The following is a 116,503-nucleotide window of genomic DNA, read 5'->3' on the forward strand; positions in this document are numbered from 1 at the left end:
GCTGTATTCAAATCACCAAAGCAAGGTCATGAACTCTACAGACCTCTGAAGGTGTCCTTTGTATCAGACACCAAGATGTTAATGCAGCATATGCTTTAAGTCAGGCCAGCCTTCACTCCCCAAAATGCATCAGTAGAGCCTTGGGCATCTATGATCTCATCCTGAGTCTAATGGTTGTCTGTCCTTCTACCACTTTGTAACCAGTTCATACTGGGAACACCCCACAAGACCTGCTGTCTTGTAGCCAACACACACGTTGGCCCTTGTAAAACTTGTTCAGATCCTTACACTGCCCATTTTCCCTGTTTTCAACGCATCAGCTTCAAGAACTAACTTTTCTCCTGTTGTGTAATACACTCCACCCCGCTAACCGTAACAAGATAGTCAGCGTTATTCAATTCAGCTGTCAGTGGTTTAAATGTTGTGACTAATCCGTGTATGTGACAACAGCACGGTCAACTTGGCCAACAATAGCCAGCTCAGGTGTCTAAGAACAGAAAAATTTAGTGAGCAAATTACACAATAAATGGCTCGTTTAGTTATTAAGTCATTAAGTTAGTTAATTAGTTATTAATGTGTCTTTTAATTCAGTTGAGACAGATGAGTTGTACATAAAGGAACAAAACTTTCCAGTCTGGCTGCTTCTAGGACCTCCAACACATCCGCCACTAGATACGTTATATCCTGCACGCCCTCTATTCTTCTAGAAAAAAACAGGCCCGTTGTGAATTGGTGACTACCTGAGACATCTTTGTGAGTCCGTCAGTCTCTGGCTTGGCGCGCTGAACCTACACACCCACACACAGGTACGAGAATCTTGTTGAAAAAACTGCTCCCACCTCAGTGGGTGTAACTGGAACCACACTGACCTTTTTCAATGGGAAAATGAGGAACAACACCAATGCGTCACTGCAGATGTGTGGAGGATTGGATAAGAATCGATTAGATGTGCAGAAACGTCACAAAAGATGCAGGCGTTCTTAATTATGGAGCCACATTTGCAAACGACTTTATGATCTGTTCACACAATTTCCACATCTGTAGGTGCAGGGATTTATAGATTTGCATGGGGCTTTTGTTGTTGTTGTTGTTGGTGGTGGTGCATGATTTGCAGATCCAGCAGTGTGGTTTGCAAACTGAGAGATACAGATATACACATCACTCTGTCTGAGCCTAGAGGGCATCTGTAGTTTAAACAAAGAAAGAGGAGGTTTAAAAAAAACAAAGGAAAAAAAGGTAGGTGGAAATTATGCTATATAATAGATCTTTTATAGGGAGAAACTAGGAAGAAAAACTTCAAAATTTCTATTAAAAATACAATATAAATGGTATATATAATTTAGGAATACCCATCCATCCATTATCTATACACCCTTTAGTCCTCACTAGGGTCATGGGGGGCTGGAGTCTATCCAAGCTGACTTAAGGTGAAGGCAGGGGACACCCTGGACAGGTCACCAGTCTATTCTTCAAGTTTTACAGGGATGATATGTGTAACCATCAGAAATTAGCTATATAGAAAGCGAGATCATGTCTTTAAAAAAAAAAAAAAGAAAACACCTCTAAAATGATCAAGGACCCTACACTAGAAGCATGCTGCATTTAACATATGGCTTCCTATTAAAAGACCTATTATCCAGTAGCTTGTCTTTTTATATGTAAAATTAAGCTTCAATCCAGCATTTTCACCTTCTATATGAGATTCAGCCATCACAAGAGCTCTAAATAAATAATGTCACTTTTGCAAACTATGAAATTGAGATGAAAAGCCTTCAAAGCTGCTCAGCTGAAGTCACTAAATCACAGAGTGATAAGATCAGAACTGGGTCACTGAGTGGAGGCTGAGTGCGATACCTTCATCCTGCTGCAACTTTATATTGACTGAAGTTTGAAAACGTGTCTTGATTGCCTTCTAACTTGGCTGGCGTCTGATAATCTGACCCTGAGTGTTATGTGTTTAGCAAGAGGTTGTTGCGGTTTTCTCACACAAGTGCTTTCTCCCTCTTTGACCAGAAGGTAACAGACCCGACTCACCTATATCGGCTGCAGCATTTCTGTCGAACCTGGTGGCAACTGATACCAGGACGCTCTTTTGTGTGTGTTGGCAGGTCTGAGTGAGATTCATTAAAAGATAAAAATGTGGATGGAGGGTTCAAAATTATTTACACAACCCAAAACAATCCACCCTTTCACACAGATGTAGGCAGTGGTGGAAGAGGTATTCAGATCGTATACTCAGAGAAAAGTACCAATACAGGAATAGTCTCGCATGAAATAGCCAAGAATAAAATTTAGTTGATTCACTAAAGGGCTGCAAGGTGGCTCGGTGGTTAGCACTGTTGCCTCGCAGCTAGAAGGTCGCAGGGTCGCATCCCGGTGAGGACACCCGAGATCTTTCTGCGTGGAGTTTACATGTTCTGTAGGTGTGAATGTGAGTGTGCTTGGTTGTCTGTCTCTAAGTGTAGCCCTGTGATAGACTGGTGACCTGCCTTCACCCTGAGTCAGCTGGGATAGACTCCAGCTCCCCCGTGACCTGAGTGAGGCTTAAGCAGTGTATAGATAATGGATGGATGGATGCTTCGCTAAAATAAAAGTACAGGTCCCTTTGGTCCCTCTGACAAAACTGTACTTCATTTATTTCTATTTCATGTGTTTTAAGACCAAATTGTGGCTCAGAGTGGGACGTTCATGCCACAGTTTTTACATCATTGTTGAGCAACAGTCCTTGTGCTACATGATGTAAAAAATTCAACTTCATTTTGCATACACGTCAGTCAGTTAAATGAAAAGCCAACATAAGGCATCTTAGTAAAGTGTTGTCATGAGCTGCCAAAACAGCTTCAAAAAACATTGATAAGATGAAACTTTATTAATCGAAAAGGAAATTCTTTTGCCAGATATTGCTCAGAAAGCAAAACTACATAAGAAACGCCTAGTAGAAAAGCAATACGCTGTTAGAAGTATCACAAAATAGGTTTTTTGTTTGAGTAATCGTGGTTGGCTGGTTGTCCAAGGATGAAATGTGTACTATCCATGTATACATTACATGACATTTAAAATATAATGGTAATATCAACATTTTCTGACCTTGAGTTTGACCTTGAAATATCACCCAAGATTAAACGTCACATCCCCAGTAGGTAGCCTGTATATGGTTTCCAATATAAATGATGTGAAACTTGTGATCTCGGGTTGACCTTGAAATATCATCCAAGGTCAAATCTAACATCCCCAATAGAAAGTCCCAGCATGGTTGCTTATCTGCACCAAATACCATAAACTTACCTTACACCCTTTTGAAGGTATACAGCATTTATGAAAAAAGTGACCCTTGACCTCTAGCGAGCTAATTTTTGCTCTGATTGACCTCAAAATCTAACCATTCTGAGGAGATGCCATTCCTAGCTCACCTGTAAAATGTCAACTTGTTACACCTTAGCACTCAAGCTAGAGACTACTGATAAGGTCACAAGGTAGTAACGTAATATCACACAGAAAAATGACATGCTGCACGTGAAAAATGAAGAACTGCACATGAAAATGAAGTATTACACATGATACTTGAAGTGATATTGCAGTGATAAAGCAATATTGCAAATTACATTGATATCAGCATCCAATGTTTCGGCTGTCGTTCTGTGCTGCACCACGGTGGTCTCAGTCTACCGCTGCTCTGATGTGACACCTGCAGGAGATGAAAGGCTTCATCTATAATACTGAGCAGATTCCTCAGCGTCCTCCACCAAAGACTAGAGCACCATTACCAGGACAGAACCAGCTTCCCTGATTATTGCAGAAGATGACCACCACCGAGTGATACAAGATCTGTGGCATGGTTTTGCAGACCTTGAAAGATTTCATCTTCCTAAAGAAAAGCAGGCGGCTTTGATCTTCTTTTGCACAGAGTCTCACATCATTTTCATCATTTTATCAAATTATTCAGCGACCCTTCGTGCCCCATTGATGGGAATAAAACTCCAATAAGGTTAGAAATGTTTCACCATACAACACAGATAACCCAAACCATGCTATCAAAACACCGCCCACTGCATAACCTGGCTGCATATGCTGTGTATATTATAAAACCGACCTTTTCAAAATGATTATAAAGTTTCAAATAACACCATTACACACTGTAAGTTATGACAAATGTTTTGAGCTTTAATTCATTGATTTTTAAGAGGTTACATAGTAGTAAACATACTGGTTACACGCGTGAAATTTGATGAAATCATCCACTCAAGCCACATGTGCGTTTCACACCTCGCCCTCATCTGTTCAGACTTTCATAGAAAATAAAAAGCTTCTTCAATCCTGCAGTTTAGCGTCTCCGCGGCACAACGGAGAGTCAGATCACACATCACCGTCACCATCGTTCACATCCTGCGGTCCACAGCAGCACAACCTTCACTGTTTCTCACTCAGTCTGGAATACTTTAAATAGTCATTAGTCCAGCGTTAAAGCCCCCCTCCCTCCCCCCCAAAACTTCCCTTGTGTCAGGCCAACCGGTGAGAGTTCACATCGAGCACCACAGTAGCTCTCACGGCTCCGAACGTCGATGAGTTTTTTTGTTTTTTTGGTGGTGCTTTTTTTTAGGTCTATTATTTTTTTTAAGAAAGTACACTGGACGTGGGAGGAACTAAAAGAGTACATTGTCTTCCTCGTTTTAAATCAAGTAACCCAAGTAGACAGACTTCAAGTAGAGTATGGAGTATGCATATCTTACATCCCAACCTGGTCGCCTCGTGACACCAAGTGGGGGTAAATACAATGTGAATGCCCGTGAAAAGAAAAATCAAAACGCTAACAGAGAGAATACGACGTAATGAATTCAACTAAATATAGAAAAACGCTACGACAAAATCAAATGTTAACAGCATTTCAGAATATGAGAAAAAAAAAACCAAAAAAAAAAAACAAAGGACACAGAAAATACATATCTGCCTCTCCAATAGTAAATAGAATTAGTGCATCATTATTACATTTTAATATCGACTACATAGAGCATGTAGCAACATACAACTGAATGGAAAATAAAAAAAAAACAAAAGAATCTCTTGTGTTCTATTGTTTCTACTCAGACACTCACGTCCGACATGAAGCTCCAAAATGCATCAAGAACACTTTATCAACGCTACATTTGTTGAGGCAAACAGGGCTAGCTAGCAGAGATCTGAATGTGCGTACTGGTAGGAGTATTTATTGGATCCTGTTCGTGAGTCCAACAGTGACGGAGCTTCCAAAGCGACGTATCTAAACTGGTGTAGATATATGGCTTTGGTTCCAGAGAAGCAGGCCGGAGTCGGTCAACCCTCCTGTTCTGTTCAGCCTTCGGTAGACGCAAAACCATATATCATAATATCAGATTGGGTAAATAATACTCCTGAATTGGATTATTTTGACATGTAGTCCCATATTTTTTGATATATGGTTTTGGTTCCAGAGCAGCAGGTCAGACAGCTTAGCTAATGCTGCCACCTGCTGGTGGTTACGAGCTACCTTCAAATGATCTGCTCCAGGTACAGGTGGGTGGAAGGAAAATGGTTCATGAGGTTCGAAAAGGAAAAAAGTTCAGGCACGTGACTTACAGGTCGATCCACACCTGGGCAAAAACATCTGAGAATGTGTTACAAGAACCTTAAAATCAAAGAATAATACCAGTGTTGTAGCTTATTTACTATTGTCTGTCTAATCATTTCGCCACAATTGCTCATTTAAATCAGATTTTCAACACTGAAATCATGTTAAAGGCAAAAGCAGCCTGAATGATTGGCACAAACAACAAAAAAGAATAACACACCGGTATTATTCTTTAAACATGAAGGCATTGGCCATTTAAGAGAAAGAAAGTGCTATTTGTGTCTTTGCATGGAGTCAATACGTGTTTAGCTCCTCGCTGTTTTCTAAATTAGGAGGCTCTAGAGCCTCGCGGTTAAGGTCACAGTACTTTGTTACATTGACCGTGTATCGTGGTGGAGGATGTTGGTGCTCTGAAGGAGTAGAGTGTAGACACAGGACGAGAGAAGAAGGAAAAGAGGAATTAAGAAGCAGTAAAGAGACTCGTTGCGGGGGGTAGACACAGAGTGAACCCCGCACGAGAATCACGTGACAAACTGACATGACGAGTCAAACTCTATCAGATCAAATGTCAACCCAGCTTAATCTGAACGATACCACATGACTCATCCCTCCCGCTAAACACATTCCTTCGCATTCCCCGTGCCGATGTCTTCCTCGTTCCTCCACTATAACAGGTCGGGAAGGTGGCTGTAGACCGAGTCCAGCAGCGTCTGACTGGCCTCTTGACTCTTGACTCCGGCGATCTCAAAGAGTCGGTCCAGCTTGTCCTCGGCGGCCGGGATCTCCTCGATGACGTGCAGCTCCTCCGGGTTCAGGATGTGCAGCATGTCGTCGAAGATGGGCTGCAGGTCGCACGGGTCCAGACGCACCTGCCGGAGCACCGTGTCTTTCTTCTCTGCAGGGCGAAGCAGACAGAAGAACATCATTAGGCTTCTATTTACCTGTGTTACCTTGAACTCAGGTGTGAAGTGTGCCACAGCAGCTTGGCACTTCACGCTCAAGCTAGTTTTACTGCACCCGTTCAACAACTTTGATCATTTTAATTAGAGTTTGGTGTCATAATGAGTTTCCTGGCATTGATCCACCCTCCTTTCGCCTGACTAGACGATTGATCGATTGTGACATTGGTAGCCAAGCTAATAAACATGCTAACTGACAGCTTTGGATTACACCTAGTTTCCACAGCCTCCAAGTAGGGATGTCCTGACCAAGTTTGTTTTGATCCAGATCCAATCCAACTCATTCAATAGTTATTATCTGCCAATACCCAATACCCAATACCACTTTCCTAGATAATAAACACTTCTAGTATTGTATTGTAGATTAGCAGTAGTACCTGGTTGCGCCACCAGGTTGAGTCTCCTACTTATGGCAAGCAGAGAGCATTGTGGGAGTTCAGTTAGTAAAGGAGCACAGTGATAGAGACTTGTATGAGGCTTATTAATGTCAGAATAGCAAACAATCACAATAAAAAGCTTCAAATCTTTGTGCTGTTCTTGTAGTACAATATGCACATTCACACAGTAGACATGACAGAAGTAGCCAATTGTAGCTTTGAACTGTTGTCACATGTACCTTATGTGGCTTCTAGGGGTAAAGTGGTACCATTGTAGACCACTGTCCTGGAGCAACAGCATCCCAGCTCAAAGCATTCCTTTCTGCTTGTCTTTGATCACTACAAACATTTGTGTACAATGATATGAAGCTTTATATTACACAGTTATACTCTGAAATGAGAGCTAGGCCCCTCATTTCCAGGTGAGGAAGGCCAAGAACTTATCGAAGTACCCATAACACTTTCCTTTCTTTGCAAAAAAAAAAATGACGACTAACATTTGATGCTGTATAATGGGAGTTATTCTACTTAATTCAAGATGAGGCCGAGAATGTTTTGTGGTGCTGCTTTTTGCTTTGAGGAAATCCTGAATATGTTGGGCAAACCTCCAACACAGCAGTGGTCTACAAAGCAATTTTGAGCAGTACTGTGGGCTGTATTTCTGCTCTATGTCACTTTTATATGGATATGAGTCCTTGTGATCAAAACTGTTCATTAAAACAATGCAGAGGTAATATTTGTGTGTGTGGGAATTTTACTTTTTCCAATGAGACAGATGAATAAATGACCCAGAACTTATAAAACAGAAAGAAATTCATTTAAGATTGTCAATTGCTAGCATGTTTCAACTGTGAAGAGTGAAACCTCACAGCTGCAGCTACTGAAAGTACTGTTTCACACTTTAATTTGTGAAAAGGAGTTTACTTTTTGAATTTAAGCCATAAAATGCACCCATCAAACTTGATTTTCTTGTTGCACTACTTTGAGTCAGTCTTGCCTTTATCTGAGTTGGTGGTACAATTCATGTACGATAATAATCCCAAGAACACTGCTGTTGTGCCGCAGGAAAAAGTCTCTTAAATGTATAGGCATCTTCAATGGATGTCGTTGAAAAGCCTCCAAAAAAAATCCCGAAACATGCAATGAATTAAATTAGAGAGTATTTGTGTATAAATAAGCAATATTTGAGGGAAAAACTGGTTATTTTAGGAGTAATACCCAGAGTGACCACATGAGGGTAGTCATGAGCCACATATCAGAGTGTAAAGTGAGTTCAAGTCCTTTCCAACAAGTGTGCGGCACATTAGCAAGTGTCTGAATAATTTGTGTGAAGAATGTGAAACTGCTGATGCACTTACAAGCGACTGCCAACAAATCAGAATAATGATCAGTGTTGGCCACAGAAATCCCTCATCAAACAAAACTGTAGGGCCGGTGGGTGACTAAGGACATTCTTTTTTTCTTTTTATGAATTACTTTGGTGATTATAAACACCATTAACACGATCTGTTTTAACTAAGTTGGGCCAGCTTCAGATGTCATTACAGTATAGGTGTCCTCATATTCTAAGTTTCCCTGCTGACACCTGTTAAACACACTTGTTGCCTGCAGAAGCAGCTCCCATAGCTTTGAACTACAGCTGCATTCAGAAAGATTTGAAAATGTGTCTGTATCATAGTGACCCTCAAGCAGGATGCAATGGAGAACACAGTGGATTTTCCCTGTTTACCAAATGAAACTCTGACTGGTACTACGACTCTGGGAAAAGTGATGAATCATATATTGAGTCAGACTCTTTCAATGACACATTTTACATTCGTCACCATTTGAGTCACCTTGGGGGACAGAAAGTTGGGGTTTTCAGGGATGTAAGATAGACTGGACTGAACTAGACAGTTTTTATGCATGTAGTGAAGTAACACTGTGGTATAGATATCAGGATCGATGACCAGTTTAGAATCCTCAAACAACCCTTTGAACCTCAAAACCCATCGGTGGGTTTGAAAGGCCTGTTATTGGAAAAAAAAAAAAAAAAAGGCAACATTACACCATTTATAAGAACTAGAAACTACAAAAACAGAAAGAATTGTTGGATTTATAACTTTCCAATGGTTTTGAACTATTCATCTAAAACAAGGGTCTAGAATCCTGGTCCTGGAGGGCCACAGTCCTGCATGTTTTAGATGTTTCCCTCTTCCAACACACCTGATTCAAATGATCAGGATCATTGTCAGGCTTCTGCAGAGCTTGATGATGAGCTGATCATTTGAATCAGGTGTGTTGGAAGAGGGAAACATCTAAAAGATGCAGGACTGTGGCCCTCGAGGACCAGGATTGGATACCCCTGATTGAAAACATGCCATTCTGTAGGAAAGCTCAAAATCATGACATTGCATCAAAATTTATTTATTATGTATGTCAGGTTTTACCTAAAAAATTTGGAAAAAAATAAACAATTTCTAACATATTCTGTAAAAAAAAAAAAAAATTCTGCACTGCTCGCTGCAACAAAAAAGCCCCAAGTGACTCAGCTGCAACCAACGACAGGTGAGAAAAAATTTTAGGGACTTTTCGGCTGAACTGCCGGCAGAGTAGCAAAATATCTAAAGTATGCAGAGTTACCGTTTCATTTTCAGTATTGATAAAACCTGTGGGGACTTGGGGGAAATGCTGTAAGTGTATGTCTTATTTTGGGGGGGAAATAAATAATCAATACTTTTTTTTTTCTTCTCTAGATTTACGTCAATTGAATTTTGATTTTTTTTTTCTTCTAGCCATGGCTGTAATGTTTCCATGGAGGTGCATGATTTTATATTACAGTGAAAACTGAGCCCAGAGTGAGTAAAAATGAGACAGGGCCAAAAATAAAAAGACTTGGGGGACGGAGAATTGGGGTTTTCAGTGCTTCTAACTTCTCACTCTATCACTTTTTGTGTTTTAAATATGCATATATTGCTGTAAATAGCAATTTCTTCCAATAAAAGGGCAACTTATCTCCCGTCTTCCATCTTATTATTATACCAAACCTTTTAGCATTCGTCACTCTGGGTTGCACACAGTTGGCAACGCAATGGTCACTTTTATTCACTGTTCATCAAACAGCACTCCGAAGACACGGGGCTCTGTTCAACTCTACCCACAGCCTTCAATGCTAAATACATTTTGGGAAGCAATTTTACATTTCACCTGAGTCTAAATCAGTTCAAATTTGATTCTGGAGTCCAACACAGGCCAAGTAGAAGTTAGGTGATGGTTGAGCGAGGCGCCTCCTGTGTTACCTCTCACCTTTGGTAATGAAGGAGCCGTTCCTGCTGAGCGCGGAGTCTTTGCTGGAGGTGGAGTCGCAGCGAAGCAGCGGCTCTGACTCGTCGGGGAAGAAGCCTTTGGTTCGGTCCACCGGCGACTGCTCCACACCGCTGACCCGACCCACGCTGCCGCTGCTGCTGCTGCCGCCGCTGCCGCCGTTGCTGCCGAGGCTGGTGGGAGACTCGAGCGGCTTGTGGATGGGACTGAGGCTATGGCTTACATTCACTGAGGTCATCAGCTGGTTGATGTCAAACTGTACATATAGATGGAGAGATTGGAGGAAGAAGGAGGAAGAAAGGAAGAAAACAAGAGTCAAACATGTGGTCAACAACAATTCAGATATTTCAGATTGACATACAACTAAATACCAATTCAGGAAGAGTCCAGGGAAACAGTCAGAAGTTGAGTCAAACAGACATAAATGATTGGTTGATATATGCAACATGTGACTAAAAAACAACCTCATAAACCACTCGAAGTGCATCGACATTACAAATTTCAACAGAAAGTTACAAACAGAATATGTATCTGTAGCACTGTATCACTTTAAAATGATTCCTCCTTGTTCCTAGAGCAGTTCATTAACCTTCATCTGTTTCACATCCTTTTATAGTTTGTGTCCTTCCTTTTTTTTCCCTGTTCTGTCCTTTCGTCTTTGACCACTCAACCCTCATGCTGTGTTCTCACAGAAATATAAAGGGATGTTTTGTGAGATGGCCTCATTTACCTTCTTATCAATTTAGATGAGAAGTCTGACATGGTCTGACAATGAAAATAACACCAAGCGGCAACTACCACGATTTGAAGCTGAAGCTGCAGCTTTACCTTCTTTACGGTATTTAAATAATGACCCTTTAATGTCATTAACTAAACCCCTGAAAAGTTTCCTCTGCAACCATTTTTTGGCAAGAAAATGGATTTGCCTCTTAGCCTAGATGTAAATTGCCTCACTCTCCGATTAGTGGAGCCTGTCAGGGATGTGCGCAGTCTGAGTAAAAGGGTTGAAAGCACCACTCGGGTATGAAAAAGAAATCTTTTTTGTGCACGTTTTTGGAAATTGAATGGGTAATTGTATTATTTTGATATCATTTTTAATAGAAGTAGAGCTGGGCAGCATTTCTACTCATCAGAACCAGGCTTCACTTTGACATTTCAGTGAGACACAAAGACCAGTGTCATTACTATGCCACTAATAACCCACAGCTTCTTTGTGTCCTTTCATTTTTATCGTTAACTCTGTCTCTTTCCTATCATCCTCAGTCTCGTGTCTTTTCCCATTTTGTTCTTTATTCTGCTTCTATCTACGTGTCCCATTTGGTTTCTGTTTTCCCCCTCTATCTCCTCATCTTCCTCTGCCTCTCTTTATTCTCTCCTCCCACCTCCTTCCCTCACCCACTCTCTTCCACTCTCTCTAATGTGGTAATGAACCTGTGGTTTCAACCAGTAGTAACTGGTTTGGGGATGAGATCATGAGACCACGTCTTGTTTTTCACAGCGTGAGCCCCGTCGGGCCTAAAGGTCACAGCAGCACTGAGGTCGTTTCATTCACAAAACATTACAAATTAAATTTAACTGGACTATGCGGTTAACTTAAGAAAAAAAATCCAGTTTTCCTGCTCTGGAGAATTCAGTCTGTTATGACGGCACAAGCAGGACGTGACACAGAAACACCAGCACTGTTCTCTTGTGTTTTTTTCTGTTTTCTGTTCCATAATGTCTGGGTCGCTGCTCGCTGCTTACGTGGTTCTGACACAACAAACACACTCTGTTTCGCTAACAAAGGCAAGCTTACATATATGCACAGCGTGACAATGACACATTGACTTTCGCACAGCAGCAGACAAAAATGGAACAGATATTTTTTTTTTAAGGGCAGATGCAGAAAAACACCGAGACCCACGAGGGATGATGAATGCAGCAGAGTCTGGGGACAGGAAGTCATGCTTGCAAAAGCACACAAGCTCGACAAATCTGACTCTCAAATCTGTGACGCAGATCTAAAGTTCTTGTGGCTGCTGGTTTTCAGTCGTCTTGGTTCAGTGTTCAGCTTCTCCGTTTGGTCTGTCAGGGTAATGCCATGCTGGTACACGAACAAGACAAAACGTTTCAAAACACAAATCATTTAAAAAGAGCTCTAATGGGGGAAGACAAAGCCAATGAAGCTGTAACGTTATACCAGTTTTTGAATGTGCAGGTTAAGTAATGAAACTTTAGTGGAGCAAGAAGTTTGATATTTTACTGAAATGTAGCTCAAAACATCATACAGAATTACCCTTTGGAAGTGAATTATTTATCTAATCTTAATCTGTTCTTACATTTATATGCACATAGGTTATGAACCTTGAACCTAGAGTAGCAGTGGAATATGAGGACACATCTACTCTTTCAAGGGTTTTTCTATATTTCTAATATTTTCTACAAAGTAGAACAATGCTGAAGACACCAAACCAAACACATAACACAAAGGGAGTTATGTATAGTGAAAATGCCTTGAAAACAGCTTTGCACACTGTAGACAATACTCTAATCAGCTTCCTGATGGCATCATGTAGAATAGTTTCAAGGTAAACGCCCCGTATGTTTTGTTTTTTTAAAATCACAAAAAGGTCTTTGTGCTGTATCACATTGAGCACAACATTAAAACTGCGGAAGGCGAACCGACAAACATTGAGCATCTTGTTTAATGCGATGTTCTGCTGGGAAATCTTAGATTCTGGCGTTTATGTGGACGTTACTTTGACACATACCACCTATCTAACCATTGTTCCTGACCAAGCACATCCTCCCCTACAGTAAGAGCCCTCCCAGATGGCAGTGGCCTCCTCGCCACATCACGAAAGCTATTCTGGAGGAGCTCGAGGAACATGACCAAGAGCTTTTCCAAGAAGAATACTGATGATCAGTTATTCTAACTGGTCTGAATGGTACCTTAACAGCTTGACAGATTACCTATTTCTGTTAGGTTGCAACCTTTATAAGCTACCGCTACATAGCCAACTCACTTACAAGTCTAGATAGATAGATAAGACAAATACGAAGAAACATTCAAGTTCAACATCAAACCTTCGTTGCTAAAAGCTGCCTGGAGCAGGAGAAAGCAACATCATGTTAAGGCTTGTTCTGCTTCTATTTCTATCACCTCTTTTCTTTGTAGGCAGTGCTTTTAATATGACTGACTGAGAATTTGAAGTTGATATCCTGATGTTTTGCATGTTGGGACACCGTCTTGTAAGGAATGCGCTCACCTGCTCGGGTGTTTGTTTGACCTAAAAGTTGGTTAAATTGGTCTAATCTGATATAAAGGGGGAGAAGGAAAGAAAGGGGATTGTACTGGGAGTAACTACATCGCAACTGTATCTTGCCAAATAAGCACTGTGGCTGCTACTTCAACACTTAAACATAGTTGCAGGCCGTGCAAATCAAAACCCTGTTGCGACACCACTTCCCAAAACCTGCAGCCCTTCCCAGTAGGACGATATGCCCCACCATACCACAAGAACTGGTCCGGAACAACTCGAGGAACAAGACAAAGACCCCACAGTGTTGATTTGGCCTCCAAACTCCCCGTATCCCAATCTGGCCGAGCATCTGCTTGACGTGACAAAGCCCAAACTCACAACCCACAGAATCTGCTAACAATTTCTTGGTACCAGACACCGCAGGACACCTCCAGAGGTCCTGTGGCAATGGCCCAATGAGTCAGAGCTGTTTGGCAGCACGAGGGGGCCTACATAGAGCTAATATTTAAAACCTGTGCTTCTAAATGAGCCATCAGGAATTTCGTACTGTTGCGATACCACGTATACACCCTAAGACATGAACCAAACATGACCGACCAGACCCATCATTCAACCTTTTGGGGTTTTTTTGTTATTGCTTTTTTTGCAGGAAGTTTCGGCTTTCTCAGACACTAACAAAGCACATCAAAATGTTCTGTTTCTTTGGCAGCCAGAGCAAACACGAGAGTCTTGGGAAAGCTCCAGGTGACAACCTCATGAAGCAAAACAAAAGGTGGCTACTTTCAAGAGTCTAGCCACCAGCTAAACCCGCTTTATCCTGCAGAGGGTCGAGTGGGACTGGAGCTTATCCAGTGGAAAAGAGCAACAGGGAGAACAAGAAAACTCCCACACACAACCGACGAGCAGGTTGAAAAACCTCTTGATTGGAGTCGACCACTGCACCTCCGTTCATCATTTGAATTTTACACACATCCAAGGCTTGAAAGACCTCCAGCTGCTAGTCTTTGCAGAAAATTAGTGTAACATTTATTTATTTTGCAACCTTCTGACCTTTAATTGTGTCTCTGCGCTGTATTTAAACGGATTAAAACAGCAGGTTAGAGTGCATGCATGATGCATACACTCAATTACACGGCGCTGACAAACGTCACCAGCCCACTGCTATGAGAACAGTTTGTCCCCCTCGCTGCAGCATCACTGCCCACCCAAGTAGAGCCACTCTTTTCTGAAGGCACCGCAAGACCACACGGAGTCTCCTTTTCCTGAAGCTGGCGGCCCGTGACACAGCAGAGAGGTCACTGAGAGGAAAGAACAGTGTTCCAGAAAGCTCCCCGGACTAATGCGCGTGTGAGAGAAAAGACGAAGCTGCTGACGACCGAAACTGTCAACGCAACAGGACGGCCTGCTGGGGACGGGATCGCACTAACGCCACTCCTCGTATGTGCACACACGTGCAGACTGAGCCAGCTCGCCTCTACTTGGCAGAGTTGGCAGATTGCAGTGATATGAAGGACGCAGGGGACATGCACGCACGTTGGGAATAATTTCATTAATTAGATGAAACTCGTAACAGCAAAGAATCTCACCCAGCTGTAATTACTCCCAAAACAGATGAGCTGCTCGCTAAAATGCACCTACAACGGCGAAGCATTCTGTGGCGTCACGTTCAGCCTTTACCACTAATTTATCTACAGTATGACATTTAAAGTAGATCTGCAGTGGATAAGCCTGCTCCCCAGACTGCATTAAAGCACACTTAATGTCAAATGCACTCACAAACACATGCAGATAGTCTCCCCGAGTCGTCTTTAAATGAATCAGTACAGTTTCTGGGAAATTTTTTGTCCTTTTCCCCCAGAAAGTAATGGATGTGGTTTCATTTTATTATCTTATGAGGTCTGTTATGGAAGGGACTGAAAGGCGTCTAACGGGATCTTAGTCATAAACACTCAATTAGGGCAGAAATTGCATTTGATTGTGCCTCATTGTGGCAGGAAGGGGGAGAAAAAAAGAGTGCTGCAGTGTTGTAGCTTTTTTTGTATTCATTTCACACAGAAACAAGAGGAAAGCTGAGAAAAGGCAAAGGACAAAGACTGAGAGTAGATGGAGGATTTAGTCGGCCTCCTCCTATGAATTACAATCACTGAAACCCATTTCTTCAAAAAAAAAAAAAACAAATATAACTGTACAATGTGCATGACTATCACTTTAAAACTGGTAGAAAGGTACATTTGGATGTCAAACTAAATAAAAACAAAACAGAAATGTTTGCAATAAAGTGTGGAAAACTATATGAGCACAACTATTATCTGATTTTCCTGCACTGCTGTGCTTCTTTTTCATTAATGCTGCTGCAGCTTCCCCACATCTCAGCTTTTAACTCGGTGGATAGGAACGACATCCAAAACTGAAAATAATACCAATCATAAGAATTAAATCTTTCTATCTGTAATATTCCTCCCAGGAAAATTGAACTGCCAGCTTCCTCGGTGCTTCCCCTCACAGCGATGCAGACTCATAACTCAGGAGCTTTCAGCTTTTGGTCACCAGCCATCTTCAAATTCCGATTAGTTGGCAGCTCTTGTTCCAAAACAGAATGAAATTAAATTTTTAGAGCCAGAATTCTCAGCACTTGGCCAGATAACCGTCGAGCAATGGTATTGATCAACAAAACTGAGCACAGCAGTATTTGTGGTTTGAGATTAGTGAGTGTATTCAGTCCCTTTCAAATAGTCTTTTGTTAATATGGAGTACAATGAGTTTAAGCTTGGGTTCTTGGACGGTTGAACTTTTGCTGTGTTTGGTGGTTCCTTGTGGGTATTGATAAGGTCAGAGTCTAGGTGCTAAAAAACAACTGTAGCTCTTTTCTCCATCTAAATAATAATCCGTTCTACTAGAGTCATTAAGACATGCCCACCAACACATAGCTGATTTTCCCAGAGCTGCTTTCGTGGTGTTAAAGGTCAGTTTCGTTGCCTTCCGGAGTCTTTCTCTGACTTTTGACAGACCTGCATAAACAACCCGGACTCTGCTTTGAATTGATAAACAGGAAAAACAGAAAAGCCACAAATTCTCCATCTTTCCTCTTCGCTGATTCCTTCTGTTTTGCAGCCCTCCCCGAGGACAGGAGCTCCGTCTGCTGCAGTCTCCAACATGATGCATTCATTAGCTCTGCACAGGAGACTTATCGAAATGAAACAGCATGGCTGCTCTTTAATCACTTATTTGTACACACTGACGCCAAGGCCAAAGAAGCAGGCAGACACAGCGGTACATCTCTATGAAACATTCATTTGAAACATGAATACAACATATTTTTTTTTACTTTACTGAACTTTAATCACGAGTTATGTTGTTTGCAGATGTAAAATATGACTTGTCAACTTCTGGATAATGGTTCAGAACACATTTTGCAGCATTTGAAAAGCAAAAAGGAGCAGATTTTTTTTAGACTCGCATCAGTACCACTGTGGTGAATACGTCTATTTAAAGTCTTATTTTAGCTCTGGCTCTCTGCTCTGCAAACTCACTTCCTCGGAGGATGCCTCACTGTGAGGGGGAACAGACATGAGAGAGGGGAGGAAGGGAATCGCATCAGTCTTCTGTCTGGTTTCAACTCTCATGCAGCAGCAGAGATAAAAATAGAAACATCCATCAGACAGCTGATGCTCAGTTTTTCCAGTGGGAATGCCATCGATACTGTGACGACGCAGCGTCCAATGTCATATATCGCTGTTATGTAAAAGACGCATTGACATGCTTCCCATTAGTGAGTCACACTGACCTGCTGTGAAATGAAGAACACGCTGTTCACAGATTGATCCTGACCTTCATGATCCATCCAATCCATCCATATGCTGCACGTATACTGTATGTACTGCTCACACTTTCTCCACGCCTTTATTTAAACCCCCATAGAGCTTTTGCCTCTACAGAAGCTTCTGTTCAAAACAAGAGCAGAGCTGAAATCTCATTTCGTTCAATCAGTGTGATTCACGCTCCGCACAGCTTTTTCTTGTTCTCAACACGAAGCACCAGGAAAAGAAATGTTTGTCGAGATAGAAAAGCCTTCAGAAAAACATACCAGGCTTTTGTGTAAGGTTGCGTGATGTCTTATTCATGGGGCAGTATAGGTTAACCGATACCACAGTCATAAGGATTCAGGGGGCAACTGTGTGATAAAGCCTTTATCCAGCTTGGCCTCACTAGACTGACAAGGAGAAAAGACAGCGATAACGGAAGCTAAAGAAAGATTAAGATAGCTCCAGATTAAGAGAGGACACCCATGGAGGGAGGTAAAGACACCTGATCAACCATAGATGGGTCATCTGGAAGAGGGCATCACCAAAAACACCCAAATGACTTCAAGAAACATTACTCACAATGTTTTCAGGTGTGTATAAGGATGTTTTTTTTACAAACCCTTTGCCTTTCACTGTTTGTTCTTATTCGGTTCTTTCCCAAAAAAGGCAACATGGAAATAGATAAAAGCACCCAAACGTTACATCAGCAGGTGATTGCTCAGGTTCGATTCAAAACCAGGGGCATTAACGGCTGTTGCAACAACAGGTTTTGAGTTCTGCTGCAGGGATTTGCCACCTAATTTGGATGTTATCAGTCTGTAAAATGGTTTGTTATCACTGCACTTCATTCCCACTCTTATGTCCCAGCAGGGACCTCGTCCAACTTCCCATATGCTCAGCAGACATGTTATCGTCCATTCTGATCATTAATAAACACAAAGTAACCCAAAAAACAGTGGAAATCTCGTGTGGTTGTGTGAACAAGTGCCTGTAAAGTTAAGCAGAGTTACTTAAACTGTACAAAATGGAGCTTTGTAACATGTGGTAATGACTGTTTTACATCCCAGTTCGGCTAGGGTGCTAGATGCCTAAAAGCAGTTATTTTAGGTTTAGTAAACTCATTTATTGCTCAGTAGCATCATTGGCAGACAAAATAGGCAATACTGCAAAGAACAACAGAGCCTGGGAGTGTGGCTAAATCAATTTAAATAGTAAAATCAAAAGACGACAGACAGTGTTGTAGCCTGCTAAGAAACCTTGAAAAGGAAACAAAAGAAACAGTCTAAACTCTTTACCCAGCATGAAGTAAAAAGGCAGCAACACCTCTGTTCTTAGTGTAGCGGGAAGGAATAGAAAAAAGTTAGTTTTGGTGCCTGAATGTAACTAAACACACGGGTAAAAAAAAACAACAAAAAACAGCAAATTAAAGCAAAAGTCAGAACAAGACCTAAGTCAGAAAATGAAACTAAATATTTGGTCCAAGAAGATTTCTGCTTAATTATGAGTCCTTCATCCCCACCAGCCTCCAAATACAGACTTCTGTTCCTCTGTGTAAATGCTAAATCGCAACTCCACCGCCATGGAATGTGGCGAAAATGGAGCACCTGCCATAGTCTGGGTTTCTGGTATGTCAATTTCCTGTTTTATTTTGTAATCCTTGTGTGTCTCTTGTTGCTTTATTTCCTTTCTTTGGCTGATCTGTTTCACCTGTGTCTCGTCTCTCCATTTAGTTCTGAGTGTATAAATAGTCTCGTCTTTGTCTTATCTCAGGCCAGCTTGTACTGTTTTACCACCTCACAGTGGCCTGTTTCATTCTCCGCGTCTGTTTCTTGTTATTGTTTTGGATTTTGGAGTTTTTCTTACCTTATGCATTTGATTTTTGTTTTTCTCTGGATTACTTGGGTTCTCATCTAAACACTCCTTGATAGCACTGGTGAATGGGCCTACTGAGTCCACCAAAAGGATGAGCAAGTCCCTACCTATCCATACAGTATATATGGGAATGACATCCACTGATAACGGCTACTGAATGGTATGATAACATCCAAATTGGGTGGAGTTGGAGGCCACTCTGGAAAAAAAACATTTCTTTATGTACCGTGCTTTGTGCATGACATTAAAAAACACAGTGCCGAAGGGAAATTGCATAAAATGATCTGCGCAAGTTCATCCTGAGGTCTTCCCACTGCCTATATTTAACACACTGTGTTCTCCATAAGAGTCTTCCACGCCAAACTATTTTAATATCTGCTATCTTATCCAACATCAATCCAATTAAGGCAGACGGAAAAACAGTCGCTGGATATAATCTACTGATTATTAAGTGCTGAAGAAAGAACCGTTTATAACTGGCTGCCGCATCTTTGCTCGAACAAAAGTCCGACTGTGCAGCGCTGACCTTGGGGAGGTTGGCGAAGAGCACTAATTTGATACAAGTGGCTGAAAAGTTAGAGAGAGGAAGAAAGAAAGTAAATGGTGACGAAGGATCCAGTGTGTCCCCAGTGACCTCTGTGTTTATGGATTTCTGTTTGTGTTCTGAGGAGATTACCGGGAGGCGAGTGAGCGAGGTCGGGCATGTGAGCCGTTGACTGAATTACAGTCATGTTGCTGCGTGCGTGCAACAGGCTGCATCATGTCAATACATGTGAGCAGGTTTGACAGGATGAAGAAGAGAAAAGGCATCAAATTTATCCTGAAGAAACTGCTGTAAAAATATCAAGAGGCTGAACCAAGTGTAAGCAGAGGCTGCTGGATTTTTAGTACAGTACTGAACATAAATAAAGTGATAGTGGTTGTTACTACAGCTCAGGCAAAGCTAACAACCTTCATTTTCAATTTGGATGTCGACCACTTAAGTTCTCATAAGTTTGGACAACAGTACAAAAAATAAATATTTTCAGCTTTCGCAAAATGACAACACAACTGTAAATAATGGGAAGAAAAGGTTCAAAGATCACTCAGAAATTCAAAATAAAACATGCGTTTTCCCCTTTTATCTCACATGAATTCCACTCTTTATAATGTTTAAGCTCAAATGATAACGTAATAATTATAATAACTATATATAGCATATTATTTCATTTGCTGGATAGGCCAAAAATAAATATTGCTATCGGTTTTTGCGCCAACAACACTCTTTTGTGTCATGGTCTTGGATTTGTTCAGTTTATTTCCTGCTTTATTTTGACGTTGTGTGTCTCTTGTTGTCTTATTTCCTCCATTTCTCTCAGTTTCCCTCCCGATTGATTGCCCTGATTAGATTCTGTGTGTTTGCAATCACCTGTGTCATGTCTTGTCTCTTCAATCCGTTTTGAGCATATAAAAGTCTTGTCTTTCCCTCTGTCTTTGTCAGTTCATCCTCCCCTTTTTTCATCTGCAGGGATTCTATTTGTGACTTCCTGTTATTTTTTTTTCATTCTGTTTTCCTGGGATTAGTTACCGTTTTTCAGTTAGGTTCATTAAAGTTTATTACTTTCGACTGCCTGCCTCGTATGTCTGCATCAGGGTCCTCTCCTAATTATCCTCTTGACATTTTGCATAAGATTTGCTGTATCATGGTGTAAACCCATATTGCCCTAAAAAATATACACTGTGATAGTGGATTTAATTATGATGTCTCAATTAACAGAGCAACAACTGAATAAATGTCTGAAAAGCTTTATAAAGTCGGGCCCTCTGGCCTCCCCTCAGTCTGTCATCTCTCGTTTAGTTCCTCTTCAGACACTCATTCTAGTCTCACCCAGACAGAAATCCGATCCAAAGTCATGCCACTTCCTCACTTATCCCAACAAGCAATTTTCCAAAACTGTGCAGTATGCAGGGACAAGCTGCAGCACCAAGCGCAATTACTGGTTAAACATCAAATCATCCTCTCAGAGTGAAGTGTTGCTTTAATGTGAGGAATGCAGCCGAACCACGGGGACTGGCTTCAGAGGGGCACTCCAGAAAGCCTTCCACCCAGATTAGATGTCAGTCTGAGAGACACGCAGAGAACAGAGTGTTCTCCAGCATGTGCCAGAGATGTTGACAGAGCGGCTGATGGAAAAGATGTGAAGACGGCAAAGGGGGCAGATTTTTGCCAACTGCACTCCTGAATATATCTGACAACCTCGTTTACAACAGGACACGAGGAACATCCTGGCCACACATGGAGCTAACCTACCTGTGGGTTGTCCTCCATGACACAGCGAATCTTCTCCACTACGTCGATGCGCCGCTGCCGGTGCAGGGCGTTGATCAGCTTGGCCAGGTTGGCATCACTGTCCCGGATGGTCCAGTGCTGCAGAGCAGCGTAGGCCCGCTCGTGATCAGACGAGTAGCCGTTGGAGAAGGCGGCCACCTCGCGCTCCGTGGCGTTGGCCAGAGACTGGTAGATATCGATCCACTGGGTGCCCACCTGGGCTGCCACCAGCTTCAGGATGTCCACCCCTGGGCACAGACAGAAAGAAACGAAGTTGCTTAACCACTAATCAGCCATCCAATACAAAACATGAAAAGAAAGAAAATTCAGATGATTGCTAGATTTCCGCTCAATTGAGGAAAGTAGGTCAGTAGCTGTGCCAACTAATAGGATGCAACAACAGACTAGTTTCCTCATTTTTTACAATTGGTGTCCTCATGGTATGTTTTACACGACAAACCGCTGTGAGGAGCAAATCTTTTCTGTCTTTTCCTAAGATGACCAACATAGTGTGCATACTATTGTCTGGAATTAGGTTTTTCCAGCTTGTCCAATCATCATGTGTGTCATTTAAAATTACAACTGTGTAAGTTGGTCTGCTATGATGAATGCAGCGGCCTCCATCTCAAGCAGCTTTGTGACTTTACAGGTTATTACAAATTGCATAAAAAACATTCATCTTCCTGTAACTGCATAATAATGGTCAAGACTTCAGACAACAGAATTTATGGACAACATGGATAAATAACCCACTTGTCTTATCATTATTACTTGTTCATTTTTTTTTTTTACCTGCCTTTATTTCATGCACTGTTTTTCTGCATTTTCCTTTTTTAGCATTACTCTAAAAGTGTCTATAATGGATTTTTCACAACCAAACTGCATCAATAAAAACTCAACGAACAAGGTGCAATCAAAAGGTTCTGACTCCGTTTCTGTTGAATGCGAATGGAGAGCGACACAGTCATGCACATGCAACAGGTACATCAGGACCTGTGTTAAGCTTATGTTGAGATTTCCTAACTGACCTACAGAAACAGCACTCTGTCAAAGTCTGACACCCAACCTTCATGTTGAGGATCATCACTGGTGATGAGTGTTGGGTATGTGCCTATGAACCAGAGACCAAACAGCAGCCTTCCAGATGGAAGAAAACACAAGCTCCAAAACTGGAGAAGGTAGGAGGTCAGGAGCACACCAAGAACATGCTCATCATTTTCTTTACATCGTATTTCGTCCCCCAGGGTCAGACTGTCAACATCGAGTTCTACGGTAATGTCTCGAGGTGTCTGAGAGAGAACATTCGCTGCAAATGACCTGAATTGTGGTGTGATGGCATGTGGGTGCTCCATCATGTCAACAATTATCGCCTTCCCTTCATCTGCCTTTCTATATCGTATCACTGTTTATTTTTGGAACTCAATGTGGTTCAAAAACTAAAATTACATTTACCACAGGGTCAACACATGTATCAGAGAGCAAATGTCCGATCAGTGTAGAATAAATTGCATCCACAACATAACACATTCCTAAAATTAGGGATTCATGAAAGGTCAGATACTACCAACTACATGGTACCCATTCCATGTATTCCTAAGTAAAATGCCTCTTATAGGAGAATCAAGTTCACTCCAGAACCACAAAAAGAACAAAGTTACCCCCGCAGGGAACTAAACTGATGGCAAAAGTCAGAAAACTTGACCCAGTGGCTGTACCTGGAGTGCCACAGTTGATAATTAATGGGGTCACAAAGCATTTTGAATGAAAGGAGGAAACATCTTGAACATCTTTGAGGTTCGAAGGTGGAATTTAGTGCTGAGAACCATGGAAATCAATAAATTTGGTACTGACTACCAAATTTCTCACATCTTCCACACACCAGCATATAGCAACATAGAGCATATTAACATTCCACCGTTAGTGTTTAGAGACTATTTCACAAATACATGTGTCTGCTGTCCAATTGTTGCACCAAATACTGCAGTGCATTCCCTTTGGCAGCTGTTCTGGGAACATTTTTCAGTCACTGAAATCACAGGACACGCATGCAAAGCCTTAAAGCTTCATGTCATGAGGACAGTGTCTTTTTAGGAGCTTAAAGAACCCGCTCAGTTCAACAGATCCACCTCTTAACCGACACCTCAGCCCTCCACACACACACACACACACGCACACACACACACACGGGGTGATACAAGAGGCATCATGTCATGCCATCGGCCTCGGATCTTTAGCATGCAGACACACCACCTGCTGCGTGGTTGGAAGTGGGGAAACACACAGAGTAGCTAATCTTGAGGACTGACAGCTGTTGATTCGCTGCTGCTGCTGCTGCTGCTGAGGCAGGAAAAAGATTGCGATTCTGAAAAGCCTCGACAACAAACAGTTACGATCTCGTTTTAATCCATCACCAAGAGGAAGGAGCGTCTTTTTCATATACAGTATCGTAAAACACTCTAAACTGAACCTGATTTATTACCGTGATTCAACTGCATGTTTGCTTTGTTTAGCTGAATTCACGCCGTCAACTTTCAAGGAAAACCAGGACCTGTAAACAGAAGTCACATGGACTCGCAAGTGTTCTGTTGTGCAACCAGTAAAAGAGGTCAAAGACTTCATGGGGAGAGGTCAAAACAAATATTTCACCAGTGCCATGCGTGATGAATTTATTAACCGGTCTACACCAGTTATTGATCTGGTTCTCATACCAGCGAAGTGCAAGTAAATATCCAGTAAAGCTCATGAGGTCACATGGAACAACAATACTATGATATTTTGCCTTTTCAGTTGATGTATTGTTCCTTATCCCAATCAAATTTGTACTTTTCATTTTACATAACAAAGCCCACATTTTTAGGGGTTCATTTACTTTTCACCACTCTAAGTGTGTTGGGAGGGTTGGGTAGTTGAGTGTTAACGCAAACAAAAAGCATTGGAGGAAATGGGAGGTGCATTCTTGTTAGTTGTTGAGAAAGAGTCAAAATACATTGTTTTTTACTATTCTCTATGTCAAACGAGCAGTTTCTACTTAATACTTGCCCATAGAGTCTTATACATGACTGATACTGATAATGGCAGCTGAAGTGATACCAAAACTACACTGACGTTGGGCAGTTAGGCAGTTCAAGGTGGAACATGCTGTTGTAGCACCACCGCATGGTCTGTCAACATAATCATAGACATCAATGTGTTTGTATGATTTCATGAACAGCTGATGCTTCATGTCATGCTTCAGGATCCACAGACTTGTGTGTTGTCATCATAGATGATATATCAAAGGTAGACATAGACACTGTGATGTCCTCTATTGGTTTGTGAACTACCGTACTGCAGCCTCGAGTTTGGCGTTTGGTCGTTGCCATCTTTTGAAAATGCACGAGATGAGCGAGAGGTGGAGCCGACCTGAAAATCACAAAGTTGCCGTGCCCTAAAAAATGCCCTGCTTTATGGTCTATTTCACTCTAAATGGGGCCATAATTTACAAAATGCTGCGTTCAAAGGTCTAGAAACTAGAGACTGAAACCCTAAAGTCAATAAGAAAATGTCTAAGGCAGCTCCCTTTATGAAAGTCTGGTTAGTTTTGGCGTGTGGATTGAGTTAAACTACTCAGTGTTCAAAGTGGAGCAAGAAGCATTCAGATCGTTTACTTAAAAAAATACCAACGCAGCAATGTAAAAACACCCAATTACATGTAAGTCCTGCATGAAAAATCCTACATAAGTATAGTTAGGTATGCGAAAAATCTAAAGTGTTAATGGGCTGGTTTGGTTAATCGGAGTGATATTTTATTACACATTGCACCATTATAATATGAATAGTGAAGCATCAATGTGTCAGCAGCTTATTACTGTTGAAGCTGCTGCAGGTGAAACTAGTTCAAACTAACCACCACTAACCATCTCTTGTTTCACATACAGGGACAGCAGATTATGAGATTAAATTTGGAAGATTAAAAGGAAGAACTAACAAAGTTTTGATACACAAATCTTTCTTCAGATTTTTTTCTCCAGTCTTTGATTTTGGGTGAGATATTGGATCATTTGGTCACTAGTTGATTGACCCGTTACCAACATACGTGACCCAGATTACACATAAGTAGTCAAAAAGGTTGGGAACTACTAGTTTAATAACATGTTGTATTTTAAAAGCTTGTTATATTGTCCATTGTGTAAAACAATTATTATAATGGTAACTAAAGCTGTCGGATAAATGTAGATGGGAAGAAAGTACAATGTATCCTTCCGAAATGTGGTAGAATGGAAGTATAAAGTAGCATAACATGGGAATGATTGGTACAAGTACTTCAAAGTTGTACCTAAGCACAGAAATTGAGTAAATACACCCAATTATTCTTTACCACTGTAAATATCTGCTATAGTACTTCTGGCCAACAGTTATTCACTGCTGAGTATTTTAACTTTGATTACACTGACACTACTCTGCTTGTTTTCTAACTTCCAGCTCTTCTGCTACAAGGTGGACTGAAAGTGGCCTTTAAAGAAATCTTGGAACAGCTGTAGTGTTTAGAGAAGCGCACAGGACCAAGGATGGATTCTGTTTAGTCAACTAATCTTCACCAACTAGTCACAGCTGTGCAGGCAGCTGTCAGAGTTGTATCTCATTACTGGGGCAGGTTGCCATGGAAATCCATCAGATTTTGACTCAAGTGCAATAAACGTGACCCACTAAATTCCCTCAAATAGCCCAAAGCTTCACATTTCGCTTCACAGTCTCCGTTATGACAAACACGAACATCACCGCTTGGCATTTCTCTCCAGCCATGAATACTGATTTTTCACCAACAGCTACCCCCCCCGAAACATCCTGCTGCCTGCTCACACTCTCTCTGCTCCACTTCCTCGCCGACTGTTATGTGATTTGACAATGACTCGGCTGGAAGCATAAACGCTGACTCATCTGTTTGTGGGGCAAAACTACAGTGGCTCCCTTGTTTTGTTTGGCACAGAAAAGGCAGAGCTGATGTGTGAGTGCAGACAGGTTTTAATCCCATGAATGCATTCATGGCTGCACCTTCCACCAAGCCACACATGGAACAGCAAGTTCATATGTGAACAATTAGGTCAAGAGACATCTCTTAACCCAATAACCTGAATGACTTGTTGTGTTTCCACGAGGTTTTTCAAAAAGCAACTGACTGTTTTTTTGTCACCTGATTGGATAATCTGTGGAGTCTATGGTATGTATCTATATAGAAGTGTTGTGGTGCTTTGTGTGCTGGACATGTTAACACTATTAAGGTGGACAAAATACCTCCATTAACCTAAATACACAAGCAGTAAACAAGAGAACCTGTACTTGGAATGCACACATACATTCCCTGATTTAGACATAATTTAATCATTTTAATTGAATTTATCATCCTTAAATTTTAGTTGCAGTTGGATTTATTACAGTTCTGTCAAAAATGAACCAAGTGTCAAACCTTTAGGACCTGGAGCTCTGTTTCCTATAAACACTTAGAAACCTGAAATTTAGTGGAAAAATCAATAAATTCCAAGTGGACTGTGCAATCTACGTAAAGAAATTCCTGTTTTGTGTTGAGTTCAATTTAAGTGAACTTTGACGTTTGACTTTGTGAGTTTGATCAATAGCAACACTTAAGACAAGAGCAAGTCTTTGTCAGTTCTGACCTTTCAGTGACCTGCAGAGTCCAAAACAGAAGAAACTATTGTAGCTTATCAGCTGTGTTGCAACATTCTTTGTTGGAGTAAAAGCGCTCCACTAAAGAGCAATGACACACACGCGTACAGTTCTGAGGCGACTTTTGTACAAACTGTCTGGATGTAAAACAAGCTAACAAGTTTGTTAAAGAAATAAATAGCATCAAAAATGGGGTTTGATGTTGTGAGGGCAACTTTTTAGTTACATATCTGCTCCCTTCTTGTGTTTAGAGATGCATCTGAGTTGACTAAAGGTCACTGAGATCTCTTTCATTGTCATATTTATTTTCCTTTCCTACTTCTGTTTGTGCATTTTTTGTACAAGGAATCCCACAAACAAATAAATCGTTCTTACCAGATGAGGGTTAAAATCAAAATGGAAACTTAAGACATGCTATCCTTTAAAAAAAAATCACCAAAACTGAGACCCAGAAACTTTAAAAACAAAAAGAATCGCTGGATTTTCTACTTTCTGACAGTCCTTGAACTACTCATCAGTGACGTACTCTTTCTTTGAATAACTAAAAGCCTAAACTTAAAGTTATTTTAAGCTAAATCTACTCTTTAAATTGTGATATCTCATCAAAGTCATGTTCTTTTAACATCTCATTTAAAACTTACCAAAAATATATTTATTACATTGACAAGATTCTGTGAAAAACAAAAAATCTGATGCTCTCGGTGCAACAGAGAAGCCTTTAGTGACTCAGCTGAAACGAACAATCATTTTATAACTAGTATGTTTCAACTCACTATATTTCATTATTTTATGCTTACCTAATCGGTTTAAAAGTTAACATCTAAATCATAATTTGACTGATGTAGTGAAAAGTCCTGATTTAACTTTAAAAGCAAACTTCAGTCCTCGTCTGATACATTTTATTCCTCCATGCTACTGAATTTGTCATCTAAAAATGACCACACTGGCTGAAAATCTCCTTGATGACAATGACTTGACTGATGCAATGAATAACAATGGAACCCAGTTTATCATACAAAGCATTAATGTGATTATTTTCTATGGGACTTTACACACTGTACATCTGCCATCTGTTCATATAACTATATAAATAGCTGGGTCCCAATTCATATTGCAGTATGCATTCCAATCATATCACCACATCCAGGAAGATGTGCTTCTTTCTCAGTATGAAACACCACATACAGCGTTTCCCATCTGTTAGCTTCCTCTTAGTTTCGTAAGCCGACTTTAGCTTTTGTTTGTCTATTTTACAAATTCCCCATCAATTAAAAAAAAAACTATCGTAAGCCTCTTGTTGATTTCTTTCTATCTGTCTCTAAAACCAAAATCTTCCCTCCAAATCTTCTCGTACTGCCACGTTACTATCAGAGCATCACTGAGTAAATTCCTCCACTCTCGATAAGCATCCGGTTGATCCCTGATTAGTGTCTGCTGTAGCAAAACATACTAAGTGCATAAATCCAGGATGATTCAGGGAGACTGGAGCAGAGGGATTAAATAGATGTCAGCCAGCGGCGGCGGTTCATGGTTTGACATATATATGCTCACGCTCACGTGTCCATAAATGTATACACACACACAGGGAAATGCAAGCCTGCACAAGCCGAGACGGGGAGACATGTGAAGCCTGCACACATGCTTACGAAGATTGACCTCAGAGGACACATGCATGCAACCTCCATGATAGTCATTCTCCCCCTTAACTGTACCTACACCTAAAATGCATTAGTTTAACCCAAGTTTTAAACCAAAACTAAAGCTTAATCCTAAAACTTATCCTAAAACCCAACACCAAACTGACCCTACAAAGAGGCAAGAACCAGCTTCATCCAACCTCATTTTCTAAAGTGTCCCCTGCCAAATGGCTTAAAGCTCAAAGGTATAAAAGATCACACACACACACACACACACACACACACACACACACACACACACACACACACACACACACACACACACACACTCAATCCCCAACATTAATAAACTGGACGGGCCCGGAGGACCTTGCGTGCTGGCCTTCTGGGGCCGAAAGCCTGTCGACTCCCATCCACCTCGCTGGACATAATGCACAGCGGCAGAAGAGAAATCCCCCTGCTCTGCATGCTTCGCTGCCACAGCGAGCCGCACTCATTCAAATGACCTATATAAGTCTCGTGATGATTCGGCGTGTCAGTCTGCGGATGTGTTTGTGTGTTTGCGTGGGGAAGTAGTAGGATCTAGTGTGGGCATTAGCGCTGTCCCGGCGCTGTAGGTTGACTCCTAAACAGTCGTGGAAAGTCAGCTGTCGCTGTCTGAAAGCAGCCGGCCGTGATTTTTCCTCAAGGCGCTTCACTACAGTGCTGTGTCACAAAACCTAATGAGGCAGTTTGGTTAAAATTTGCTGCATTGTAAAGTGATACTAAAGTCTAATATCCTATTCTGGATTCATCGGGTGTGAAGAATGACTCATCCTGTTTGGAAGTGCAGGTGATTATGATTTTTGTTGCGACACTAATTGCTTTATCAGCCCAGTAAAACTACAGAGAACTCTTGTTATAGCAATAAGAAACACAGGGAAGGGGCTGTTTTGGCTATGTTTTTTTTTTTTCTTTCTTTTTATTACAAAGTAATCATTAAAAGAGGTTTTGGGTGAAAATTTTTCATAGTAAGATATACCTAATGAAAGAAAACAGCTTCTCAGTGGATACATTTAGTATCTTTTTCTTCTTTTTGTGTGTGATCTGACTTTTAAAACCATGTACTGAGCCATTTGATAAGGGTTAAGCTAAACAAATGTAGAAATATATTTCACTGAATCTTTTAAATTTGAGTTATAGGTGAAATGTTTTAACTCGGGATGGGAGATACAGCTAAAACTGACCTAATTACTGTAATGACTAAAGAAGAAGAAAATCAAATAACATTACTTTGAATTCAATTTCGCCAATTTATCAAGGTGCACAGGTAATAATGGTAATGCTAACAACAAGGACAAACTAAAACTAAAACCTAAAAAAGATAAATACATTTACAGATATAAATAGAAACTAAGTTACAAGAAAGAAAGCAAGTAAAACCCTGAGAGTTTCCAGGTTTAACATTTAGAGCAGATCAGATGTGGACCACACACTGGTCTCACCATGTACCCTCAAGTCTGTCAGCCTTTGAGGGTCATCCCTGTTCTTTGAAAATGGAGCCAAAAAGCACCGGGAGTCAAACTGAGTAGGGATCCATCATTCATCTAGATCACACTGCTAGCAAGCTAAACTGAGTGTCATGGAATATCAGGAAGTATCTTGAGATCAGATGCAGTATGAAATCTGGGAAATCTCCAGGTATAAACTGGTTGCATATCCAACCACCGATCCATCCATGTACCGCTGTTTATCTAGGTCACAATGGCAGAAGACCAAACCAGGTAGCCCAGGTTTCCTTCTTCCTTGTCATGTCCTCCAGCTCTTCCTGACAGATGGAGATTCACTGGTTGTTCTGAGTCATCACTGGGGTTTTCTTCCAGTTTGATGTACCCATAAAACCTTTTAAGAGGGACATCCAAATCAGAACCACTTTAATCGGCCTCTGTTGTTGCAAAAGGAACATCAATTGTATCTCTTCCAGATGTTTGAGGTCTTCACCCTATCCAAAGGATTCTCTGAGGCACAGTTGGCCTGCAAAAAAAAAAGCTGCTTGTCTGCACAGTTTGAGTTCTTCAGTAATTAGCGTAGGCTCATGACCACAGATGAGTGTTCCAATGTACTTAAGACTAACTGGTAAGTCAAGGGCATGTTACCCTTACTCATTAACAAAACCCCAGGAACTGATTTCCTTGGGGCAGTGACTCACTTCACTGTAGCTACTAAACTTTAAACTCTATTGGCAACATAGCTAATGCAGGAAGAAAAAGAAGAACAATAAAACTACCTGCCTAATATTGTGTAAGTTCCCTTGTGTTGTCAAAATAGCTTTGACCCATCCCGGTACTGACCGGGATCTCTGGGGGTGTGGTATCTGGCAGCGGGTTGTTGTTGGTGGATTCTTTGAGGCCTCCATGCTTTGGGCACATATTGTGAATGCTAGATTGGGCTGAGATCTAGGGAGTTTGGAGTACAGATCAGACACTTTGGGCTCTTCGTCACAATCCATAAGGTGTTCATGAGGAGTTTTTGCGGAATGGTGGGGGGTGCCATTACCAAAAGGGATGCGCTTGGTGTGGGATAACGTTTTGGTGTCAAAGTAACATCCACATGAATACCTGGACCAAACGTTTCAGACTAAACGAGATGATCAGTGTTACGGACGTCTCTGATAATGATGCAGATTCTGATATGTGGCTTGTGAGTATGTAAGTAAAAGTATCCAACACATCATATAAATGAATATAACTGGGGCTTAATTTCTGACAAACAGATATAAAAACTCTAATTACTAATGGTTGTATTAGAACCGTCTAATCCTCTGTTACGAGACATTGTCCAGGACACAACATTGACCGTTTCTTGACACTCAAATGAGAATTGGTAAAGTGAAAGTGGAAAAACAACCGGACCCAACAGGTTGTCTCACCTCCGTACTCTGTTATTGTGTGTAGCATGATGTGAAGCAGGGTGCTATGTGCGTCAGCACCTTTACAAATACCATTCCATTGAATTAATCACATCACATAGTCCTCTCACGTTCAATCCAATTTAAGAACACACAAAGTTAAATTGGTGAAACGTGTGCGTGGCTGTGTGGGAGCACAACAGGCGCTGCGTGCCTCCAACCAGGCAACAACCCCCTCAAAAACCAACTCTTCACAATCAATCCCAGGCTGAACGGAGAAGCAGGCTACCCTGGCCCACCCTGATCCTGCACAGAGCAGTATATTCTAACACTTGGCTCCCCGCTGGGCTTGGATGTGGAACTTGGCATTATTAACGGTGTGGATGTTTAACGAGGAAGGATGGTGGGCAGGTAGAATGTTGTTTTCGTTCATGTTTTCCTCAACAGTCTGCATCTTACTTTGGAAATATATGTTGTAAATAATATGGCTGTGACCACACCAAGCACAACCTGCCTCTATGTGATGTTCTCTTACAGGACCGTAATGGTGTTGTTGTATGTTTATGACCATGAACTGTAAAACACACTACAACTTTGCTGAACACTTTCCAAAGTATACCATAAGGCTTTGGATTGAACTGCAGCCTTGGTTACCATTTAGTTCACGGAGGTGTGAAAATCAACTAATTGTGTTGCTATATTTTATAGTTTTTGCTTTGAGAAGTGATTTTGCGCAACAGGGCTATACAGTTATTATTTGATGCATGTCATTATTCCTCAAGAATGCCAATCTACTGTAACTTGAATGTTATTGAATAACATAAAATTTCTCCATGACGTTGACATATTGTGTTGTAAATGCAGCTGTTGGGTGTGTTTTGTGTGCTTGACTCATCACCGCTGTTGGCTGATCTTTTAAAACACTGATTTCAAATCTGAAATTACAGTAGTTCAGCAACTAACTAATCTTTTTAAACCAAGAAGTGACCAAACTAATATTATGTCTAGATTTCTACGTCAATCTCAAGGAAAGTTATAAATAAATTTGGTTACCACAGACTGTTTAAACTTTGAATATTTAAATGAGACATGTATAATAAAGGGATTTTTGATGAAAGGTCATGATTTTAAGCTTTGATCAAGTTGTTCAGACAAAACATCTTGTCGCTGTATACCAAGAAGCATTGGGAAGGTAAAAATGATCTGTTTTCGTCCTTATGCAATGAAGAAATGGAATGAGAGCATACACTATAGGACACTCTCCCCAATGGAATTCATGCACTTGGATGCAAAAAGTCACAAAAACGTTTTGATAGAAGTTTACATCAGGCCTTCTTTTGCCCCTGGCCAATCGGTAAAGGAGGCGTGGCTGCTACGAAAGTCACAAAATGACCAAAATTGACCACCTAAAATGGTTGTTTCAGACATTGTAGATGATCCGATGCACCGTTTTTGACACTTAATGCAACTTGTATGGGCCTTGGTCAAACTAGAGCAGAGTCACACAAGACAACATGAAGAACATTGGATTCAAATATCATCAGCTACAAAAAGCTACAAAATCGCAGCATTATTCGTGTTGAGGACAACAAAAACTAGGCCAAATGTGGAGTAAACAGGAAGGTCAGCTTACTGGGTCAAGCTAACCCTTATAAAACATTGTTGTGATTCCTTTTAATTTAACTCGACTGCTCGTTTCAGATCAACAAATAGGTTTCTCAGATCCTGCGCAATACAAATCTGGATCATGGCCCTGGAAAGCCCCATTCAACCCCTGCTGTGAACGAGTAGCAGTTTTCACTACTTCCTGGCCGGCTCTGAGCAAATGCCAAGCGCTGTATGTGTGTGATCTGTGCTTTGACGTTTCCCTTTCTTTTTTCCTTTATTGCCCGAGTGCTTTAACTGCTCTAGTAAAGGGGCATTACAACCTTCAAGGGGAGCCAGCCACGCACCTTGGAAGGATTAAGAAGCTGTTTTGTTTTATGTTTCCAGAGTAAATAGCAGTGTAAAATGGCTGCTTGGGTTGCATGTGCATACATACATCTCCACATAAATGCATACACATGGGCGCAAGATTACTCATCCAATCAGGAGAACACACATGCGCGCAATACACACCCTCTCTAATGTAAAAAGGCTCATTTGAAAACCGGTCTTTACTGCTTCGCATTTCCAAAACACTCAGCACTGATCCTCACGCAGAAATGGGTTTGATATAGTAACGTTTCCAAAATGATTTGCCCGTAGTGACAGCCTGAAGGACCAAATACAGAGTTATCTACAGGCGCTGCTTGGTTCTGATCCTACCAAAACTCAACATTGGTTTCCCCTATGGAGATCAATTTTTTTCTCTAATCATGCAGTTTGAGTTGCCTACACTTATGAAGTGTAGCAAATCAATATAGTGCATTAGTGACGGTACGTGCAGGCAACAACAGATTATGAAAAAGCGAGTAGGTCTTTCAGATTTGCAATTCAAGAGTGAGAAGCACTGCTGTAACTCAATCCAAATGATTTTCTATTAAATCTGGACCCATTCCAATTAAACCAATGCAGCATTAAAGCAGTGTGAACTGTTTTTGTGTTTGTTTCTTTTGTCCTTTGCAACATCAGACCAAGTTAGAAACACAACACGTCCACTGCAGGTACTTGAAGGCTGTTTGGTTCCAGTGTAAGTACTTCAGAATGATCCTAAATCACTGCTGGGTGTGACTGGTTAAACTCAGAAGGCACAACAAGTGCCATTTTTTTGCCCTCTCCCTGTCAAGAAAAATCAAGCAAAATCAGCTCACATAACAAAGCTCTGTTGTTCTATTTCCCATGTCCTCATAGAACCTCAGCGACATTGTTGTGGCACACTCATGTCATAGTTGAAGTTGTCGGATCCTACGCTACAACGGAAAGAGAAAAGGCATAAGGGTAGATTATAGAGGCATTCCTGGAAACGTTTGCACCACTTCGTACCTGCATCGAATTTCTGCAGTGGAAAGCCGTCCTATTATCACCTCATAAATTTAACATCACAAACTTTCTCAATCAATTGTTTATTTACACATCCCACAGACTACATTCCTAAATTCTTCGTGTTTAACTGAAGGCATCCTTTCAGCTCTACTTTGGTCTCCACCAATGCCTGCATCTGCTGCTAAATGCTTCACTTATTTACCAAACTTTGTCTGTGAAATTGATCCAAAACAGTGAAATGGAAGGTCTTTCATACCAAAACAATGAGCTGAAAGACTAAAACTCCATAGATCTGAGCAGAGCTGCAAAATGTGGTGAAGACTTTCTGTTGGATCACCACAAGTAACCACATTCACATTATATGTCGTCTGCTTGAATTATTATAAATATATTAATTCAAGCAGCTTTAATCCTCCTGCAGGTTCTGCATGCTTTTTTCTCATGAGTCTCATTTTTGCTTGTTGTGGGCTCATTTTTCACTGTAACATTACGTCCTAAAAGAACTCAAAAAACATTTTTGTTCTGTATGACAGTTATTGTGCCATAACAAATGAGAAAAGGAAAAAATGTGTTACCATTAATAGAAGAATAAATGCAAGTCAACACACTATATAGATGTTTTACTTCTTACATTTTCAATTCATGTCCATACTTGTCTCCTCCTTGCTCTGAGTAAACACAGCCTGCAGTTCAGCCCAGTTCCATCTCATGTGACTGTTGGTCACAAGTGAGTCAGTGAGTCACAATTTTTTATTTATCCCACAGTCTGTATACTGTAAATTATGTATTTTTGGAATGTGGAAGGGGATTTCAGTGAAATGGCAGGATTTTAAGCTTATTTTTGGTTAACTTTTCCAACAAAGCAGCATGTCAAGGATATATAGTTCCAGGACTGTTAGAAAGATGGAAGTCCACTGATTCTTTCAGTTTTTACAGTTTCTTACTGTGTAAAGGGAGCGTGGCTGTCGGATTGTCTGTTAAACAAAGTTGCAAAGCCACCCAAATCCACCACCTGAAACCTTTTTTCAGACATTATTAGATGATCTAAAGCACCAATTAAGCCACAGAATTGCAGGATTATTTGTGCTGAAAACAAACGTTTTCAGGCAAATGTGATAATAACAGGACTGTCTGCTTACTGGGTCAACCTTTTTAAAATGTTGTTGTGATACCCTACTATTTAATTTGACTGCACCCCGGTTTCAGAGCTTTACGTTTTTCAGATCCTGTGCACCACAGTTGTGGTCCATGGCCCTGGAAAGCCCCATTCAGGCCTGCTGTGAAGGAGTAGCAGATTTCGAAACTCATCTTGAAGCGACCTGTCCAAGGTGTCCCCTGCCTTCGCCCTAAGTCAGCTGGGATAGGCTCCAAAAAATTCACTGCTTTCTTTCTGTTTTTACAGTGTCCACCTCTGATGAATTGTGTCATTTTTGCAGATTTAAAAAATAACATGTCTTTCAAACCGACCAGTGGGTTTCAGGGTTTCAGATGGTTATGAAAAGTTCTTTTGATTAAGCGTGCTAAAATAAGTATGACATGCACTGGCGGCAAACAAGCTTTTGTTTGCACGCTATCATATCTGACGTCAGAGAACTCTTCTCGTACTTACTTTACGTGTCTCTTCACCTCCATACCTCTCTTTATCAGGCATCTTAAGTGTGTGGGCTCGCAGGGGCTGCTAGGTAACGGCAGGGAAACCCCCCGGTGTGGTTAGACAACAATAGTACAACACTTCCTGTGTTAAACCTACAACGCATGCACAGAAACTCCTGCACAATCTCGCTCTCCCTCTTCAATTCCGTCTCTCTATATATCTCTTTGTCGCCCTGTAAGAGACCCTATTGACCCACTAATGTGCTTTGCCAACCAAACAACAACCCTGATGCAGCTGAAACCAGATTATTCCAGTTCTCTGTGGTCAGTCTCTGAGGGAGCAGAAAGAGGGTGTCGGGTGGCTCAGCCTCATCACCGCACACAGACAGACACACAAACACACACGTCTGTATGGCTATTTCTGTGAGGACAGCCCACTGACATAATGCATCCTCACTCTAACCATCACAACTACATGACTGACCGCGACCTTTACCCTTAACAAAACCCAAACCCAAATCTAAGCTTAGCTCTAAAACCAACCCTAAAGTAGCCTTTCAAAGCAGTGTGAAAAGTGAAGACAACCAACATTTTGTATGCTCAGGCACACAGGGACTTCTGAGTGTCTCGGGCAGGAGGTGTCCCATGAGTTTGGGTCTCTAGCTCATTGTCAGTATGAAATGGAGAGCTCAGCTGTGGGGAAAAGTGTTCCCTACCTGTTGACAGCTACAGTGTCACCAGACGGGAGGAAAGACAAGCTGTATGTGTGTGTGTGTGCATTGCTGATGTAACACCAACAGCATCATTGATAGGTGATAGGAAACATAAAGTATGGACAAGGAAAGTAATAAAATGAATTGACTGTATTAGAATCCATACAGATGAGGAGTCCTGAAACACCTGTGGGAAAAATAATCTGGGAAACATGTAAGAAAGTGAGATAATGAGTAGATATTTCAGATTAGAAGCATCTTTGGGCTGTGGTTCTACAACAATTATGACGGCTGCATCTGAAATCATCCACTTATTTCCTACTCCAGTTCTATTGACTACTATATATTGACTGATGCAGGGAGCTCCTCTGCAGAAGTAAACTTTCAGACACGATTTGAGTCTCGGCGCTATTAATTACATCGCTGCTGACGCTCAGTTGAGACGTATCAGGTCAGTGCAGGTTATGGTAGTGATCCAACTTGTATTGTTGTGATAAATTGATATTATACTCAGCGTATTTTCCAAAATTTATAAATGAAAATTCTCTGTTTTAATGCATCACTCTGCCTCCACTGACCATACAGTTACCAATTCTTATTAACTTTAATAATAATTAAGTCATGGATTTGTCTTGTGTCTGTTGTCATTTTAAAAAGCTACACAAATCTGAGGAAATGCCACCAATCTTCAGGTAGCTCTCCATCCATCTGCAATTCTACTACTTTCTCAGTGCACCGCAATTGTAGCTTAACATTCGGACAGCACTTCAAAATTGCAAACCCACTATATAGCTCAGTAGTGACTGATTCCGGACACAGCTGAGGTCTTTTACCAGCTGGTTACTGGAAATTCTCCATGCTGGTGCTCCACTACCAGCATGGGGCATAAAAGACATACAATGGGGAGGGAGGTCACTTCCACTGAGACTAAAAACAAGACAAAGCCTGACAGTAACTGATGTATTTGACATGCTGTGCCCAATCAGGAAAAATCAGGCGTACATCATGAATTGTACGCCTGATCAAATTATTTTTAGCAAAAGTGGCCAAATCTGCACTAACATTCAGCATGTGACCTATACTCGAGCCCCCTACCAAGTTGTATTAAATAGAGTTTGGTAGTTTTTGTGTAATCCTGCTGACAGACAGACACTGACTGATCACAAACCTCCACCTCTGCTCCCACCTTGGCAGACGAAAAGGAAGGCAACCTTGAGTTGGGGGTGTAAATAGCAGTAGAGACACCATCAAGCAATAAAGGCAGGCAGGCTTACAAGTGAGAACAGGAACGAGACAAGAAATGGAATGAGGAGCGAATGAAGGCGACAGGCAAGAGACGAAATATTGTGGGTGTTGGAGGTGGATGGTGACAGCAGGGTGGTACTACTAACAGGGTCATGTCCTTCCTTGTGTAACCAGCACCCGGCACACCATGTGCTCTGGGGTAGAATTGATTGGATCAGACACCAACAGCAGTTCGATCAGCAGATGGTTCTACATGCATAGCTCAGGACCAGAACTAATGCATGTCATGACATCAGACTGGAACATCCTGTGTTCAGAAAAGTGTCACTGACCTGCCATGTTAGCTGCAGATGTACAGCAGATAGAGAAACTAGCCTTGAGATTATAAAAACACCACTGCAAGGCTGTTTCTCTGATTGTATGTAAACTTTGATGGAGCTTTAAAGGCAGTTCGATCATGGACATTTTACATAATGAGTTTTGGTACAGATGGTTGCTTATAGAAAAAACAGACAATTCCAGTAAGACGTGGTGCTTCCAGCTCTCTTTCTTATCAGTGTCTGTGGGTCGATTATATTGCTGTTTGTTATGGTGTCTAATTTGAAACTGTATCAGAGGTAAGGAAGTTCAATTTGTGCACATATTTAGCCGTACAGTCAGAAGGAAATGCCATTTTTGTGCATCCATATAATTTACTTCCACTTTACTATGGTGAAAGATATGTTGGTTTATTTTGAGTTGTTACTTATTTATTAAGTATAATTGTTGCTATTTAGTAAGCAAGCTATGTAAGACGATAGCATATCCATTCTTCATCCTGCTTACTATTGACATTGTGTTCTATCCAGAGAAGTGGCCTTTCCTGAACCCAACACCAATAACTGACCTATCAGGTGAGTAGAAAACATGATTCTTTTACTGTAAATGTGAACCCTTTTTGATATTTCAAAACCTTAATGATTATCAAAGTACCACTGGTTTAAATCATTGTTTCACTTTTGACTGCCTGTTTGTTGACTTTTCCAATCAAATCTATGTTGGTGCTGTCAAAAGGAAAAAAACCTTCTCTATAGTGGATAGCAGAATGATGTCACTGCATTTAAAAACAACCATTTAATTACAATCTTTTGGAACACGACTTTAAAATGGCTTGATGAGGAGAAGATGTGAATCGCATTGCTTTTCCAGCCACCACATCGTAAACCAACTGAACATCTATGGGAGATCTTACAACCATGTGTCTTATTAGCGCCAAACTCCACAAACTCCAAGTGAAATTTTATGTTTTGTTTTGTTTTTTTTAAATTAAATGCTATTCGTACCCCAGGAAAGTTTTGTCCTTCAGCTGTGATGTCTCACCCACCTCCAAGTTCAAGGAGAATCCAAGATGCTGAAATCAAATATGCAGCAGGCTTACCTTGTCCATTGGAGTAGTAGATCCACTTCTCTCTGGCTTGTGTCAGTGGGGCAGATGGTTTCTTCTGAATCGCCTTCTCCATGATGCTGCTGGGGTCTTGCATCGGGCCTTTCTTCAGCACCCGGGAGCTCCGTTTTATGCTACACACCACGATCACCACCAGCACCAGTAAGAGCAGCAGCACGATCATCCAGGGCAGGTGCTCGTTGATGTCAAATTGATCGTGGGTGCTCGGCCTTGGGGACCCCCTGCGAGTGGGCCTGTAGTAAGTGGAGACGCCACCTCCGCTCCCCTGCCCGGCCACCTTACTGATACCTGTTTCAACCCTGACCACCTCTGCACCCGCCAGCCCCTCCATTGCCCGTTTGTTGGGTCCTGGCATAGGGTCAGAGTTGGGTTGCCCCCGCTGTTGCTTATGCTCCATCGGCTGTTTGAGAGCTGGGGGCGGTGGAGTCCATGGTGGGTCGCTATTGGGTGAGGTGGGAGTGCCAGGATGGCTAAGCAGTAGCCCCTCTACTCTGTGGGCTCCCCCACCCAGGGTTTGCCTCAGCTGAATGGCTGCTGACTCCCTGTGAGTACCTGTGATAAGAGACAGAGTGAAAAATAGAGACAAAGATAGAGCAAGAAGAAGAAGAGAGATGAGAGAGAATAAGGAGAGCAAAGATAGCACAGAAGTAAGAGGTGAGAAACAACAGGGAGACAGAGAGAGCGGGAATTAAATTCACTCACTTGGGAGATTTGCTTAACCCAGACAATGAAAACAGAAGGCATCACTGGAGGGAATCCTAACACTTTAATCCATGCAAGCAATCTGCCGTGCAAACAGAGGAAGGAGTAACCTCCCTCTCCTGCTCTCCCTTATCGCTGCTGTCCTCCTCCATTCTTGGGTGAGCAGTGTACTCATAACTGGAGCCAATCCAGTTCTGTGGCTCTGAAGGTGGTAACACTGTTGATATTTAAAAATATGAGAACAATCCTTACACAAAAACATTGCGTAAGTAACCAACTGCTTGAATTTAGTTTAAAAGAATTGTGACTCGAGAGATACGTAGTGATCCATTTTACATTTTTTGGCAAAGGGACATAGATCAAGTCACAGTAGATTTCACCTTTGAATCTTTGGACACAAGTGAAGTGTTTTCTAAGATAAGACATGAAGAAAGCATGTTGAGAGAAAATGCTGGAGATACAGTAGAGAGGGATTCTGCTGTCACCATCTTAACAGTACCTGAATTCACCTTTCTTAATTATGCATAACCTTCAGCCTCAATACGATGTAAACAGGTGAGTTGTATAAAGATCCATCCCCTGTAGAGCTGTAATGAACAGGGATTTTACTTATAGAGACCAAAACCCATTTTTGCACCAGGTTGTAAACACGTTGTAAAGCTGGACATTTTAACATTGTCATCTATAGGGACTGACTCACTTTCGGAGCATGGTGGCCATTCAAGGAATTGCTATTTTTGATTTTTTTCAGCCCCGGAGGTTGCAGCTTGATCTGCACAACTAGAAAAGGCCAAATTCCTACAGCCAGACAACTAAGTTAAAGCCTCACCAAACAGCAAAGCTTATGGGATGCTTTGAGACAAGAAGTGGTGAGTACCTACCACAGTGATCAGAGGACGCACAAGCCATGAACCAGCAACAGGAACAAGTCTGATCCACGGCGGCTCAAACTCGCATTTTACAGGACTTAGGGGATCTGCTGCTAATGTCTTGGCGCCAGATACCACAGAACACATTTAGAGTCCATGCCTCAGCAGTTTAGATTAAGTGGGAATAGTCATAACGTTTGGCTCATTGGTTGAGCTGGTTGGGTTTTATTTCAAGGTAAATCAAAATTAGAGTGGCAGCACTGCTAACAGATAAATGGACGCCCATACCACACATCTCAGTGCTGCTCAAAGCAAATTGTAAACCAAAAACCAAAAGATTTTCATGACTCTGACATGGGTACCCCGAGGGATTGTGTCCCATTATAAACTGTGGACACAGCAGACTTGAGTGACTTCAGTGTATTTGCATCACTCAACAAGTGAATCATCTGTGAAAGCGTGGCTTATTTATTTCCTCGACTGCAAACACGTCATTAATCTCACTCTCCTCCTCCTGCTGCTTTGTTCAGGCCCAGCTGTGCTCCACCTCGTAATCTCGCTGCAGATGAGCTCTGAATTGCTCATCCCACAGTCGGCCCTTTGATCAAGCTTAAGTGGACAAATCTAATCAGGCTTTAATTGGAGGAATGTTTTTGAAAAAAAAAAAACAATTTAAATAGAGAGAGGATTGGTCAGACGCTCTTACAAACAAACAAATCTCAGTAATCTGTTGCAACGGGAAAGGACAATTAGGATTATGGGCACCGCGACAGTGTTTTTCACACAAGGGACCTAACTACTCAATATTAGTGTGTAATTTCCCTCTATTGATTATCAGTGTGAGCGCTAACAGCTCCCCTGTGTGCTGCTGCTAATGGGATTGGTGTTATATAATCATAAACGGGCTGCTAAATGTTTTTTAGGATTGTCACCTGGATGGGTGTAAATCCCTCTCATCCTCTTATCAGCAGACAGGTACACAGATGCAAGTCTAATCCCCCAAATTAATGCTGATGTTTTGGCTGGTGTCAAGAACTATTGAACACATGCAGTCACGTTTTTAGCGAGGTGCACACGACTTTCAGGACACCTTCTGGCAACCGCAACAGAAGCTACCTCTGTGGAACAATGAGTGTTAATGGTCTAGTTTAGCGTCTTTATCCTATATATTGTAACAAAAGTTCAAAATAGGAGGGACACCAAACACATGAGTCCATCTAAACTTCAATCTTCCAATTTGGTGGCTCTTTGTTGATATGAATACCATTACAACATGGCATGAAAGGAAGGTGCAGATTGTAAATGATGAAGCTTCCCTAAGATATATAATGCATACTAATATGTTGTTGTTGGATTGAAGCCTGTAAGATATTGAAGTTGAGTCAAAGTCTGTTTTTATTAGCCATGATAACAACAAGGCCCTAGAAATTTTATTATGACAATATTTATTGGAGAATTGCCATTAAGTATAGTACAGAAAGTTATAGACCCCTACAGTCAAAATTCACCTTGTCCGATACTTGAGCAAATACCAACAGTCACTGACTGACATTCCAATCATCTGCCTTGTCTTTAGCACTAATTAGCAAAAGTAAAATGTCAACCCACTTATCTTGAACCATAAACATGATGACCATTACCAGCATTAAATTTAAAGCACCACTGAGAGCACAGCAGTAAACTATGGCCTGATCAGTACATCGGTTGACAGATATTGTCGTCCCATATCGGTCTATGTCCAACATGAAGACTTCTTTTTTTTTCCTTTTGCGAAACAAACAATGTAGAAAAAGATGTTTTGGGTCATTTAGAAATAGTTTGTTCACCAGAGCAGCTCCAACCACATTATGTCTCAGCACTGCCTGCAGTACATGTAGCAGAGCACATATGTGGCGTGTAGCCAAGCGATGTCTAATTAGTTCATGACATACTTTGCTGGAAAGTTAAAAAAAAAACAAAAAAAAAACAATAATGCCATGAGTATCCCTTCCTAATAAAACTTCAATATACTGTATGAATATATATGAAAAGGACCAAATCTGGAATCGGTCTGGCTATGATTTCTAATATAACCTGATAGTCACATGGCATGGACCGCTGATTTCAACATGATCAGAACAAACTCATCAATTTCAGTGAACTGCCCCCAATCCCCATTTCTTTAGTAGTCCTGAACACTACAGCAGGTCATCATAGTAAATATATAATATATACTTGTAAAACAATAAAATAATAAAAAATGATCTTGGATTATCATGAGTTCTTGGTAAACACTGAAAGGAAATTAACAAATTGTTTTCTAATCCTTTATCAAGATAAAAAAATGAGCATAGTTTGGAGTAAACCACTTTCTGCCAGCTTTGCTCATTGATTTCCAGATGCAGGCATCTGCTTTTCCTACATCTAGTTTATATGGATTCTAACATTTAAAGCAAATTCTCGACCAGACCCTCATGGTTGCTATGAGATCTGTGATGTAACTTCAACTCCTTTGTGCATGTTGAATTACATAAAGTCATAATGAGTGCAGGTTGGCTTTTACAACTGCTGTTCCCATCGTATTGAGACACTTTAGTACATGTGCATTACAGCTCATTCTGTGCTTTTGTGTCGTCCCAGACTGAGGTGGTCCCTCCCACCCCTACGCCCCTTTACACTGATGGTAAAAGACAGGTGAAAAATAACAGCCATGGGTCCGTAACACCTCCCCACCCGTCCACCCCCGCAGGTCCTCTTACAGCGCAGACTGGGTCAAATTAACTGGCTGAGAGGCCATCGATCCCCACGCCAACACAAACAGCAGTGACAGTGTTATAGGTGTGGGAGGGGGGTCTCCGTGGGGAGGAGGGAGACGACAACTGTGGACGGCTGATTCTGAGAAATGACCGGCGGACTGACTGACGTAGAAACGGCGAAAGAGATGACGAGGGAGGAGAGACAAAAGGGGAAAAGGGAAGGAGGGATTTTTCACATCCTCTCTTGATAAAGGATGGTGATGGAGGAAGACAGAAACACCCCATAACTCCTCCTGTCCACAAATAGCAGCATTCCTGAGATAGGGAGCAGCCACCAGTTTGTTTCCATGCCTACAGATGTCCTTTCTCTTTGGGGATTCCCACAGGGGGGGAAAAAAAAAACGTGTGGGTCATTTATGTAATGATGCTGCAACAACAACTTGAGAAATAATAGAAGAGGTGTAAAGGGCTTTTACATTGTGTTGCAAAATTCTTTAAGAAGAACCAGAAAGCCAAAGAAGTCTCCTTTAAGAGTAAAAGAGTCATTCCACTTTAATTCACCAATTATAAATAAAGTTCATGCCTGACCATCTTATATTTGTCTGACTTTTTGGACGTGATTGCTTGTGTTGCAGCTTTTTATACAATTATTTGAAGCACTATGAGTTGAAAAACTCATTTTGCTTTCAGCCCAGTAACAATATTATATACGTCTTCCAGTTGGGAACACTTTCAAAGTGCTTTCCTCTGATATACCTGCTCAATGACCGTCCTAATATTGGCCATGAATGCAAAAAAAACAACTGACCAAACCTACCAAACCAAACAAAAAAATAAAATCCAATCTAATCTAACCTAAAAAAAAAAAGGTCATTTCAATCTGGCACCATACTCTACGTTTTACTTTTTAAGGTTGTTTCTGTGATGGTGCGAAATTCCCTCCAAACAAAGCAACTGAAGAGTTAAAACTGCCAAGGACAGAGAAGTTTGTGTTATTCAGCAGATAAGGAAAATGTAGGATTATTTGGGGTTTTATTGTAAAGAGCCGATTTAGAGTCTGTATTTGGTGGTTTTATTTGTACTTTCCTGTGGTTGGTACCAATCAGAAAAGAAAAGAAAATCCGCCTCTTAGGGTGAAACAAAAAGGTTTTATGGTTAGTGGAATATTGGAGGACACAGAAACACTGACATGTTTTGACTAGAGTTGCACCACTTGTTGTAGACCACATGCACATATCAATGAGCCTACAACATGTCTAGGTACATTATGTCTCAAGTCATGGCACGTTAATGGTTTCTCCATAGATTGGCGTGAAGAAAACAACACAAAAACAGCCATGACCCTACCTTGTTTGAGCATTTTACCTCAAGAACTAATGTCACCTATGATCCCAAATGTTACACATTGTCAACTCAACTATTATTCACCACTTCACCCCTACATCACCAAAATCTGTCACACTGAAGATGGTCAGGTGTGGGACATTCAGTGAATCGAGGTGGAATGACTCAAAAGTTCTATACTGTAGACAGTGTAAGAAAAATTTGATCAAGCAGTAGGATATGGAGTAAATTCATGATTGAAGATGAATGAAGCCACATCAAGGCGAAATGAGCCAAGCAGCTACCACACGGGCACAAATGTCTTATAAAGTGCATCCCATTTTCTTTTTTTCTTTCCCCACATTTGCAATACGACTGTGAGCGTATTGCCACCGAAAAACTAAAAACAGATCAATTTTGTGTTTTAACGTGAATAATTTATTGCTATAACAAGATGTTATGTTATAGCAAGATATTTTCAGACATATAAACTTATCACATTGTATATAACAATACACTATTTAACTTGTTACAACACTGTGACGTGATAACTTGTACTGTAATAAATCCATGTACAGATAAACTCAGGAAAACTGATCATTTACGTGATTTGATTAAGTTCTGCTTTATGCCCGGGTTGAGAAATGGCAATAATCTGGTGTCATTAAGCAGGATAGATGATATCAGGATAAGTCATGTATCAGTGGAGCGTCTGATGCCCTCCAGCAGATTAATGAGAAATATTACCTCCAGAGGGTCAGACTCGTTTTTTTTCTCACGTACAGCCCGCTTGCCTTTTAGAATCCCTTTTAATGTATGCATACTTATCACTATATCACCCACCGTGTTTAATAAAAGCAGAATGTCACACCCAAGGCGTGAAGAAGAAGTCGATCAAATTGTGTAAATGAGGAGTATTCTTCAATGTAACCGTTCTCCGTCCCCTGTTTTCTCATTTAAACATGAGTTTCACATTAGAAGTTATCGCGCTATAACATGAGGAATTTTGTGTTGTAGCATGGTGAGTTTGTATGTCTTAATAATGTGAGGCTATCTTGTTATAACATGAATGCTGTAAGTATGAAAAACATCTTCCAATAACAAACTGTTATAACATGATACTGATCTGTTTTTTTTTTTTACCTGGTGTGACAGAAACATACTGCAAAAGTGTAATAGAAGCAAAGTAAAGCTATTTTATAAGCAATAAGACATTGAAATAAAATAAAACATAGCATACACAACTATATAGAAAATAACATGGACCCCCTAGTCTCACCTTTATGTGCGTGTCCAGTCAGTGATGCTGGAGTGGTTGCACCATGCCAGGGTTTCTCTACGGGCACAGTCGGTGAAGGGGTTGTGGAGGCAGGCGAGGGTGCTGTAGAAGGTGGTCCACAGACATTATCTGTCTCTCTAGTCCCCGCCGCGAGCAGCACCATCCCCTGAGCTTGGCAGTCCGTGTGATTTCGGCACCTCAGTGCACTCGACACCACGTCTGAAAAGGTCCCCTTGGTGCACGGCTTGCAGAGCACGTCCTCCGTTTCGCTGCCGCGCTTTTTCACCCTGGTCCCCGGAGGGCACAGCGAGTGGGGTTTACACTCAGCGCCATCGTCCCCCGACAGGAAGCTGTTGGGGGGACACGTGCAGACCCGGTCCTGCGTGGCCGTGCAGGGCGCTTTCTCGACGAACCCGGCGGGACACGGAGCCCGGCAGCGATGGCACTGCTCGACGCCGTTCTCCCGCCGTGTGAAGGTGCCCTCGGGACAGGGGCTGCACTCCCTCACGGCCGTCGGAGAGCAGTGGACGGAGACGTAGGTTCCCGCCGGACACTTGTCGCAGACCAGCTGGGTGCCCGAGTCTCGGTCGGTGTGCTGATAGTGGCGGGGAGAGAGGACGGGCTGATCGTCTGGGCTGGTGGTGGTCAAAACCCGGGCTGAGATGTCAGCCACCACTGTACATAAGAGCTGAGAGGAGAGGAGACAGCAGCCATTAGGACAAACACCAAAAGTTTTTAAAGATATTCATTTTTAATTAAGGATTTATAAGATCACGAATTAAGGCCCACGAAGCATGAAATCATCAATTTTAAGTGAGTAGCTCTTACGCATTCAGGCAAATCCGACACCACTTTCAGATTTGTCACTGCTTAATTTGGCCTGAAACCTTCCTGAACATTCAAGAAGACATGAGTGTACCGTGTGTCCTGTTACACCTCATGTTGTCATTTGTCATCCTGATGTATGACGCTGCTTCGGTGAGAAGGCTCCCATTAAAACCAGTATCACTTTACTTACTCACTCCCCTGACTCATCCCATCCCTCTTACGTTGAGAGTCAGACGGTGGGCTATCATTTTATAGACAGTTTCAAAGATGCACTATAAGCCTCCTTTGTGTGTTTTGCTTCCTCTGGCTCCCCTCTCACCTCTGCTGGGAAGCTGACAGCTCACTGGCTTCAGGGGAATCACCCACACATGTCTAGGTTTACACACACAGCGCAGTAATACCAGGCAATGCTAAAGGAGTCACAGTACTTTACAATTTCCTACTTTAACACAACTAGTTTACAGTCTTTATCAAGCATAAGATTATTATGTGGTCATAACATCTGTCAACGTGCTCATTTGTTGGTAATAAAGAACAAACTGGGGGGGCGCTCAGCTTTGTATGGCTACAGTTACTGACTTTAAAGAGATCTGGGGATGTTTTAGTTGATGCCTCTAACAGATTCAAATGTGTGTTTTACTGTAGTTATGAGAACTGGAGCGTATATGATGAGGCCAACAGAATTACCACAACAACCGACAAATGCTGAGTCACTGCTGTAACATTATCAATAGTGAACCAGCCACAACCACTTGGTGGTTGTGAATACAGAGATAAAGTATGTATTGAAAGATGCAATATGAAAGATTAACATTCAAAAATCAAATAAAACTTTGAACAGATGTTGGCATGTGCGCTTGGTTCCTTCTTAGAATATGCTTTGTCATGTTAGCCATTCCAAAGTCCCAAAATCGGAAACGGCATGGAGTCGGTGCAAGGAAATGTACAGTTTTTCCCCAAATCACTCTGCTCCCTCCTCTTATCAAATCTTTTTTCAACTTTTTTATGTATGTTATAGCTTGTTTTGCTGAGTTTTAGAAAGACCACAGTATCAAGAAAATAGCCACAGAAAACCACACATCGAAATGTATTGATACAGTTTGTGTTGCCAGCTGTGGCGCGAAATGTCCCCTTTAAATTGTCCTCACAGGATCAGCGACATCACCTTATTTCAGCTTGACTAAAAGCTAAATTACAAAGAACCAGTCAGAACCACGGATCGAATGCTACAGTGACCCACTATCGCCTCTTCAGGTAGAAAATGGTATTACAGCGGGACAGATTAGCTGGTTAGTATGCTAATTGAATTTCCCTTCTGGGATAAATAAAGTATTTTTCATTTCATTTCATTTCATAACTACAGTAGATATCTCTGCAACACAATACCCACCGTCTTTGGCATAACATCAAAGCTGTTATTTCCTTGCAATCTGTTGACAGCCTTTGTTCATTTGAACAAGAACTGACATATAGTGCCTTTTGGATACTTCATTGTATTGTTACAGCATATTCATAGTATTTTGTTATTCTGGTTTTTAGACGTTAAAAGTAAGAAAATCCCAGAATGAGGCGTTCTTCAAACATAGCGGGTGGTTAGCAAAGATGAAAGAAATATGTTGGTTTAAAATAAAAATGTGCTTTTTTTTATAGTGAAAATCAGAGCACTTTGATATTCTTTGGACTGAAAACCAATAATAAGGACGTCTATTAATAAGAAAAATCATCATTTTGTTTTATTTTCATTTATTATTTTTGAGAAAAGTGATGAAGAAATGCTGTAATTCTACTCAAAGTATCATATTCATTTGCTCTTATTGTATTTTTTCTTATATATATAGTAAGTAAATCTTAGTCTGTGGGTTTGTTTCCAGGATAATAGTCCAGAGATGTGGTGACGGGAATGAAAACGAGCTTTGGCAGAGACTTCTCCTGTGCCAGGGTGAAAGATGCCTGAAATGCCATCTGGGATGTCCCATAATAATTAGTATTTATTTGCTATTTCTCATTTAGTTTGACACCTTTTACATGTTCCATGATACTCAGCAATAAAACCGTGTCCCTGTGCTCAATTTGGAGTAGCAACAGGGGGATGGTGTTTTATTGCATATCAGTGAACCTGTTAGAATTTGTCTGACCTTTCGTGCTACAGTGCATCTCCCACACATTAACGCTCTCTCTAGCAAATGGGAAGGAAAAACTGAAAATGTAGAGTGATTCGGAGTGATTCAAGGTTAACTTTCTTTCACCTTCCAAGTTTAGCTCACAGCCATTCAACTAGTTTTCAAGACGTGCTGTTGGAAATCAAAGTGCTTATAATTGTTCTGTGCTGCTACACTTGAAGGGAGAGTGAAGAGATGGCCTTCATCAGAGTGAAGGAGACAAATGATCTCATTTAAGGACTGATTTTTTCAGACAGCCTCTCCAGTGTTGTGTTGGTTTGGGGATGCAATTTTTGATTATTTGTTTAACTGATAATCGGCAGTCTTTTCAGCCAGCAATCGATTATGCAAAATGAAGTCAGTGGACGTCATTCTGCGTCCTGATGAAACTGTTTTGAACACAGTCACATAACATAAGCTGTTTTATGTAGACAATCAACCACCAGTCCACACTTCTGTTCACCTACAGCACAAGAGCTCTAGCTGGTGGGCATTAAGTGTCACAGGAGACTTTCTCATGGTGGCACCTTACTAGTTAAACGTCCATGTTGCTCTCTGTTTGCCAACACAGAACTGCTGGTAGTCTAAGCAACCTCTGTTCACTACAGTGTTAAACAGTAAGAGGTTCCTCCTGGTGGTGCAACCAGGTACTACAACTAATGCACAATACATTTCCTGACATGCATGTCCTTCGTCTTCTATCTCATCAGTTAATATAACTTTGATCAGCTAAATTATTAGGAGCAATTCATTGATTAACAATTAATCATGAACTTCCCTGGTTTGTGTGCATAAAAGATTAGAATAGCTGAGTAACAAATGAAGAACTAGAGGGTGGTGTAGGTCTCAAATCACTGCATGTAATAGTTAGACAACCCCTTTCAGTAAGTTAAAAAGAATGGTCATAGCATGCGACAGCCCTTATTTAGAAGGGGTATCCATTATGAGACACCGGCTTCCTGCTGTAGGAGCAAGACACCCAAACTGAAGCAGACTTGTGGTCATCACTTCTAATTGAAGTGTTTGTGTGTCTCTTTGTAGTAGTTCCGTGACTCTTTGTTGTTGTTTCACAACTCTTTGTGGTCATGTTCCATCTATCTGTGTTAGTCAGGGGCCATGAACCAAGTCAGTGCCTGGTAGGTCTATTCAGTAATGGACAGAGCATAAATCCCCCCTAACAGCTCTTCTCTTTTGTACATGCACATGTAGATCCAACTTATAGTCTTCCACAGTACAAGTTTGACACTGTGATTATCTAACGCAAAGTCACAAAACCAAACTACTATGTAGTCTGGTGGCTGGCACAAGTGTTACACAGCCTGGAGAATTTAAAAAAAAAAAAAACCTGCAACTTGGTGCAGCATCAGTCACTATAGTGTCACAACAGGGTGAAAAACGAAATATGAACACTTCCAGCGACACACAGTAAGAGACAGAGATAAACACCGCCAGAGATGGAGGCAGTACTGAGGATGTGCGTGCAAAAATGTGTGTTTGAGTGTGTTCTCCCCTGCAGAGTGTGTGCACTCAAACAAAATGCAAGCGGAGATTAGCGGCCCCGTATGTGTGTGTGCAGAAAAAACAGGGCTGGTGGGTTTGAAGTGATGCACTGAGGGGAGAATTTAGCTGATGACGCATGTGAATGTTTGTCAACCGTGAGCTAAGATCCTAATCTTCAAGTGAACCAGAAGCATCCGTTCAGAGTTGTGGCAAATGTAGCAGCAGTGCATCAAATAAAGCAGTCTGGGGCCCAGGAACAGACATACAGAGGATGTTTTGATGTAGTTTAGTAGTCAAAGAAAGACTAATTTTATCATTCCGGTTAATAAGGATAAAGCTGCCCATTCTTCTCCGTTGCCCTTTCACCGTACCACCCATTCGCTTCTTTGTTTTCAGTCCCAGAACCTCCTCCATAAACATCAGAGCGTGTACTCGACATGCGGCCCTGTTGCGTCAGTAATATCAATGCGTTCATTCACATCCACGTTCAAAGTGAAGAACGCTGGTAGGAAGCGCGCGCAGCAGTAAATGGGAACATTCTGCTTGTTACGGGACACAATGGTTTGGTTCCCCCCGTGGCTCCTTCTGCTTGTTTGAGGAATTTTATTATTGAAACAGCACGCCACGGACATTATCATAATTGAGGTGTATCGCTCGATGCCGGTATTAAAACGAGAGCTTTCTGATGTAGCTTTTTCATGCCGGTACCCATGGTGTTGATGTTGTTTTGTCAGGGAGCAGCAGGCTCATTAAAAAAGTACCAGGCATCTCCAAATCGGGTAAACACTGTGATGGATCATTCCGGAGCCTGAAAGATGTTTGTGTCAACAGAAGAACCGTCGCAGGGTCGTCCCACCTGAAACAGAGACTTACCCAAACTGAATGATGGTACGCCAAGTGACATCGGGCAAGACTGTAATTGTAAAAGATATTTGAATTCCCAATGTTATTATTAATAATAATAATAATAATAATAATAATAATACAGTAACTACACAGTAACAGAAGGAGTGCTGTGGCCAACAGTGACTGTGATGGTCGCAAGTGACGCTAACGACACTGTTAAAAATTGATGTTTTGTTTTTTATTTCATACATTTTCTGTTTTGTTAAATCATAGATCACAACAAGTAAAAATCACAGAATAAAATAAATGTAAATTTACATGTTAACCTAAAAAACAGGCTAAAATTTAATGTCTACATCTAAAATCTGTATTTTTATACTAATAATAATTTGTTCTTTTACAGTATTTGACCCGACAATTGTATTTTTTTCTTTGTCTTTACGGTATTTAAATCAGCAACCATTATCATCATTTTACAGATTTTCTGCCATTATTTGACTGAAAAATTATGTATGGCAAAGATTGAAAAAAGTAAATATCTAAAAAAATCTCAGGAAAACAAAAATGAAATAGTACGACTAAAAATAATATTAATAATAATAAAACTAACATTACACAGCTAGACTGTATTTAAATCAGCTAAAAATATGAGTATTTTAGAGATATTTTTCATTATTTTCACAGTTTTTTTTTCAATAGTTTTTGAACATTATACTAGTTTTTCTTGGACCCTTGCTGCAAGTATACCAAGGTTGCTTTTTTTTTTTTTTGCAGATTTTTTTTTTTTTGCATCCACCAAAGTTGTCCACACAGATTGAAAGGGCAAATTTAAATAAATAATATTAAACCACCTATTTTAACTGAGAAATGATATATATTCCCCTATATGTGACAGCCTAAAGTACACTTTTTAGTTTTTTTAGTTTTTTTTCATGTGAACTGGTTTGATTCATGACAACAGATAACATTCATCACTGACTTCTGGTCAAACTAAAGACAGAAGCTGATTTGCAGTTTCCTGATCACCAGTTTGACATACATTTAACATAAACTGACGAAGTTTATGAGCTAATGTTAGCTATAGTTAGCATGAAACCCACTCTACATGACCTATGTTTTATTATTAATCCATCCTGTCAGTACCTGAAGTCACAGCTATTCACCGTCATTTGACACGATGACTTTATACGCAGGTCTGATTTATGTGATTTACTGGTGAGTCTTGGTCACTGAGTTAACATCATTCTGTGAGTCCCTCGCTGGCTTGTGATAAAGCTGTTAGAGGAAGCAGACTGACTTCACATGACCCGACTCTGTCTGCAGCTTCGGTTTTAAGCCAATGAAGATAATTACTGCGACGGCTGCTATTCAGCATGTTAGAGAAGATTCGCAGCAATACAGGCTCACATTCGCTTCTTTGTGTGTCTTTCTGTGGTCAACATTCTCTTTAAGCATCTCTTCCACCCCACCCCACCCCCTTCCTGCATTGAGATGCAGACCAACAGAGTTACATTTCCTGTTTGCCATTAAGAAAATGCACTGCCAACAAAGACACAAAAAGCAGAAGAGGAAACAAAGTGCAGTGCTGGCACTTTGTCAGTACTAACACACACACACACACGGCGGACCAACACCGTCTGGAGCTTCTACACAGACACCTCTGCAGATCAGTGATGCATGATTCCAGCTCTTCTGTTATTACGCCAAGTCTCCCCTGTCTTCCCGCACTGCCCGTAAACTACTTCATCTGCCTGCTGCACAGCCAATCAAAGAGCACACACATGCTGATCGGACAAAAACTTAGCCATCATTATTCCTGTTCACTTCCAGCTCCGTGTGCACTGCGGTCCCTGTCGCTGCTCGCTTTGCTGTTGGTCCACGCACCCACAACTAGTACGAACTGGTGCAGCAACAAGGATGGAAACCCTCTGAAGCTTCCCCAAACTGTATTTATTTTTTTTAGAATGCACAACCAAAACTTTACTTTCCCCACTTCACTCTACAAATGAAGATCAGGTTACTCGTCATAATTAGATGTTTGTATAATGTTCTCTGTGGCTCGTTGTAGAAACTGACCCTGTTGGTGTCACAGCGATTCCATCGGGCTCACCTTAGGCGTCAGAGGCTTCAAGTTTAGAGAAACAGAAACATAACACTGGAAGTGTGGTGTAGGACGGACATCGGTAAGTACCCCGAAGAAACAATCCATTGTATGAAATGTAATACCCAAAATTCATCCCGCGTTTTGTGTCATATTGGAGTTTTCATAACTACGAGTCATGCTTAATAAAAGACAGTAAAATTAAGCACAACTCGTGGAAACTGTTGGCTTTTTTGACATATGTGGGCCTCATTCATACAGTATCTACAAATAAAGGCGATACACTAGAACACCATTGGAAAAAAATAGCTTTCTCAACCATTTATTCAACAAAAAAATCAGCAGATGTAATTTTCCTTTGTGGAAAAAGTAAGTTCCTCAAAGCTAGCGCTGCCGTCTTCAGCAGAAATAACTTCTTGTAGGTGTTTATTGTGGACCATCTCTGACATTCTTCTACGCATTCCTTTAGCTGCAAAAAGTTTAAGGGTTGTCTTGCATAAACTTTCCATTTTCAAATCCGCTCGCAAGATTTCAATAGGATTCCAATCTCAGCTTTGACTTGGTCTTTCCATAACCCTCTACATCTACGAGGCCCACTTCTGAGCAGGAGTTCTTGCAGTACCTTCAACTTGTCTTTATTATGATGCAGAACTTATAGTTGAATCATTGACCGCAAGCTGCCCACTTCCATCAGAATACTTCACAGTTGCTATGAGGTTCTTCTCAACAAACACAGCAAGCTCATTAATCCAAACAGTCCTCTCTTTGCCTGTATGTTCACTGGCCAACTGCCCTCATGTTCTTTCTCAATAGTAAAGGTTCTGTCTGGGCATGCCTCCCATGCAGGTGGAATCAGTGCAAGCTCCTACACCAACAGCTTCTGTGAACAAACTTGGGGTGTTCCCGGGGACTTCAGCATCTGCTCTTTGACTGAAATTGCTGAGGTGGCCAGTTTTGAGACAAATTGGCAGAGTTTTGAAATCTGCACCACCTTTGCCACAAGACCCACGGGAGCTCTTCAGATCCTGGCATTACAACCCTGTCTCCTCAAAATTATGTCCCTACAAAACTAAACTGCGCTCTCAAATACACTTAGGAGAGAGCAGAATTTTGTGAAGACTGGGTTGGGCTTCGTGATACGAAACCTTTTAATTGGCAAGAGAACACCAGACCCTGGATATCTGAGGTTTAAATAAAACAGGTTTCATGTGCCTTTCCCTGAGGAGGTTCATGTCAAGCATTGATTTTATGGATTTCAAGGGATGATAAATGGGACTAATCTGTCTGTTCATTTAATTAAATTATAAAAAATGACATCAAAATGTCAGATTTATTTGTCATTTCTTTGAATACCGTCTTTATTGTATATATCTGTAAGGACTGTTTCAAAAATGAGGATGTGCTGTTCAAATATGTTGCTAAAGTTAACAGCATTCATGTGACCTATTTTTTTCACTTGACTGTCAATCAAATTGGCAAATAATATAGAACAAATATGGATACTTCCCATGAGCCAAAATCCATTGCTGATTGTAATTAAACTGATATTTAATGAATATAATGTTGAATTTATATAGATTTTTAAGCATACACGTACACGTTACCTCATCTCAAGGTGATTTAAAATCTAATAATCTATCAGCTTCTGATCTAGTATCATTTAAACACACGTGTTTAAATGTACTGTATATGTGCAGTTATTAGATTCTAGTTATTTTGTTATTTTGCTACATTATGACTGCCAGACTGCTGAACCTTCAGCTGATTCCTCTGTGAGCAGAGGACAAAGCAGAGGGCGAAGGCAGAGATCTGAGGGTGGAGTCGGCGTTGAGGCAGCTCTTGTTTACATCATATAAGCAACAGTGTGGCACCACTGCACCACCACTGCAGAGCAGGTTCCTGTTAAACACACCCACCCCACACACACACACACACACACACAAACACACACACACACACAGAGTACGCTCAATGAAAAAAACACCTCTCAACCCCCCGACTTGGTGACTCCCAGAGCAGAGCACCCTGTAATTCTACCTCCACCGGCAGCTACTGTGTAGGCCTCCCAGCGACACGCCCAGCCTCGCAGTCTGCTCGCAGGCATCCGAGCAGAAGCAGAGCCGATAGGTCGGATCTCTGGTAGGTGACAGATGACTGAACCTGAACCACCTCTTTTCACTTCCCTGTTCTTGTCATGAAGCAGTCAGTCGTCTGAACATTTCTGGCATGTGATGAGCTGCCACGGCTGGAAGCAAAACCAATCACATGGTGGTTGTTTTCTGTGGCACAGAGCTGCACGCTCACTGCATGTGTGTGTTTGTAAAATAAGATAGAATCTGTTAGAGGAATGGAGACGGTATGTTACGCAGCAGGGAACTAGGGAGTATTTATAGAGGGGGTTTTTTCATATGCATCACATTTTTCAACATCAGTGCATTGCTGATGTCATATCACGGCCGTGTGACTGTGCAAAACATCCATCATGTCTCCTGTTTGTTTATGACGGGGACTTACACGATCTTGGACATACTTTTTAACCACATATGTCCAAATTTATATTCATTAAATTAGAACAATGCCCCCAAAAATCTAATATTCGTGGAAAAATATTTGTATTCAGAGGAAGAAGCTGCACTGGTTTCAGCTGACATATAGTGATCATGAACTGAGGGTGTGGACTTTGAAAGATGGGAGCGTTTGCCAGGCAGCGAGACTCCACTGGAAGATTCTATCACATTGCATTATGGGAAATGTATTAGGAGCTTGGACTATCTTAGCTTCTGCTGCTTCTATTTTGGCCACTCTTTAATCTAATCTTCCTCTTTCAAGCCCAGAAACACCACAGCAGCACAATAGTAAATCACTGGAATAACCCTTTAGGATGGGTTTGTCTTTCCTTCATAGGCTGCTGTTTGGGTCCTGCTGCTGCTGTTTTGCTATAAAATTAAACCACATTTCCTGTAAAAACCCTTCCTCCAGCAGTGGGAGAGCTGTTTATTTGTTCAAAGTTGTTGTATTTGTCTTTTCTAAAGAGGATGCTGGAAATCCTTTACGAGTGAATGTTGTTGTGCAACTTGCTGCAAACTCATGAGTATTCATTGTTATATATTTAGTGCATATATTTAGGGTCCAAGCACTACAGTGCATAGGACTCTGTTGTAACCCTTGTCATCATTTTTGTACCGGCTTTTGAAATGCGATGTTGAGGGCCTAAGCATGCACGAAAATGCACCCAAATCGCCACACACATCAGGACTGGCGAAAATTTTGATATTTTAAGGGAGTTGGACATGTCAATGCCAAAATGGCTCCACAGTACACCTTGAAAATTTCAATGGAGTCTTATTGGAAGCACGTTTGACCTAGAGCTACGCAACTTGGTAGGTATATGGAGGAGGTCAGGACGAACAAAAAAGTCAGTGACAACCATACCCTAAACCCAACAGGAAGTCCGCCATTTTGGATTGTTCATTTGTCTGACCTGAGCTAACTCCTCCTAGGGGGTAAGTCACAGAGCGCTGAAATGTGGGTAGCATGTAGAATACGCCTTGAAGGTACAATTTTATCAAAATCATCTGCAAAAGTCAAAGGGCGTGGCCACGGCGGCCCTCTGATTTTTGATCCTTCGCCATGAAACAGGAAGTACTGTGTAACTACCCTGTACATCAGGGGTGTCCAATTCTGGTCCTCAAGGGCCACAATCCTGCATGTTTTAGATGTTTCCCTCTTCCAACACACCTGATTCAAATGATCAGGATCGTTATCAGGCTTCTGCAGGGCTTGATGATGAGCTGATCATTTGATTCAGGTGTGCTCCTTTGTTGTCAAACAGCTGCTCAAAAAGGAAATTTCAAGATTTGTTGAGTTTGTCTCTGTAATATAATATTGTAAAGTTTTTAACTTACAACGTGAAGTGCCTTTAGATGTTGTGAATAAAAATCTATTTAATGTTTAAATACAATACACAGGACTTTCATTCCATGCCGAACCCTATTCAGGACTTTCATACCTAGAAGGTGTTTCGGGGTCCATTGAACCCCAAGAAAGAATATGTGCAAAATATTTGCTGGTATTCATCATAGACTTTTATACTATGTTAAATACATTTTCTGACAAGTTGACCTATTTCTGGTTCCAAATGAATGACAAATGTCCTTCTTTTTATACTAAAAAAGAAATCTTCAAAAATATAAAACAAACAATACCTGTCACCTAAACCAATTGGCCTGGGGTCCAAAAGACCCCCAAAGTCCTAAATAGGGTTAAACTTTAAGGCTGGACCACAATTTCCCTGCCCCACCACAGTCAAAGTGTCCTTGGGCAAGACAGTGAACCCAAAGTTGCTCCCAATGGCAGGCAAAAGCCTTGCATGGCAGCTCTGTCGCCATTGGTGTACAAATGTGTGTGTGAATGGGTGAATGAGAAACACATTGTAAATATCTTTTAAGTACCACTAAGGTAGAAAAACGCGATATAAGTGCAGACCATTTACCAGTTACAAAGCATCAGAGAGGCCCTTGACTGGTACACAAAGGGCAAATGATCCCACCCACCTGAAACTTAATATGGACAACAGACACAAACACCTTTAAGCGTCTTTACATTTCCTGACATCCTAAAATAAGCTCGCAACATGCACGTGGACAGATGGGCTGCGTGCCAACACTACGTCCAGCCTGTCAGCCTGTTTATCTGTGAGACTTGTGACCTTAAAGAAATCGTAGTAGCGCTAAACAAACCGAACTCAGTCTCATACTGTGACACAGCTCGTGATTAATGTGTACAAACTTTACTACAGCAGATATGGCTGATGGAGTTTCAGGTGCCTCGATGTTGTAGTTCTTGTAGAAATGGCGCCGGTTTTCAGGAATGACTTTATTAACTGTACATGGTGAGTCATGACAGAAACAATCAGGCCACTGTTTAGGTTTGTGTGTGTGCATTGGAACACGCGTGTTACATAATGAGTTGTGCGCATACATGGGTGGGATGTCTGTGGCAGCAGACATTAAGCTGTAATTACTGTCCAATTAAAGACGGGCACACTACTCGCACATAGGCATACATGCGCAGACGTGCACACATTGGCAGACAAACGCTCGACATAAACGCACACGTGCACTCCTACGCACACTTCCACTAAACACACACACACACACACACACACACACACACACACACACTCGTCCAGCCAACACCTGTTGCTTCGTGTCCTCGTGTCATCCTGCACCACAGTCGCAGCTCGCTTCAGCCCAGAGAAAGAGACTCTGTTTGGACTCAGTCGCGCCGAATTTATCACCGACAATAGCCAGCGATGATTATTTGTGTTGATGTTTTCGAGTTTGCTGCTAATGACCGAAGCCGCGAGCGCCATGTGAGGAACTGAGCTCATCCTCTGTGAAAACCAAATGTTTGGGTTGTCTTTGTTCTACAGAGTTATAAATATTGTATGTCTTGTTCATTTAAGACACGTGGCAAGCATTATAACAACCTTTACACCTATACAGTAAAAACAAAATGAGGATTTCTTGAATGTTAAAATGTATTCTATTAAATAAATGTTACTTTTTTGAGCAATTTACTACCATTAGACAATTTTTTTCCAGTTTGGTTAAATGACAGATAATAACTAGTAAAACCACAAAACTTAATTCTTGTACAGTATTTGACAGTAAAGTTACACTATTTATTTAAATCTGCAAAAACATAATTATTTTACAGATATTTGTTGTTATTTGAAAGAAAGATTATGTCTATTAAACGTTTGAAGAACTGAATGTTATTTTTTAAAATCTGTCATTTTGCATGTTTTACCATTTTTTAAATTGCAAATAATATCTAGTAAAATCAAAGACAAAAACTATTAACTATTAAGTTAACTGTAAAAATAAAATAAAATAAAATACAAAAAAAATAGTCCAAAACTGTAAATAACGTGCAAATCCAAGATCTATATTTTTCTAAAAGTGTCATTAAGCTTTTAAAAGCAATAATCAACAGTATTATTTTATAGACGTTTGTCATAAATTTTACAGTTTTTCAGTTTTCAAACGTTACCGTATCCCACAGTTTTTTTTTAATGTTTAATTTTTGGCATCCTTGCCGCCAGATTTTTTTTTTTGCAGTGTCAGTTAAGATCAGCATTTAGTACAACAGGCTGTTTTATACCAGTGTAAATGAATGGCAGGTAAATGAAACAGATTAAGCAAACTGTATACGTGAAATGATTCGAGTTACTTGGGTTTGTTGCTAAATCATCATTATACACTGAAAGTAGCTGCTTGTTTGCATCTATGGTCATTTGAAGCATATGAAAGATGATGGATGCATCAAAACATTAAACATACAAAATAGTACAGTAGTGTTTGTTAGGGCTGGACAATAAATCATTTTCGCATCACAATAAGTGTAAATGAAACAGCACATCGCTGGAAGTTAAGGGAAGTTAACTCAAACACCTAATGCTAGGACTTTTTCGCTACCTAATACAAAAAGAGAACTAGGTCAGGGTGATAGTCTGTCTGGTAGAACAGAATTGAAGTGTTTTTTACTTTATTCACAAGACAACGAGTTTGTTGACATGTAGGTGAGGTGATCAAATGAGCCAGGACCAGTGGAGAAACACTAAAAACAAAGATTTCTGGTGCATAAAGAAATGCAAAGTCAGTTATATGGAAATATTTTAGCTACAGAAAGGATGTCGTTGACCATAAACACAAATAACCGGTTTGACGATTTAAATAATTACTACAAAGCTCCGAATGATGAGTACAAAGCCAGACCCGAGGCCATCCAAAGCAAAAACTTTTATCCAGTACCTCTGACAGTGTTGTACCTTTCGAGAACTGTTCCAAACTGTTTTCATTCACTTTGTTTCCAAATGATTTTTTTTGTTTTTGATGTAGATGCACTCCACTGCAAGACAACTGGATGAACCCACTCAAGTCATCTGATGAAAATCCCTGTTTTTTCACATATCCTAAAACATATTACAGAAAAAACTAAGCATTGTAATGTCAGTGCATGAGCCCTGTTCTTTCCAATTGTTCTTTTTAACTGAAGAGACTTGGGTTGTGACACTTGGTTATTTTGTAGTGCTGTCCGAATGTTAAGTCACAAATGTTACACCCTATATAGTACACTCAAATATCCCACAATGCACTATGAAAAGTAGCGTTTGCCGATGGTCCCTAACAAAGCGATATGTCCCATCATGCACTGCGTGAAGGAGAACACGAACGAGACCAACAAGAGTACTGATGAATTTGACTTTACCGGTTTCTAAGCTACGTAATAAGCTTTGAATTTAAAGTGTTTGCACTGTGCTGCTACCAAATTAATAGCTCAAGTAGCATCCGAAATGCTACTTTGCCAAGGTGCCCCCTACAGAGTTCACTGTATAGTGGTCCCTAGATAGTGATCAGGGGGTGAGTGGATGATTTCGAACACAGTCTTGGTCTTCTCACAGTAGAAAAATCTCAGTTGTTACTAATAACAGTAAAAGTGATTCTCCCCTAAATAGAATTCAGCCACAATTACTGGTATCATTTACACCTTCGCTGAACTTCTAAATGTCTGCGATAAAAAACAAGACTCAAACACACCTTTATAAATCTCAGAAGTCCTGCAGTTACAAAACCCAAACCCGACCCAGGACTTGAAGTCTTTGCATCCATAACTGACCATTAGCTCTCCAGGCTAATGCAACACATTGACTGTACTCTGTTTCCCTGTTTCCACTGAGCAAAGTGCACCAACTTGCAGCATATGACATAACACAGACAACAGTCAAAGCTTTATGCAACAACTCTGACCAGCACCTGACCTGAATGTTATTGTTTTTGCAGGGACCCTTCAGGTTTTTGATGGCAGAAGTTCAAGTTGAAGTGCAGGAATAGACCAAAAGCACACACAGACCGAGAGCAGCTGACAGGGTTTGGTCAGTAATTAAGAGCTGCACGTGGACCGTGCACACAGATCGGCTCTCATGGACGTAATTAAATGACGGAATTAACATCACACAGACCCTTGAATAGAAGTTCCACCATGCAGAGGAGAAAAATGAGGCTTTAGTCCTCCAAAGTTACCCAAAACTTCAAAACATCACTTGTAGTAGGATGCTTTGAACCCGGGCAGCTTTATAAACCTCTCTTACACATTTGCATCCTAAATTGTACTAAAGCATTTCTTATTCTGATTTTAAATGTGCAAAATAGTTTGTTAAAAATGAATATGTGGACTTTAACAAACTTTTTAAGTTAAAAGTTAGACTTTTACACATATCATCCTTTGAAAAACATGTTTTTTTTTCAAATTATTCATGATTTTCCTTCTAATTTTCCTGTTTAAATACCCAAATATATGAAACTTAGCCTCCTGATTGCATAACAATGCCAATAAAAACACATTTGCATGACAGACAGACTTCACTCTTTGTTTGCACAAGTCAACATCCCCTACTCTCAGCTGCAGCCTTCCTGTTTATCAGGAGACAAAGACAACGACTTACCTGACTGGAGCCTCTATACACGACAGTATATTCAACATAACACAGGCCTGAACATGTTTAAAGCATGAAATCCACCCATCCCTGACACTTACACCTTTTCATGTATTATAAATATCTGACTCTATGCAAAAACACATGAAATTTATTTTATAAAAGCTCATTTTTCTTTGTTAATTTGGTTTTGTCATCCAAAAATGAGTGTACTTGTGCTTCATCTGTGTGGTGACAAAGAGTCAACAGTTAAAACTCCACTTTCATCTGTTCAGTTGGTAAACAATAGATTGCTGAGCCCCCTTTTTTCTTTCTCCATCCTTCCACTGGAGCCTCTTTTGTGTCGTTCACCCACAATGAAACACTACTGAGCTGTCAAACATTTAGAAGAAAAAGACTAAAAACAAAACCACGTCTGTCTAGTTTATTTCATTGTCAACCTTCTGCTATATTTTAGAGACTTTTTTAGTCATAGGTAAGAGTGGGGGGAAAAAAACAGGCACTGGCCCTTTAAATGGAGAACCTGCTGGAGGAGTCCTTAGAATAAAGAATCAAAAAACAAGCAGGGAGCTGAATGAAAATGGGATGGACTCACCACTGCGGACACACACATGGCAGGCATCGTCCTGGTTCACAAAACAGATGATTCTCGAGCAAAGTTGTCTCCTTAGGAAACACTTCTCATCTCTAGATGTTTCTCCTCATCATCACCATCATCATCCTCCTTCCTCCTCCTCAGTTTAGAAACCGGAGGAGAAGAAGAAGAAGCTGTGTGAGCGGCCTCAACTGCGGCGCTTTATAGTCTGTGTCTCCGGCAGGTGGACCGCTTCCAGACGGATGAGGGCTCGGTTCGGACACAGCGCGGTGGTAATTCCCATAGCGATGATGGATGAGAGGCCACGCCGGGACAGCCGCCGCCTCGCCCCGTCCAAGTGTGCAGTGCGGCTCCGCTCTGCAGCTCCGCCGATCCGCCGCGGTGACGCACGGCCGTGGAGGGGAGGGGAGATGGGGAAGGGGGCGGGACCTAGCGCCGCGTCTCAGCCAATCACAGCGCCGCATGAGCCGCACACGTGTGTCGAACCCCCAGCTCTGTGGAGCAGGGAGGCATGTCTGGGAGGTGAACCCTGGCTGCCACCAACAATGTCATGTCCTTGGCGTGTTTGGAGGCTATCCGGTGACAGCTTGATGTAATCAGCACTTTTAATTACAGGATGCGTCCAATTTTCTGATATAAAAAAATACAACAAAAAAAAGTTTATGCACCTCATGTATGCACATTTCTATCTCTTCCTTCCTGCACAAATTTGTTTATCAGATCATTTATTTTCTATTTTGTGCACATTTGTGATCGAGTCACTGTAGCTGACTGTAGAGTTTAGATGAGCCCATCTGTAACATGTACAGTAAAAAATCAGCTGCTGTATGTTGGATATATAGTAACAGCAGTACTAAAGTCTAACATGTCAAACATGAGCACAGTTGATTTGTTTAGCTAAATAGAGCCTATATTAAATAGCCTTGGAGTGTCTGAGAGCTGGGAAATGAAGTAACAACAGTTTTTAAAAGAATGGAGTAGAGCAGAATAGAAATACTTTATGAACCCCCAACAGGAAATCTGGCTATTACAGCACAAAGAGTGAAAATATACAATAAGAAAATATAAAAAAGTAAAATGGTAAAATGTACAAAAGGTGCAATACAATAATGTGATGTCTATGGTACGAGCTTGAAACATTGAGGGCTCAGCTCAGATCAGCCTACATATTTTTAAATTCTTATTTTTTTTAATCTAACAAAACTTTAACAGCTGGGTGCAAATGCAAGACAGCTGGGACAATCGGGAGTAAATGCAAAATCCATATCATAAAAACTAATCCAAGGAGAATAGAAAAAGAGAAAATAGCACAAAATAATTAACAACAGGCAAAAACAAAGGGGCATTAAGAAGTTTGAGGAAAGCAAACAGGCAGGCAAACACAAGATGAGTAAACAAGGGACAAAGTATGCAAACTATAGACAGATAAAGACAATCAGGCGGGAAGAGGAACATTAGGGGAGCAAACCAGATGAACTGACAAAAGACATGACAAGAACTATATATACACAAGAAGCATGCTTAAACTAGCAGGGTAAACTTAACCCTGTGTCATTTTATTTGTGTAGAAGCACAAATTTATAACTGTCATTGACAAGAAGATTGCATTGTTTTATTTGATCTCTTAGGTAAAATAAATGCAGAAACGCCGGCTGTAAATGTCACTATCATATTATCATATTAAAAGTCTCCGCTCATAGATAGTTTCTATTCTGGCCTTATTTACTTTTTTTATCTCGAGCTTTATTTGTCTTGTTGGCACAGTAAATGTGTCCCACCTTGACATTTAGAACATGTGCATTTGTCCCGCCCAATAAAAAACATAACAGAAGTAGTGGACTTTTTTTTTTTTTTTTTTTAACACTGTTTTGTGTCGACTCAGCAGGAATTTTCAACAAGAAAAGTTGAACAGAAGAGTGAACACTTAAAAGCATCGCAGAATTCCTGCAAGCCTGAACCGTCACATGCTACTAAAAGTTTGTGTTTTCCTGAAATAAACAAAGACATTTTCACCAAAAACGGATTTACAAAAAGGTACAAATTGGCAAATTCTAAATTCAAATGAAACTTATGCCGATGCTTCATTAATTTCTCAAACTGAGCATTTGTTTCCAAATAATCACAATGTTGATGCCGCTGGCTACCTTGGATACGGTAGTTAATGAGTACTACCTTTTTGTGCATCCTGAAGTAAAGTTACACATCATAGGCTGCCAAGTGGTTACTACATTTTCCTCAGTACTTTGTGATTAGCAGGCAATCACCATGTGTCTAAGTACTCTGAAATATAATATTAAATACATTTTTGTGCATGGGGTTTGGGATTAACAGTTCATTTAAAAGCCTTGTGTGTCTTTTGCTATTTTTTTACCATGCATTGGTGACCAAACTACTATAGAATCCCCCCTGAGGATGAAATAATGCATCTAATCTTGACATATAATGCTGCTGCAGCTATAGATGTGCTGATTCACCGGATTTCACAGGATACTCGGCTGCAATAGCACGTTTTCTCTCCTGTGATTAACAAATACGATTAACCTCTCACACGAAGAAGCCAAAGAAGAGAGAATTCCGTCTATTTTTTCTGGTCACATTTGTTATTGAAGACTAATTAAAGAAGCATTCTAATGAGGGTTTGAACCTGCAGGTCTGTTCGTGGTTCGTATTAACTTCTCAGGGTTAAATTACCATGAGGGTTTCTAAGCTTTGATCTTCTCTGTTTGTCTGCGCTCCAGCTTCTTTCTATAAACCATTTATTGGCAACTTGATCACCTCTACCTCTGGTTTAATGTGAGCTGGACAGGCTCCATCTCCACACCGCTGTAAGTGAGCGTAGATAATGGCTGGATGGAGGAGCGTTTGGCTTTTCCGAGCCCCGCCGTCGCCCATCAGTCTTCCCTGAAATGACGCAGCTCGGCTTCCACTAAAGGACGCACACGTGGCTCGAAAGGCCTTAGTCATCGGGTCGGTTTCCATTATGGTACACTATGACTCGGTTCCCCCCCGCCCCCACCAAAAAAAAAAAAAAAACAGCATTAGGGCATTCCTTGTGTGTGTTTTGCTGGTTTTAGAAAGAGCTGAGTAATGGAGCAACGGCTATGAATAATTGAATTGGCTTTTTGATCCCGTGGTCCAAATTTCAGGTTTCCAAATGGACTGTAAATCTGGGTTTGCCTCGGAAAGGAGGTCATTGGAAGGATTTGAATGCACAACACAGACACACAGAGCTGATCTCTGATCAACTGTAATGTTATCTGAGGTACTTTAATCATTTTGATAATGGAAACGATAAAGACAAAACAATTTCTTTTAAATTCCATCCCATCTGCAGCATCTAGAGGCTCTATTTTTGCGCTCTGTCCCTTATGACCCCAAAATGTTTTTAAGAGGGCAATACTGTAGAGCAGAAATGCAATATTTAAAGGAGCTTCAGTAAAAAGCAACTGGACTTCTCTTGTAGTTTCTTTCATCTCTCATCCAACAGGCTGCTTCAGTTCTACCTGACTGACGGAGAGTTTCAGATGTATAAAGTCGCTCTGGCTCACATGGCTAATGGTCCATCTGCCTTTAGGTGTGAACGGTTGTGAAACCAGGTGGTCCAACAGCAATAATGGTTGTGAGGTTCGGCCAGTCTGTACAACAAACAGTATGAATCTGCCAGGTCAGGAGTGACTGGAGCTGTTAATGATGGGGAAACTTTCAGAGGGGGAGACCTTATCAATGCGTATAGGTCCTTGATATGTGGTGTTGTAGAGTCTCTCCTCTGTTTGTTCCAGTTTGACATGGATGGTTTCCTCTCAAACCGACTGTCTTGTGAACATTAAAGAAGTGTCCCTTATCCTTCAGATGCAGGTGGACTGCTGAGTCTTGTCCTGATGTGCTGGTATTCCTGTGTTGAGCCTTGTGGAGATGTGTTTAACTGCATGTACAATGTTCCTCAGCTCGTCTTTGGGGTGAACCAGTTTTTGTTTCATTGTGTTACTGGGTCTGAAATGCACCAGTATGTTATGTTTGGAGAAAATCCTTTTAAGTTTTCCAGACACTCCATCAACATATGAAATGACAATGTTGTTCCTCCTGTTCTTCCTTTCATCACTGTTTGACGCGGTGCTGAGTTTGACTGATGTGGTTTTGTGTTGTTGATTTGCTGTAGGTCCAGTTGGGACAACAACAGTTTCTCAGTGCTTTCTTAATATGTGTGTGTTCCTTTGTTTTTCCTACGGATTATCATGACCTGGATGACTGAGAAGCTACTCAGACATATGTTAGACAGAGGTAGAGCGTGCTACTGAACCTTCAGCGCTGACACAGGGCGAGACACAGCAAAAGTCTAACACAGAGAGACCAACAACATGCATGCTCACACCTACAGCCAGGTTAGGAGCACAATTAACCTGCCATGCTTGTCTTTGAACTGTGAGAGGAAGCCAAAGAACCCGAAGAAAACCTACGCAGACACAGAAAGGACAACTATAATATCTTCTAGTGCCTTGTCAACTTGTTTATTTCTGGCTTGCTTGGATGTTTCTGAGACAATCTATGCCTGTTCAACAAGCATAGAAGCTTCATCCGTGACTGTACCGGGTAGACGTCCTGTCAGTTCTTGGAGAGAACTGGTCACTCTTTTCCTAAAGTGCATCAGTGGTAAAGTGGACTTGTTCTCTGTGGTCCTGTGCCTCTAGTAGTACCTGGAGGTGGTTCTTGTAATCGGCAAATTTCCTTCCTCCTTTCCATCTTGTTATACTTCTGGTTTGCACTTGTTCATGGAAAAAGTGCAAAGCAGTAGGGTTAGGGTTAGCAGATTCACATCTACTGTATCCAGCTTATGGTGATCCAAGAGCTTCAGTCGAAGGCAACCAGACTTCAGCATGTTTCACCTCTCATCCAAAAGCTTTCTTCAGATCATCGTGCCAACCTAGCTGGAGAGATCTACATGTAGATTTGTTTGCATTTGAACAGAATCAGGCCTTTTTCTAGTCTACTTTATGCTAAGTTAAGCAAACCTATTTCCAGTACTAGCTTCAACAAACAGATATCAGGGCGGTGTCAATCTTTTCAGCAAGTTTTATTTCATGATGTCAAACTATTTACTATTACAGAGCACTTTAAGTTGCACAAACTTAACCCAGCTTCAAGATGTTTTCTGAACTCTATGCATGAGACCTTGATGGAAGATATAAATGGCATTTAAGGTGCTTGCACTCCTAATGAGGGACAGACACCTGCATTTGCTCCAGGTTCCTACTGGATTAATCTTTCACCATGGGACCAACTGTGAGACAGCAACCGTCCCATATGTGTCAGTGGAGCAAACATGGCGGCCCGAGCCAGCCACTCAGTCATCTGTTCCGAGCAGTCAACCTGTCATCCACCCATTTACCATCCTGCTGTCGAGATATCCAGACGCATCGCGGTGCGGTGTTTGTATCCCGCCTGGCAGGCCGTTAGTAAGCAAATCTGCATACACACAAGCTGCCGCGTCAGTAGCCTCAGACGTTTCTGCAAATAGCAGCAGCCGATAAAAGAGTCGAGCACCATCTGCCCTGCACGTGGAGCCGAAGAGAGTGGACACGGAGCGAGGGAGGGAGAGGGGGAAGAGATAAAGGGATGAAGCGTGCCGCTCTGCTTTTTGCTGGTGGGGGAAGAACCGAGCTTAAGTGGGTCAGTGACTCAGTCGGAATGAAGGGAAAATCCGTGAAAAGTTGAGACTTAATGAAATCCTTCTTAATTCGAGGCCACTGTAGAGAGGTACGACTGAGAGGAGACAAATGAGCAACGGCTGAGAGCATATTGCTCAGAATATTCTGCACATACTCCATGCCCTGACCACCGCTGCTGCTCACTCATGCTGCAGAGCGGAGCTGACGTTCAGTAGGCCAAACAGCCTGAGTAGCTGCAGGGCTGCACATATCCTCAGACTGCAGTTACTAGGTGAAGCTGCCTTATATAGAACTGAAGTTAAAAAAAAACAGGCTATTATAGGGGAAAGGGATTGGTTTGTGTGTTTATGTAGATATGCGGGGAAAAAAAAGGATTCAGGAAGAATGAAAGTGTTTGTGCACGTTTGTCTTTTTATGACTGCCTCTTAAATCAGAAATGCTCCAGCAGCTCCAACACTGGCATTACACACACGCATGCATACAGGCATCTACTATCGACACCCACAAACAGCGGCCCACCCTACACACAAACATGCAGCCTGGCAAACATTTTAATCACCGCCGTCGTAGTTTCTTTTAAAAGGATAATTCCGGTGTGTTACAACCCAGGTCTGCCATTTTCATAGTTTCAGCGACATCTGTAAAAGGAAGTCAGGCGGGGCGAGGAACATGAGCAGTCGCACGACCGTACAAGTTGTAAACAAACCCTCAGGGTTAGTTGAACTTATTTTGAAGCGAGAAACTGAGGGCAAAAAGCAAGAATGTAACTCAAAATTTTACCTATTGTACCTTTGGTGTAGAGCTGAAGATAATTCTTTAAAGAAATTAAATGAATTAGCAAAGCTGTTGGCCTGTTTACAATCTGTCTGATAATCTGTTACTTGTTTATTTCTCACTTAGCTGAAGTTTCATTGCCATGTATGAGCACAATGCCATCAAATCTGAAAGAAATTAAGACCACGTTTTCAAACTGTCCCTTAAACGGAACTTTATGTGTAAATATACACTATAAAAAGCATCTTGAACCTCAGGGGACTTTTCCGTTAAACATTTTGCAGACGACACAACTTTCTTTGGATGAGTCTGCATACAGGCTGGAAGTTGAACAGCTGGTTCTCTGGTGTCACCACAACAACCTGGAGCTGAACGCAAATATAGCTGTGGAGATGACAGTGGACTTCAGGATCTACAGTGTGGCCCCCTCATCATACCCAGCAGTTTTGTTTCTACTGTGGAAACCTTTATGTTTCTGACAATCCCCCAGGATCTGAAGTGGATACTCAACACAGACACAATCAACAAAAAGGCCCAGCAGAGAATATACTTCTTGCACCAGCTCAGGAAGTTCAATCCTCCTCCAGGAGCTTCTGATCTAATTCTACACTGCGATAATTCAGTCTGCACTTCAGTTACTGTCTGGTTGGGTTTCAGCCACCAAAAAAAGACAGAGACAGATTGCATTGGACAGTCAGGCCTGCAGAGAAAACCACTGGGGATGACTTTCCTTCCATCCAGGCAGCTAACCTCACTGTACCCATCATACCCCAAACACTTCCTTTCTAGTAGGTGCTACAGAGAACTGAACGCCAAAGCAACCTGACACAGTAACAGTTTCTTTACACATTCCATCACTCAGAGGAATATTTAAATCAGTCGGGAACAACTCGTTCTGTCCTCATCCTGAACCGCTGTATATACTGCACATACTGTACATCACATACTTGTTTAGATTTTATCCCAGCACCACTGCGCTCTGCTTCATTACATACACGGAGGTAGATAGTCCACTTACCACATGTAAATAAGACGTCAGTATCTCTGTATTTATTGTTATTACTGTATTTTGCGCTAAACTCTGGTTCACTTTAAACACACTCTCTTACACATATCTACAGTTGTACATTGTGTAGTTAGTTAAACACTTTTCCTTCTTTAACCTGTTGCTCTTGTTTAAAGGCATAAGTGGTTTACTTTGTCTAAGTACTTTGAGAGCGAAGGAAAAAAATGGGGTCAGATTCTTTGTATGTGTTCAAATATTTTGTAACTTCCTGATCTTCTACTAGATTGCACTCAAATTCTTTAAAGCTCTCCTCCAATCCAACGTGTGTTTCACTTACTGTTATCTTACCTGCATCTTTGAGCTACTCTGAGCTTCGGAGTGACGCGTTAGCAGAGAAACAGGTTTTCATATTCAGTCCGAAGGTTTGTCTGGGTTTACCTGAAATCTCCCTTTAAGACATGCACGTGTCACATATTAGTTAGGAAGAGCAATCAGAGTCCAGTTTCGTCTTTTCTTTTGTAAAACACAAAACAAACTCATCACCTTTGACAATTTCATGTTCAAAGCAGAGTATTTTACATACAGTTGAAACCAGAAGAAGACACATAACCTTTTTTTTACCTCGGTGTCTGATGTTAAATGTGACTAAACTTTTCCTGTTTTAGGTCAGTTAGGATTACTAAAATTATTTATATTTGCTGTTAGAATAATGACAGAGAGAATTTTTTTATTACTTAAGTTTACATACATTTCCTTAGTACTTTGTAGCGTTGCCTTTAAACTGTGTGACTTGGGTCAAATGTTTTGGGTTTCCTTCCACAAGCTTCTCACAATAGTTTGCTGGAATTCTGGCCCATTCCTCCTGACAGAACTGGTGTAACTGAGTCAGGTTTGTTGGCTACCTTGCTCGACACGCCACAAATTTTCTACAGGATTGAGATCAGGGCTTTGTGATGGCCACTCCAAAGCATTGACTTTGGTACCCTTAAGGCACTTTGTAACTCATTTGGAGCATGCTTACAGTCATTCTCCAGTTGGAAGACCAACTTGCACCCAAGCTTTAACTTCCTGGCTGATGTCTTGAGATGTTGCTGTAATATTTCTACATAATGTTCTTTCCTCATGATGCCATCTATTTTGAGAGGTGCACCAGTCCCTCCTGCAGCATTTAACATGGGACATAATTTTAAGAGAATTGGCATAAGAATGTTTGTTTTTTTTAAATGCCAGAAAACCAACATCTTTTCTAGCTTTTAGGATGACTTTCGTGTTGCTCTGCCCACTGCACACTAGTGTCTTGTCTGCTGACTTCACAAAAAGAAAACCCACTTCCGTCCTGGAGCTGGAGAAGTTTTACAAATATGAAACCTTGATGCATTTTTACATTTCAATATCAGGAGTAACCCCTGTGACAAGTTGGCAGCAAGGCTGACTGACGAACACTGTATCCAGGTCTCTTATGAGATAAAGACTGCTCATTTGATGCCATTAAAGTGGACACAACCAGATGATGGAACTGGCAGAGTGACTGTCAAACTGCAAATGAAGAACAGTCATGTAGAAAACATGAAGGAAATTTGGTATTTCTGTTTGTTTCATGTAATCCTTTTAGGAAGATTCAGTTTTCTCATTGTTTCACATTGATTAAATGTTTTCCTTTGCTGCTGTTGGTAGTTTTGGTGGGTGTTGATGCTTCATCTGCTTTAATAGATAGAAAGTTTGCTTCCATTGCATTTTATGCTATTTTTACTGATTATTTTATTACTTACATATTTTGCATTACCGTCTCCACAAACGCATCTGAATCTCGTTGTGTATACTCCGTGTATACAGTGACAATAAAGGAATTTAATCAAATTTTGTTGCCTTTGGCTTTTAATAATACGCCAGCTGTTATGACCCTGAGTTGCTGACCAGGTTTGGTACCTGCTGTTTCTTCGCCCAACATTACTGATTGGACAATGCTATAGCCCTGCGCTTCATTCAAGCTGCAGCAGTAATCCCTCCACCTGCTTCCAAAGTGCTGCCAATCTGTCATTCACGGCAGCTGTGATTTAGTGTGAGCAGCTTGCCTCTGTGTCTCATCTTTGTGTAGTTTTGCACTTGGTTTACACACTGATTGTGCTTAAGAGGCTTATTTTCTGCACGTTACTTGGTGCTTGCTTGTAGTTCTGTAACCTGCTCTTGTTGTAAGAGATCAAGGTGTTCGTTTATTCCTGGAGACGAAGTCAAGTAGTACTTTACACCAAAACCTCCCTGTACACCTCCTACTGTAATTTGTGTGTGGAAACACTAGGTTTCGGGGTGCTACTCCCTGTAGTAAACTTCAAGGGCACCTCAAACTGAACAGCATTCACTGTTAAAAAATAAAAAATAAAATTACACAAAATTTGTTCAGTCAACATGTAAATTAAAACTTATTTCTGTGTCCAATAGCAAATATAAGTAAAATAAAAGCATTTTTGGCTGATTTACACACAGTAAAAATAGCATTGTTTTATTACTGTACTATTTGTAAAACTACCATTTTTAACACGGACCTTGTTTACAGTTTTTTTTTTTAGGGGAACATGTACGTTAATCATTTTTTCTGTGTTTTTACTTATCTGTAATTTAACAAAACATCATAACAGGTTGTTTAACTTGTGTGTCAGGGGTGCATTCACCTTTGTTGTATTGAGTTTCTACTATGGGGCCTATATTGGTGCTTTCAGTCTTTCTTAAGTATTTGTTTTTTAGTGTTCATGAGAGGAATCTTAGCGATAATACAGTTATTGAGAGATGATCCATTTGCCTAATCAGCAACATTGTACTGGAGTGTACTTACATCTGCCGTATGCCGTTCCTCATTGAGTTAGGGTTGCCAAAGATTTTCTACTCTCTCAACAACACGTTTGAAGATTGATGTAAAGTAACATTTTGTTCTCAGAGCAGAAAAGCACACAGTGGAACGGTACTTTCTGCTGCGATATTAATCTTCACAGCACGTCTCTGATGGGTGTCTGCTGAAATCACAAAGCTCACTCGCTTCTGTTGTGAAAATTCAACGTTCATACCCGTTCCAGGCCTCGGGCACATGCCTCCCTGCCAGATGTATTTGCACTGAGGAAGATAAACGATTGCCAGTAGATGGTGATAAGTTCTTTATTGCCTCTTTAGATCTAACAGTCGCCGCTTTAGTGCACATCTATAGTTAGAAGTTTACTGATGCTGGAAAACAGAAACAAAGCAGACAATGTTGCTATGGGTATATAACATTTCTTATTGACTCCATAAATCTTTCAAATTCTCTACATAATGCATTTTTTAAAAAAAACATGCTTGGTAAATAAGCCATATATCTTTATTTAAGCTGCCTGTCAGCTGCTGCATTTGTGTAAACCCATTTGTGTGAAGCATTGTATTTCCATTTCAGTCCATTTTCTGTATTATGGGCATGTGTTTAGTCTTTCTGTACCTGAATTCAAAAGGCGCCAGCCAGGATGCGTGTGAAAGAGGTTCATTTAGAGTTCTGAGTCTGCTTTTGATGACTTCTTTCTGTAATGACTTGTTTTCAACGCTCCACTCCGTCTCAGACTAACCCACTTTTCACCAGATGGCAGAAGTGATGTTTCTTAAAGGCGACATTTTGGAGTTTTGAGGCTTCAGCAGCAGCTGTCACACGGAGTCTCCTGGTAACAGTCCAAACTCAAACCCAAGTGTCCAACACAGGAGGCCTAGGACGTCTGAGAGGAGACACTTCTGCTTATACTTAGAATCACGAGTGGCAGATTGCCGCACCGTTGTGTTGCTGCACCAGTAAATTGGTTTACTGGAAACTTAAACAAAGTCTATATTATGACTTTTCAGCTACAGAGTGGTCAGTGACTGATTTACTGGTGAGTCAGTGGGTGGCACGGATTTCCCACTCTGCTTGAAGAGATTGTTTGAAATGTTAGGTTTAGGCAAGTGCTTGTCAGCATGATGGAATAGGTACAAGTTGCTGCATGGAAAGCTTGTGAAAAGTGTAAGACTTCCTGGTTTAAATTAGAACCTTACTAAGTTTGTATACTTGTCAGGCGGGAGTTTGGAAGAAGAGAAAAACTGCAGATTTTTTCTATGTATGCCTTTAACTGAGGGATATACACAATGAAAGACCAAATAAGTTGCCTGTAGTCATTACAGTCATATAATATGACATCTGAAAGCTTTGTAACTTCTTAAGCAAGCAGCCAATGTACAGACGAGTAGCAAATTAAAGCAAAAACCAACATAAAGGCATTGAATGTCCAGGTCTCTGGAACTCAACTGGATGGATGAACAGCATTCTTCGAAAAGATATTCCTTCATTTGGTGTTTTGATGATGGTTGGTGGGAACAATGTCGAACATGTCGGTCCAAAATCTCCCACAGGTGTTTAGTTGGGTTGAGATCTGGTGACTGTAAAGGTCCCAGCCTGTAGCTCACATCATTTTCATACTCAGCAAACCATTCAGTGGCCCCTCATGCACGATGGTGGAGTGCATGGTCATCCTGGAAGAAAACCATCCCTTCAGGATAGAAATGTGTCATTATAGGGTCAAGGAGATCCTTCAGAACAATTTTCTATTGATTTGGAGAGGGCCGCTCTCAGAGAGGACACAGTGGACCCAAACTATGCCAACAGAATGCCCCTACAGCATAACAGAGCCAACAGATCCCTGAAAGGTCGAGGGTTCATGCCTGTCCTGCCATTTGTCATCCATCTGTATGTGTTCATAAACCCCATAAATCAAAAAGTTAATGTGACAGTTCAAAAACAGTATTTATTTCAAAAATTGGTAAGCCTCTGCTTTGTGTATCTGGTGGGACCTCACCCCTTATGCAGCAATAACTCCAGATAAAAAATCTCCAGTCATAGTTATTAGTTTAGCACCAGTTTCTAAGAATTTTAGGTCATTCCTTTTGAACAGAACTGCTTCAGTTCTAGGATGCTGGTGTTTTTCCTCACACGAACTGACCAAAACTTGATTAAAACCTGTAAAAACACATTCCTAGACCATCAACAGAATACAGAATTATGACCAATTTAGCATTAAGTGCCTAGAAATGTGTCAAAACAACTGTAAAAGAAAACTTGTTGCTCAAGTTGCTGAGGTTTTGTTATATTGGTGAGTTTCTCTGTTGCTATTTAGCTGTTAAATGTTTCAGAAATCACAGCTAATAATTCACACATCATATTGTTTTTACTTTTCTTTGTTTTAACTGGCTGACTTCATATACTTAACATATGATTTATCCAACATTGTCTCCTTCATCATGCTGCCTCCCCTTGAATGTTGACGGTAACACAAGGGGGCTCATCCAATCACAATATTACACAGTACGGTTAGACTGACCTCTACTGGACATGATCCGTCACTGCAACTTAAATATGGTACCCATCCGCTTCTGTGTTTTCATTTCCTAAATATCATTTTAAGTAATCATTTTGCACCTGTGGTTCATATTTCTGTGGCTACTAAATAAAAAAGCCACAGTTTCAGCCACTTTTAAAAAACATTTTATAAATAGCCTCCTATAAATTTCACATTACTGCAGCTGTAATATATTTGAAAATGCATTTTCCTTTTTGTTTAAAGACCTTTTCTTTTCTGACTGACAGCTGAATCAGCAAGATAAAGTGTCAGCTCACCTTGTAAACTAAACTAAACAGGCTCTTAGGTCGGCAGCAACAGGTTGTGTAAATGGCAACCTTATCATCTGAGGTAAGTGCATCAGAAACACAGCTCTAAGTTATACCTTGTTTCATCTTCTACTGGCAGTAAATTAACTTTAAATTCAGAAGAAGGATTAATATTATATGACCTTACAATAATACATACAGTACCCTCATGCATACAATATACATGGAGGTTTAAAGTGCAGTAAAGTTAGCTCTTCTGTTTATTAATAAACCTAATTTGTCAACTATTAACACTCCTGCCATTGAATTTCCCTTCTGGGATAAATAAAGTATTTTTCATTTCATTAAGACATGTACAATTATATTGCCATTTATTACCTTTTTCTACTTCAGCATCCATTTATGAATACACTGATAAGCACTCATACAGTTCCCAGCAACATTATTGTGCCTTATGAACCATTTATTCCATGTAAACCGCTTATATAACCCACACGAAGGACTTTCAGTGCTGCTGAGTATTTAAATGTCTCCTATTATCCACCAAATGTTAAATTGTTTGGTTGAAATAACAGCTAACTTTAGACTAGTATTATTTTCATCCTTTAAGAATAGTCAGTATTACAAGTGAGCTTCAGTGTGACCTTTGGAGCTGTCAGGTGATCTCTGTTGAAATAATATAGTTAAGAGACATACAGCATAAGCTTATAACACAGTATAGACACTCATCAAGCACTTTATTAGGAATACTTACTTTTCTGAATCTTTTCTGTATATCTGCTTAAACATCAACTGATTTACATACAGATCTGAAAAGAAAATAAAGGCAACTCATTTAAAACAATATTGTACTCGGTCATTTATTTATTTAAGAAAGTTATCCAGTATCTGTGATTGGCAAAAGTATGTGAATCTTCACTTTCAGCATCTGCTGTGACCCCCTTCCACAAGTTTTCTCACGTGAACTCCTCAGTTCCTGACCCAACACAACATTTCTATTGGATTAAGGTCAGGATTTTGACTTGGATATTTAAAAACATTCAATTTGTTCTCCTGTAACCATGCTTTGGTAGAATGACTGTCTGCTTAGGGTTGTTGTCTTGTTGCATGATTGACTTTCTCATAAGATTCAGCGACATAGACAGATTTGCTGACGTAATTCAGGATCCCATCAGTGATGATGAGCCGTAGTGGTCCACATGCCAGAACCATGATGATGCCACCACCATGTTTCCTAGATGGTACAAGATCCTCATGCTGGAATGTCAGTGTTTTCTTTTCTCTAAGCACAATAAAAAGTTCAGTTTTGGTCTCATCCACGCACATAACATTTTTCCAACAGCCTTCTGACTTGCCCATGTGATATGTAAGAAATTACAGAATGGAAGCACTGTTCTTTTCAGAGAGCAGTGTTTGTTTCCTTGCAGCCCTGCAATAAACTACACTGTTGTTCATTGTTCCTGATGGTGGACTTGTGAACATTTGTCAATGTAAAAGAGGCCTTGAGTTGCTTAGAAGCTACCCTGGATTCTCCTGTGACCTCGCAGACTATCACAGGCCTTGTTCTTGGAGTGATCTTTGTTGGTCGACCACTCCTGAGAAGGATAACAGCATGGAAGTTTTAGAAAACTCTGACTTACCTCGGACCATCCATCATCCCTCCATGAGTGAACATCCAGCCCGCCTCCAGATCTCTTCTAACTACTCCCTCCTCATCTTCAACTCGCTCCAGCGTTGATGCCCGAAGCAGGTGAACCTCCAGAGAAGCCGACGCATCCAGAAATGATCTCCCACTCCAGATAGATCCTCCAGTGATGTCCCTCCATAGAAATCTTCCACCAGATCGTCGTTGGTCTTCAGAAAGAGAAAGACTTCACCTGTCACCACGCTGACAACAAAGTCAAACTATTCAAACAAACTCTCCGCCTAGTTATTTTTTTGTTTTTTTAAAAGACGTCTAAATGATGCAAAAGCTGACTCACTCTATCAATGCACACAGACACACTCATCACACTCCCACATTCCTGACAGTTCCCCTGACGATGTTCCTCTACGTGAAATCTCTGGTCAGATCGCAGATAAGAGAAAGTCTTTATCTGCCACCTCACTGACGACAAAGTCAAGATATTTCAACTTTTGACACACCCTGAAGGATTTCAACACATGATAAACCACTATGATCCTCTACCTGGCAGAAGCTGAGGCTGTGTGCCCCAGTGTGCTCTCTGGGTTGCCAGTTTCTTTCTTCCGTCCCCCATTCCCAAAAACCTCTCCCGCTCTCTTGTTATCAGCACGGCGTTGCCAGTTCCTCTCCTCCACCCCCCATTACAAGTAACCTCTCTCACGCTCACTATCGGCACCGGGTTGCCAGTTCCTCTCCTCAATCCCTCATTAACAGCAACCTCTCTTTTTCTCTCACTACTGGTACCGGGCTGCCAGCTTATAGAGCAAGATTTCGACAACTACCTGATACTACTTCTCCACATAGTCCTCTATCTTGGAGACACATCCATTGCATCGCTCTATCATTCTTATATTCCACTTGCCTCTAACGCAGCAGTTCACCTCCAACAGTTTATCAAAACCCCTACTGGTGATGTCACTACCAGGAGTTGTACTGCTGCACCCTTTCAGCACATCCATCTTTAACACATCACAAACATTGAGCTTTGAGTCACCGAGCTACCACATGTACTGTCCAGAGTTCGAAACAGATCTTCCTCCTTGAATCACCTTCCCTTCTAGCTGCTATTCCCAAGGCCACAAGGCTTCTCACTCTCACGTTCCTGCTACAAAGCATTGACCCTCAAGGAAAACCAGTGCTTCAGCCACATGGACAAACCATCTGCAACAGTCTGAACCGAGCTGGCAGCAGCAGGTCTCAGTGCTGTGTAGGTATACCTGCACACTCGCGTCTTCTGATCCTGACAAGAGTTCGACAATACTTGATTCTATTTCTCCACATAGCCCTCCACCTTGGAGACGCATCCATTACATCACTCTATCATTCTTATGTTCTGCTTGCCTCTAGTTTGCCTCCAACAGTTGGTCAATCTTGACTCACCTGCCCTCATAACCATTTTGTATCACCCATACCAGTCAATAATCTTTTACTTTAATACCTAGCACCGTGATGCCAGCATCCCTAACTTCTACCCCCATGTCACCAACCCACCTATACACACCAGGATGCAAGATTCTCAGTTTCAGTACAGATACCAGCCCATTTGCTCCTTCTGCAGCAGTCACTTTTTTTTTTTTTTTTTAAATTTTATTTGTATAGCGCATATTTACAACAACAAGTCATCTCATAGCGCTTCACAAAGGCCGAGACAGAAACACCCAACAATCCAAAACATTTGGATTCCCTATAAGCTTCAGCAGTACGCAAGCAGTCTGCAACAGTGGGAAGGAACCGAAAACCCCCGCAGGGGAAAAAAAACCTCCAACAGAACCAGGCTCAGGGAGGGACGGCCATCTGCCTCGACCGGTTGGTGGATGTAGGATGAATTATAAAATTTAGTTTACAGTTAAACAAGTTATTAGAAGTTATTGTCCTTTTGTAACAGGAGGCATCATGGTGGGGGCAGCAGGATGCAGAAAGGTGAGGCCAGCGGCTGTAATTCAGGAGCTCCAGATCCAGAGACATCCACAGAGAGAGCAGGCGCAGGAGAACCTTGGGGGGAGTCACAGAGTTAGTCATATGTAATGGTGATAGGCAACTATAGAAACATATACATACTTGCACTCAACAAACCCACAAACCCTCACTAACTCATGTCTGCTACAACTCCCTAGTTTGCAATAGCTTGCACTGGTATTCCTTACAAAAGGAGTGTATAAACTAGCCTGAAATTTAAGTCAGCAAATGATTGTAGTTTCACACTTTACCCACAGGGTGGCTCTATTCTATAAGTGGAGGACACATTGAGCAACAGGTGGTTTTTGGGAAGCACTGAGCCTCCAAGTTCCAGTAGATAAAGTAAGAGATGGAGCTGAAGAAACGTAAAGTCTTCTTTTTTTTTTCTTTTTTTAAATGTATGAATACAAGTTATTGTTTTATTCAGTTGGTGTGCATTGCTGATGGTTGTCATGTTGGTTAGAATGAATCAAACAAACATCTGCTGCTCTGTCTGCTTTCAATGCTGATTTGGTTGTGTTTTGTTAAACAGTTACATGCAGAGCCTAAATTCAAATCCTTAACATAAAACCTGGGAGCTGAACAGCCTCACTGCAAGTATTTGCATGGTGCAAGATGTTTTTTCTCAATGTTAAGAACTATTTAGAAAGAAAGAAATGCAACTTGGACACATATTGGAGCCTAGAACTAATATTTAATGGTAATTATTATGGGAGGAGCTCTTCAATTTGTAAGGAAAATATATGATCCTGATTTTTTTTGTAACTGTTTTAACTTCCTTTAATTTAATATTAATAAAGGTACAATTTTCAGTTAAACCTCCAGGTAATTATTCTGATATTATAGATTGCTGTTATTTATGTCATTTTATTTACTAATGAACAGGGACTTTAGGAATCCATTTATATACATGTGTATGGCTTAAAGTAAGCTTATTGTATCTATTGTTTTCCGGACCATTATTATTAAACGATATAGTTCTTAACAAATAATGAAATAATAAAATACAGGTTTTTAATGTACGTCAAATTTTACCTTTTCGGATTTTGAAATTACTCAACTGTACCAGTTACAATTGAACACGATGTCTGTTTTCCCCAACATCCAGAACTCTTTCCAGGAAACTTCTGGGAAATTACTTGGAAATGATTTAGAAATGAAAAACCCACAAAATAAAACATAACTTTATTCTTGCTGCCGACTCAACAGCAATAAATCAACTTTTCCTTGTATTTTTCTTGCTAAATTTTAAGTGTATTTTTCCACTTTGGAAATAAATACATAAATGTGGACAATAAAAACAGAAAATCCCAAATGAGAGGAAGAGACGTTTGGTAATCCACTCGTGACTGTTTTTCATTCACCGCGGCCAACAATGGCACTTCTGCGGTCAGACACATTTGAATAGAATTTGTGTTTTGAGCTGCCTTTTGAAAAAGCTTGTTGACATTTTGCTTAAATGCCTCCCGTCAGGGTGAATTTGCCCTCAACTACTTCCTTTTTTAACAGTTTATTCTCTGGTGTCAGAGAGATAAGCTGCATAATTGGCAGCGGGACCTGTGGTGGCTGCAGCCAAAACTGTGGGGCAGTTGCTTGGTTTCGCTTGGCTTTTAACAGCAGAGTAGACTGGGACTGAGCACAGGGTAATCCAGTCGTTTTTGTCTTTAGGATTTACAAAATAAAGGCAAAAATCAATATTCCTACATGTGTCTATGTTTAAAAAAGAGAGTGTAGTTACGGTAGCTTTTGTATTTGATCCAAATGAAATGAAAATGTGTCATTTTTTCATCCCAACCCCTGTTTAAAACTATTTCTCACACATTCTCTGCTGTGAAATGTGTGTCATGAACATTCACTACACATCCTTCCCTTGTTTGGTAACATTTCACATGGCAATGCAGTCAGTCAGCAGAAAGAAAAGACGTCCTACTGAGCCCTTTAATGCCAAACCATTTATGACGCTGGCAAAAGTCCGAGCATCAAATTGGATTTAAATCAGAAGCGCTGATGAATCACTGTTGTGCATGTGTGAAACCACAATAGAGGGAGACAAGAGAGGAGCAGGGGGGAGGAATCAAATAGTCTCCCAACGACTTAATTATGGAGCCACAAAACATACAGAGATTTGAAGATTTTTTTAAGAAGTGCTATCAGGGGTCATGCTGCTTTGCATTGGTGAATAAAAGCAGTTTTGATTCCCACTGGGACCAACAATGTATGCACTCTGCTTTTTATAGTTTCTCTGGTTACAGAGATGCACCACTGTATGATCGTCTTATCTTCCATTTCTCTTACAGATACTTGATTGTATTATTACACTTTAATGAGTTTATATTGCACAAACTGCGCACGTAAGAATAGATTTCAGGCGGCAGGACTTAATAAAACATTACATATATATAGTATACAATCATTAACAGAAAAATCTATTTACAGTGTACTTTCTTTTGCTGTACAGATTATCATACTGTGCCTTCAGTCACATTAGGAAGTTGTGCAAAATATGTGCAAAAATAAAAGTCCAGTGCCTGAATAGTAACTATTCGTGGCTGCTGAAGTTGCCCATTTCAACTTTTTTTCCCCCCCGCATGTAACATAAGATACAGTATTTCAATAGTATGTTGTAAATGGCTTTTTAACATAAATCTGCTACTTGTAGGACCACGTAACTTCAGAAGTCCAGTTGTGTTTTTTGCTTGTGATTGTTTCGTATCGTAACAATAATTTAAGGTATAACTGTCTTTTTATGCTCTGCTATTCTTCCTATCAGTGTAATTGTTATTACTGCCTTATCTTCCCTTATCTAATAATGACTATGCACTGTGTTGATGCCAATATTTATCGCCACGTGACACCTTGTGATTGCATCACCTCTACGTCGAAAACGATGGTATTTGTTACGCAATTTTAAAAACTAACTTGCTATATATAAAATACAGGCCCCACAGTAGGAACTCAACGCAACAAAAGTCGCGTGTCGCTTGTGTTATTTTTGGCAGAGTGCTTTAGATCCTTATCATGCTGGAATATTCCTCTTCTGCCAAGCTTCTGCAGTCATCTTGTTGGCCAGTGTTTTGGTAAATCCTCAGGCAGTTGCCGTCGATAAATGTCATCTCCCCATTAGCTCCAGTGCTCATCTAGCCTCATGTCATCCCATTCCCACTGCTGTGCTTCACTGTCAGGACTATGCATTCACTGTTGGAGGCCTGAGTGCAAGCAAGGGTTTTTTATTTTTGGATGCAGTCCATAGAGATTCATATTGTCCTTCACGCTGTCTGAGCTGTCATAAAAGCATCCACTGATAACCTTGTACGTGTACAAGTCTACGTTGGTTTGTCAGCGGTTGATTGTGCAATTAAGTGACGCACTTTCTGTGGCATCCTTTAAGGATGACGGTCACTGCAGGTCTGACTAGTGGTACTATGACTCAGTGTGTTTTGACTGGATTGTTAGCTGTTCCCTGATCTTGTGTCCATCTTTGTGAGGTTTTCCCATCAGATTTTTTTTGTTATTCTGCCGATCGTTCTTCACATGGAGCCATAATGCAGACATGCTGATAAACACAGGCTGTGTGGGTTCAAAACTAACAAAGTTGTGGCATTTACTTGGCATTTTGTAACCATGTAAATGCAGTTGGGTTGATTGGAAATAGGCGGGTGTGACCACAGGCGTATTCACTTCAGTTTTTTCTACTTTGGGGCCAGTATTAGTTTTTGGTTGTTCACAAGAGGAAATACTGAAATATAGAGTCGATTGAATCTTTGCAGTAGCTGTTATATGTAAGAACTGTTTAGACTTTAGAAACATTTAGGTTGCTGTTTAAGACTGTTTTTGTTGGAGCTTGACATTAATCTATAATTGTGTTTTTTTTTTATTATTATTATTCAGATTTTATTCAGTTTTTTTCTTTGCATTTTATCATTTGAACTGTAAAGCGCTTTGGTTCAACTCGCAGCTTTTAAATGTGCTTTATTTGACTTGGAAAGTTGAAGTTAGAAATAATGATGATGCAATTTGACATCATTTGAGTCTAAGTGATTTTGCACATGTTGCAGCATCAGGTGCGAGCAGTAATAGTAGTTGCAATCCTATTTGTTTTTATTAGGGGGTGCCCATGCAGCTCCTAAAGGCCCGACTGATTGGTGGTTTAATAATAATACTAAAAAAAAAAAAAAAGCAAAACCACAAATGGCGCAATGTCTGGGAGGAGCTGGCAGAAGTTGGTGCAGCAGTCCTACTGTACTCCGCTGACTGGGACAGTAACGGACATTCCTTTAAAACATTCCTCTCGCGGGACTGTCCTGTCCGAAACATCGCGAAGTTTCCTTACTGTTTTGTATTTTGGTGGCAGCAGCAGGCGTCCAGGCAGCGAGCCGCGGAGGCAAGTCCAAGAAAGGTGGAGACTCCTTGGTTAACTTCCTGCACAATAATCTTGAAGCACCACCAAGAGGGAGCGAGAGAGAAAGCTGGGGAGGCTGCTGCCTTGCCGCTACCACCACCGCCGCCGCCGCTGCTGCTGCCTCCGCTGGGGCAAGGACGAATGGATACACGGCTCACTTGACTTCTTTTCCTCGGCAGTAAATCGACGAAAAAAACACAAAACAAAACAAAACAGGCACTTTGCGGTTGTTTAATACCCGTCTACCTGGGTAGTAGCTAGCTAGCAGTGAGGTTGCTGGACGAGAGATTCCCAACGTTTGGTCGCGAGCCGTTGCGAAGGACAGGAATGGGTGAGTTTTCCATGATGTGGCGCTCGTGTTTTCATGTGTGTGTGTGTTGTTGTTTTTTTTTTCTTCTTCAAATTTGTTTATTTATTTTTCCACTCGACCCACGAAGCAAGGCTGAACCCGGGCAAAGCTCTAAAGCCGAGTGTCAGTGTCTTAAATCGCGCCGTGAGCTTTTGCCAGCGGGGAGTTAAAGTTAGCAAGCCAGTATGCTAGCTGGTTAGCCTAGCCTGCTAGCTCTTCTGGTTAACTGGATAACGCCACCTCCATCCCTGGGATTTGGCAGCATTTCTAGCAAATGTTAACGTGAGCTACCACCGAGCTGATGCCAACGCGACCTCTGCAAAATCACTTACTGTCCTGAAGCTACTGTATTAGCTCGAAATTCCCAAGTTTTTTTTTATTTTGGTCCCCCCCCACCCCCTCCACCCCAATCTGGCTGTGCTCAAAGTTAGGACTGCTGCAGTTTGTGTGCACAGAAATAACTACACAGACGAGAAACTTGTGGCAGCAAAGGTTAACTTCCTTCTTTTGATATTTGCTTTAAGGCTGGTATAAGGAATAGGTATTTTTTTGCGTGCACATTGTGTCTAGTGACTTGCATTCTTTCCATGACAGTGGCAGACCTGCTGCAAGTTCCCACACCCAAATGCATGTTTCCACTTCAGCCTGCAAGGGACTAAATATGTTTAAGGTCAAGAGTTTTTACTTCTTGCTTGCTCATTCACTGTAAGCAGTGAATTGCAAAGTGACTGTACAATAACAACAAAGCATAATAATAAAATATCCCTCGAAAGTAGAGGGAAGAAGTAGTCCTAATGACTGATTTGACAAGACAATGTGAAACTAATATGGAGCTCATTTTGAAGGTGATGGTCAGATCTCTGAATGCATCATAGCTTCTGCCAGACTTAAAAACTTTACAGCTGCCATCAAAGATAGTTGTTGTTTCAATGGGGGCTTTACAGAGATGAGCAGATAGCAATTTGCTGTTACTTGACTATCATATGTGGTTAATTTTGAAGGCCATACTGCCTCGCTGTCAGCACGTAGAGGAAACACTCTGATCTTTGTATGTATATTGCAAAACTTCTGTACTGTATCATGAAACCTGCCTACAGCCTGTCAGTGGATGTGCAGACTGTGGTTTGTGTGGCTGTGCGCAGCAGGACTTGTTCAAGAACTTTGCTATGTGGTAAAACAGGTTTAAGTTCAGCCTTGCTAAGCGTTCAGCTGTTGCAGATTGTGCTGTTGGCATTTTAAGTCACAGAAATGCTGAAAAGAAAACTGCTTTGCAGGAACTAAACTACTGTAGTGATGTATGTGGCATGTAAAGCTGAAATTAAATTATAAAGGGAATTCCATAAACGGAGCACGAGATTGTCACACAACAAGCTGCAGAGTTGTTATAAATGTAAACCCAGCTAAAAACACTCAACAGGAAGAACCCACCAGCACAGTCTTCTTAACTAGTGTCCATTTATGGTGGATTAGGTTCACATGAGTTGATAATACATTGTACTTGTCTTTGGTATGCCTTTCATCAGGTAGCTCATTGCTGAGGATATCTCAGCTGTGTTTGAACATGTCCGAGCTGTGTGTGTGAGCCCCTCGCATTCAGTGTTTGCTTTCCCTTAACTCAGCTTAGGCTACATGCAGCCAGCCACTGGTTGATTGACTGAATTCCACAAACTGAATTTTGTTTGGAAGCATTACGTGGTTGGAAATAGTGGTCCTTGGTGTGGTCCACGCCTCTGTGCCAGCAGTCATTCTTTAATCTTGTGTTTTTAGGGCTTTTTTTTCCCTTTATTTTGATAGTGGATAATAGAAGGAAATGAAGGGAAAGGCAGAGCTGAGATGACAAGAAATAAAGGTTTCCAGATAGACATGAACCAAACTGGGCAAATTGTAATTACACGGACAATTGGGCCACCAAGATACTGAAGCAGCCTTTCTATTTCACTCCCTAACTTCTAACTGTAGGATTCTGTAGGAACCACTGAAACAAAGGCTGGACTTGTGCCACAATGTGTGACTGAATATTAAACTCAGCCTCACCTGGTCTCAGCCAATATTTACCAGCCTGCGGTTAGTGTTGATTTCCCACCCTGGTGTTAAAGTAACTGTTGAAGGTCAGTTTATCCAGCCAGTGTGTCTGGGGATTAACGTGTAATTATTTTCAATAATGTAACAAAAAAAAAAACAGTAGGTGTAGCTGAGCATTCGGTCCGACGGGGCAGAAGTGATCGTGCGTTTCCACCATCAGCGGTCACAGTATTGTATCCGCCATCAGTGTTGGTGGCGGCAGGGGAATATTTGGAGATCAAAATTGATATCCCAATACCAGCACAGCGAACGAATAGTCGGCTATTCAGGTCCAGCCCTATATCTGATACTGTTTTTTTTTTTTTCCCCCTCAACTGTGTAAAATGTGAGTGGATAATTATGATTTGAAAACCAAGAAGGATACTCTGCAGGTAAACCTGCCTGGTTTTAAGATAACGTTGAGCACTTTGGCCAGACTTTTCACTACATTCTAGCAATTTTACACCAGCTTCACTCCCACTTTTTTGTGAATAGCAAACACATTTAGTCTACAACAAACAATCACTGTTATGCACAAAAACCTGAGCGACTGTTTATCCAGTCCCGTATGTCTGCTGACCTTTTTCTTGAAGAAGGGACATTGATGCATTTATTGACTGATAAATATGCACTTGTAGCGCAGTAATGCCACAAGCTTTTTTTGTGTAGTGTGTACACTAGAGTGAACTGAAAAGTTAATTTTTGTTACTGTAAAATGTTCCCTTAAGTTGACAAATTTCAGTTGACCTATATATCTTATGCTGGCACTCCAGCGTCACTGATGAAGGCTTACTTGATAAAATTATGACTGGCGAGGTGGTATGTCCTATTTTGTGGAAGTGGAGGCCAAGTGCACATGAAGTATCACAAGAAGAGACTGAATATCCTGATTCTGGGACACCCTAACAGGTGGCTTTTAGTTAAGGTTGGACAATTAATCAATTTCAAGTCGGAACTATGAAATAAGAAAATTCCAGTGGTCACAATTTAGAAAGTACATTATGCATTGTGTCTGACCCAGGATTTGAACTGTTGAGCTTTTAATAGTTTTACAGATTCATGTTGTGTCACATGTTTGATCGTGTCTAATGGTAATGCTGCATCACATTCTACACGGTAAATATACAACTGAAGCGTGTATCTCAAGATCCAAACATTGTTTCGCAATTGCAAAATCGCAATTAGATATTTTCCCCAAATTGTTCACCTCTACATCCAATCCAAAGTTTAGAATTTTGGTGGAGCTACAGTTTTGTGTACACTTGAGTTACGCCATAAAGCAACTTGTCCTGTAGCTTGTTTACTTAGTCTTAGTTTTCTCCATCCGCTGGCTGATCAGTCAGTATCGGGCACTATTGCAGCAGTGCTATGCAGCCTCACTGATCTTCCATGATATTTTTGGTCGCTCACATTTGACAGCCGTTGTTTGCTCACTGCTGCAGCTCTTGTGTTTGCTCACCGAGCTATTGGTTATGCAATTTGTGAAGTTGGACAGGTTTACAAACGTGAATAATGGTGATGGACACTGTTGAATGCTTGTTTGATTGTCTAGTTGCCCAAGCTTAGCTTCCAGGTGTGTAATGTGTGGCAGGGCGTTGGTAGAAAAAAAGTACACATATGCTGAGCTATTATCTTCACACTGTGCTGTGGGTAAACAAAGGTGAACAGGAGACTTCGGGCTTTCATTTAGAACAGCAATAACCTCTTTCTCCCGCTCACTGGATTTCTCTTGGTAGCACTTTGCCCTTCATATCAACGACCTCTCAGATCAGTGGGAAGGAATGCAGTTATGAGTTTCCTCTTTACTGATTGTGTGTGATGACTGGGAGAAGCACGGAGAGCACATTTTAGACAGTCTGCCTGGCAGTCAGCTCGCTTGCGTGGCCTTGTGTACCCCCCCCTCCTTTCCCCCGTTTCCTTCCTCTCCCCCCTCTCTCTTTTTTCCCTGTAACATCCTCCTGTCTGTCATTGGCTTACATAAGATCCACATTGTACAAAGTCTTTACCTGGAAGCATTGTGTCGAGGAGAGGAAAACAATAATCTGGAAGTCCCTCTCCCGTCTGCTGAACCAAAGACCTGGCACAGAGGCAGGAAGCGTGATGGAAATATGCCGTGCCTTAGGAGTTTGATTGCCACATTTTAAAGCAAAGTGATGGGAGAAATTAATAACCTTAACAAAACAGGGCTTGGAAATATGTGCAGTCAGACTGAAACTGTCAGTTTGAATACTCTTATTTCACTAAGTGAGTTGAGTAAACGAGGGGAGTGGAAAGAAGGATAAATAGTTTCTGATAAGAAGAGCACAACTCAAAGCAAGACCGGACATGATGGAGGTATGCTGAAGAGGCAATGCGCACACATGCAGACATTCAGAGCTGCATGCAGGCTATAATGCACCTCTCTGTGTAGGACAGACCACAGCTATTTTATTTATTTGAATAAACTTAGTCCCAGTTTTGGGAGTGAAACATTTTAGAAGTCATTATTGTTTGTTTCACATCTGTAAGACAAACTATTGTTTGAAAAGGTGCAGGTATGTTGAAACTGACAATTTCTCAACTGAAAAGAAAACAAAACAAGTATTTTGAAATGTAATAGCCCAGGGGTTTACACAGTGTTTTATAGTCGAGGTGTCTTTGTCTTGCCTGAAGTAAATATTTCTTACCTTACATTTTACAATGTATTAAGCAAGAGTTGTCTGATTAAGGACAATAGGAATAATAAATTACATTTGCATGCTTGGGCTGCAAGGTGGCTCGATGGTTAGCACTGTTGCCTCGCAGCAAGAAGGTCGCCAGTTAGCATCCCAGTGAGGACACCCGGGATCTTTCTGCATGGAGTTTGCATGTTCTCCCAGTGCAGCGTGGGTTCTCTCCGGGTTCTCCGGCTTCCTCCCACAAGGTCCAAAAACATGTTGAGGTTAATTGGTGATTCTAAATTGTCCGTAGGTGTGAATGTGAGTGTGCTTGGTTGTCTGTCTCTAAGTGTAGCCCTGTGATAGACTGGTGACCTGTCCAGGGTGTCCCCTGCCTTCACCCTGAGTTGGCTGGGATAGACTCCAGCCCCCCGCGACCCTATTGAGGATTAAGCGGTGTATAGATAATGGATGGATGGATTTGCATGCTTTCTACACCATAACATTCATTCGTATAATAATATTAAAGTTTTGGGAATCCAGCCAGTGAAAACTCTTTACAAGCTAGGAGTGTTGTAACAAATAGCCTTGGGCAGATTCTATTTCTAAATATCTTAATAGCTCTCCAGCATTTCATTTGGTTATACAGTGTATGGGGGTTGAAAGGAGAAGTTGTTGCCACACATTCATGACATTGTAATTAAATTACGATGTAATTAATTAAATACACACAGAATGACCAGACCACCGATCATTTCCACTTCCAATTAATTCTTCTGTTGGTCCCTGAGAAACCATACTCATTGTTGGTTTGTTTATTCTTCCCCATCAATAAAGAAATATTTAAATATAAGATAAAAGGTTGTACAGAAGAGTAGCATATTCTGAAAAAAACCCCACTAAATTATTCAGCTTAATTGAATTTGTAGCTGACAAGTAGAACCCATGTAAAAACTATTCTATGATGCTGTGGTTTGGCACTTCGTTCAGGTTTTGCGATGAAGGTGAGGACATTTCTTTTGTGTGGTTTTCGTTAGAAGCGATGCAGAGTGACTGTGTTTTCTGCTGCACTTCCTTGCAGGTAACCCTGAACAATATTGATTAATGTGTTACCTGCTTTCATCACAATTATCTTGTAACAAAGAGTGCAGTGCACGCAGCTCACTCTAAGCTGACTACTGGACTGAGCCCCAAGTAAATAGGGGCAGAGAGATGCTACCATTTATTCTGCAGGAAGAAATCAACAAATCATCCAAAAGATAGTAATGTGACATTTGAATAAGCTGTACTCTGCACCAATATCAGGATATCCTAATGTTTTAGAATGCTTTCACAACTCGGCAGCAAGTATGTGGTTTCGGCTGATTTAATTTCAGAGGAAATGGTGTGCACAAGGATGCTCTAAGTATATTTCCTGCCAAAATTCCCAAAGTAGAGTGACTCCTTTTAACTTAGGTTCTCTCCCTTTCTCAGCCATGTCTCAGCTACAGCAAATATGTCAGGAATCCTCAAACACCACTCCCAAAAACCTACCTCACCTAGTGTGTGTCTTTTTGTCCCGTCTTCATTGCATCGTGTTGTACTTTTCTCTTCACACCCACATCAGAGGCAGGTGACTCTTGATTTGCCGCTGGTGGATTGAAAACCCATCGACAGTTCAGAACAATCACTCAGAAAGTAACATAGGAGTGTGGTTTTTGTCCGTTTTCAGATGTGGTCAACTTCCAAAAGAAATTGTTGCTTTAGATTGTAAGAGACAGACACACCTTTTTATCTGGGCATCATTCAGGCAAATAGCATTAAGTTCCTTGTACATGGAAGTATTTTGGTTGGTGTCTGTAACAGGGAAGAAGAAAAAGCAGGAGAGGCTGCTGAAGTCCCCGGAGAGAGAAAAGGGTCTATTACTCATGTCTGTGTAATTTGTCAATTCTGTCTAGAAGTAGTGAGTCAAAGGCAGCTGGACCTGCTGTTTTGTCTTGTAAATGTTTTCCTCACTTATCCAACAAGGTTCACAAATCTATTTTGCTCAGTACTCATAACAAAGTTACACGTAGAGCGGAAATTTAGCACGCATTACATTTCCAACAGGCCTGTTATAAGAAGCCATGCAGTAACCGTGCCACAGTGCAAAGCTAATCAAAAGTAAAGATTTGAAAAAGTAGAGATGCTTCTGTTCAAATGCTAAAGTGGCGGCCGAGAATAAATCTGACATCTTGCATAGAGCTGATTTTAGGCGCTGTGACTCTTACACCCAGTTTTCACATGCTGTCTGGATCTGTGTGTACTGTCTGAGTGCTGACATTGCATTAACACATGATATTAAAGTGAGTTCTTATTTTCTAATGTTACTGTTATTTCTTGTAGCTTTTGATGAAGTTTCTTGAGTGAGCAGGGAAAGCTGGGGTGAGACATCTTCACATCTTGTGGTTATTTTGACCTCAGAAACTAGATGCACTGTACAGATTACATTTACTGTCATGTGCCATGTGCATGCAGTATTATGCACATAGTTGTCGCATGGTTGCTCTCAATATGTCTTTACTAATGTGGAGAAAATGCTGTCGATGAACATGTCTGCTATCAGTTTCTGCTACCATAGCAGAAGGTGCCGCAGGACACCGAGCCCCTCTCTTCTTTTGGTTGTATTTCGTCTTCCTCAAGTACAGTCTTTTGACTCTTGCTGTGGTCTCATCATCTGCTTGACAGCACAGCACTTAGTTGATGCACTTTTGGCCATAGCTCTTAGCTTTTTGACCCATTTCTGCATTTAAAGGCAGCACAAAAGAAGAGCTGTATCAACGTGGTTGTGGCTACTGCTGCTAGACACACTGTTATTGTCTTTGAAAGCGTGGTAGATTTTTTTTTGTTATCATTCAGTGATGTGTTCTGATCAGTTTATTAAAAGAAAATGTTGCGCAGTTATTTCCCCTTTATTGAATTTTTATGAATGCTCTGTGTGTGACACCAGAAACAGAATTAGAAGCATCACGTTGCACTCGTGTGTAATCTGACGTCATTTGGCCGCGAATGACTAGAAGACCTGCTGGCCTACATAAACACAAAGGTAGCAAAAGAGACGCATGCAGGCCAGTTGGCGTCCTGCTTTGGTGCAGAAAACAGTTTTCAACACCCTCGTTTAGGCCATTACCAGCAAACAGCAAGTGTAAGCTTTATGTGCTCTCAGAAAGACATGCACTGCTCGTATTTTGTCTAGCAAAGCTTACGATAAGCCAGGATGAATATCACTGTTCAGGCACTGTAGCTGTTCCTGGGACTTTAGCCAGGAATGGATGAACAAAGTCATTCTCCATTCTTAGGAAAAAACTCAAGGGTAAATGCTGATTGAAGGCCCTTTTGCGATCTGACCTTTGATAGTCCAGGTTACTCCATTGTTAGCAGTCACTTTCATTTCTCAAGAAATAGTCTCAGTTTTGTCCTCCTGACCTCTTCATAATTCTAAAGAACTATGTAGGCCGGGATCCTGCTGCTGCTGCCTGACTGCAGTGAGCTGGCAGGAAGTTTGCTCCCGCCACACACACAAACCACCTGTACGCTGACGGTTTTTGGCCGTGTTTAATGTATTTAGAAAGGCATTTCCTCCGAGGAACAAACCAAAAAGACTTTGTCCACATGCCCCACAGCTGGTATTTCACAGGCCAACACCTATCATTCACTGCACTCATTCAGACACAGCGGCCAGACTCTGTGGTTAAAAATGTCCAGCTACTACAGACCTGGCTGTCAGAGTTCAACTCATTGCCTGCCTCCGTACAAATAACAGTCACCAAAGAAGCACAACTGAGCACATTAGACACGTTTTACTTTGCAGGTGAAAGTAGAAAAATTCCAAGTGCTCAGTGGCTTCTCACTTATATATACCTGTGCACTACCATTAGTATAAAGGAGTTCACTTTTTAAGCTTTCTGTGGCGGAGATCCTGCAGATCCTGGTATATGCTGACAATATGACCACCCAATGTTCATTGAAATAAAGATTATAATCTGTAAAACTTTTAGTGTAATTTAGTTTAGCTTAAGACAAAAAGGGTTGTGTTATTTTTTGGCCTAAAAGGTTGTGTCAAAACACAGGATTGCAAGTTATAGATGCAATTTTTGACATACAGTATGTCTAAAAGTGTCTGTAACAAAATGTCTCAGCTCGCATTAAGACATACATTTAAGTCAAAATGCTAAAAATATATCTTCGTTGTGCTCCACTGAATACCACAAAAACAATAAGTTAAGCAACACTTTATTATCTGGCTTCGTGAAGTGAAGTTTAGTGGTGCAAAATCCAAAATATAATGTTTAAGTAAGTGCAGAGCAGTGTGTTCAGAAGTGATTTAAGTCACATGGACTTGGCCGGCCGGCGTTCCTCAGGCAGGGTGTGTTTGTGTGGTCGCTGAGGTGCTGTAATCTGTGCGGTTGCAGAAAGTCCCTCTGCTCTGCATCCAGTCATGTGGAAGATGAGGACTGCCCCTGTGCATTGCATTAACTCAGCAGAGTGTGATTCAGTCTGTCAGTGTTGCCTCTTGTTTTGTTTACTACAGCGGACCATATCTCTTCCTGTGGTTAAATGGACAGATAGCCTCCAATTGGTGTCTGGGGCCTCGGCTAAGCTGTTTATTTGTGGATTGCTCAGCTTGCGCTGTGTTTTTTTTAAACTTTTTTTTTTCTTTGCTTCGTGTGTCTAGACTGTTATAGTGTAGTAGTTGACCAAATTAGTTTATATGCGAGTTTCACTTATAGTTGTTGTTACGTGGTGGTAGACCAAAGAGGTGAAAGGGAAAGGTCAGGCTAATGAGAACTCACTGGAGAGAGAGAAGATAAGTGTTCCTTGCAAAACATAGTGTTTTCACTGCCTGATCTATAATGTCTGAAAAGTTTCCACCAAACCAGAGCAGAGTTTATGAGCTAGAGATGGTCGCTGCTGCCACTTAGTGAGTGTAGCAGCTATGAGCTAATGAATCTAACAGAGTGGATGTCAGTGTCCTCTCTGAAATAAAACATTCCTTTAAAAGATTATTTGTTTAAGTGTCGTTGGCGTGTTTTCCCCACGGGGTGAGTCAGTATGTTAGAATCATATTTTGAGCTGCCAGTTTCGCTTTTGCAGCTGCGAGTTCGACACATTTGTTCTGTCGTCTGCCAAAAGAGTGCAAGTCATCGCCTGACTTTTTTAACTAATCTGAGATCATCCACAGAGGCATGCAGAAGGAGGGTGGGGGGGGATTTACTAGATTTTATATTAGAATACACAGGAAGTTGTTAGGAATTTCTTTGGAAGCAGAAGTGGCTAGTCAGTTTGAATACTTGGAAAGAAAACTGGAATCATTTCTGATAAATGCTTTATTTTTCATCGGTTTCTGGTAATAGCAGTAACAAACCTTCAAATATTTATTTGATTGTAGCTTCTCCAATGTGAGGACTTATAACTTTTGTCTCCTTCTTCTCATTGTACTTCAAATATCTGTTGGTCAAACTAGACCTGGATGATACCCCCACCAATAGACACGTTATCAATAGCAATAAGAAGGTTGTTGAATAAAATGCTTTACTTAAATGCATCACATGCAAACCGTTCTGAATGCTCAAAAAGAAAACTCAAATCTTGGTTACATGAACAAACCCAAAAGGTGTCCCCTCCCTGGCTCTGAATAATGATTGTCGTTAATATTCATTTAGTTTTCCAGCTGTAGCACCAGGTTAGCCATTGTAAATTAATTTTATTGGTCTTCTTACCTGTGTCAGTCATAATCTCTCTGCCTGTACCTGCGCTCTCATCATCAGATCTGTCTGAGTTGAGACTTCTCCATCTCCACCAGCCTTCTCCTGTTCTTTCAAATAATCAGCTACAGACCGTTTCATCGCTGGAGCATGGTAACTGCAAAATGGATTGTTTAATGTGTGAGCCAGGGAGAGACTGACGGAGCCTGTGAAGAAGAAAATGTACTATTTTCAACCCCAAATGATATGAAATGATAATGCCCTTGCACAAATGTGATGTTATTTCCAGTGCCAGTGTAGGCCCCTCTGGCTAAAGTATTGTCGCGCTGTTGAGTAGATCTAGGCAATATCAACCAAAATAAATGCCAGTATTAATTGTCACATTTACTTCAATAATCATTAGGTTATAATAATCTTAAAATCTGTGTACAAATTGCACAGTTCTTGATTGTTTACACTGAGCAGTAAATGGAAATTCCTTAAAGTTCATTGAACAATAAATAATGAGAACACTTCTATTGTTTTTTGTTGGAAAAAAAAGAAGAAATATCTTTTCAAGTCCTTCACTATTGTCAAATGTATGAAATGTGTATCTCTGAGTAAGAATTGTTATTTCTATTAACTGGCTTAGATTCTCCCGTTAAGCATCTGCTTCAGGATTTAATTGTCTCACCAGAATTTCGGTCTCGCTCATGCAGCGTCGGCAGAGCAGGCTCAACAGGAAAACCTCTGTTTATTCCGATTTGGGAGTGTTAACACAAATTTACAAGGTTGGTGGTTGCCGTTTTTAGCATTGTCGTCATGCAAATTTAGCAGGAGGCTGATAGGAATCTGAATCTGTTTTCCTGACTGAACAGTATGACGTGAATGTGGCAAGAACTTACTGCAAAAACAGCAACCACTTGGTATATGCACTAAAAATCCTGACTGGGGCTTTCATGGGTTTCAACAGCATTGTATAAAATAATGACGCCCCCTGCGCTGACGTTTTTTGTGTGCTTACTGTAGACGGGAATGTTTGTTTTACTTGAGCTAGAACACAATTGAACAGCCAGCAAGTATTTCAGAAAGGTGCTTAAGGAGGCGCTTTCCTTCACTTTCTCCTTTGTCTTGAACCGCTGCTCCTCCTTACAAAGTGTTTGATGTAGAGGGGAAAGCTACTCTGAGATCACTGGTCAGGGCCAATTTCTCCTTGGAGCTTGGCCCAGGCTGCTGTGGTGTTAGTGCCAGGGTTCGTTAGAGCCACAGACACAAATACTGAGTTGATGCCGAGCCAAGTTTTACAGCAGTTAATCTTGTGTTGCTGAATGACTGCCTGGGGTTGTGCCTATACATACTGTATGTGTGTTGTGGGATTTGCAGTATGTGTGTGTTCAAGAGCGACCAAAAGTTTGCAGTGTACCCTGCGTGTTTTTTGTTTTGGCTGTGCTTGGTATGAAGCCAGCCGTGTCAGTGGAGCCTCTCTGCCGTGAGTCATGAGTTAAAGGGCCACACCGTGTAGTAAAATACCTCACGACTCAGTCAGTCCTCTGAAGACTACTTATTATTTTTAGAGGCTGCTCAACCTGCTGCACTAGATGCAGTCGGGCAGCCTGTAAATCCCCTTCGGCTTTCTCTTTCATTCACTGTTTGTTGTTGCGTTTTGTATTTAAGCCAATCAGAAGATGGCACTGTGGCATACGTGCATGCAGTATGTACATACCTGTTGGCACCATCTCTTTGTGTAGGCTATGTCTTTCCATGTGGGCGTGTTATTGTCGTTACATGTTCAAGTCCTGGGCTGTCTGATGAAATGTTAGGAAACAAAAATGCAGAATACTCACGATATACATGAATGATTAATATTGTTTTGAATTGACAAGACAGTGATTAATCAGTATTATTGTCCCTAACTTTGAGGACATTTTTGTTTGTCATTGCTTTTACATATTTTGACTTTTTTAATGCCGTATACCGCAAGGCACCAGCCTCCACTCTAATCTTTATCTACAATAATTATTTTGTTATCGTATTTACAATATCACGTGTTCGATAATCATTAATATGCTTTGCTGCTGGTGTAGCTTTGGTCAGACTTATGGTGCCGTGGTGCATGTTGTCTATTAAATGCTTTAATTAGCCTCAGATAACTGAAGTGCTCAATATACCACACCAGAGTAAAAATAATAATAATAAAGGAATAAGCTGACATTTTGGTGGTCTGTTTGCTTTCTGTCGACAGAAAATTCGACAAAATTTTTTGGGTGATTGCCGTTTTATATTTTTTGCCAGTGTTTGCAGGATAGTGTGTAACTTGTTTCTTTGTTTTTGCACTGTGAGCAGGGACTTTTCCCATTAAGTCAGACATACATTCATCCTTAAGTTCCCCATGAGTCAATATGTTTTTCTGTAATAGCACTATAGGATACGTGTGTACAGTTCGTGGTCAGTGTGGTGTTTCTGTGGCCTGTGAGGCACATTACTGTGTAAGTTGTCAGTTTCAAAAACTAAATGGAGTGAGTCAGGTATTTCTTCCTCCCACATGCCTTTGCTTGATTTGTGCAGCTGTAACATTCCTTGTTTATATTGTTTAGATATTATAGATACACATATAAAATCGTATGGCCACGCATTGAAAGCTATGATTTAAAAACCAGGCCACTTTGATTATAAGTGATGGATGGAAGTGGGGCCAGACATTAAGCAGAATTTAAAGACCTGCTTTGTAAATTTCCCGAGTAAAAACTTGACTAGTAATTCTCTTTCTCTTTCTGTCTAGTAAATCATGTGTTTTACAGACAAGGGAAACAGAAGAGAGGTGTATAAGCACAAGACAAACTTGTCATCACAAAATGTAGTTTCGACTGTAATGACTATTGAGCAGTTTATTCCAAAGAAACTGCAACTACAGCAGCAAGAATTACAAAAGTAGCCATTGAAAAGGCTTTTTGCTTCCTTTTTTTTTAAACAGTGTTGTTTATGTGGAAATAATAATCATAGTTTTGACTTTTCATCTCATAATTGTGACTTTTTATCCCATCATTTTGCTTCCATTTCAGACTTTAGACTCTCTTGTTTCATTATTGTGACATTTAGTCCCATTGTTTTGACATAAACTCAATAGTCTTGACTTGTTTGTCTCATTATTTTGAAATTTTGTCATATCCTTTTGACTTTAATGTCATAGTTTTGCGTTTGTGTCCCATAGTTTTGACTTCTTCAGAACATTACCGTTGATGGTGACTAACGAGTATTTTATCTTGGTAGCAGGGATGTTTTTCCAGAGACTTTTTTGCCAGGGCATGATAGTAATAAAATACAGTGTTACTTAGATTTAGTTATTTTTTTTGTTAATTTGTTTCTTACTGCTTTCCCTTATCTCTTCTTTTCCATCCCTGAACTTCCTCATCTTATCTCATCTACCCCCTTTCCCTTCCTCTCGCTGCTGCTCCTTTCTTTTTACTCTTCCTTGTTGTTTCTTGTTCTTGTATTGGCTTCCTCTCTTTCTCGTACCATTTGTCCCCCTTTTCCTCTGTATTTCCTTCTTCACCCTGTCTGGAGTAGAGGTCGTGGTGGAGTACGAGTACGACGCGCTCCATGAGGACGAGCTGACCCTGCGACTGGGAGACGTCATCAAGAACGTGCGGTACATCGAGGAGGATGGCTGGATGGAGGGAGACCTCAACGGGAAAAGGGGCCTCTTCCCCGACAACTTTGTTAAGGTGAGGGAGCTCCTTTATCCACGCCACTTACCGGATTGTATCAACTTGTTAGCTTGATTTCCTGTGCGGACCTGACCGTGCATTTCTTCTGAGGTTTTAAATGCTCTTGTCTGTTGTTGCGCCATTAGAGTTAATCCTATTGAAGCTGTGAGCATTATCAGACCATAGTAGTCTGCTGTTGAGAGTGTTGGTCGCACGCTACATGAAATGTGGTCCACTCACTGGTTTCACTGAGGATGCACTATCATTGGCATTCTCTAAAATGTTTAAATGCTTTTGCAGAAAAGAAAAAGCAGTTGTAATGAACGACAGAATGCAGATGACTCCGTTTTTATAAGATTTATCTGATTTTCTTCTGCTGCTTCTGTAGAAGACAAAGTGTGTGAATACAGAAACACTGTTTCAAAGTTTTGTTTGTTGTCAGTCAAAACAAATCTCTTGTTGATGTTCAGTAAACAATTGTACAGATATACTGTATAGAGGCTGTTGTTAGTTTGCTGGATTTGATGGAGGGCAAGAGTTGGTTGATGGTAAAAGTAAAGCGTCAGATGGTGAAGACCAGCCTTTACTGAGATCATACTTTATCCCCCAACCAAGGACTGTTTGTAAGTGTCTCTAAAGCTTTTCTGTGTGTATGTCCTTGGTCCACACAGGACTGATAACACAGCTCTCAAAGCACACGATATTGTAGTTTTATACTGTCAAACACAAGGAATCCTCTTTGTCACTGCAGTGCAGACTTCAGTCAGTTATCAGGTAACTTTTGGTTGGTTTGTTAAGGAAAATCAGACTTGGATAAATGCAGGCTACTTGATTGCCTTATATTTATCATGGCTTAGAAAGTGCTTTTGAGTGTGAAGAAATTGTCATCAGCTACAAGGAGAGGGGCTGGGCAACATATTGAAATAATTTAATTAATCTTAATTTTTGGATGTGTAAGATGTCCTCGTCATAAAAACCAAGTTACAAAACAACACATACAAAAAAGGCTCGGTTCAGTTCAAAAGCACAACAGATTCCAACCTTAACTTTTGAGATTTATTTTAACAAGGGTTACTAATCTTGCCTTCATCCTCTGAGGGATATTTTTAAAATCTGATCACTGCTGAGCTTCGGAGACAGCAATTCCATTACACATGCTTTAATTTCAACGTGGTTTGATCACTGTAATAGTCTCCAGGTGTTTGGTTGAATAGCTGCCCCGGCCCATGAGGTTGCTGTTGAAGTGCTTCTTGATGTCATTCAGCTGCCTCTGCAGTGAGTCTCTTGTCCCGCAGGTACACTCCAAGGTACCAGGTGCTGCAGCTGGTGATGGTTGTCCTTGTTCTGCTGTGAGCCGAAGCACCACTCCAACCAGAACCTGCAGCAGGTGGAGAACTGGTTCATGTGTCGCTACATCAAATTCACCGAGGCTGCAGAGCAGAACAAGGACGCCACAAAGTTTGCAAACTTTGCATGTGATGCAATAATTGACCACCATCACCAGCTGCAGTCCAATATGCTGGAGATGGAGTCTTTTTTTGGAATGAGACTTACTAGGGATGTATGATGCATTTGTTGCACATTTTTAAACAGACAACTGCATAGTGATGCACAATTAAAGGCTGTGAATAATTCAGTTTGCTCCAGTTCCCCTTTTTGGTCTGTATGAAGTGGCTCATTCTGCTGCATTTTGCTTGAAGATGTGCAGAGAGCGGTGTTTTTAGTGCTTTTTTTCCCCATTGGACAAAGAACAGGTGCCAGTAGACGGAGTGCTCTGCCAGGAGGTAGTGAACCAACATCCTGATATTAGCATCAAAGCGACCACAACCACCTCTGGTCAGAACTTTCAAAGTAATATTAGAATGAAAACAGGCTGCAGAGATTTGAGAGTTGGACCTTTTGGTCTTGAGCTGTGGTGACATGTTCTATAATTATATGATCAGATAAGTTCAAGTAAATCCGTTGGGTGAATTGTGATTCAGATCCTGATTCTGCAGGACAATATTGTGATATGATTTTTTGACCCAATCACCCAACCCAAAGCAGCCAGACTGTTACAGAAACCAAGAAAAGAGATCATGTTCCTTTCTATGGGTTTTTGTATTGGCTAGCAGTTCATTAGTGGATAGAACAGAAGTATTTTAAAGCTCTTGTTGTCCTCAACAACCTGCACACAGTCTTAGGTTTTTATTGTTTTGTATTACTTTTCATGCTGCTGCTGCTGCTTCTCTTATTTTAAGACCTGTTTTCAAACTGTATTCTCTTTGGAGTCATGTGTCTGTGTTTGTATGCAGGTTGGTTGGAAATACAAAGGTACTTTGTATGTCTTAGTTTTTCGGTGTATTTTTCATTTTGTTTCTGAAAAGCACTTTTTAATCAGTGGTTTGATATTTGCTCTATAAGGTGACAGAAACAAGACTGAATACTTCAGAGAAGTTGTCATCTGCAGCTACAAGCCACTGGAGCTGACGGAACAGAGTGCAGGTTCCACTTTGTTCAGTCTGTCACTAGATGCCCAAAAGCTAACACTGGCTAACAGCTGCCTGCAAGTATTAAGCTGATGTGAAAAATGCAAAGAGGCACCAGCAGATGGATTAGTGTGCAGACTTTTTACTCTCTCTGTTCTTAAACTGATTATTAAATTAGATATCTGCAATACTTTATTGACGCATGACAGTTGACAGCTGTATGGGATGATTTCCCGCATCGCCCTAACTCAGATAGGAAACTGTGGTTAACAGTATTCTTTGAACATGTTTTCATGGTGTTACAACAAAGAAGCGTGTGAAATGGCTTTTGGCAGAATGAGTCTTAAGGTGTAAACTCAACATTGCGACAGTTCCTGCAAAGGTCTAGGCTTTTATGACTTAAAGCTTATGTTGATCACACAAATTTAGAGTTCATTACTCAGTCTGGATGTGCTTAGTGTCCATTAGAGGATCTACTCTTACTGCATTTCCATTTAAATTAATTCAGACTGCAAATCTTGGTCTGACTGGCCTTTGTGGTGACATTAAAATTAGGCACTAAAATGTTTCCAGTCAAACAATGTACAATAAACTGGGAGGTGATATTATATATAATATAAACATAGTTTTCAAGCTATAGCTTTGGATTAATACATAGAAAGGATCTCTGGGTTTTGTAGAACTGGATCATAGTCACCTTCTGTTGCTATAACTTAGTAGTGCACTTGAGGCACCTGAGTGCTGAAGTGTGAAATCTGCTTTTTCTGTGCGAGATATTTGCACAGCTAATGTGCTGTGAAATGAGTCTCTTCTCTTGTCACTTCTCCCTCATCTCTCTCCTGTTTTTCCCTGCCTATAATCCTACGTAGTGAGATAGGTAATCTGCTAAGCAGCCTGGCCCAGTGACTGAGCTTGGATAGTTAATCCTCTAAGGAGCCTGCCGGCTGTTGAACTTTGCTCCCGACAAAATAACAGTCGTCTGACATGCTGTATTTCTTCTTCCTGCTCCCTTTAATTGGTGCTGTAGCTGAGCGACTGGGGGACATGAACCATGTCTGACGAGGAGACGGTAAGAAATTTACCTAAAGGCAGGACTGGCATGTTGATAGGAGCGTCTAGGTGTATTTGTGGGATTATATGAATTATATGAATATGTATTAGGACAGGGCCTGAGAGAATCTTACGTCTGTGTTCTTTAACTGGCATGTGATCTCATTGGGTGTGTCCGTGGACAATCACCCGCTTTGCTTTTTTGTGTTGGTATAAGTGTTTCTGGGTCTGTAGGATTTGTTAGGACAAAGTGGATGAACACAGTTAGTGATTTTGGTTTCGACATGTCTGATTTTTTTTTATTCATAGTTGTTTTATTGGGGTATAGTGGTAGACAAAGTTCATGGTGCAGCATGGGCTCAGGCTTTGATACATCTGGGTAAAGCAGAGAGCAAAAGAAGTGCGTAAATGACCATTTTTGTCATTTGTTTTGGTAAAAATAGTCTCATTGACTGGAATTCTTCCTGCACTCAATATTTTCAACTTTTTGTCTTTTTGTTAACATTGAAGATGCAGCCATCTTGTTTGAATAAATTTTTATTAGAATTGGCACTGAGCAGCAGCAATAAAGAAACCTCGTGTTGACAATAAGAGCTCCACTGGATTGGATCGATGGATTGATCACACTGAATAGTGTGAGTAGACACGTGGCAGGTTCTGGCTGTGTGCCAGTTTTGCTGTCGCTTGTACATTTTGGAACATGTGGAATGTTACGCTCCTTATTCATACTGTGTAGTTTGCACAGTTGTATATATACAATAATCTTAGACATGGTTTAAAATTCTCTAACTGTTGCAAATAAACAGAGGCTGATTTCAAGTCATGTTTTTCCAGTACCTTGCTTGAAAGAATTGAAACACCCTAAAACTTGTGTAATCAGGAAACATGTGATTAAAGTGTAATAAACCAGAGACTAAGTGTGATTTTAACAAAAGACAAATATCTATATGTTCTCTGAATGAATAGAGGAAAGTATCAGTGTTTCAGGGAATACAAATGTATGAAGCTTATGTAATGGTGGCCCTTGTTCTAGATTATCTTTAACATATCGTTGACTTTTCAGCATTAGTGTTTGTTATTATTCATTACCTGACATGTACAGACCAATGTATCAAGCTGACACTGGCAGGTCTATCTGCAGGCATGACAGCCCCGCCAATTCATCTGTCTATCCCTGCCAAATAAGTGTTGAAATTCCTTTCTAATAACGCTGCTCTCTCTCCGCTCCTTTATTTACATCCCCTGCTGGTGATAGAAGTGGATTTTCATTAGCTTAAAGTTATTCTAGGGACCGCTGCCTGATCATATCTGCAGACCTGAGTGTGAATTGCGAGAACAGCAAGCAGGTAAACGTGTTGATGTCAGCGAAGAACATGATCACTCACTTCCAATACTTATTACTTTTGATGAACACCAACGGGCAGCAGTGTTTAGAAACTGCAGCTCAGAAAAGATAACCACATCACTTGTGATTATGCGCTCATTTGGGTGTGCACTAAATGAAACTCGCGCTTTACAGCAGCAGCCTCTGCTAGGAAGCGTCTAGGGTATATAGAGGCGCTGGCACTTCTCATAGGTATGTACAGTTTTACAATCAATCAATGATTTTGTAGATTATGTACTACTAATAAGCATCAAGTGTTGAGCCAAGCTATAGCAATACAAGTAGTTTATATTTTAAAACGCCAAGACAAAGTTACTGTTTACACATCTACTTTAGTAGGAGATTGGCGAGTAAATCAAACAGTTTCACAAAGACTCCTGCGTACTGTCTACCTGTCAAAAATACATATATTTGCAACATTTTGATGCTAGACATTCATCAGGCAAATAGTTTGTGACAAAGAGAAGCCATGTCAAATAGGGAGTGGATGTAAGTGTAACCAATCACATTCGACACGTGCTTCAGTAAGTTATGAATCCTAGACATCATATTACTGTATGACGGTTACCAATAAAGAAACAGTTAGAAAAATAAAGCAGTCTTTATAATAACTGTCATACATGTAACATAAGGTACATGAAATGGGTAAATTAGTAGGAAGTGACTGCTGGGAGAGCCCCTTTCAGTGGGTGTGATGCAGCTGACTGGTACTCTACCAGACTCAGAACTTTGTCAGCTTCTTAATAATATTATTAAATAAATGCAACAAATGCATTTAAACAGGAATAAATGAATATATAATTGAAGTTAGTTCACCAATGTGGTTAAAATCATCCAAATTGTACCAAAACCTGTGTTTATCAAAACAAGTTTTTGGATTCCAGGATCAAAACATCCTGAAGGTGTTATTTGCATATTACAATCACTTCAGTTTTCTTCCCTAGAATACCCAGGGAGCCCCCGCCTACTTTTTTTAGTTTTGCATCTTGACACCTTTTTCGCTACTCCAAAGTTTGCAGGTCTAGAACCCTATTGTATGTTATGCACACACTCAGTAAAGACTCACAACTCATTGTTTCACCTCTACACCAAAGGATGTAGTGTTTCTTAAAAGCAGATTGTGTCGGGCAAGTTGACTGCTTCATTTTCATAGTAGATATCGCAGGAGACGGAAGAGCACATAAACACAAACTAGAGAAAGGCCTGGTGTTAGCAGAGTTTGCTGCAAGCAGAGGTGGTGCCCATATTTTATGCACTCACTCTATGTATGGTCTAATTAACACCTTTGACGTGACAAAAGAAGTGTGGAATGGTGGTGTGTGTAGATGTGGGGATGTGTGGTCACACTTTTTAAACCATCAGCAGAAGACGCCTTCTCACCCTGTACAAGTGTGAGTGAACTACACACAGCTACCTGATAGAGCTCTTTGTTCCTGTTTTCTGTTTAAATCCATGTCCTCGGCAGCTTTTTGAAGCAGAGCTGTGGGTCTTGTCTTTAGTCTTTCCCCTCTGATCTCTGTCTCACTGCCTGGTACACAAATGCGCGTGTGCACACACATACCTACACACACACACACACACACCCACCGCACACACAGCTGGACTTCCTCTCCAGTGGAATTGCGAAGTCAGCGTGCTTGAACCAGGAAGTGGATGGTGAACTGAATCATTGTCACACACCAATAAACGGATAACACACACATCGAATCACTACAGCTGTAAACTCCCAGTGTGTCACCTTTTTTTTAAGGTTGGATCACCTCTACCAACCAGACTGATCTGTCTTTTTGGTGTATTTGAGTAATAACTCTGGTCATTTATGTAGACTGAAAGCTTGTTTTGACATTAAAGTCAACTGTAACCTCGCTGACCTTTTGACTGAGCTTCAGGGAGGTGACTCGTGTGTGGCCCAAAGGTTTTGGAGTTGGTTAGTTATGTAGATTGGGGCCTAGATTTTAATTCAGTTTCATGTTTTCTTCTAGTATTCCCTGCAGACGCAAAAAAAATAGGTGTTCTGTGCTATCTAGTGTAACTTATAATTAACAGTTAAGATCAAAGAAGTTGCATGCAAGCCTTTTTTTTTTTTTTTTTAGAATTGGTACAAGTACAGGATGTTACAGCAGTGTGAAGTAAGAATAACATTGAGGAACTCCTTATCTCTGCAAAAATATGTCACTTTTGTCAGCTGCAGACAGCGTTAATGCACCACTCTCTTGACCTGGTTCTTAACCGCGTGATCTGCAAAAGGCGGCGAGATGTCAGACTGCACAGACGTATGAAATGTAAACATCAAGACTGGGTAGAAGGTAAAAAAAAAAAAAAAAGCATGATTTTTTTGAATTGCAGTCTTTTTTGAGGCATCAACTACATGCTTACAGATGATGTAAGTCAGTGTGTCTTGGTTTTTTGCAAAAGCCATATTTTGGGCTCTGATGCTGCTAGGAATAACACTGATAATTGTTAATTGATTAAGTGCCGTTAATTGTTTCAGTGGAGAATATAATAATTGATGCGGCAGAATATGGTGAGCATGCATGTCATAAAACATATTGTAGAGTTGTTGTAGCACCTGGTTGCACCACCAGGTGGAGCCTGGTTTCGTGAAATGAGTGTGTTTGTTGCCCCCGCAGGAGTCGTGTAAAGCGAGCGCACCTGCTGTCTTGCTAATGTTGACAGTCATGTTATGGAACTTTGTCAGTATAAAGTTGTGAAAAATCTGTCCAGTGGCTGTTAAGTTTAGCTAGCTACCTGACCTGCAGTTCATGCTAATGCTAAACTAGGATTTACACAAATTAGCACGGGCACAAAGCCAAGGATCTTTTAGCAATGCTTACTTGCTTCCAACAACAAATGAGGAAGTGAATCGACAACGCCCTCCTCTAAACATAAAATACATTTTACAGGTGGCAGTAGACACTGACAGAGTTCCCGGACTGATAAAGTGGCTGCAACAGCATTTGTGGACTTCTGTTCCAGCAACCGGACTAACTACAGTGAACAAGTGGCTCCATCATGTTGATCAGCTGTGAGGACAGTTTTTATACCAAATTGCTATGGAGAAATTAAAAATATTGCAGGTTATATACCGAAAACTGCAGTTTGTTTGCTATGTTTAGATCTTGTCAGGCCAGTTGTTGAATAGCAATTTTGATTGTTTTTGCTATTTAATTTATGATTCAAATATCCTGGTATTTACTTTAATTTATCCTTAAAGGTTCTGATGTAACCAAGCAATTCTGTGGTAAACAAGTTTTAGTGATAAAAGAAAAAGTTTTTTTAGCCTATGAAATAACATCCACTCTGTTATTATTTGTAGCATTTATTCAGTTATTGATGGTTAACGTGGGCTATGAGTAGAAAGGACACAGACTAAAAAGCCTCCTTTTTTGCCTTTTTTAGAGAGTGAATCCTGAAGTTGCTCCAGCTCTGTCGCCATTGTGTGTGTGAATGTGTGTGTGAATCTGTGAATGAGAAATGCCTTGTAAAGCGCTTTAAGTGCCTCTCAGGTAGTAAAGCACTCCACAAGTGCAGACCATTTAGCATTTACCATTTTTTGCATTCATGAATAAGAATAAGTTCTTCACCAGTGGGGAAAAAGATGACACTTTTCTATTTGCTGTAATTTTTCTGAACCAAACAATCTGCAGAAATGATAAATAAAAATAAACCACTGAAAACAATTGCTTTTTACTGGCTCCAGTTGATATCTAGTGAAAGTGTAATGTGGACTTTGTGCTATTGTCAGACAGGGAGTTTCTCTGAGCTGGGAGAATGTAGCATCTGTTTTACAGCCTGACTGTGTGACGTGATTGGGATAATTAGCGATAGCTACGTTTAGCATGAGTGGGCTGCAAGTAGCACAATGCTGCATTGAACACAGACACAGGTTGCCTTATCTGTGGTTTATTTTGTGTATTTTAAGCTCACCAGAATGCTGGTTGACACACACATTTCTCAATGCTTTATGCTGAAACTGATGCACCTCTTTTTCCTCATCCCCTTGCTATCCAAACAATGTCTTGATAATCTCTTTTTTAAAGCATTGTTGTTACCTCAGTTGCCAACCTTCTGCTGGTTTTGAACAGAAACAGTAATAAAATCACAGCCAGTGAAATAAGCAGTGTGCTTAAATTTCCATTTGTCTGCAAGAAAGTGGTCGACAAAATAAATGTGGCATCTGTGAAATAAAACTAACTTAAAATCCACTGACTTTATTTACATTTTCAAAATGATTTTAAAAAGTATTTTATTTCTATGTAAAACGCAAATAATGTCTATTGTTGGGGAGAATATGTTTTTTATGATAAATAATGCAATGGGAATTGTGATTAAAATAAACAAATGCAGAATGTTTTGAGTTTGTTGATGTTCTCATGCTTCCCACTTATATGTTTTGTGTGTGCTTTTTTTAGGAAGTGAAAAAGGAATCCAAAGAGGTCAAGGAAACAAAAAATGAGCCAAAAGAAGAGACCTCTCAGCCTCAGAAGAGGGAGAAGAGTGCAGGAAACGTGGCCCACCTGGTTCAGAGGATGAGCACTATCGGCATCCCCACTGGTGGCTTCCAGCCTCAGCCGCCAGCAGCTTCAAAGAGTAAGACGCTGCAGTTTTGTGTGTGTGTGTGCGTGCTCGGATGCAGAAATACTTCTCAAAAGATCTTCTTTGCTTGGTGTCCAGGATGAGTGTAGCTGATATTTTTTGCAAATCCTTCCAATGTTGTCTCAATGGGGACAAAGTTAGTGCCGACTTTTATCTTGATTTCTTCCTTGTAGCGAGCACACATCTTATAAATTGTGCTCAGACTGTTGCAGCATCTTGTGCTGTACTAGTTGTGGTTTTTTTTTTTTTAAAAAGACTGGTTTTTTTATGCCATCAAGTATAAGCTTTTTTTTGTTGTTTTCCGTCTTGCTGATTTTTCAGCGCTTTGACTGTTCAGCAGGGTGTGTCTGTTTTCTGCCGCAGAAACACCTTGCAGAGGAATCCCAGAGTTCCTTGTGGGGTGGAGCTTTTGAACGCCCTCCTACTTGCTGGATTTAGACCTCATTTGCTTTCTCACCTGTGTCAGTTCTCATAGTGCCACCTTTAACATTCTAAAGGAAGCAGAGACAGACACATACACGAACTCTTCACGTTCGATTAAAACAAAAACACAGACGGACGCTCACAAACGCACAGGTGAGCAGCAGGTCAGTCGACTAACTGGATTGTTTCTCCACAGAACCTAAGAGGAGACAATGTAAGGTGCTGTTTGACTATCAGCCGCAGAATGAAGATGAGCTGGAGCTGAAAGTCGGAGAGGTCATAGACATCATCGAAGAGGTACTTTTAACTTTTGACTTAATGCTCCTAAATGTGTCAGAAAGCTTCCCAGATCACATAACGTGCACCTTTAAATCTGTTTCCTTGTGGGATACTGAAGGCTGAGAAAAGCACATAGGAATGTCATTCCTGGTGGTCTTTGCTTAGTTTGGTCTTTTTCACATCCGACCTTCTACTGTTTAAGCTAAACAACACACAGTTGTACGGGTGTAATGTTACATGTGTGTTATAGTTCTAAGCACCGACGATACACTGAGGGTTAGTTGGTTATTTGTGATGCAGGCAAGTCAGAACAAGTGAGAGATTTGAGCAGTACAAAGGACCTTGAATGTCTGCTCTTCACATTATTGGAAATGTATGTGTTTCAGACATAGCTGAAGACACTCCAGATGTTTTGCAAAATACTGTAAATAATATGTGGTACAAATATATAAACCTCTTGGTTGCACTTCATGGTTTTACAGTTTGTACTTCCTATTTTGCTGGAAAGAATACTGAACGATTATCTGTAAATATGTGGTTTGTTGAGAAGCCTGCTTTTTATTTTCTGTTTTGATATGGTTTAGAGATAGAAATCTCACATATGGTGGCCTGAACGCATCATCCGTAGCGCCTCTGTGTTTAAGTTTAGCACAAGAGACCGCAGTGGAATTATATTTTTTTCTAAATTAATCATTAGATCTTATAGACACAAACATAATTTTCACAGTGGACAGATTTCTTATTTTGCTCTTGTTGCAGGTTGAAGAGGGCTGGTGGAACGGCCTCTTTAACGGCAAATCAGGCCTTTTCCCCTCCAACTTCGTCAAAGAGCTGGACGCTGCGGGAGAGGACGGAGAGTCCAACGACACCACAGCAGACGAGACTGGTAAAGGCATAACACCACCACACATCTGTCACCGCCACCAAAGCGAAGCGTTGCTTGTAGCTGCAGATGCAACAGGCCTGCCTGTAATGTTTACTGATGTTGATCTATTTTAACATGCGGTTTCACTCCACTATAACTTCTGTGATTGTCATGCCAGGGTAAAACAAAAGGACCAACAAAAGCACAAACAACATTTTTTACAGAATTTACCCTTGGGGGTCAATAAAGTATTTCTATTCTATTCTGAAACATTTCTGCTTGTTTCACATATTTTTGACTCGGCGTCTAAGTGGCAGCAGTCACAACATGTAGACACACATCTTCAAAGCTCTGTGCAGCAGCAAGCATAAACGATGCCATAGTGTGCTTTGGCCTTTAGGGACTTATCAGAACAAAGCTCAAGACAGATGCATTCACTCAGGAAATAAATAGTTCTTTATTTTCTGTCAATTACATGAAAGTGCATTTAATGTTTAAGAACACTGTGCAAAAACAACACTGCAAAACTCAGTAGTTTTCATGAATTTTGGCTTTGTTTAGCGTGTCACAACAAGCGCTAACACTTGATTCTGACACACATTTCGAACATTCCTGTTTGGTTGCCTTTGTTGTTTTTGCTCTGTAGCCAATACTTCAGTGTCAGTCGAATGAAGTGCAGTCATGGAGCAGGTGTAGCTGCAGCCTCGCTGAAACAAGCCTCAACAAGAAGGCAGTCAATTAAGAGGTGGGAGTCTCTCTGCCTCCTGTCTGCTTTTTATATGACTGGGAGGTACAGCGGCTCTTAAAACACCACATTTAACATCCAAAGCTGTGTGTCAGATAGTAAATGACTGTATAATGTGAGCAAATGTCATTTCAAGGTAAATAAATTCCTCATTGCTCTGCAGCTACCTGGAGATAATTGGAAGAACTGGTGCTGACTCTTCATGAATGAAACTTTTCTTTGTTTAATAAGAGATAATCCTGGTTTGCACACAAACACATTTGCAGTAGTTTCTCGTGGCTGAAAATGAACTGAAATGTAGATTTTTCGGGACACGTTCTGTTTGAAGTAGAGCAGTATTTGCTGTAGCGCAGAGAGGTGTAATACTCGCGAATTGCTTCACCCTCTGTCTCGCTCTGTTGCATCTCCTCACCAGATGGAAGTGGAATGGAAAGCACGGCCACCCCCACATCGCCTCAGTCTGCCTCAGGGAACGGTGTTATCACTCAGCCCAAGAAGATCCGAGGTGTCGGCTACGGAGATATTTTCAAAGAAGGCTCGGTCAAACTAAAGGTCCGACTGCCCAGCGCCGAAACAGAGGAGAAGAAGGAGCGAGTAAGTGTGATGCTAACAACAAAGAACACGTGTTCTATAAATGTGTTGCACATAATGCTCCAAAATGTCAGCAGGTAGTGAAACATGCAGAGAAGGCGAGCTCTGTGGTTCGTGCATGTACAAAACACTGCAAACCTTGTTAACTGTTTGCATTGGATTCTATTTGGAGGTTGGGATCCAGAAATTAGTCATTTCTTTACTTTTCCAAAAAGTGTCGTTTCTGAAACATGTTTAAATAGCATTTATACCTGATATAAGGGTTTTTATTGCCTCAGTTTTGATAACTGTCTTGTCATCTAGCTGAAGCTGACGGCATCGATTAATTTGCCATTTAAGTCGGATACGTCCCTATACATTTTTCAAGCGCAAGTATCACCACGGAAGGCTGTGTGTTTTGGCTTCTGCAATATTATTTTAGGTGCAAAACATGGGAGGAGGTGATGGAAATTCACGCAATAACTACTGCACCTGATTTATTGCCTCAGACTGAATACTGCAGAAGAAGAAACTGTCTGAAGTGTAATGTCTGAGAACAGCTGGTGTAAAATCTGCATCACTGCTTTAACACACACACACATGTATAAACACACAAAGAACAAGACTACAGCAGGGTAAACCACTGAGTCAGACAGACGGAAAGAGATAAGGGCAGGCAACACTGTTTCTTGAAACTTTCACACCAGTGAAACCCGTTTGAATTTGAAACGAAACATACAGCTGCAACAGTTTGTGGATTATTACACTGAGAGACAATTCTTTACAAAATCAAGTGTCTTTGCATAATTAGGTACATTGTTAGTCATTTTCCGGCCCAGAAATATGACCTTTTGATGCCTCCTTTGAGAAATATGATCATAAATGGAATATTTAGGGGGTTTTGGACTACTGGTAGAAAAGATTAGTCTGAAGATGTCATCTAAGGCCATGGAAAGTTGAAACAGGGTTTTTTTTAATTTATTTTTTTTCTATTATCTGACATTTTATTGATCGTGCAATTAATAGAAAGTAGTTGATGATTAAAATAATCATTAGCTGCATCTCCAGTGGCGTGGCAAGTTGATATAAGTAATGGAATAGAGAAAATTAAAACATGCTTCATTTATTGAATTAACAGGTGTGCTGTCTGTTCAATGTCACAGCACAAACAGCGATGCACCTGCTTTAGTTTCACTTACATTTTTAAGTTAAGTCTTTATGATGCAGCCTTTCATTTCTATTCTTTATATTTGTATGTTTATTCGATAAGTTCTCCCGTTCATACTGATATTGATTTACCGAATATGATACGAGAAGTCAGTTTACCTTTTGTTGTTTACTGTCGACACAGAAGGAATCTGCCCCGATACATGTGAAGTTTCTGTTTGTTGTGAACACACTTGTTTTTGCTGTCATCAGCACATGTAGGAAACCCTTAATTCAAGCAAGAAATGCCCTCTTCACCTGATAAGCAGTTTTAAATCCCAGCTTGCCTCTGTTAAGTATCATTTTGAAAGGCGTGAAAACGGCAAATGTAAAGTTTAAAGTGTAAAACATGAAGAATCTTAAAATTGACACCAAACACAGGATACACAGGGTGATTGATAAAACTGATATAAAGCATTTAATAACATGGCTTCACTGCTTAACTAGTGTAGCGTTTAACTTCGTACTGAAACTCTCCCCTCTTTTCCTTCTCTTTCTTCTTCACAACAGCTTTCACACTCTCTTTCACCACTAACTCGGCTTCCTTCGTGCTCCTTTGCTCCTCACGTTACCACCACATGTAGCATGCTCTCACACGCTCCTCTTCACAGCTACAGAGATCCTCATTTGGCCTTGACCAGCCCACATAATCCACTCACTGCTCTCCTCCTCTGACTTTTCGGGGCCTTTTTTTTTATTATTTTCTGATTATCTGAAAAGTTTGGTTATACCTGTCTGGTACCTGCAACAGGGCAGAAAAGGTACAAGCCTCCTGTGTAAGTAATTCTTTCTTCCTTCCATGTCCTGCAATCCGTAACTGCTAACCTCATAATTAACAGCATCCAATGTCCATAACAAAACATGGCCAGATTACGTCACTCTTTTCAGTTCAGACTGTCTTCCAGACGAGACTCCTCCACACAAAGCTACATATTCACTCATGACCAATAAATCATTCCCATCTGTATGGTTTGCTTCATTTTAGCCAATCCCATCATTACCATCTGCTGCAAAGTCTGCACATCCCAATATGACAGACTCGCAGAGAGTGGACGGAGACAGCAAAGTCAAAGGTAAAACACTTTAAATGTGTTTTCAAGTTTTATGATGCATTTTATATTACCAATTTGTGTGTCTAGGGAAGAGTGACACCAATCTTTTTTTTGTTTAGTTTGTACTGTATAAAGTACTTACTTTGCTCGCATTATTTGCATTGGAGCACCACTGTGTAGTTTGAATATGAAAACAAATAGTGAAAACCTTGTGCCAAAACCACAGACTTTGAAAAAGCGAGCCATTAAGGTTATCTGCATTTATGTATAGCTTAAATATGGCCAAATCTTCATTACAAAGTTACAGTTATGAACCCAGTGTGTTTTATATACAGTCAAATCATTGTATTGTTCTTATCTGTATTGAATACATCATTAAAACACTGAATGGAGGCTGGAAAGGGTATGTGAACCTCTAGGCTATACTTAACATCAACTAAAGCTAGCTAGGGTTGGGATCTAGCAAACCTGGGGTCCCATCAGTTAAAATGGATTGCAGGTGTGGGTTACTTGAACTTGTAAAAGACAATCATTTAGAAACATTCTGAATCTGCTTTTCACACGAGTTTGCACAAATGAAATTTCCAAGACTTGCAATCTCAAGCACGTCTGATTTGCATGAATCTGCAAACAAATCTTCAAGTGTTTAGATATTTATCAAGCCCAGATTTTAACAGGTTTAACAGCTACAGGCAGTAAAGGTAATCACTTGCAAGAAATCATGGAGAAAACGGCTGCCCTCAAAATGTAAAAACATCACAGGGAAACTGGTGAAGCACGGCGGCGGCAGCATCATGATTCGTGGCTGCTTTGCTATTTAAACAGTTACGTCAGAACACGAACCCTAAGACAACAGAAATGTTGTGCAGTGACCTTGATAGCCATTCATGCCAGATAATAAAAGAATCTGTCTGAGTTGAAGTAGATATATAAAGAACAAAGAACCAGAATTCCTCCTGTGGGTTATGCAGGTATGATCTGCAGCTACAGGAAATGCTTGTTTGACGCTGACAAAAGAGGTTCGACCAGTTATTAAATCCAAGGATTCCTTTTCAACCTCGCTGTTAACACAGTGTTCGTCTGAACTTGAGGACAAGATCACAATTTTATGACCAGTTAATGCAAACACCAGGAAATGCTAAAAGGTTCACATATCTTTTCTTGCCATTCACTCCATGTGGTTGAGAAATATCGTAGCATTCCTTAATAATATATTAACTTCCAGACTTTATGATCAACATAGATTTTTGAATTTTTGTGCTAACATTAAAAAATAAATTGCTGTGTAAAGATACATATAGTAATCCTGTGATGTCCTAGTTTGCCTTTAGATGTAAAGCCCTGTAATCTGTGTCCCCCACTTTAAAAGATACCAATCTTTTGGTTTCCTCAGCAAAAGAGTACTGTAAGGTCACGTTTGCATTCGAGGCCACCAATGAGGACGAGCTGACCCTGAAGGAAGGTGATCTCATCCATGTGCTGACCAAGGTGGGGTACCAAGTACTTTATGCAGTGAGGCTGTGTCATGTGACAAAAAAAGAAAAACTGGGCTTATTTGAGAATCAGTGAAACAGAATGACTTCCTGACATGTAAACCAGAGCAACACAAGGCAGCACTGACTCATGTCACCAAAACAAACCTGCTATATTGGTTGTTTTATGTCATCCTGCATAGCTGCAGAGTTGATTGTCAAGGTTGATGACGAGCCTAGCCAACCTGAACCTGGCCGCTCCTCACCTGTCTGTGAGTGCCTGAGGTCACACTGCAAAGTGGCTTTGCTTCTTGATTAAATAATCACCATGTTACTAAGAAGAAATGCTGCCAAATTCCTCGTGACCTATCCAGCAAACTCAGTTCTGAATACATTTTAGGTGAGTTCATGGCCCTGGAGTTACAGAAATATTCCTAATTTTATACCAACAGCACTGAAGATAGATTTGGAGCTGTCAACCAAAGTCAACAAATCTACGTGTCCCTCTACAAAACACAGCGAGGAAACAAATAGTTCTTATTGCTTGGAAAATTAAAGACACCAGCCATGCATTGACACCATTTTTTTTTTTTTTTTTCACAAAGGGCTGATTTTATTTAGAACTTCAGACAACCTAAAATCCAAAAATGACATTTACGCAGTAATTCAAGATCGATGTTTTAACCTACACATCCACACTCTGGTTCAATCATGTCACCTGCAAATTCAATACATCCTTCAGATTAAACCAGTACTCCGTAGAAACATTGTTGAGCAGCTTATCCACACACATTTTCTCCCACCTGGACTGTTTCATCTTACTGCCTCAGCAACGCGACAGTCAGCCATTTACAGTTGATTTAAAACTCAGCAACAAGATTACTCACAAACACTCCAACCAGAGAACACACAACTCTCTGAATTGCACTGGCTCCCCACTCGTTACAGAATTTAGATTCTGTTGATTACTTTTAAATCAGTCAGTCATTAGCTCAAGACTGTCTATACAGGCATGACAGGTATGACAGTTTATACTGATGCTCTGTTATTGCTCTTTTTGACATACTGCACATATCTTTACTGATGTTTTTGTCTTCTTTTGATACTTTATTGTTACTTTCTGATGCTTTCACGTGTTTATTTAGCTGTTTTGTGAGCCCCCTTGTAACTCTAGCTTTGAACGATGCTCTAGACATAAAGGTTAATATCACCTACAGAACATTATTATGAGGTGATGCATGTTATTCCCTTCGCCTGTCAGTGACTTTAATGTTGTGGATGATCAGTGGAGGCTGATAGAAAGCTGCACTTTCTTTCTGCACAAATGATATCAGTATCTGTAAATGTGGTTTCGTTGTGATGGGACGTCATTGTTTCCCGCAGAGTTGGAGCTGAGAGAATCCTTCCTGTATTGCAGGTCACAGATGATATTTTGGCTCAACTCCAACAGCTCATTTTAAAGCGCAGGTTAATAGCTGTGTTCATAAGAAGGAGCACAAGCTTGAAATGTGAGTCTACGCTGACAAATTTAAGGAAAACCTGTGTTGCAACAGCATTTCTAGAGCTGCTCTGTGACAAGTGATGGATGTTTTAGTCTCTGAACTTTTTTTTTTGCATAATTGCGCATCTTTTAAAGTTACTCATGTCGGGGGTTAGGCATCTTTCTACTATGCCTGCAAGTGCTTTGAAAGTGCTTCTTTAGTCATTTAAGTTGACTAATTTAATACAGAAAACTGGTCCAGAGGCTCCTATTCAGGAGTAAACCAGTACAGGCGAATAGCCAGCACAT

At 40.8% G+C, this 116,503-nt stretch overlaps 2 protein-coding genes across 5 annotated transcripts in view; one reads left to right on the forward strand and one right to left on the reverse strand.

Moving 5' to 3' along the window:
- Window positions 1-4,136: 4,136 nt before the first annotated feature.
- tnfrsf21 (tumor necrosis factor receptor superfamily, member 21) lies at window positions 4,137-63,369 on the reverse strand. The gene is made up of 6 exons (XM_008294998.1): window positions 63,027-63,369; window positions 46,498-47,185; window positions 39,563-40,141; window positions 21,428-21,693; window positions 10,203-10,476; window positions 4,137-6,476 (listed from the first exon to the last, which is right to left on the reverse strand). Exons 1-6 carry the CDS (start codon window positions 63,051-63,053, stop codon window positions 6,247-6,249), a joined length of 2,064 nt encoding a protein of 687 aa, XP_008293220.1. The 5' UTR covers window positions 63,054-63,369; the 3' UTR covers window positions 4,137-6,246.
- A 20,686-nt stretch (window positions 63,370-84,055) lies between these two features.
- The window catches only part of cd2ap (CD2-associated protein), a 67,418-nt gene continuing 34,970 nt past the window's right edge, over window positions 84,056-116,503 (forward strand). For 2 of the 4 annotated variants that reach the window (XM_008294999.1, XM_008295000.1), the window contains exons 1-8: window positions 84,056-84,483; window positions 98,465-98,622; window positions 107,919-108,096; window positions 108,722-108,822; window positions 109,564-109,690; window positions 110,830-111,008; window positions 113,176-113,263; window positions 114,612-114,730. In XM_008294999.1, the coding sequence (XP_008293221.1) occupies window positions 84,480-84,483; window positions 98,465-98,622; window positions 107,919-108,096; window positions 108,722-108,822; window positions 109,564-109,690; window positions 110,830-111,008; window positions 113,176-113,263; window positions 114,612-114,730 (954 nt within the window). In that variant the 5' untranslated portion in view covers window positions 84,056-84,479. The remainder of the gene's footprint in view (window positions 84,484-98,464; window positions 98,623-107,918; window positions 108,097-108,721; window positions 108,823-109,563; window positions 109,691-110,829; window positions 111,009-113,175; window positions 113,264-114,611; window positions 114,731-116,503) is intronic. The other 2 variants (XM_008295001.1, XM_008295002.1) reach the window with 1 other exon arrangement.

This window comes from Stegastes partitus, unplaced genomic scaffold (genome assembly GCF_000690725.1).
Source record: "Stegastes partitus isolate 25-593 unplaced genomic scaffold, Stegastes_partitus-1.0.2 Scaffold1014, whole genome shotgun sequence".
Lineage (NCBI taxonomy): Eukaryota > Metazoa > Chordata > Actinopteri > Pomacentridae > Stegastes > Stegastes partitus.

What these genes read in the sequence shown, in the direction of transcription:
- tnfrsf21 (XM_008294998.1), bottom strand. Translation starts at nt 63,053, where the DNA reads ATGCCTGCCATGTGTGTGTCCGCAGTG. An exon ending in CCATGTGTGTGTCCGCAGTG is followed by an intron (nt 47,186 to 63,026) that starts GTGAGTCCATCC and finishes CTCTCCTCTCAG; the next exon opens with CTCTTATGTACAGTGGTGGC. An exon ending in CTACTACTCCAATGGACAAG is followed by an intron (nt 21,694 to 39,562) that starts GTAAGCCTGCTG and finishes GTCTGTGCCCAG; the next exon opens with GGGTGGACATCCTGAAGCTG.